This window comes from Poecilia reticulata, chromosome 11 (assembly GCF_904066995.2).
Source record: "Poecilia reticulata chromosome 11, P_reticulata-male-v2, whole genome shotgun sequence".
NCBI lineage: Eukaryota > Metazoa > Chordata > Actinopteri > Cyprinodontiformes > Poeciliidae > Poecilia > Poecilia reticulata.
This window is the reverse complement of record NC_088840.1, coordinates 1,519,333-1,663,511: the sequence shown is the minus strand read 5'-3', so window position 1 is coordinate 1,663,511 and position 144,179 is coordinate 1,519,333. Positions and strand designations below refer to the sequence as shown.

Sequence of the window (144,179 nt, the reverse complement as noted above, 5' to 3'; positions counted from 1 at the left end):
TGGAAAATATGTTGGGTTTTTTTTGCACCAACTTCTTACTGCTACTGCTTCAATCATAATATTTTTCCATCCAGTTAAGTTTTCATGCACATTTTGAGTGAAATCTTAGCAAAGTTGGAAAAAAGAAAAAAAAATAGAAAATGTGTATCAGCCAGACTACGCAAAACCTAAACATGGCTGTAACAGACAAGATGCAGAGATTACAAGTTAGCGTGGAGCTAGCAGCTCCTTCACATTTCCAGAACATGGTGACTCTCAGCTAATGAAAAACGATTGTGTTGGAGTTCATTCATTTTGTCTCTGCTCCACCAGGTCTGTTACCAGCTTCTGGACCTGAACCCCTCGGTGTAAATTACCTGAGAAATAATGAGATTTGGTTATATAAAAAAAGGTTTTAATGCCAAAAAATGATCAAATGTTACAAGCCATACATGTCATACAGAACAGACACAGAGTTACATTCACCGTCCAGTGGACTGAACAGTTTTGTTCTCTTCCTCCGCTGTCATTGCTAAAACTATAGGAAGACCACAATTCTAAAATGTTGCAGGTAGAAACTCTACTGGGGGAAACCAAGTGAGAGGAAGCCCAGACTGAATCGTGTGGAATTGCACAGGAAGGCAGCATGGAGCTGAGCACTCATCTCAGAGAAGTGGAGGAAGTTCTCTCTTCCAGTCTGGAGCTTTGGGCTTATATTTATTTCTAGGTTTTGAGCCTGAGAAGTTATTTCAAATGTTGCAGTTTCCATAAAACGTTTTTAATGAGCGCTTTTATGCGCATAAAAATCCTTGATGGAAGCACAGTTAGTGTGACACAGCGCCACCTTCCATGTATTTGAACAAGCTAAGTGTGCATTCAGCAACTTTGACCATAAATGTTGAAATCATACAGAAAACTAATTTATAGAACAGTTTAGTGGATGAACTGATTTCTCTTATAGTATTTTACTTGATGACAGGTAAGGCACTGCCAACCAGTTGTGTTTCAAATATTTATTTTCCCCACTAAGTGCTCCATTCACACTAAGAATAACACTTCAATGTGGACACCAATGCTGAGGACTTGGAGCGAACTCCTCATGTGTTGGTGCTTCTTATTTGTTTTTAAATAAGAAGCTAATTAAAAACAAACTAATGGATCATCCTGTAAATTTACTGACAATTTTCAGCATCTAATTCCCTTTCTCTCCAGTACCAAAGTTGTATGTGTTTGTGTGTGTGAACAGATTGACAGCATTATCCCCACCGGAGCTGTGGAGTGTGTGTGAGGGCCCTGCTAGGTTACAGCCCTGAGTTCCTCTTTTGAGGGGCATGCTTGTGCAAAAGAGTGGGGTGACGACCTCATAAAAACGGCCCTATTTAAATGAAGCCACCACACAATGTGAGATTACACTGTGAGGTGTGTCGGACATGCTCCACGCATACAGAGCCAAAGCAGCCAAGGAGATAAAGATGAAAAAACGCTGGAAAATTACAGCACACCTTGGTGCTATCGGCCCTCTGCAGAGCTGGGGGTGAGAGATAGAACTGTACTAAAAACGCTGGGCAAAGAAGAACGACCTTTCACAATATTACAGCGGCAGGATGCTGAGCATCGGTATCTGTCCTCGGCACTGCGTTCTGCTTAAGTGGCTGTTTTTCCTCGGTGACAGCTCAGAGAGACGCGCTGCAAACAAAATGAACTGCACTTTGGTTATTAGTAAATATGGAGGAGAGGATATCATCTTACTGTTAAGAAATGCAGTTTTTATTGCAAAAATCTCACTTTATTACCATTTTGTTAGGATGGGGATCTCTTTAAGAGACAAGCTCTTATTCCCAAAACATTCTTGTTTCAGTAGCACAGAGACGAGCATCTGAAACACACACACAGAAAAACACACGTGTGTGTGTGTGCGTGTGTGTGTGCGTGTGTGTGAGTGCGTGTGTGTGTGTGTGTGTTCACAGGGTAAAACTCTGGAGACATCAGAGCTACCATCTGACATCTAGACACAGAATTACTGAATTTATTGAATTGTTCCTATTTTGTCACATTAACATCAGAAACCTCAGTATATTTTATTAGGATTTTATATAATTAACCAACAAATAATTTTCATATAAAATAATTCATCAGTGGCATACATTGCAGTCAGTGCTGCCGACTCTGGCACTACTCTAACATGCACTACTTAGTTTTAATTAATAATGTGGCAAAATTTTAAAATGCTGAATTATTTATACATTTTGTTCTTTACTTCTTACATTTACTGGTTTAGTCACAAAATAACAATTTGGAAGATCTATTTTTTAACAAAAATAGCACGAATGAAACCGTAAGTTTAAGTATTGAAACATTCAATACTTAAACTGCAGCACTTAAGCTGAGAGCAGTGAAGCATTCAGAGTCTAAAAGGTCTTTACTTCTTGGTAGTAAGTGGGGAGCAAAATTAAAGAACCCGTGTTACAAAAATTACAAATGTGGAAAGAATGAAAACAAAATCACAAAAAATGAGTGAGTGACATTTTTGATTATGTATTTGCTTTAATTAACCTTCAGATCTATTTCTGGAAGCATAGAGAACACAGAGAATCTGTATTGGTGAAGTTTTACTCTGTTCTTATAATTTGTTGACTCATGCAAAACAGTCTGATAAGAACATTCAGGTTTAAGGCTCAGGGTTTAGTTCTGTATGGAACAGATTAGAATGAAAGATGTTAGTGGTTTGGCTGTGAAGTAAATGACTCGATGAAGTCTGGATGATTCTTTATCATCCAGACCTTGTTGTACATTTGGAGTATATGATGAAATAGGAGGAGTGGTTTCCAAAGCAAAAATATTTAAAGTATAATCTTCAGAAAAGGTATCACAATAATAAAGTCTGATTTGTAGAAACAAAATTTATATATTTCTGTGCAGTTTGTTCTTGCTGCAAACATGAATTTGCCTCAGATTTTAAATAATGAGTCATAAACGATACAAACTCAACAAATACCTGCATCACTCAGGCCTTCAACTCACCACACTAGGAAATGTTCATGATGGAGCAACAGAACCTCAAAGAAATTCACTTTAACAACACGTCTGTTAATGAATGAAAAGCCCACAAATCACTTGAAATTGACGATAATAATTAAAAACTTACTGAAAATTAACAATGAAAATTAGTCATTAGACTTCTGAAAAGTAGTTCATCAGATTCCTTAAAAAAAATAAACGTATAAAATAGACTTGGACAGTTGAGAATAATCCATTGTTTTGCTGTCAGTCATTCTTGGCTGGTTTTTGCAGCGAGTTTTGGGTCATTATCCTTGTAGACCAATGAGGCTGGTGCAGCTGGAGTCAGAGGAGCAACAAGCCCCTGGAGACGGTCCAACTCTGTCCCTTCACATGCTGCTCTATCTGGGATGACTCTGACTCTGGACCACAGGAAGGGAAGGACAGTGTGGTAAACATGTCACCAAAACAGTCTGACTGATCACCAGCTTAAAGACACTGGAAAGTTAATTAGAGGTTAGCTTAACGTCCCTGTGCTCAAATTAGTTTCTATCTTTCATGGAGGTATGATCATTTTTGTCCAGGCCTGTTTTATTAGTTTAAAAAAAAGAATTTCTGATTTTCATTACTGTCAGCAGTAAAATATCAGTTAATATGATGGAGCAGAAGCACTTTCCAAAGCTGACAGATTCTCAAAGCAAAGACAGACAGACTGTGGTGACAGCATGTCCACATGGACAGACTCAACCTGAACACCCCAGAACACAGACTTTGACTGGGACGTTTTCATTAACCAGCAACATTTGGATAGAGTTTTGAGGAGGAAGAGTGGCAAGAATTTCAAATCAGTTGAATTTATTTCTAAAATATAATTTGGTCAGCTCAGTTTAAACTCTTCTACCACTCACAGTTCCTGTTAACTCTAAGTGTAATAGATTTTATATTATTAGTGTCATTAATAATTAAGGATTTTGAATGATTTATGTTTAGAAAAAAACAGAGCTGCACTGGTGAGATTTTAAGAAACAAGACAGTCCTGCTGTGTGTGTTTTGTGGTTCTACTGGATAGAACCACAAAACACAGGCATAATAAATGTCTGTGTAAATATTATCCATTTTCTTACTTTGAAGTGATTCTAATCCAGTTCACTGTATAAAAGCTCTGAAATCTCACAAGTCGGCTAAACTGGCCTGTTTTAACTCCAGCTGCTGAAATCTCCTGTAACTGATGACACAAACATCAGTTCTGGTTTCGGCCCTGAAAACCCAGCCTTCACATTTCAACGCTTCCTTCATGTCTTCAACTTGATGTTAACATCACAACCAACCTGAAGCTGTTTATGATGCTAACAGATTTCTGTCATGTTGTAGCTGGAATATTCAAAGTTGAACTAAGTATTTTATGTGCATTGATCAAGTTGCACATTATGTCTGCTAGTATTAAAAGTTTTCATTCCCTCAACTCTGCATTAAGGAATAATTTAAGAAATTTCCCACTAAATTTTATTTTCTACTAATGAAATCATTTAAATGTGATAATAACCATAGCAACCTGTAGTGGCGTTCTGCTGGTTAATAACATGTAAAGCCAGTGAAAGCGCAGCGTCTTCAGCTCTCTAATGGACTGCAGGAGGCCGTCTGCTGATCACATGCTACAATAATCGCTCATGGCTGCACCTGGATCAGTGTTCAGGCAGCAGCTTGGAGGGCACTGTCAGCATCCCACTAATTCAATGATGAATCGGGGCAATTGTGTATTTTATGGCAGCTGAAATGAGCACTGTGGCAAGAAAGAAGCACAGAGAGGAACAAACCAGTCATAAACAAGCCCTCAGTGACAGATCAGCCAATTCATGGAAATGTAGGAACACCATTACCTCCACTTGTAAAACCACCAGTGACCTTTAAATATGTGCCGAGCTGAAGATATGGGCTCTGGCTCTGCAAGATTATTATAGATTCCTCTGCGTACTTTATATGAGCCGCTTTATCTGCAGAGCTGGAAATGTTCTGCCCCTCACAAGCATTTTCAAGAAGCAGTTAATGGTAACGCTGCACCCACCTTCTGAATGGAGCGGTGAGCATGTCAGCACTCTTACTAATCCTTTAAACCTCATCAGAATATAAAACTGCTATGTTTATGTTGTGTTTAATTTTGGGCCAAAGGAGAAAGAAGGAAGGAAGTTTGAAGAAAAAACCTGAATGTCATTTCCACATTTGAAAGGCTGTTAGCCTCTAAAATGATTTCTGTTCCCAAACATCAACCGTCTGACAGCTGCTGCTGTTAAAACACTTGCTGTGCAGATACTCTGAGGCTCATCAGCTGCAGCACACTGAACACACTCAACCAAAACAAAGTACAGCTTTCAGCTCTTGGTAACACTGTGTGTTCCATGTAGGAGGGACTAACAAGTCTCTGTTCCAAGATCTCAGAGTTTCAAAATGTTCATAACTTATTATTGATCAGCCGATGATGTTCCAGATTTCTTTACATACAAACGACCAGAACTTTTGTATTTGTGTGTTTCTGGTACGCCTGACAACAGCAGTGATGACCATGACGACGCTGCTTCTGTTGACCCAATGGGGATTCATTTTTGCCTCCGAAAACCAATCGATTGGTTGCTCGAAAAATTGGTTGCTTTGCTAAAAAATGTGTTTTCAGCAAAGCTATCCCAGCCTAAAATAGCATCTCAATGCTAAGCTTGCTGCAGCAGCAAAGATGCTAATGCTAATGCAGCCTCCACAGGCCATGTTTCTAAAGACGTTCATGACGTTCAGGAGTTAATGAAACTCTGGAAAACTGAGTGGACAGAATAACACTGATCCAATCTGATGACTGAAAAACCTGAATAACAGATTAAAAACTAAAAATATTGTTGCTGAGCTAATATTTATTTATCTACTTCTAAATTATTTACTCAATAATTTAGGAACAAAAAGGATTTTGAATTGAAAATGTTACACTATAAAGACACGTATTGGTAAAGGGAAAGTAAGTTCAGTCAGATGCTGCTTCAAAAACACTGAAGCTAAAATAAAAAAGATTATGTTGACTCACTTTAGCTAAGCAACTGACACAGAATCCATAATATCTATATGGATCAATCTGCCAATATGGTTACAAAACTGCTATTGTGTATTTTATTATTTTTGCTGATTTAACTAAACAGCACCAGAACCTCCAGAGCCAAACTGCACCAAACCCTGGCAGAGCTCTTCCTTTCCAGCTGCTAAATCCAGGTACCATCATTTTTAACAAGAAATCTTTTTAATGCTTTATTGAACTGGAAAAATTGGAAAACACAGGAAATCACAGGAAGTCTGTAACCTTCTGATGGCTCTGCTGGTGTTGGGGTAATGCCTATGACCAGGGCCACTGCCAGGAATCGTGGGCCCCATGACAAAAAATTAAATTGGGCCCCCCAGCACAACTACAGTTACAGTTTCTTCAGTCTATCTCCATATTTGTTAGTTGTCACAATGTTGTGACAGAGACAGATAATCTGTGAAAAAAATCAATCTCCTTCACCTCCTCCCTGAACTACTATTGTTAGCTAAAGTAATGTGCTGTTCTGACCAAAAACAACCAATCAGAACCAGGAGAAGGGTCTTAGTGTTGTTAATCAACCTCATTCACTCACTACTAAATGTTCTAATGGTGGAGAAACAACTTATTGTGACAAAAAATCTGTTTATCTGCTGTCGTTGGTAGCTATGTTAACTAAACTGAGCATTCACAGTTTGAATCTGCACAGATCTGTGCTATGCTAGCACAGAGCGAGGTGGAGGGAGGATGAGCAGCCACATGATTGTGATTGACAGCACTAAAACCCACCTCCTGCCTCTAATTGGTTGTTTCTAGACAGCACTGATAATTTGTGAAAAAAATAATTTTTTCACAAATTATCTCTCATGCTGCACTGTCACAACACAATGACAGTTTCAACAAATATGTAAAAAAATATTTTTTTATAAAAGTTGCACACTGCAGCTTTAATTTCACTTAGGAGAGGATGGGTCTGGAGGGACGCGACAACATATAACTAACTGTAATTTAGATGCAAGCCAAGGTAAAACTGTGTGAACGGGCTGCAGTCCAGACAGGAGGATGTTTTTTTATTATTATTTTATAAAGATTGTTCGAATTTCTGTCAGCAACAAATATAGTGTTTTTGTTGTGTAAATGTAAAAAGAGCAAAGACACAGAGAAATCCCTATGGATTCCCTGATGCTAACTAGGTTGTTATTGAACACAGTGTTAGGCCCCATTCAGGCCGGACCTGGACTGGTGAAGAAAGACATTCACCATTAGCTGAATGTCTTCCTATGTCCTGTCCAAACTGTTCAGCACAAGTTTGTTTCCTATTTATTTTAGAAGACAAAAAAATAATGGAAAAAAGTTTCGACATGTACAAAACAAACATTAATATGTTAATTAGAGGACAGCAGTCATCGGTAATTATTGCACTTCTTAGATCTGCAATCCACCTTTCAGTTTCCTCCTTCTACCTGCATATCCAGCGAACAGTAAGGTAGAATCTGTTTTGGGTTTCATTATTTCATTTTTCCTGTCATAACTGCTGAACGTAGAAACACCTACATGTCTGGAAGGTTCAGTTCAAAAATTACATTGAAAATAAACATTATATATCTGTTAATTCTGACTGCTTTAAAAACCCTTAAGCGCAGACTGACAAAGACTGCACTGATTGACCCAGGTCTTTGAGTTTCTGATGGGTGTTTTCATTATAAATTGCCCTTTGAGCCAGTATAAAAAGGCAGGATATCTAGGAAGAGGCTTGTCCTTGGCACATCATGTCAGATTTACACCCACATAAAAAGGTAAATACTCTGCAAGGCTGCACAGATACAAGCTGCTGATTGTCCTTCCTATTACAGCTTTATGGAAGGTATAATTCATACAGACATCACCCACCAGTGAGCCTTAACTGAGAATTGTCTCCCCTCAGAAAATTATCAGCCCATAGACAGTAACCGCCACGATACCTCAACCAGTAAAACTCCCTGCAGTGGGGGGAGGAAGATGGAAAATGATCTGCTTTCCAAGTTTTCTGTGGCTTAAAATTGCTGCTTTTTTCTGATCATGTTTTATGAAGGATGAAGATTAGGCCATCAAAAAAGTCTTCAACCTCATTTTTTTTCAAGAAAACATTCTTGCGCATCATTTTTCACAAAGGAGGATTTGACACGTTCGTTATGAAGATGGTGGCAGCCGAACATCTGAGGTTCGTTTCTAAACGAGCGACCAGGCCTTCAAAAGTCTGCATCAGGATTTTCTTTCATAAATATACAGTGGAGCCCAGAGTGTTGGTCTGAGTTACACTGACTCATCCTGGACATGAACGTTGTTAATTCTGGGTTTTCAGTCATCTGTTCGATTTCCAGAGTGAAATGATGACACAGCAAACATCTTCAATGCTTCAATGTCAAAACAAGAACTTAGTGCAGAACTTTAGTTTCCTAATACTCTCAATTCAAAAGCACAATATGAGATCTGATGAGGGTCAACAACAGTACACAGCAAAAAAAAAAATATTTCAGAAGTAAAACGTTTTATTTGCAAACCAAAAAAAGTCAAAAGTCATAATTTGATTTGAAAACAAAATACACAGGGCATAATGGTGAATGAAGGCCTGAGTCCTCGACGCTGCCGGTTAGCTGTTAAATAAAGGCCACTGTGGATTGTGTGTGTGCGTGTGTGTGTGTGTGTGCGTGTGGGTGTGTGCGTGTGCGTGGGGGTGTGTGTGCGTGTGTGTGCGTGTGGGTGTGTGTGTGTTTGTATGGAGATTAAGTTTGTGTATTTTGGACAAATGAGACCTTTACTGTGGAAAACCAAGACATTCATTGTGAAACTTATTTACTGTGTATGTTTCACTTTTGCTGCCACCTGTTCCCAGGGGGCGGGGCCTCTGAGAGCTTCCTTTCATTGGCTTGCACGTTTTTGAGGGACACCTCTGTTCCCTGATGTTGTTCCATGAAGAAGGTCAAAAGGTCAGACATGTTTTTGACAGTTCTTTGGTCTCGCCTGTGATGGAGAAGTTGGAGTCTGATTGAGTGTGAGGACCGGTGTATTTTATACACTGACCAAGTTCTAAAAGGTGTAATTAATTCATATAGTGAGTGAAGGACAGGGGGATTTGTTAAAGATGATGGGTGTGTGAGAGCCAGAGTTATTGCTGCATGAAATACTTCTTTCATGTATTAAAATGCAAGTTAATTATTTAAAAATCATACCATGTTTTTCTGGATTTTGTTAGAGCTTGTCTCTCACAGTTGTGGTGAACCTGTGAGGAAAATCACAGACCTCTCCATTCTTTGTCAGTGGGAAGTTTTGATAATTTGGTGGTTTATCAAATACTTATTTTCCCTCTGCACTTCCTAAGCCTCCTTTCACAGTTAAAACAAACTAAAAACTGTTTGTTTTCAGGTAACTACCAGCTGAACCTCCAGTAAAACTGGGACAATGAAAGAATACGTTGGGAATCTAAAGTCTCAGATTGATCTAACAAGCTGGAACATAAGTGAACAACAATACCTTCACTAGCCTCTGAATGAAACAATGTGATGTAATTAAAATGTTGTAACAACATCATGTGATGCCCAGACTAACTGATAGCATTGCTGTGGCTCTCCAAACAGACTGCAGGAACATTGAGAGCCAAATGACTGATAACCTGTGTGTTCACAAATGAATGTGATCATTAATGTCTGGATGGAGTCACCACTAGAGGAGAAGCTCAATAAGTCTGACTGACTAACAGTGTGTGTGACAGGGCACAGGCTCTTGGCTGTGGGTCAGCACCACCGTTTCCACCATCACATAAAACGTCCATGTCAGAGGACATTCCTGCAGGGGGCGTAAGATCTCCTCCTCCTCCTGCCACCAAACACTTCATCACTCCTGTTTCTGCTGCAGCCACAGCGCTCTGTCCTCATCGACTAAACCAACTTCCCCAACAAAGGAGTTACACAGACATTCAGGCAACAATAATCACCTCCCATAGTTAAAATGTTAAAATGCAACATTACAGGCTGTGATTAAGTTTATATCCTCTAGAAAAGATTTCTTTTTTCAGCAAGACGGCTTTGTCTGGTATGTATTTTTGGTTTTGACTGCCTTAAATTTTGGACTTTATTTCCATTTCTTTGAGAAATCTACAAGCTAATCCTAAATGGCAAACAGACTTTGGGACAGTCTTCAATTTCTCTGCTTTTTCCATAAAAATCTTTTATGTAACATTACATCAGGAATTCTCCCTACCAGTTGTGATCTCAGGAAATATTTGTGTGCAGCAGCATGAACAGTGATTCTTTTTCAGTTTTTATTTTAAGGTTACCGTGAGGCTTAGTGTTGTAAAAACATTAGGTCATTTTTGTTACATTTAAATGTTTCTGATCATCAATTTTTAATCAGTCTATGATAACCTATGAAAACAATAAATAATGATTTATTTATTAAAACAAAAAACACAGCTATCCGAACTGGGGTTGTCTTGATGTCAAACTTAATACAAAGAAAAAATGTGATATTTGATAGTTGCAGCCCTTCAGTAGAATCTTCTTTATGATGAGCTGTTGCAGTAACTTAGGCCGGGTTTGGAGTAGACCACAGTTCAACACTTTCTATAGTTCAATAGATTCATAAAACCCAGGGATTGGCTTTGTAGCCATTTTCAGATTGATACATTTCATACATTGATACATACATTGCCTTTGTTTTTCATTGTTTCTTGAATTTCTTTAGAGCAGGACATAATTTGTTGCTTTGTAAAATATTCTTGCCTGTTTCATGGAGTCACACACACTCTGATTAAGAGTATTTTTGGATTCTACAGTTCTGTCAGTAATAAAGTTTGGATGTAGCAAGAGATGTAACTCAGCTTTCCAAAAATATATCCCCACATAGCTCAAGTTTGAGTTGGATTTATTTTTATTTTTATTTATTTATTTATTTTTTTACCTTAGTAAATAAAATAATGATTTGGAAACTTTTTACATTTCCTTCTCCTTGTTTCATAAATAAAATGTTCCTGATTATCTAAAAACATGTTGGAGGAAAAAAGCAAAGAAGAAATCTGTGATGGTATAAATACTTTTCAAAGCAATGTGTATGAACATTGAAGAAAATGTCCCTGTATTTCTGTATTAAAACATTACTACCATCAAATAAGACAAATCTGAAATTCGGCACATATTTCCTGACATATGCTTCTGCAGCTGATTTACAAATGAGAAAATTTTACTTTTATTAAATGCATTTATTGTACAACAAGATTTGTCAACAGCACGTCTTTCAGATCTATAGCAGTTTCATAAAAACAGATGAGGTGCAAAACAAGAGCAACTACATAGAACATTATTAGAGTTTTAACAGCATAAGCAACAGTCTGGAGGTTCTGTTGATGTTTTGGTATCAGTTGCTCAACGGCACCAGCTCTAATGCTCATAGAGAGACTGCAACACATCTCTGTTCCTGCACTGGTTCTAAAACAGACCACAAACACACAGCCTGAGGTGACCCAGTGACGGTCAGAGTTCAGGCCAAGAAAGTTCTGGAATAATCAAACATGGAGGAAAGATCAATATAACGTATTCATGATTAGCGTATTTTATTCAGATCATAGAGTAGTCTTTACAGAGTGGTGGATGCTGGTATTGGGGTTTTATTGGTTCAGGTGTAGAGATGCAGGAAGGCTTGCTGTGACGTTTAACTAATGGTTTAAAACATTTTGTCAGAGGAAGGGTCAGAGCATCAGAGATTAGATGTTTTAAAGTTTTATTTTAGAATAAATAATTTATCAGCATGAGTAAAATATTGTACTTGACACTGAAAACTGAAATATCCAGACATTTTTCTGCTGGCAGGACGTCGTGTGAAAGACATTTTCTGCTGAAAATCATGTTCGATATTTATTCCATTTTTAGACTAAGTGACATTTTTCATCTCTGAGGAGAGCTCAAATCAATAACCTGCACTCTCCTTCAGATAAAACCTACAAAATCAACAAAAACAAGATACAAATGTTTTGCAGATCAAAACAAATATCTGGCAGCTATCAGTCTGTTTGCTGTCCTTTTCACTCCGTCTTTCTATCTTCGCTGTATGTTAACCGAACACTTAGGAGAGTTTTTCAGTCTGCTCTATAAATCAGAAGACACACATCTCTCCAGACTTAACAAGTTGGTTGCTTCAGGCCTTTTCAGAGCCATGCTGAGATTACTTTATCTCACTTACGTCTTGTCCTACCACAGTTTGTTCCAGTGCTCTTATTAACTTGCCAGGCTGTTGTAGCTCTCTCCATGACCTGCCAAAGATAAAAAATCTGTTTACTGTAAATTGCCCCCCACTCCCTCTAAGTTACCATCTGCTGCCCAAACGGCTTCTTTAGCAGCTGCTAAAAATAGACTTCCTGATTGGCTCCTGAGGAGACAGGGGTCCACATCAGCCTGAACCCCCACAGCATTAGTTCATAAATCTGCATATGAGATAGAGTTGTTTTAATCTTCAGCATTGCGCATTAAGGACCTTCCTGAGTATGCAGCGGTTTGAAGTTTTTTCTTGTCAATTATTGAAAATATTATTCTGAGATATGTAACTTTTTATGATTAAGAATATACAGAGAACCTTTTGAATCTTGTGTGTCTCTCACTGACCTTCCCAAAGCTCTGTCCCCTCCGTCAGTTGTCCCCTGCTGATGGAGGGGACAGCTTTTAAAGAAGGACGGACTGATGGATGGATGGCTATACTGGCAGAAAACATCCACCCAATGAGATGTGTTGTATATAATCAGACAAAAAGTTGGCATTCGGACTTTAGTTTTCATTGAACACAAAATGAAAGTAACATCTTTCTTCACGGTCTCTTCTACAACACTGTGCTTCAGTTTATTGACATTTGTTGTCATTTAATTTTGTGGAGCTTGTTTTGATCCCTTGTAAACTTCTGTACAAACTCAATTGGTTCTCCCTGGATTTCATTTAATTGTACTCAGAGTAGATTGAGGTTTTATTTAGCTATAGGAAAAATAAATTAATAGATTATGTTAGGAAACTGGTCTTTCCAATGTATGAAATGCCAGGCGCACACACCATGAACTGCTGGAGGAAACCAGGCCCTGATGTTTTGCTCTTTAGGGTCTTTTAGCCTTTTCTCCAGGCGAGGTTTCAACTTGTTTTATTCCCAGTTTTGTGAACCAACTCATGAGTGGTACAAGCTGACTGTCAAACTGCCTTCATTGATTGGTCCATTGTATTACATCTCTGGATGAGCAAAGACAGGACTTGCAGACTCCTCAAACAACAACAACCTCTTAACTACCGTATTGTCCGCACTATAAGGCGCACCTTCAATCAATGGCCTATTTTAAAACTTTTTTCATCTAGAAGGCGCACCGCATTATAAGGCGCATACCGTGTTTCCCCGATAGTAAGACACCCCCGATTGTAAGACGTATCGGGGGTTTCAGGGGGGTCGGCTAATATAAGCCGGGGAAACACGGGGGTATTGCCGCCTCCCTCTCATCTAGCTGCGCGCCGCCTCCTGCCCACGTCCGCACCGTCCCCCTCTCCATACGTCACCGCGCCGTCCCCTGCACTTGTCACTTCCGCCTCCTGCTTAAAATACGGTAATACAATACTGTTCAGGTTGTTAATAAATGTTAATTTTATGGTTAAAACAAAAAATTCGACAATTTTTTTCCAATATAAGACATACCCCGAAAGTAAGACATAGTGGGGATTTGGGGGATAAAAAGAAAGTAAAACACTGTCTTACTTTCGGGGAAACATGGTAGAATAGATGATACAGTAGACGCTAGAGTTACGTTATGCATCCACTAGATGGAGCTGCACTAAACTGAATGTCAACAAAACAGTCAGACTCCGGTCGGCGAGGAGAGCCTTCCGCGACTGGGCCGGGGTGTGGCTGGACGATGGTCACACTTCTCCATTCGCGCACATGTTCGTGGAGAACGTGGTGCTAAATAACCTGCAGACGACCTGATTATAGACGGTCGGTAGGTAGATAGGTCAGTCAAACTTTATTAACAAACCAGCATTCTGACAACTATCCTAGCATGCACCGCGCGCTTCTTCTTCTTCGGGGGAAAATGAAGTCGGCGGCTGCTTACCGTAGTTGCTAGACCTGTTGTGGCTCAATATTGGTCCATATATAAGGCGCACTGGATTATAAGACGCACTGTCGGCTTTTAATCCGGAAATTGAAGGTTTTTAGGTGCGCCTTATAGTGCGGAAAATACGGTACTATTTTCAATTCATGACAAGGCTGTAGCAGCTGGTGAGATGGGGAGCTGCAGATTGATAATTCTGGTCAAACACTGAGGTCCAAAGCTTTTTATGTCGATGGAAGAGAACAAACTGCATAGGGCTGTGTAATAATATCGATTTTGTGATGTATATCGATATTTTCTTTTCTAGAAAAAAATCTATATTCACCCGCAAGTATCGTAACATCCAACTGTCACCTTGCTCACTCACTGCTTGCTTCGCCGGGAGAGTGATTCGGTCATCAGGCTTAGAGTGATTCCTTCAGATGTTAAGTGTCAAAGTTAAAAAGGTATCAAACTATTCAGAGCAGGGTACTTGTTGCACTTTATTTACTTTACAAATGCATGTAAAGTAAATAAGTTTGTACTGTTTCAATTAAAAGAAACATGTTTTCTCACCACTTCTTTGATTCATTTTGTCCAGCTGTCAACTTTAAGTCTGTGTCCATGTCCAACCAGAGCCAGGTATTGTGTAGTTGGTGCTTTTAGTCAGTTCTCAGTTAAATTAATTCAGTCCAACTCTATAACAGTCACAAAATGTCACCAAAATCACTCTGTCCCTCTAAAATCTTTCAGAAATTCGCAAAAGTGTATTGAATTGTATTGCTTGCTGAATATCACAATATATATTGTATCATGAGCAGAACATTGTGTATCATAACGTGAGATTATTGTATCACTACAGTCCTAATCCTGCACCAGCTGGAAGGGGTAAATACACAGAGAAATTTTGGAGAAAGTGGCCAGCTGAGTGTACATGTGTAAAATAAGATCATCAGAGTGGTGAGCCCAGCTCCGGCGTGCTCTCAGCCCGCTCAGTACGTATTTCTTACTGTCCATCTTGGTTTAGTTCCGTCTTGGGCAGAACCAAACCAAACATTAATGGGCTGAGACTTGAAAATAGAGACAGAACTGGAGTCTATGTCTTACCTGTCAGAAAAGTGATGTTTAATTGATCTTTGGATTCTGCAGGTGTGGCAGTTGGTGTGTGTCTGGTCAGACTGGTCAGGTTATTCAAAGGTAATTCAGGAAGAAAGAAGGAGGGTAGAGGAGCAAACAATTTGATTGGTTTAGGAAGTTTTTTTTTCCTAACCAATGACATTATGAAATTAAAGTGTTTTTATTTTTGTATTTTTTCCGATTTTGTCTCAAATAAAATTTTCTTTGATGACGTAAGACATTTCATTGTGACAATATAAGAAGCATAACAAAAGCAAAACAAAGGTGGAACTTTGTTGCTCCACCTGTTCATCCATCTGAACTTCTTGGTTATCTTACAGGTTTGGTTTGCGTAACAAACCTAACAGAGACGGCTTACATATGAAAACTGATCCCATGTTCAGGTAAAGATCAAGTTTTGGACAATCTGGAAAACATCTTGTTCCACTTTACGTAGTAGATTCAACCTTCACCAACTAACACTTCAGGTTGCATAGCATGAAAAATGATAAGCATGTAAAATTTCCATCAACACACAATGACGCTTGGTGTTATTTTGGTGGAAAAGGGGCTGCAGTGACATGATAATAATCTAGTAACAGTAAAAACAATCATGAAGTAAATGTAAAAATAATCAGAACACAGAACAATAAAATAGTGTACATGAAAATGGATTCTGTTGTTATATCTTTAAGAATCCCCCCCACCATCTGATTTGATTAGGATAAAAATATTGTGATGTTAAAGCCATCAGAAGTACATGTGTTAAAGACAGAGTCAGCAGTGTTTCCTTTGTTGATGTGAGAGCTGGATGTTAAGCACCGCTCCACGCTCTGAGCGTTCGCCTCATCTTCAGGAGCTGTTTAGTATTCTGTGGGTGTAAATAGGAGTTTGGCGGGGCACTGGGTGGCAGAGCGGACCACTTTGTCATTAATGTGCCCATTGGTGTTATAATGTGCCTAATGACATCACTCTCAGATGGCATGCTGCGAGCTCGACCACAGGGAGCCCGGCTCAAACGTCTGCAGGCTCTGACGCCTCCCGTCATCAATCCCACATGTCTTTCCACCAAAATCTGAAGCCTCCAGATAATGTCTTTCACGGTTCAGCAGTCTTACAGGGTTTTCCCTCCTGCCTGGCCTTGAAATGGGCAAATTAATAGTTCCTTTGAAACAAATTGGAATTACACCCCTCGATGCCTTAATGTCAGAATGTGTGCAGGCTGACGTCCCAGGTCTCACTGCTGATGGGATGTGAAGATCTGAGAAATACAGTGTACAGAGGGAGGGGGTGTGAAGATATGCAGGACCCCCCATGCACAGGGAGTGAAGCCAGTGCTCAGCATGGAGAGCAGCAGCTATTGTCTGAGCAAAGGGAAGATTGGAAGTGTTCCATCTTCAGCATTAAGGGGGGAATCTGGGAGCTCTGAGATATGAGACTGAATGATGGCCTGAACACCAACATGGTGTTAGTCTGTCACACAAAAACAAATATTTTAATTCTGCTTACTAATAGCATAATGCCACCTGCCATTGTACTGTACATACCAGACAAGCACTTTTATTTGTACTTTTCATGTATAAATGGGATTTTAGCTCTAGACACTCCTCGCATTTTTTAAAAGTTAAGAAGCTATAATTTTCTGTCAGTACCATCCAGACGATGTAAACTCTGTTTATTGAGATGCTGCTGTTTTCAGTGCTTTCTCTGCCTGTTTCAACATTGAGTATTGCAACAGTGTCCAGCTCCCATGTGTGGCTGTGCACTGCCTGTTGGGTGGCTTAAACAATGATCCTTAGCTTCCCTTTTCTTACACAGAGGTAACACTGTGTTAAAGCCACAGCTGGTAAGAACAACATGTTTGTGACTGTAGGCTGCACTGTAAAAAAAAACGGCCTCAATTTACGGTAAAAAACTGGCAGCTGTGGTTGCCAGAATCTTAGTCTTTATACGGTAAAATTCTGGCAACCCAAACTGCCAGGTTTTTACCGTATTTTGGAATTGCAGTATGTTACCATATTTTAAAAATACGGTAAAATTCTGGCAAACAAAACTGCCAGTATTTTACCGTATTTCCCAAATACGGTAAAATACCATACAGTGGGGCAAAAAAGTATTTAGTCAGCCACCAATTGTGCAAGTTCTCCCACTAAAAAGATGAGAGAGGCCTGTAATTTTCATCATAGATGTACCTCAACTATGAGAGAAAAGGAGAAAAAAAAATCCAGAAAATCACATTTTCTGATTTTTAGAGAATTTATTTGCAAAATATGGTGGAAAATAAGTATTTGGTCAATAACAAAAGTTCATTTCAATACTTTGTTATATACCCTTTGTTGGCAATGACAGAGATCAAACGTTTTCTGTAAGTCTTCACAAGGTTCTCACACACTGTTGGTGGTATTTTGGCCCATTCCTCCATGCAGATCTTCTCTAGAGCTGTGATGTTCTGGGGCTGTCGCTGGACAACACGGACTTTCAACTCCCTCCACAGATTTTCTATGGGGTTGACATCTGGAGATGTCCACTCCAGGACCTTGAAATGCTTCTTACGAAGCCACTCCTTCGTTACCCGGGTGGTGTGTTTGGGATCATCGTCCTGCTGAAAGACCCAGCCATGTTTCACCTTCAATGCCCTTGTTGATGGAAGGAGGTTTTCACTCAAAATGTGACGATACATGGCCCCATTCATTCTTTCCTTTACACGGATCAGTCGTCCTGGTCCCTTAGCAGAAAAACAGCCCTAAATCATGATGTTTCCACCCCCATGCTTCACAGTAGGCATGGTGTTCTTTGGATGCAACTCAGCATTCATTCTCCTCCAAACACGACGAGTAGAGTTTTGACCAAAAAGTTCTACTTTGGTTTCATCTGACCATATGATATTCTCCCAGTCATCTTCTGGATCATCCAAATGCTCTCTAGCAAACTTGAGACGGGCCTTGACATGTACTGTCTTAAGCAGGGGGACACGTCTGGCACTGCAGGTTTGAGTCCCTGGCGGCGTAGTGTGTTACTGATGGTAGCCTTTGTTACTTTGGTCCCAGCTCTCTGCAGGTCATTCACTAGGTTCCCCCATGTGGTTCTGGATTTTTGCTCACCGTTCTTGTGATCATTTTGACCCCACGGGGTGTGATCTTGCGTGGAGCCCCAGATCGAGGGAGATTATCAGTGGTCTTGTAAGTGTTCCATTTTCTAATAATTGATCCTGATAGAGATTCTTTGGTATTATCATTTTGTTGTTACTTTAGTTCATATTCAGTCTAATGTTAGTCAGTTTAAAGTGTTCTCTTCTTTAAACTGTATGTGTGAACTGACCTGGAGGTCACAGCTGCCTGTTATCTTCATGTGAAACAGTTTGACCGAGATTTGAACCGGGCTCAGATCATGGGTCAGATGTTAAATTGTTTTACGACCTTTGCTGTGTTTAGGTAAAATGTTTTACGACCTCTGCTGTTTCCTCTGCTGTCTATCTTGCCTTTCCTCCCTCTTTGAAGTTTGAAAATAAAAGACAAGCTCTACCCAAAGATCTTCAGAACGCTCTGTGAACGGCTCGGAGGAGCAGTTCACAGAGTTTTTCTCCTTCTGCAGAAGTTTGGTCATAAAATTCATATACTTTGTCTGTGGTTCTTTTATGTAGGTTCTAGGAAATTACCTATCAGATCCCACAGTTGATTTCTTTACACCAAGCTGTTTACCTATTGCAGATTCAGTATTCCCAGCTAGGTGCAGGTTTATCATTTTGTTTCGGGTGTCCTTTGACAGCTCTCTAGTTTTGGCCATGGTGGAGTTTAGAGTGTGACTGTTTGAGGTTGTGGACAGGTGTGTTTTATACTGATAACAAGTTCAAATAGGTGCCATTAATACAGGTAACAAGTGGAGGACAGAGGAGCCTCTTACAGAAGAAGTTACACGGCTGTGAGAGCCTGAAATCTTGCTTGTTTGTAGCTGACCAAATACTTATTTTCCACCATATATTGTCAATAAATTCTTTAAAAATCAGAAAATGTGATTTTCTGGATTTTTTTTTCTCCTTTTGTCTCTCATAGTTGAGGTACATCTATGATGAAAATTACAGGCCTCTCATCTTTTTAAGTGGGAGAACTTGCACAATTGGTGGCTGACTAAATACTTTTTTGCCCCACTGTATTTCCTAAAATATGTTAAATAAAAAATTTTAATGTGGTTTTGCTGTAGTAAAACCGTAGATATTGCTGTAGATGCTGTAGGTTGCATAAGTGAAAAACACGGCCAGACTGTATGATATATTGACATTTTATTGTAAAAAAACCCCCCCAAAAACCTTTTGGTAAACTACTGGTCACTGTTCTTACCAGAATTTTACCATAAAAACTATAGTACAACACACTGAAGTGTAACTTGTCAGCATTTCTATACAGAAAGTTATAAAGAAAATAAATTCAAATTAAACAAAAATACAGATTATGAGTAATCCACTTAAAGAAACAATTTCTATTTAAAAATTTAGTTAAAAAAACAAAACAATTCTATTTTCTGTCCAGTTTCCTCACAGTGGTCCATATGGTCAGATCTGGAAACTGAGATCTGGAAAACAAAACAAACAAAAAAAACAGCATTTGTCTATAAGAGATAACCTATTGTAGAAGAAAAACCGGTGATAAAAGGATTCTTGTTCTGGGTTGAGAGTCACAAGTCACTGAGTTCAGATTTTGCTCAGGATGGTTGTAGTTTTCCCAGTCACAGGTTGAAATTTGAAATTGAGACTCACATGTTGTCAATCGGGTGTTTCCTCTCTGCTGGAAAACAAAGAAAGCAAAAGTTAGAAAGATGAACATCATATAAATGCACCATTCGCTTAAATGTTTGTTTCACCTTTGTTGACTTGCATATGGAGACTGGTACTTCAACCAGGCGGTGTGATCATTTCTGACTGAAAATTCAGTAGTTCTGAAACCTTTGTTGACGACAGGTGTGATCCTCTCTGCAAAAAGACAAAATACACAAACAAAAAACATAAATAAAAACAAATATATCTGTTTTAGGCAATTTATGAAATAGATACTCACCATTTATCTGAGTCTCATGAAGGTCAATAAGTTGTCTTCAACCATTTATGTAAGTTACAATTCCTGCAAGCTAGCAGAAACAAAGCTGTAAATGTGTACACTTTTCATACAGGCAAACAAATAGATACACCTGAGACCATTTATGCTATGTTAGTTTTTCTCAGTCACTTTTGGTGCATTTCTCAAGTCATTGTTGGCATTTACAAAACAGTAAGCGCATTTCTCAAAACAATTTGTAGAAACAGCAAAGATAGCATTTGTTTGCTTGAAAAATCTTTAGTTCTGTCAGTTAACATATCAGTGACTCAAAATAATAAGTTATAGTTTCTCTATGTACAGATAAGATGGTCAAATTGATTAGTCATGGGAAGAGACTACAAAATTCACATTTACGCTTTTGCTGTAATTCATTGATGGACCATGCCATGGTGATTCAGAAAGAAAAAGACAGAAATGCAGAGAACAAAAAAAAGTAGAAAAGGAACCACAGGACAATCTCCTCATGGAAAACTGTACAGTGCTGTAGAAATTACATAATTACATTACATTTTCATTTCCATCGTCATGCTGACAAAGGTTCCTCAGTGGGGTTAAGGAATGAACAGCAGGGTGGGAGAACCTCCATCAGCATCATGTTGTGGGTTGCAGCCATATCCTGATGTTGGACTGATGGAAACTGGCAGATGACCTCAGCCTCTTCTGACTCTTCTGTTTCCCTCCCAACTGTTTCCTCCTCAGCCTCACTCCTCTTCTTCTCTCTGGCTGTTCACTCTGTCCAGATACTTGTTCATCAGTTCTCAGAAATGTAACATTGTGTTGTGTTCTGGCTATATAGACCATATTGTTGCCAACTGATGGTTCACAAGATGCACCTTCAATCTGTTTCAGAAAACTGGTCGATCGTTGGATGAGCTAATGGTTCATAAATTGACCTGTTAGAGAAACTCAGGACTCACTTGGGAGCAATTTATCAATTCAGGACAGATTTAGAAAATAATCAATTATAAATTAATTAATATATGATTCACATTATGACAATTTTAAGACTTATACATGTTAAGACTTACACAATGAACTTATGCTGTTTTGGAAGTTGAGAATTCAACACAGACACGTTTAACATATTTTGATCAACATGATTAAAGCAAATTACAACGGGGGAAAAGCAGATAAGGGCACATAATTAGCTACATGATGTACAAAAGCAAAACTTGCAAAAGGAATGAGAAACTCATTTTTTGATGTGTAATAGTGACACAGTAATTTGAAGATTGAACAGGTAGCTTTAAGAATTTTAATTCTGTTCTGAGAAATGCACCCAAACTGAGAAAAACTGTAAAATATTAATATTTAAATTATCTTAAAATTCTTCAACTGTCATGGACCCAGTGACTTTAGTGCAAGTATTTTGGGGGTGAGAGTCAAGAGGTCAAAGGAAAATATTAAATATTAGCTCTGATGCCAAGCTTTATACTTCCAAGTATTACCATAGTATTGAAACAAAAGCTAACATTTCACACTCAAAGTAATTCAAATTAATTACTGAACCAAACTTGGAAAAAGTTGCTTCTGCCATTAACAACGTTAAGCACATGCAGTCTAAAGTAGACCAGAAATATAATCTATGCAGTCGTTCCTACAGAAACATTCATGAAGGTGTTGCATCTGGGAAAATTAAATGTTCCATATAGTAAAAATATCTAGCTGCTGTGCATGTATATAAACAGCATGGCTCAGAAATGACACATTTCTTTATCAGTTGGTTAAAATTATCTAACTTCAGTTATAACCGTGAAAGGGTCTCACCTGTGATGCAGAAATGTGTTTCCTTCTCCTTCTCCTCCTCCTGAACGCGCAAAAATAGCAGAAGGTTGATTTCAAAGACAGCAGCCGCATCCTGACAAGACCAGGCCTACTGGGCTCTCAGCACCCTGAGCTAGCACCTGCTAGTTAGCAGCCTTAGCTAGCACCTGCTAGTTAGCAGCCTTAGCTAGCGCACTGTGACTTTACTGTGTTGAGTTCAGGACACCACAGTTTCCTGAGCCACGCTCAACTACAGGAACAGAGTTAAAAGAATTTTGCTGCTGGTGCTGAAGGATCAAGCAGCAATACAAACTAGATAATTATTTGTTTACATGACAAATAACAGTCTCCATTTACTGTAAACCCTGCTATTTATCACAATAACAAAATGAAAAACTCTCTAGAGTATTCTCTACTAATAGCACAATATTTAAAACCAAGTGTGGGATTTGTGAAACGTATATGAGGGGCGACTTCACAACTTGTATGATTTTGGATAACACTAGAATTGTTCTTTATTGAAGTTTCACAAATCAGATAAAGGTTTCACAAATCCCACACTTGGTTTTAAATATTCTGATATGAGTTGAGAATATTCTAGTCCAGATTTGAAGAGTCTATGTGTTGTAGTGTTTTAGGTAGAGTAAATTAAAGATGCTGATGGTAGGGTAAAATTAGGTTGAATTGCCCTTTAGCCATTTCCCAAATTGGAAGCAGCAATTGGAAACCAACTTCAGTTTCATCCAAGCAAGAGGGTCTAACATACAGTATAAGAAATCTATGGTTGGCATAAAATTAATCTCAAATGCATCATTTAATCAAATATTCTCATAAATGATGGTGGCGTTGGCTGTAGGAGTTTGCTTTGCAATCGATGCCTGGTCTACTGTTGAGATTTCAGTTTGGTGTATTAAAGGCATTATTAAAAAAGAAACCAAAATATCACACCAGCATTCTGTTCTTTGTAAAAATTACTTTTGCAGTCTTGTTTACAGTTTTACATTGTAGATATAAATATCAGCAAAATTTTTAATTTTGGCTGATTAGTACTGTTAAGTTTAGGGTACCTCTCCTTGGGCTGCCACCTTATCGTAGTGGAGGGGTTTGAGTGTCCCAATGATCCTAGGAGCTATGCTGTCTGGGACTTTATGCCCCTGGTAGGGTCACCCAAGGCAGACAGGTCCTGGGGGGGAACCAGACAAAGCGCAGCCTGAAGACCCCTTATGATGAACACAAACTTTGGACTTCGTTTTCCCTCGCCCGGACGCGGGTCACCGGGGCCCCACTCTGGAGCCAGGCCTGGAGGTGGGGCACGATGGCGAGCGCCTGGTGGCCGGGCTTTTACCCACTGAGCCTGGCCGGGCTCAGCCCGAAGAGGAGACGTGGGTACCCCTTCCGATGGGCTCACCACCTGTCGGAGGGGCCAAAGGGGTCGGGTGCATTGTGCTATGGGCGGCAGCCGAGGGAGGGGACCCTGGCGGTCTGATCCTCGGCTGCAGAAGCTGGCTCTTGGGACGTGGAACGTCACCTTTCTGGTGGGGAAGGAACCGGAGCTAGTGTGCGAGGCTGAGAGGTTCCGGCTAGAAATAGTCGGCCTCACCTCGACACATGGCTCTGGTTCTGGAACCAGTCTCCTTGAGAGGGGCTGGATGTACTTCCACTCTGGAGTTGCCCATGGTGAGAGGCGCCGGGCTGGAGTGGGCATACTTGTTGCCCCCCATCTGAGCGCCTGTACATTTGGGTTCACCCTGGTGAACGAGAGGGTAGCCTCCCTCCGCCTACGGGTGGGGGGACAGGTTCTGACTGTTGTCTGTGCTTACGGGCCGAACAGCAGTTCAGATTACCCACCCTTTTCGGAGTCCTTAGAAGGGGTACAGGAGAGTGCCCCTCCTGGGGACTCCCTTGTTCTACTGGGGGACTTCAACGCTCACGTAGGCAATGACAGTGAGACCTGAAGAGGTGTGATTGGGAGGAACGGCCTCCCCGATCTGAACTCGAGTGGTGTTCTGTTGTTGGACTTCTGTGCTCGTCACGGATTGTCCATCACGAACACCATGTTCAGGCATAAGGGTATCCATATGTGCACTTGGCACCAGGACGCCGTAGGCCGCAGTTCGATGATTGACTTTATCATTGTCTCATCGGATCTGCAGCCGTATGTCTTCGACACTTGGGTGAAGAGAGGTGCGGAGCTGTCCACTGACCACTACCTGGTGGCGAGTTGGCTCCGGAGGTGGGGGAGGAAGCCGGTCAGACCTGGCAGGCCCAAACGTGTAGTGAGGGTCTGCTGGGAACGTCTGGCGCAGTGCCCTGTGAGACGGAGCTTCAACTCTCATCTCCCGCAGAACTTCAAAGACGCTCCGGGGGAGGTGGGGAACATTGAGTCTGAGTGGACCATGTTCCGTACCACCATTGCCGAGGCGGCCTATCGGAGCTGCGGCCCCAAGGTTGTTGGTGCCTGTCGCGGCGGCAAACCTCAAACTCGTTGGTGGACACCTTCGGTGAGGGATGCTGTCAAGCTGAAGAAGGAGTCCTATTGGGCCTTTTTGGCCTGTGGGACTCCAGAAGCTGACCGGCGGGCGAAGCGGCATGCGCCTCGGGTTGTCGCTGAGGCAAAAACCCGGGCGTGGGAGGAGTTTGGAGAGGCCATGGAGACAGACTTCCATACGGCTTCGAGGCGATTCTGGTCCACCAGCCGGCATCTCAGGAGGAGGAAGCAGTGCACCACCAACACTGTTTATAGTGGGGATGGTGTGCTGCTGACCTCAACTCGGGATGTTGTGGGCCGGTGGGCAGAATACTTCGAAGACCTCCTCAATCCCACCAACATGCCTTCTGTTGAGGAAGCTGAGTCTGGGGACTCTGGGTTGGGCTCTCCAATCTCTGGGGACGAGGTCGCCGAGGTGGTCAAAAAGCTCCTGGGTGGCAGGGCCCCAGGGGTGGATGAGATTCGCCCGGAGTTCCTTAAGGCTCTGGATGTTGCAGGGTTGTGTTGGCTCACATGACTCTGCAATATTGCATGGACATCGTGGGCAGTTCCCCTGGATTGGCAAACTGGGGTGGTGGTCCCCCTGTTTAAAAAGGGGGACCGGAGGGTGTGCTCCAATTACAGGGGGGTCACACTCTTAAGCCTCCCTGGTAAGGTCTATTCAGGGGTCCTGGAGAGGAGGGTCCGTCGGATAGTCGAACCTCGGATTCAGGAAGAGCAGTGTGGTTTTCGTCCTGGTCGTGGAACACTGGACCAGTTCTACACCTTCAGCAGGGTCCTGTAGGGTGCATGGGAGAAGGAGTTCGACCGTGTCCCTCGGGAGGCCCTGTGGGGGGTACCCCGGGAGTATGGGGTACCGGGCCCTTTGATACAGGCTGTCATGTCCCTGTCAGTGCCTCCAAATCCGAGGCCATGGTCTTGAGCCGGAAAAAGGTAGAGTGCCTTCTCCAGGTCAGGGGGGTCGTCCTGCCTCAAGTGGAGGAGTTTAAGTATCTGGGGATCTTGTTCATGAATGAGGGAAGAAGGGAGCGGGAGATCGACAGGCGGATTGGGGCAGTGTCTGCCGTGAAGCGGGCGCTGTACCGGTCCATCATGGTGAAAAGAGAGCTGAGTCAAAAAGCGAAGCTCTCGATTTACTGGTCGATCTACGTTCCCACCCTCATCTATGGTCATGAGCTTTGGATCATGACCAAAAGAACGAGATCACGAGTACAAGCGGCCGAAATGGGTTTCCTCCGCAGGGTGCCTGGGCTCTCCCTTAGAGATAGGGTGAGAAGCTCGGTCATCCGGGAGGGACACAGAGTAGAGCCGCTGCTCCTCCACATCGAGAGGAGCCAGTTGAGGTGGCTCGGGCATCTGGTAAGGATGCCTCCCTGGTGAGGTGTTCTGGGCACGTGCCACCGGGAGGAGGCCTCGGGGAAGACCCAGGACACGCTGGAGGGACTATGTCTCTCGGCTGGCCTGGGAACGCCTTGGGATTCCCCCAAAGGAGCTGGAAGAAGTAGCTGGGGAGAGGGAAGTCTGGGCCTCCCTTCTGAAGCTGCTGCCCCCGCGACCCGACCCCGGATAAGCGGAAGAAAATGGATGGATGGATGGAAGTTTAGGGTAATTAACTGCTGGCAATATTACAATATTTTTTATGAACTTTACAATTACTTATATTTTTACAATATATTTGTGTATTTTCTACATTCATGACTGTCAAAATTACTTAGGATATATGTTTATTGAGTTATGATAATTCCATGTATTTTCAACGGTAGTATAATGCTTCGAATATTACGGTCAGTAACTGTTGGTATTTTACCATTTTTTACCATAGATTTATGGATTTTTTTTGCAGTGTCGACTTACTGTAACTCCATGTATTTTTTACAGTAACAAAATGTTTTGGATATTACGATCAGTGACTGTTGGTGTTTCACAATTTTCTACCGTAAATTCATAGACTTTTTTTGCAGTTTCGACTTAAGGTAGTTCCATGTAGCTTCTGCGGTAATTAAATGTTTTTGGATATGACGGTCAAAAACTGTTGGTCTTTTACCGTTTTGTACCGTAAATTTACTGACTTTTTTTACAGTGTGGTTAGCTTGAACCAGTTAATCAGATTGTTATGTTTGTCAAAAGGTTTGATTTTCTACCAAATCATCACCTTTACTTCAAGATTTTTTTCTAATTTTATTTTAGTGTTATAACTGGAACAATGGAAAGCAGTGGAAGGACTAATTGTTGCTGCTCTGTTTCAGGAGGGACCACAGGGCCCGGTAAACTTGTTTACACTCACTGCCACAATGATCTGGTTTCACCAGGGGAAAATGAACCATCACATTGTCCGTCATCCTCTGATCAGTTGTTGGGTGAACAGTCCAGCCTGATTTTTGGTTCAGATCTGAAAGTGGCATGCCTGACTGCATCAGATCTAAGCTCTGTGAGGCAGAGATATAATTGGCGCGATGAGGGAGCATGCAAGATCAGGAAGTCAGACATGGAATGCTTGAAGACTGTTACATTGATTGAAAACAGATGATCTGGCAGTGACTGCAGGGCAGCAGGTGATATGGGCAACTGCCCAAGTGGCATTAATCAGCAATCTGTAAACTGGGTCGGCAGGGCAGAGCGGAGAAACACATAAAACTTGGGGGAATATTAAATATGGTGGAGGTACTTCTCAAGACCTCTTGATGCCCCTTTGGCCTCAGAAGGGAGACTTGATAAATGAGGAGCTTTACAAGCAAGCCGTGGGTAACACTTTATTTGAAGGGGGATGAATAAAACTGTCATGACACTTTCATAAACATGACATAACACATGTCATGAACATGAATAAGCCTTCATGAATATTTATGACTGTTGTCATAAAGCATCATTACTGTTTAAACTTTACCTTTAATAACATAAAGTGTTATGTTATTAACATTTTTAAAGTGCAATCAGTAATACTTTTATAACAAATTTATCAGTAATAATTTCTTGGTTAATGTCAAGTTGTCATAACAAAGACATTTTGAATAATGTCAACTTTGTATTAAAAGTGTCATAATTTACCAAATGACGCTTTATGACAACAGTCATAAATATTAATGAAGACTTATTCATATTCATAAGTGTTTATGACAGTGTCATGTCAGTCCCTTCAAATAAAGTGTTACCGCAAAGGGGTAAAAAACAAAGAACAGTTCTCACAAACTGAGAGAACTGTTTGTGAAACGGCTCTAAGCCGTTTCTTTTGAACGGCTTAGAGCCGTTCAAAAGAATCAAATCCCTGGTGAACGTCACATCAAAACTCTCAGCAAGTTTGACTGGATGACTCTGATCATCAGTCGTCCTGGAGTTTTCTTTCCACTGGTATCTTCAGGAATATGAGTGACCCGGTTTTAAGCCACTTATCCATTTTTCTTTTCAAACTAAATCCTTTGGTAAGCTAACTGCATGCGTCGCACTTTGAGCTCATGAGATTTCAGGGTGGCAGTAGAAGTTGGAACCTGAACAGCTTAGTGGTGAGACCCTCTGAAACACAGACAGTCCATGGGCCACTGGGGCAGAAGTGCTGTGGAGCGATGACTGGCCTCTCTAGACTTACCTTGGTGATGGAGAGCTGAACTCAGATTGGAGGTATTCTGCTTATTTTTTTAAACCAGAAGAAAACAAGAGAACAACATCAAATAAGTCTTTAACTAACACAAAATAAATAAAAACAGAGAACATGAAGCTTTATGAAGCCTCATTCAGTCTGGAAGACTCTTCAGCCTCATCTGCATCATCCAATCACTGCGTCACACACTTCAGCTGCAGCCAATCACCATCAGACCTCGCCTCATCATAACCAATCATTGAGCCAGCATCCATTCATAAAGACCTCCATCCATGGCTCCATCTGCTCCCATTGAGCTTCAACCCACCTCCACCTCTCCTCCACCCTCATCCTCCTGGCTCCTTCATGCTTCCATCGTCTCTTCAGCCTCCACCACCAGCATCCGGCCCCGGGAGGAAGACGTCTCTAATCTTCATTCTAAGATGCTCATCCATGATTATCACATTTCGCAGCACCTACGTCTTCTGCCGGGGTCCAAACACCAACATTTTTATTCATTCATGTCAAATAAAACGTTATAATCGCAGGTTTTTCTTTGTGAGTCTCTCCAGGTTGAAGTTAAATTTCTTTCATTTGCTATAAATTGAAATGCATTATAAAACTTGTTAAACTGTCTGAGATGAGACCTGTCACACTGAAGACAGTTGATGGTGAACCTGGCTGAGAAGACAGAACCTTTGTGCTTTGTACCGTAATGCTGACTGTGCTTCCACTATGAATTGTGATGAAAGATGTTTCTGCATTTTTCTGTAAGTGAAGCTTAGATGGCTCTAGGGGTCAGCATCAATCAGCCTGTGAACGCAGCTGAAAGCAACAAAGATCTCAGTCTGATGTGCCAGTGAGTCGGTTACTGAATTGCTGATGGGATGTAAGTAATACAAAAACCCAAATATTTACAGTACTGTGGTCTCAAGTCAAACACAAGAAATGGCGACTGCACAACTACAGCTGCATCTCAACAGATGTTATTTATTTTGGTAATTCAATCCAAAGATCTAAATTTCTATATCCTGTTTTTATTTGTTTGAATTTTGATGAGTTTGGCTCAGAGCTCATGAAAGCCACAACTGAGTTCCTAACAGAATTACAAAATACTAATTTCTCATCCACTTGCTGAGCATATGTTCTCAGCACTTCCCCTGAATCAAATATGTATCCGAGAACCCAGCAATTCATTTATCACAATAATTTGAAAAAGCAATGCTTTCTACATGCAATATTCATTTTATCTCGGGGCGGATTTCACAGTCATCTCCTGCTTTCTGCCAACCAGTCCAGCTCAGATGAGCAGAAATTCAGAAAGTAAACATAAACATGGAAATGGGCTTTTGAACACAAAGATATTCAAATTGAAAAGTTATTTGTGGGCACTAAGTGAGCACACAAGTCCTTCCAACTCTGAAACCAGCTGCACAGCATCCCAGACCACAGGGGAAAATCTTACAAAAACAAAAACAAGTTTCCAACCAGAAAAGGTAGGAAGGACAATTTTAAAAGAATAAAGGAGAAGAAACGTAACAGCGATACATTCTAGTTTCTAGAATTTTCCACTTCTTTGAACCCCAAAATGTGGGAGGAGTCAAATTGGCTATTTTCCCATCTGTCTTCTTTTCTATTAAATCCTAGATGACCTTCATTATTGACAGGCATGGTGAGAAAATTTTAATGAGTCACTTTTATCTGTAATTACCCCACTGTTATTTAATTAGCTCAGGTAGATAAAACATATTCTCTATGTGAATGTTGATCAGTTTGGTTGTTGCTGCAAAAGAGACAGAAGGGATGTAGAACACATTCTGCTGTGCAGAATTCAAGATTCACGAAGAAAAAAATATGATTTTTAAACAGGTTTTACATTTTCACATATTAATAACTTCATCATGTTGTCATAGCAGCGGTTTGCTCCACAGAGATGCCGCACTAGTTGAGTTCAGTGTAGCTCTTTTGTCAGAAGGTCAGGCTTCTGCTTCTTCCTGATTATTTGATGTGACTTTAGCATTAACTCGCTTTGGTCAGAGCTCTGCAACCAAAGTTGTTTTCATCCTCAGGCCAGGAAAATCAAACTCACATAAAGCTGCAAATGTTACATCATCTGTAGAGAATAACAAAAAATAATAATTTTTGATAAATATCTGTTATATAAAATATGCTGTCATTTTAATTGGGATTTAAATTAAAGAAAAACATTTGCAAAAACAGGATGGACCCATTTTCTTTTACTGGATGCTGGTGTTTGCGGGAAGTCATGTAAACAAAATAATTTATCTTTAAACATAACAAAAAAAGGACTAGCACTATCACTTTGTTGTGGAAACTCAATGCAGGAAATATTCCACAATTAAAAATTGTTATTTGTTATTGCATCTGAATGAAAAATGACTGGGTCTGCATAATCTTAGCCAAATTATTTTAGCCATCATGGCCATGATCTATTCTTACTTTCCCATCATACTGTCCTACACACACTATCAATCTCTCCTAATGTTCTCTCTCTTTCTCTTTCTGTTTCTTGCTGTGTCCACAACCTTCACACAGCAGGGCTTTTCCAAGCAAATAAGGTCAGAAAACTCAACGATTTATAGTTTCATATATTTATTTTGCATTGGTATCTATGATATATAAGAAAACATTTCTCCCCATCAAATCCATTGGCACTTTAAAGGACTGAAGTTCTGACAGGTTTTCAGTTGGACAGTGGCTCTGGTCAGATTGAAGGACATAATGAGGGTAACAGTCTCAAAAATAAACTCTTCATTTCTGATTCCCTTTGCATTAGTTGAAAAACACTGTAGAAAGAGGAAGTGATCTGAGGTCTGACCACTGGTCCTGGAAAACATTCAGCTGCACAATATAAATGTGAGATGATGACAAGAAGCCCAAACATGAAGCATGTCTGAACCTCAGACCGCTGGCTAGTTTTACTTTTTAATAGTTCATTAATAAAGTTTTCTAAAAAGTGTGTACACAAGTAAGATTCCAGATTAATGTAACAGGTGACAAGAGAAGCCTGTACATGAAAAGGAAATATGATGAATTTATTAATAAGCTAAAAGAAGAGAGTAAAAATCATCAAGTCAAATGTCAAACAAATGAATCTGAAGAAACTTCTGCTATGCTGTGCTAGCACTTCGTTCTGTAAACGGGACACTCTGCAGGAACACACATCATTAAAATATGAAAATAGACTGTTTGGAAAGAGGTGGAACTGCTGCAGGTGTCTGTCTGTCTGTCTGTCTGTCTGTCTGTCTGTCTGTCTGTCTGTCTGTCTGTCTGTCTGTCTGTCTGTCTGTCTGTCTGTCTGTCTGTCTGTCTGTCTGTCTGTCTGTCTGTCTGTCTGTCTGTCTGTCTGTCTGTCGTAATGGGGTTAACTCTGCTGTTTGTACTCTGCTGGCTCACTTCCGTCAGACTCTCCTCCAGAAGAGGACTTTAACTAGTCCATCTGTGCAGCTCTAGCAATAAGACATACAAACTCCACCCATGAAACATACAAAAACAATCACAGCTCATCTAGTTTTCTTCAGGAATACTAAATGTTGAGGAGCAGAGGCTAACTGAAATGGCTGAGAGGAAACTTTGGGAGGCTAGTAAAAAGTTCAAATGTGCTGCAGTGTGAACACAAAAGGCGAAGGCTGGATGTGAAGGTGGGGAGCGTCTGACCCAGGATCAGTTTGGACTGTCCGGCGTTGCTGCCTCCTGTTTGACAGAGTCATCCTCCTGTGGCTGCTCTTCATCCTCCTGCAGAGACATCGCACCACACGTTAGGTCCTTCAGAGGAAACATTCTCTGGCAATAACCACAAAATGAATGCGAGCAGGACGGCGCGTGGTGTAGCGGTAGAGCAGGTGGGCTGTAAACACAGAGCTCCACACAGCGCTGGAGGGTCCATTTCTCAATCTTTGGGACCCAGTTCCCATCTGATTACAGAAAATAAAGGGCACTAGTGCCACAAAAACCTTAAAAAGTAATTAAAATGCACAATAAGAGCCTAATAAAATAAGAATCCCCATTCCAGTGAGGCTCGTTTGTCAGACTGAAAGTACCTTTTAAAAATATCAACACTTAAGCAGGTACTAAAGATTCTTTTCATTAAGCAAAATTGTAAAATTGTTTTTCTTTATTGGCCAGATGTAATATTCTAATCCTAAATGTCGTAATTCGCTGTAAGCAGAGAATCATAATTAACAGAAATAAAGACTTAAAACTACCGGTATCTGTCTGTGGGGAATAACTACATTATGTGTTTCACTGTGTGAACTGAGTTAGTAAAATAATGAACTTTTCAATATTTTCATTTATTGAAGGGTCTGTATAACAACTATTAATTAAGACATACTCAATTAAAATATTTCAGTTTATTTTCTAGTATGGAAACATTTGGGGAACAGATTACTGTTATTATGTGAGGGAAGGATTTCTGGTATTTGTTGTCAAAGGGAGTTTGCCTCACTTCTTGTTATCCTGAATCCACATAACATCCTGCTGCCACCTTTCCACCAAAGACTGGCCCCAACTAACTTGATTTTCCACATTATTACTTACAATGTAAATGCTTTTCCAGTAAATATTTAGGACTTCAGCTATCAGTGTATAACTCAACAGCCAGACAATAATAAAACAGAGTTAGCTAAATCTATAAAAGCAGAAAATGCAGAAAATTGTTTACTGTGAGCAAAGCAAAAGCTTTGAGTTTTGACAGATGGACTCTCTGAGGGAAAAGGCCCGGCCTGTAATTTGCCACAGTGATGCATGGCTGCTTGTGGAAACAGTTCTAGTTAAAATGAAGAGCGTTGCTACTCTGATGTGCAAAAGCGAGTCCTTTTCTTCTGACGACTGTCACCAGAATACTTGGTATCAGTGACCCATGCAGTGGTTCATTTCAATTTCAATTTAGTTTATCTATATAGTGCAGACTCTGAACGAATGGTGTCTCAAGGCGATTTACTAAACAAGAAACAAATTAAATACACTCATTTCAATCCATACATATACACAAATTCAGTCAACTGCAATTTGATCCTGATTGTAAAACAATGCTGTAAAGTTCAGTTTACTGTGGAACCTGGTAAAAAATGTTCTGTGGAAGCAAAAGCGAACCAGCTGCAGTCAGTCAGCATCCATCCTGCTCCTGTGGGCAGTAGACTGCATGGTGCTGTGACCTCCAGAGGTCACCAGCTCTTCCCCAGCTCATCCACTGTGACTGACTGAGGCTTGTGTGAAACACACGGAGCAGAACTTAACTGGGTTGTTTTTTTTTCACAGTACCTGCAGGCAGCTTTGATTCAGACACTGAGGAAAAAATGAGTGCTGCAAATAAATAATGAAGGTCCAAACAGACAGAGGAAACGTTTAGATGGATCACTGGACAACAGCAGTGAGTTGTGTGGTGGAACTGTTGATCATGTTGCCATGGTAACAGCTTTAGCTATGGGGTGGATCCTGTCTATCAGGCTTGTGTACCAAAGGCTTGTTTCATAATCCGTTTCAAGAAGTGTTTTACACAGACACACATTGTCTTTGGTGCTTAAGGTTCACGTTCAGAATCTTACCCTACTTTCCCTCCAAAGCTTGGTCCTTGGGTAACATATAAGACAAGTTGATTTGTACAGCACATTTCAGCAACAAGGCCACTCAGAGTGTTTTACACAATAAAACATAATACAGTAACCAATTATTGAAAGATCTCACTGAGACATTAGTCCTCTAATCCTGTAAATGTTCTTCAGGTGATAGAAGGCAGACTTTGTAACTGTCTTTATGTGACTGTAGGTTCAGGTCTGAGTCCATCACTATCAGACTTCAAGCTTGATCATAAGAACTCAATCTTTCCTTTATTGTGTTTTTAATAAGAAGCCAGAGGTTGTTTTGCATGTTTTCCTTACAACAGTCTTTTTTGGTAACTAAATGATCTATCTTTGTAATAATCTAAAAAAGCATTATGACCATGCATGTTGCTAGTATATAATCACTCCATATATAGTCATCACCCAGTGAAACATCCACTGGCCACAGCAGGTTATTGGTGTACCAGGGAGGCTTATTTTACAATAATTGATCTTTTTTTGGAAAAAAATCGAAAAGACCCAAGTATAATTTATTTATGTCAGTATTATCTGTTGATTGGTTTGCAGGTGAATTACCTCACAGTGATGTGCTCGGCTAGTGCATCCAGATGGTGACACTGTAAATGTAAATGTGAGTTTTAAATGCAACAAAGAAGAATGTGAAATGGAGAGAGCAGGAGCCAGCTGATTTAGAAAAGCAGCCAAAGTGAAAGTGACAGAGCTGCAGCGGTGATTAAACAGCTCTGACAGATACAATTACCCCCCCTCCAGAGGTTAATAGACACATCTACACACTAGAATGTGTGATCACCAGGTTAGGATCTGCAGCCCACGGCGCCCTATGAATCGCCGGCAGCTAGACGAGAGCAGACAATAGTTGGGGGCTAATTTTCTGTCAGTCAAGGAGGGCCTGACTCCCGTGAGTAGTTTTGTTCTACTTACATATAAAGACACTTCTCTGAAATTTCACATTTTATTTAATCATGCTGTGAACTGTGAGTAAAAATATACTGAATGTTAAATGTCCCATAATGGTGTTTATTGCGTTCCTTTCATGTCCTCATTGTGTTAAAAGAAAACCTTTTGTCAGACACGTTTCAGAGTTATTTACTAACAGCAGATCATGATTCCAATTTCCACCGATTTACTAATTAAATAAAGAATGCTTGTCTCTTTTCTGCTCACAAGTTTTCAAATAACTAATCTTTAAAAATCAGACATCTTCCAAATATGAGATTTGGGAAATTCTTCAGTTACCTTAGCTTGTGATTCTAAGGTAACTGAAGAATTCAGTGATCCAGCCCTGTTCAGTCCGCTTCAATCCAACTCCAGGTAGCTTGTCTAGAAAGTCCGGTTCATTTGGAAAAGTGTGAATGTGTAGTCGAACTCTGATGCGGACCAAAAAATTGAACTCTGGTTCTCCTACAAACTTCGGCCTGGGTTCGGTTGAAGTGAACTCTGGTGCGGTTGGAATGTATGTATGAACACCAAAGCCTTTACCGCACTGCAAGGAACGGAACGGAACGGAACGGAACGGTTCCAGCCCTCTTGTGTTTGCATATACACTGAGGGCGCCATCGAAGCTGTACCTGATGTCATTATTTTTTAAACTAAACAATGGTTTCGATGTAGCGGCCGAAGCCTTTTCCTCAGAGATGCGGCGGAAAACTTTCTCTTTCCTCGTTGAGCGATCTAGTTCATTCTGTACTCGTTCATCAGCGATTAAGCGGAGGAAAAAAATGACCTCATCATTAGACCAGGTGATTGCGCTGTATAGAGACGAATTCATTGCTAATTAAAACTAATAATAAAAATATTGAAAAGAGCACTCTTTACAAAATAAAATACAGTTTAGTGAGAGCCAGCTGTCAACGGAAAATAAACGTCTGAGTCCATAACAACCAGCGGCCAATCAGCTGCTGATTCTAAGCAGAACCACTTGGCCGGCCCGATTGGAACCGGGTCGAACCGTTCGCAAGTTCTAATGCAAACACGGTCGGAACCGTTCTGTTCCGTTCCTTGCAGTGCGAAAACGCCTCAAGTGAACCAGAGAGCACTCCAAACGCAGGAAGTGGACTTATTATATTATAAAAAAAAGAGGAGTAAACCTGACCCCATGGTGTTAATATGAGATCTATTGCTTTAGGTCAGAATGGAGGAGATGGTAACAGCTAACGGAAATAGACACTTTAGGAATTTAATAGAAAAAACCTTACTGGTCACATGCCACTCTATTTCTTGGAGACTATATAAGAAACTCCATCCATCCATCCATCCATCCATCCATCCATCCATCCATCCATCCATCCATCCATCCATCCATCCATCCATCCATCCATCCATCCATCCATCCATCCATCCATCCATCCATCCATCCATCCATCCATCCATCCATCCATCCATCCATCTCATCCATCCATCCATCCATCCATCCATCCATCCATCCATCCATCCATCCATCCATCCATCCATCCATCCATCCATCCATCCATCCATCCATCCATCCATCCATCCATCCATCCATCCATCCATCCATCCATCCTCCATCATCCATCCATCCATCCATCCATCCATCCATCATCCATCCATCCATCCATCACCATCCATCCATCCATCCATCCATCCATCCATCCATCCATCCATCCATCCATCCATCCATCCATCCATCCATCCATCATCCATCCATCCATCCATCCATCCATCCATCCATCCATCCATCCATCCATCCATCCATCCATCCATCCATCCATCCATCCATCCATCCATCCATCCATCATCCATCATCCATCCATCCATCCATCCATCATCCATCCATCCATCCATCCATCCATCCATCCATCCATCCATCCATCCATCCATCCATCCATCCATCCATCCATCCATCCATCCATCCATCATCCATCCATCCATCCATCCATCCATCCATCCATCCATCCATCCATCCATCCATCCATCCATCCATCCATCCATCCATCCATCCATCCATCCATCCATCCATCCATCCATCATCCATCCATCCATCCATCCATCCATCCATCCATCCATCCATCCATCCATCCATCCATCCATCCATCCATCCATCCATCCATCCATCCATCCATCCATCCATCCATCCATCCATCATCCATCCATCCATCCATCCATCCATCCATCCATCCATCATCCATCCATCCATCCATCCATCCATCCATCCATCCATCCATCCATCCATCCATCCATCATCCATCCATCCATCCATCCATCCATCCATCCATCCATCCATCCATCCATCCATCCATCCATCCATCCATCCATCCATCCATCCATCCATCCATCCATCCATCCATCCATCCATCCATCCATCCATCCATCCATCCATCCATCCATCCATCCATCCATCCATCCATCCATCCATCCAAACGCTAAAGATGAGCCTAACGGTACCCATCCTATTTTCTGCCGGCAGGGTTCTAAGGCCACGTCTAAAACCCGTAAATTAGTGTTAGGGTAAATGCAGAGACTGGCCTCTAAATCTTCTCTTACTAAAAGAACCTTGGTGGTGCTTCTGGAACAGTCTTGATATGCGGCCTCCCTCAAGAAAAATGTGTCATTTTTTCCTGAACTCTGTTGCTTTGTGGTGTCGGTCTGTGGGGCCGATATAAATCTGAGTGCAGGATGACGCATCGTGAACTCCCCCATCGTATACGCTTGTGCCATCTACCAAATCTCCCAGACAAGTCTGCCAATTTTCCAATTACCTGTGGTGCCATTCATTATCAGAGGGCCAGTCACTTCTTAAATGGGAAACAAGAGGAGAGGAGGGGCTAAACCATGCTAACTACCTCATAAACCCAGAGAACTGCCTCCCATGCCTCCTTCTGTTCTGATTTAGTGGGTGTCCCTGGGGGAAGAGTGACGGAGGTTCGTGTGGCCCCTGAGGGCCTTTGCTGGATTTCTCATGTGCTCTTTATCCTTGCCACTCCAACCCCTCAGCCACCTATCATTCTTGCCTGTGCCTGAGGGAAAGCAGGCGAGTGTCAGTGCTGCACTGCTTCACTGGTGCTGGTATTATCCTGCTGTCTGGCTGCCTACAGAACCCACCCCCACCCTGTATCCCCCACCCCCAACCCCACCCCTCTGTCTGGGAATGAAGAGTCGCACAGTCCTAATCTTTGTGTCTCTTCGAATCTTAGTAAAGCGCCAGGCTGAAAGAGAAACCGCATCTGAAAATTGCATCCAGATAAAGCCCACTGTTTACCTTTCTATACTTATGGTTAGGCTTTTATGGTGGCTCTGCAGAAATTGCCTCTGCAACATGCATATCTGAATGGTACAAGAGTTGGAGAAGATGAGCAATTATATTTTAAATGCAGCCATCATCCAGCAAGTATGAAAAGCTTTCTGAGTAGGAGTACTTGCTGTTTGAGGGCACAAGATATACACAAAGTCTTTACTCTGACAGCATTATCAGAGCATATGGAAACAGCCAGACGTTGTTACCACAGACACAGCACAGGTGAAGTTCCCTAATGCTGCACTTCTCAAATCAAAAGATACCTATTTGTGGCAGTGCCTTGTTTGGTTTAGTCCACTCTTTGAAGAAAGAAACGTCTAGCTATTCAGCGGTAAAAAGCACTAGTCTGACTATGAACCTGGTAGTTTGGAATCTGGAAACTAATTCCTAGTGTTCATCAAACCCTTGAACGTTCTGGAAGAGTTGCAGATATTTGTGTAGTAAGTGAGTAAATTTCTTCTAAGAACCTTCTTCTTTTCACTCTTGTTCAATTCACATGCAGAGATTTTTACTTTATAAGACAATATCAATATCTATACTGACAGAGCAATAATATAAACAGTGTAGGCTCTAGGGTGCTATGTATCAAGACATAATAAAATGATCAGGTCTTTACCATCATCTAATATTATTAAATCTACCCTCAAGCACACAACATATTCCACACTGATTATTAAACAGATGAAAACAGATTAAAATGAAAAGACTTGAGGAACCCCAATAATGTAAAGCAGTGGATTTACTCTCTAAGTCATCTAGAGTTGGAAGGTACGAACACCAAGTGTGTATGGGTGTGTGTATGTACATTTGTGAGAGCAACTGGGTAAATGTGGCTTATTATAGAAGAAAATTTGAGTAAAACTACAAAACATCAAATGAAATGAATAGAATTCTCTCTAGTTTGGGCCAAAGTTCAGACAATTGATGGCAACATCAGTATCGGCTGATGAAACGGGGTCGATAACAAGAGCCAATGTTTATTTATTATGGAGGGGCCATGTCACAGTGGTAGTGATATATATATATATATATATATATATATATATATATATATATATATATATATATATATATATATATATAGGCTACTGGTCAGAACAGCAATATTAATATCAGATATTAATTTGCCCACATTTTCATATGGGTGCATCCCTACTGTGGTTACAGAAGTCTTCATGGTTAATCATGTAAGGTGCTAAGTTCCTGTAGCATGTTAATTGTGCTGAATAAGGGCGGCGCCTGACCCTCTCTGCTGCTGTTTATCACAGCATCACAATTTTGGATTCAGTTATTTTTAAGAAAATATATTCCTTATTTTCACTATTATTAAGGCAAATAAAAAACTCATAATAACAAAAAACAAGTTTCTAAAAAGAAGTATTTCGCCTTCACAGTTTCTCTTTGTAATTTGCTGTCTTTTTTAAAACAACCTGTTTACCCTGTGCAATCAGGCAGACTGTCATCACATCAACGATGAATAACAAATCTAATGATTTTCAAGAGACCTGATATAATTACTGGTCTGAAGCTTGCCGTTCTTCATGGGTGTGAAAGTGAGGCGCCTGGCGCAGCCAGAGTGGCTCATCCAGGGAAACAGCTGACTTGAAGCAGCAGCGCTCTGCCTCCTCCTGCTACAACACAGTTAAGGTGCTGAGTTGTGCATCAGTAGCCCGTACTACAGAGATATGCGTTCTGGGGAAAAGGCGTGAGAGACGCTGCCTCTCTGAAGAGCCTGCAGCTGCTGATGGGCTGTGACATTGTGGGATATCTCCATCCCTCTGAGGAGATAAAGGAGACGAGCAGAGCAGAGAGAGGAGGAGGGCAGCACATTCCTATAGGCTGCCAGAGCCGCTGGCACTAACACATACATATATGATAATGAAATGCCACGTCTTTCATTGGAGGTAGACACTTTAAAGTGCACTAGCAGAGAGTTGTTCCTGTTCTGTGATGCACAAAGAGAGAAAGAGAGCTCAGCCTGGGCTCTAGGTGGCATTAAAGACCAGGACAGCCAAACCCATGACTGCTGCTCCAATAAGGCTAACAAAACCGGCCGAAAACACACACACGCACACACACACACACACGCACACGCACATGCACACGCACACATACCCACCCCAGCAAATCTTCAGAAACTTGAATTAAAATTCTGCTGCAAAGGAATCATAATATATAACACAGTGTGTACTTCAGTAAGCTTCCCTGCCTTTATCAAGGCCGTACAGTCCTCAGAAGAATTAGCAGTTAATTAGTGCGACTTGCTTTCTTATCATGTTTTCTGCTTCCATTATGTTTATTTGTGTCAGTGTCTTACGCTGCAAAATGTGCAGCAGAAAAAGCTGTGTTGCATGGACCCCTCTAACCTTTACCGGCCAACAGTTTAATAAATCCAGTCCAGAACAGAAAACCCAAGCAGCAGCTGAGCTCTGGAGAGCTGCTGGGTAATCCTGGCTTTAGCAGCTAAAAAACTAAATTACTTACAAAAGGAGCTTTAAAATGTTTATTTAAAATCCAATGTGCATAATAATAATAATTAAACTACTACTAGTACTACTTAAGTTAAATAATAACTAATGCTAACCAAAGGTTTGGAACAATTTATAAATAACGCTAAATGCAAAGAATTTATAGTATTAAAAAATCATATTGACACATATTCACATATGGTGTAAAATAAAAAATTTTTACACTAATTTTAGGAATTAAATCGTCTTTTTCATGAACATGAACACTTATATTATTGTACTATCTAATCAATATCCACTTTCCTAATTACTTACAATTCTCATCTTGAAATATTGAACACATTTCAGAAATATGTCTCCATATTATACAGTGAAGAAAATAACTATTTGAACACTCTGCGACTTTTCAAGTTCTCCTACTTAGAAATCATGGAGGGTCTGAAATTTTCATCTTAGATGCATGTCCACTGTGAAAGACATATAAGTACTGCAAATAAGTATCATCGGCCAGGGAAAACAGCAGCAGTTGATGTGAGAGCTGTGAAAAAAATTCCAAAGCATCAGTAGTGACATCAACAACAACCCCACAGTGCAGGGGTGAAGGTATCATAATATACTGTTTGAAGACTCCGAGGGCAGAAATATAGAGGCAAACCACTCATCAGTAGTAAGAATCACAAGACCGGATTGCAATATGCAAAGAAGTATAGAGATGAGACACAAAAGTTCTGGAACACAATCTGATGGACTGATGAGGCCAAGATGAATCTCTACCAAAATGATGGAAAAACCAAAGGCTGGATAAAACAAAGAACTGCTTTGGATCTGAAGCACACAGGCTCATTTGTTAAGCATGGTGGAGGTAATGTCATGGCTGGGCGTACGTGGCTGTTTCTGAACAGGTTCATTCATTTTTATTAATGATACAAGTGATGATGGTAGCAGCGGAATGACTTCAGAAATGTACATAAACAATTTACAGAGAAATGCATCCCAAGTAACTGGGAGGAATTTATCATGCGGCAGGACAACGACCCAAAACACACATAAGGACTTCATCAGGGAAAAAAGTTTGTCATTCCACCTACTTCCTAATTTTGCTTTTCATTCTAGTCCCAACATGTTCCCGTACATAACGGTCTGCCACATTCTCTCATTTCCTACCTGCTGACAATCAAGGATAAAGATCATTTTCCATCAGCTACCGTACTGGAAGGAAATGTAGTTTTGTGACTCCCAAAAGTGACATCTGTCAACAAGAGGTTGCTTAGAAATATTTTAGTTTGATCATTCTCAAGCTGTCAAATTTTTAAGAGTGAATAAATTAAGATAAAAAATACAACAAAATTTAATTACACATAGGGATTTTTAAATGATTTACTGTAACCGTCATGAATTGCGGTGTGAAGTGGTGAGGAAGATGCAGTGGACCCAGCTAGTGATGAGAAATGATGAATTCAATGACGAGTCAGTACAATAATCCAGGCAGCACACATGAGCGGAAGGCTAAGGCTCAAACTGGTAGCAACTGGTAATATAAACATAGACTGCGGACTGGACGACAAACTTGACGGTGGACAAGACAAGGACCCAACAAGGAACAAGGAACTCAGGTGGGTGTAAATACACAGGGAAACAATCAGGAGAAACAAGGGATAGACAGGACAACAGAGAGACTCAACAGAACATAAAACCTAAATAAACACACAAAAAACCCAAATCACTACAGTATCTTCACAATTCAATAGAAAAGTGATGGTTTAAGAAACGGTACTGAGAGGAGACGGAATGGGAACAGGTACGTTGAAAATGCAAGTACAAATAATTAAGTAAAGAAACATTGAAGACATCTGGTGAGCTGGTTCTATGCAATAAATACTGTCATTCAACTATATACACAATATATTCAATAGGCAGCATCATAAATGACACGGAAACTTCATATAAGCAGTGGGACTTGATGTTTGTCAAAATGCACTTTGTTTCTTATGGCGCCTGAGAGGGGAAAAAAGCACTTTATGACTTCTCCTCAAACATAGGAGTAAACAGTGTAACAGAAGCTTAAGGTTATTACAAACCAGCAACAACAAGTTTTAACAAACTGCTCTGACAATATAACAGGACGTGTTTCTCTGTTGCTTCAGCTTTCAGAGGAAAATCTAATTTTCAGCACCAAGTGCTGGTCTCTTACAATCAGACTTCAACTGGGTCGACAAAAATTTGCTGTTGCTTATTCCTCAAAATCAACTGTGAAAGCACAGAAAGATGTTTCCTTGGAAACCAGTTTGAGGTGCAAATCTACCCTTGCAATGGTTTTAGGAAATGGATAAGTGTACAAACTTCTGTTCTGCACACAAAGAGGAATGAAAAATACATTAATAATCTGGAAGTATTTTATCTAGCTCAGATCTCTCTGCTCTTTCTGCTATATTTCACACTTTTTTCAAGCATGACATAGTAGAACACCTTCTGTTTTTATTTCTTCTCAGAATCCTAAAACACACAAAATAATTACCCAACTTACAAACGTGAGCACATTTTCCCTGTGTTTTGGTTGTTTTTGGTTCCTCCATGTAACAGAGATCTTTTTGCCATTCAAGGGATGACACCGTTTTCATGGGTCATAAACAACAGCTTCATGAGTCTGTTCAGGCAGTGCATTACTCGCTACATTTACCCACTTCTGTCCTCAGCCACATTCCCAAACCTTTGCTCCTCAACCACCAGAGAGAACATTTAAAGTTGATGACTGCTCATATTTGCAATTCCAGTTACATTTATTACGAAGGGCACTGTTTAATGCTCCCTTTTCCCCGCAAGAAACAAATTTCCATTTCAGTGAGGCATGACTGATACTGAGATGGTCTTACCAGGCGATGGCTAATTTAATAAGAGGTGAAATGCAAAAGCAGGTTTCCCTCTTATCACCTTGTCTGATAGCTACAAATATCCCTGAAAGAAATGTAGAGTTGGAAAGAGAAGGATGTCTCTATTTCTAGACTGCAGCCAAAAACAGCAGAAAAACATGTAGAGCTAACAGCCCTGCCACCAAATTAAAAATATTTGTCTGTTAGTTTTGTGTTAAGAAAAGTTTGAGAATGCCCTCATCCCAACAATTCCCTCTGAGGTCAGACTGTGATTGAATATTCACTGAAAACACTCTGCCAGCAAAGATCAAATATAAGAAGTCAGTGCGAAACAGCTGGGATGAGGGTTATAAATGAAATAATCTGCCAATGGAATTAGTACGTTTTAATCACTATTGAAGAATTATTGACTTAAAACGAGCTCCTATTTCTTGCTGAAAGATTACATGTAAGTTTTATCTTATTTCAAGTGTGCTAAGATATTTACACAAGAAATGAGACCAAAAATACTTGGTAGGACTTTGTGTTTTTGCAGTGAATGTCTTGCTAAAGCTAATGGCTAATGGCTTCAAGCCTGTGTTTTCATTGTTAAACGAGTTGACTTATGAAAGGTGGTCAAATATTCAAATGACAGATCAGAGTTGAAGAAAGCATAATGAATGTAGTAGTTATAAGAAAGTGCAATTTGTGTTACTAATTTGCAGAACTATCAGGAACTATTTGTTTAGTCGGTCATAAATAAAATAACTTACCAGCTTTTAATTTCAATGTCAATATATGTGAGGACATTTAAGAACTGCTGTGCTGAAAAAGTTTGCAAGGCAAACTATAGTAATCATAACCATAAACTTTCTATAATTCCAATATTATCAGAATAATAGGTAAACATCGTATGCATGGTTATCACATATTTTAAATTTTAACTAATAAATAAAAAAGTCTCTGTGGTTTCTATGGTGAGGTGCTGACTTTGTGCTGCTGATAATTGTAGGTCAGAGATGTGAATCATTTTGGGTTCAACTGTATTTAGAACCAGAAGCAGTTTAGTGTTTCTGTCCCAGTGTGAGTACAGCACAGTCAGCTGCAGGTGATCCTGGCTGATCTGAATTCACTTCAGCCATTCCTGCTCCTGTTCAAATCAAAGCACACAGATAATTAACTGTCCTTCTGTGTGTGTGTGTGATTGTAAACACTTATTAACATCTGGAACAAATAATAAATTTATATCTTAAACGAATGTTCACTATCCAACCCTAAAGTTTCACATTTGACTTTCTGCTGCAAATAAAGTCCAATGTTTTAATAAGTACTAAAAGATCTACTGCATGGAGAGGCTGGCATCATGGCCGGGGTTTAGTGTCTCAGATAGTTTCTAAATTTCAATTTGATCCTTTTGCACAGTTTTGTTTACTTCCTTGGTTTGCTACATGCTTAAGACAACCCATCCATCCATCCATCCATCCATCCATCCATCCATCCATCCATCCATCCATCCATCCATCCATCCATCCATCCATCCATCCATCCATCCATCCATCCATCCATCCATCCATCCATCCATCCATCCATCCATCCATCCATCCATCCATCCATCCATCCATCCATTTTCTATACACCCTTGTCCCTTAGTGAGGTGTCCCTTAGAGGGAGGTGCTTAAGACAACCTAAGATACAAAAAAAGAAATAAGACATTCAGCTTTGGTGGGTTCACAAAAAATGCTAAAGAGAAGATCATTATGAATATTTACAGAGAGAAGGAGCTGTTCCTGACTGCAGAATGCCATTGGACTGAAACATGCTTTCAACCTGCACAGCAGGAGCCAGGGACTTGTAGAGCTGTTACCCTAACGAAGGCTGCGCAGCTGTTTCTCAGAGTCTGCTCAACGCTTTATGGTCAGATAATACTGGGGAGTCTGACAAGTGGCCTTATGTACCTTCTCTGCTAAAAGGGTTATTAGAACAGAACTGGGTTCAGAGAAATGGGCCACTCAAGCCACTGGGGATCCCAACAGCAATCACACACTTCAGTTTATTTCACAAATTAGGCCCTGAGAGGGGCATGCACGTCTGTAGCGCCTAGTTAAAGTGATGGAGGTGACTCCCAGGCATTGATTTTTCTCTTCGCCTCTGGCGTCCCGCAAGGCCACAACTGTGCTCCCTCTGGGCTGGTCTAGTTAGCCCTGCTCGCCTTTAAATCACATTAAACTGTGGCTACGCTTTAGCTATGTCTGCGAGACAAGCATCAATAATGCAGTTATCAAACTGTAATCGCCTGTACACTTCAGCAGAGCTTTAACTGCTGGACTTTTTCAATGCACTCTTCCCCAACCAAGGCATTAGGATTAAACTTGAACACGTAGGAAAAAATAGAGGACAACAAATTCAAATCAGGCAATTTATCTTCATTTCATAAATGCACCAATGATACAGATTAATCCAATCAAACTGCTAATGAAAAACGCTTTACATGGAAAATAAAAATAGGTTAAAGGTTAGATTTCTCCTCTAAGACAGATACTTACAGGATGAGGAGCTGACAGATTTTTTTTCGTCCCCCCCCCCCTCTGAAGACCACAACAGCTGATGAGTAATGATGCCTATTTTTCTTTCAATTTACTCCATATAGTAAAGGCAGCAGACTGTGACACTTCATTACGGTAATTAGGCTAATTTAATTACAGTCTTTCACAGGTCAGGCAGGAAGCCACTGATTGATGGCACAGCTTGTGAATGCAAAATTCTTAAAAGAAAAACAGAGCCAGAATACTTCAGCTACAGCGCACTGAGCTCATGAACACTGTAGTCAAAGTCAGCACGTTAACCGGGAAAAAGCGCTACAAGACATAAACAGAGCCGAATAATCTGAGGTCAGAACCCAACTTCAAGTTTATATCGTTAGCAGAGTAGGAGTTGGCCTGTGGCTGTGGTGGCAGTCAAGCAAATTAAACTTTTATGGACATTCATTTCAACAGTTGCAAACCTTTTGATAACAACAAGGCTGAGAGCAGCCTGAGTGGTGCATCCCACACAAGTTCACAGTTGAGCACTTTAAACACTGTCTGAACAACTTTAAGAGCTTTTGGCATTTCAAACCTTTTATCAGAATCTCCTCTCCTGATTCACCATGAAGCCCAGCATGCCAGGCACTGCTGCAAGGGTATAAATAAAGCCTTAAACAAGAGCCCCTTGGCACGGCAACAAGCCTGAATTAAAGGCCATCTGTATATTACGGCAAGACTGTCACTTTATTGCTGAAATCAATTTAGCAAGGCCCTGGAGCGGGAGGGATATGGCCTTGGTCAGAGTGAGGTTTATCTAAACGGAGCAGGCTGAGAGAAACACAGCGTCTGTAATGAACTCCAGGGTGTCCAATAAAGCCTTTTATTTCCCCTTTTGTACAGCTGAAACACGCATGTGTGGTCGCAACATTCAGCTTCACAGTTGCAGTGACACAAGCAACCAGCGGCTCCTCTGTAATTACACCTGCCTGCAGATACCTCAACAATGCAAGCAAATCACAAAGACAAATCATCATTAAAATGCTATTTTCTTCTGAAACATCAACCAAATCTCATTTATTCTGACCTTTAAAAGAAAATAAGAAAACCATCCTGCAGAACTAAACAAACTATCAGATGTGTTCAAAAGTAACCAAGGTAATATAGTGCAATATAACCACACAATCTCAAAGGGCAAATATTTTACATCTAATATTTTAAAGTTAACTTAAAAAACAACTTTTTTTTAAGATAATTTCCTAAAAATATACTTCAGAAGCCACTGTTCCACAGGCAAGAAAAAAAAACAAACACTTTGCTTTTCCTGAGTTCATAGTTTGTTGGAGCTTCATTTTCAACTAGTCAGAGGAAACTTTCTGTAGATCGCTAAACTGGGTGTTCATGGACAGAGGAGAACCATGGACATAATGAAGAGTAGACGTCGTATCGGCTGCTCAGGCGCAGGAAATACGGTGGCCATCTTGGAGCAGTCGTCCCTCCTACTTGGCTAAACCAAAACAGCAAAAGGGGGCTCAGCACTGCTGATGGAACGGCTATTGACGTGAGGGCTTGGGGGATAACTTGTCACAAAATTTTTTAACATATTATTGTTTATATTTTATGAATAGAATATTAATGTACTGTATTTATATCCACCAGCAAAATGCCAGCTGAGGTCAGGCATTGTTTGTGGAGTTCAGGGGTTCAGCTCCAGCTATGAAGGCTAACAGTGATTTTGTAAATCACTGTTAGCCTTATTCCCCAATGTTGATTTAGATTATCTGACACAAGAGCGCTACCTTAGAAATGAAACAATATTATGCATATTATAATAATATTTATATGTAATTTTTTCACTTTGTCAAAAGTAAGATACCTCTGATGGCTCATATCCACCACAAAATACAGACAACAGAACGTCAGACTGAAATAGTTTTCAAACAAGCTTACTCAAAATTTCTACAGTTTTGGTTCAAGAGATACGAGTTGGGAGATAGAGACGTGCTTTTCTTACCTGTGTAAATTGCTACAGAACTGTCTTATCACGTTGTGATTTGCTGCATGACTGTTGAAGGATTATAGAATCACAGCTCTTTGAATTTTATGTGCAAAATCTCTTCAATATAGTCAATTTGTGCCACTGTAGTTACATCTGAACTTATATTGAATTCCTCATTTGATTTTGTATCCATAGCTGTACTCCTCCAAGTGCAGTTAAGTGAAGACAAACAAAAAAAAGATAGAAATGAAAGCATTTACAGGTGTTTTGAGGGATGAAACTATGCTGAGTCTGTTTCACTTCCAGAGGTTAAAAATGTTTTAATTTCACCAGCTAGACAGTTCTTTGGAACAAAGTTAAACTGGCAGTCTGACTAAAAAAAGTAGAGTCATTAAATATTAAAAAGGTGCCTTCTTATTTATTTAAATCTCATATTTAGAAATGGATATTCCTGGACCTTCTGAGACTGTTACAACAATGACTACAGAACTTGATAGAGTTATACATATGAACACAATCATTCAGAGGAGGAAGGCTCAAAAACTGGAACTAGCAAATCACATTAACCATCAATATAAAGACAGACTCGGCTTTCCCGTTAGTCCTGTAGTCGGATGTTTGACCCGTTTTCCTTGAACTCTTTTCAGGCTGGATTTCATTACATTACAATGCTCAATTCACAATCATCCAGCAACATTTGGTGGTCTTCTTTAATAGATAACTTTTTCCTTTGTGCCATTTCATGATATGCTCTATCCATATTACTGTACTGAAAATTAATTTACTGAATTGTATTCATATTGGTGTGAATCTCCCTCTGTCTGGCTGAATTTGGACTGAATTCTTTAACATATATTTGAAAACAAACTGGCTCTTTCAAAGTGTCATGAGATGACTTTTACTGTGGGGTGGGAAGAAATAAAATGGAAATGACTGATTTTAATCAGTGTGTTAAAAACCAAATTTTTCTTAATACTGTGGACTAAAAATAACATTCACATATAATGACTGTTTTTTTTATATGTTTTCTATTTAAATCTGAAGGAGGTCATATTTTGCGCTCTATGGCAGCTCAAAATTGAATAGCTCATGTGGAACAAAGTGACCTTTGCATCAGCATTTGGGTGACACTTGGCAAAATAAAAATGTAATGTTTGGAACTACTTGGGAATCTATGGTTTTTTGTGACAAAGTTAAGGTAAAACTCATTTATCTTCTGTTTATTTCTTCCCTCAGATGTTGCACTTCTTCTTAGATAACGCCAGTAGCAGCAGGGAGATCTGGTAAATTACTTCCTGCACTACTCTGTGTAGAAGACAGTCAGTCATAAGCTGACCGCCCCACTATCTCGACCAGATGAATCTCAAACGCACAGATCAGGTAATATTCTGCACTTAAAGCTGGCATTTAAGAAACATTCCTCCACCACAGGCAAAAACGGTGCATGGCTTGGCATTTAGAGGCGGATAATAAAACTTTCCTTAAATACAGCTCTCATCTCAGAGTGCTTTTTAGATGCCCTTAGTGGAGTCAATTATCTCCCCACACTTGCTATTACTGAGACACTCTGAGCACCTCGCGCCTTAAAAGGTCTGTGAATCATGCTTTCTGAAAAATGTCACATTCTTAACTGCCTCTCAAAATGCAGACCCTGCCATGTAAGTGGTGGCGAACACGTGTTGGCTTTTTTCATCCATTTTTACTTACCTGTGCTTTCTTAATGATGAATTTAAAGCAAATAAAATTCTTCTTATTTAGAAAACAATTCACTCTACACGTAACAATGTGTTATTTTCCACTGCCGAAATAAGAGATGATCAAAAGTAATGCGTTGAAAAGTTATTGAACCGATTTTTTTTGTGATTCCTGACTGGCTAAATAAAGTTGAGATTTATTTTTATTTAACCAATGAAACGTCCTGTTGCTGTGAGGCAGAGCCCTGCAGCTTCTCCTGTTTGATGTGAATAAGTGGGAGGGCAGCATAGGAAGCTACAGCATTCACTACATGCTACATACATGGAAGGAGAAGCAGCCATCTCTGGGAACAGTCTGAATGTTTTAGTGCTCATGTTTAACATGGCTTGTTGTTGTGTACCGTGCCCATCATGGTTACCTCTTGAAAGAACACAGGAAAGCCTAAAAAATAAATTTATTTATTGCAGAAACATAATCTCATCATTTACAAAACTGCAGCCTTTTACTTGAGGGCATATATTCAACTCTGTGAGAAATACTTATTGGGTTTTTACCCTAACCTCCTACAATTTCAAACAATTAAGATAAATTTAAGCTTTTTATATTTAAATATCAGTTTTACAATTTTGAGTTCGGAGTTTCTAGGAACTTCTGACATGTAAACTATGACATCATCTTTCCTTCAAATATAAACATGGTGTGAGAAAGCTCACTGTTATAAGGACTGCAAGATTTATACCTGGGCCTACTAGATCTCCATATCAACCATCAGACAGCATCTACACGAGAACATGTAGCTATTTTATTACGTTTCTGCTCCGAATAAGGAGAGATCCCTGGTCACACCGTAAGAAAAAAGCTCAGAAAACTTTCAGCTTGTTCCGGCAATCTCTGCTCAAATGAGGCAACGCAGCACCACAATGCAGAAAGCTGTTCTGAACCCACTAGCCAACAGAAAAGCATCACTATCTCCAAAGCATTTTGGATCTGAATCAGGTTCAGTGGTTTGTGAACTTGGTGATCTTCTAACTGCCTACAGAATGAGGAACTACAGATGTGCCGATCAGGGTTTTTCCTGCCGATACCGATCACCCATGAGGGCCGATCACCGATACTGATCACCGATACCGATCACATAATTATTATTATTATTTTTCTATCATAAACACTACCGATTACATTATGTGGAAAAAGGAACCATGAATTCACCTTAATTTAGACAAAAACTTGTTTTTAATAACTTTTTCCAAGAAGAAAACTAAACAAAACAGGCATTCTGCAAATTGTACTGCTATCAATAATACTATCTTTAACAGACAGATAACCTATGAAGGCTCTGAAGAGGCTAAATAATGTAAAGAGCCAAAATAAAACCTCTCAACATTGCCAAAAAAATTCAAGTATAAAACTTAACATTCAAAGGCAAATACAGGTTCCATTACAATAAACAATCCTGAGTTACTGAATGAAAACTTCCTGATAGCATGGCGGCTAGCTGATTACTGCTAGTTCTGAGTGGCTGTTTCTGACTGAGCGGAGTAATTATGCAGAGGAGGGAGGAGATCGATTATTTTTTTTAGGGATTATCTGTCTCATGTTAGGACAACAAAAGTTTTAATACGTGTGTAAAATGTATTTTTTTAGGTTAGATGCTGCAGCTTTAAGCAGAGGTTCAGTGTGAGAGTCACTACCAGGTGGAGCAGAAGCGGCGCTCCGTCTGTGAAATATTACTACCTGTAGCGCGTAGCAGCGGTTCAACAGCGAGAGCAGAACCACATCGCAGCTCGAAGACTTAAATAATTTTGCGGGTTATTTGTTTAACTTCCTGACCGTCATGCTAAACCGGGTGAGTGTTTGTAGCTGTGCGCTGCTTTACCTGCTATCTGATCCTCCATATGTCTTTTTTACTGCAGTGAGCCTCGATGTAGCCAAACTCCGTCAAGTATGGCATTGTTTTTATGTCATATTAGCTTTGTTGTGTTGATGCATTTTCACCTGCTTCAATTTTCCACCGCAACACGCAAACTTCCCCATTCACTCAGTGCGTTATAGTTCCACATCGCTTAGGATTTGTCGCTGCGCGTTTGCGCAGTGTGAAGGAAAGAGGAGACCAGCTGCACAGGCAGGCTGCGAAATGAGATTCAGGTGATCGGTATCGGCAACAAGAGCCAATGATCGCCGATCACCGATCATGCACTTTTTCACGAAAATCGGCCGATTATGATCGGTGACCGATCGATCGGCACACCTCTATGAGGAACACTTGTATGTTTTGCTAAACAGCTTTTTTTTAAATCTATTTTTCTTTAGCTGTACCACTGAATATTAAAAGTCATATGGAAAATCCACTTGAAAAGAAATTTTAATTTAATGGATTGTTATCCAGGGACCACTTAACATTTACAGAGAGCTATAACCTTTCAATTTTGCTCATAATTGAATGTTTCATTTTTGTGACTCAGCATTTAAAACATACTTCTTGTAATTTACTTCAGCTGCTCCAGCATCAATCAGCCTTTAACTCTACAAAGAGCAGGCGGAACGAGGAAGAATGCAGCCTTCTGAAGACAAAAAAAAGAAGAAAACTATTTTCATTTTGACAGAGAGGCTTCAACTAGTTATCATATAATGCTATTTAAAACAGAAACAACCAAAAAGGAGACAGAGAATCCTCATGGCAGGATTACCTCCAACCCTCATAGTTGCATTTAATCAAAGTTATTTCAGGGAGCCAATCAGATCTCTCGTCTCACATGTACAACTGTTTGCACTGAATGTGTTTGCTGTCATTTAAAACACCAAAAAGATACAAAGATTGCCAGCAAGAAGAACCAATGAAGCCCAAAGCATTAACTTCCACCACCATACCTGCTGTTTGTATGCAATAATGCATGCTGTCCTCAGCACTATTGCCAAACTGGATATCTTCTGTTTAAAGAACCTTATTTCAGAAGGTTCATACAAAGACAAACCAAGTATTTGTTTTATAGAGAAGAGGCTTTCTTCCTGCACAACAGGAGGAATCCTCAGTAAAAGACACTAAACATGAGGGAACAGCTTTCATTTTTCAATATCTTTTGAATGATTCTGTCATAAACATACTAATGAGGTCAGAGATGGAGTTTTTCAGTTTTATGAAACCTGGGAGTGAAAGTTGCTGAAACTGCTGAGAAGATCGGCTTCTGTTATCACTTAGGAACAATCCTTTTCCCTGAACAGCGAAGTAATGCATTTTTAAATAGTCTTCCAACCCTCCAAGACTGAGGAAAATTTCTGTTTTTTTATTTTATTTGAGGTTAAATTAATATTATTTAACAAACCTTGTACTGTGTCTTGATCTGTAAATTGGTAAATTGTAGAAGTGAATGAAGCTGAACATCTTTTTTTTTTTCTTACCAGAAAATACTGACATAACGTAATTACACTTTCGATAGCTTAACTTCAATAACTTCAATGTTCCCAACTGTGCCTCTGGTAATGCCTGCTTCTTTTCAAGAAGGAAAAAAAATCAAATACCTCATCTCCTATAATATGCATAAATATGCAAAACATAGTTAAACTTGGTTGAAATTGAGTCCATTCTCTGCCAGACAGTCCCACTACATCTGCCTAATATACATCAAGAAGACAGAAAAATATTGTACACTCAAACAATCAATATGAAAGACTGAAGCATGGCTCACAATAACAGCCATGACAACACGTGTGCATATACAATTTTATACATGTAAAGGTATTAGTAAGATTACCTTACTTGTGAACAGTTTAACCCAAATTCAAAAACCTTGGCTTAACTCTTGCAGATTACTTGACAAACAAAACAAAAACTGGGATTAAAAACACGTATTTGTTTGTGTTGTTATGATCTTTTAAAAGTTACTTAATGCAGTAGGCAACTAGCACACCCACAACATTTCTGCACATGCAGACCGCTTCCACTCACCTTGGATGATGATGTGTCACATTCCTGGCAGATCCAGCCATATCCAGTCTGCTTGGGGGATTTCTTTAGCGGGGGATCCAGACACCCAAAGTGATAACAGAGCTGGCACTCATCACACCTGAGGCACAGGACAGGAAGGGCCCGTGTTATGTGTCACATAAATAATGCTGCTGCCCTCCTTCAATCAAACCAGCGGTTCTGGAGAGATGATGGATGATAACAAGGCAGCAAGCTGTCACCCATGAGACTTTGCTAATGTATTTCTACCCCTCTTTAATCACTGTACTCCCTTGACTTTACACAGCCATGCACTGTTCAGTGGTTTTTCTAAGTGCCCTGATAAATACAGGTCTTGTTAGTGTCAGAGAAATGCTTGTTACATCTCCCAGGGCTGGACTGTTTCTTCAAGCTCATGAGAAGCGACGCAACTCCAACAACACAACAAGAAAAACCTGCTATACATAAAAAAACAAAAACAAATATGGCACAAAAACTTTAACCCATCTATTTCTATAAATGTTAAAAGGGAAGTTAAGAACTATAGAACTTTGTGGTGGTAACTGTTTATTATGTAAAGCACTTTGAACTGCCTTGCTGCTGATATGTGCTATACAAAAAAACTAGATTGATTGATTGATTGATTGATTGATTGATTGATTGATTGATTGATAACTTCCTTTATTTGCTCTGATCCATCATAAGTCAGACATTATAATAATTCAGATGTGTTATGCTTTTACTAACCTATTTTCGGAGAAAAAGGCAAGAAGAGAAAAAATAATGAATCCAAAATTTATGGTTTTGGAAGGACTTCTTCCTTTCAGTTGTCCTTTTCTCTTAGTCAGCACTGAAAGTGCAGTTTCTTTGACAAAACCTCTGCTTGTAAAATACAGCTGGTATGAATGGTTTCCTGATGACGGAAGGAACTACTTGAGGTGGCTTAAAAAGGATCGCCAGACCTGTTAAAACTGATTTTCTGTGAACTGATGAGATTGTAGAGTTTTGGGGAATAAACTCCAACTCTTTTCTCATTCAGTATTTGGATGAAAAACTGTAAATTTGTAAAGAAAAATAAACTAGTAGGTAAATCATATTTACTAAAACACAAAAATGTTGTTTTGTTTTTATTTAAAGGGAAAATACTCTTACATTTTAGAGCACTGAGACCTATGAAATAAGCAGGGGTGAAAGTAGTTTTAAATTCTTGGGGGTACTATGACTATGACAAAAATAATAATAATTTTATATATATATATACCTCTCCTTGGGCTGCCACCTTATCGTGGTGGAGGGGTTTGAGTGTCCCAATGATCCTAGGACCTATGCTGTCTGGGGCTTTATGCCCCTGGTAGGGTCACCCAAGGCAGACAGGTCCTAGGTGAGGAACCAGACAAAGTGCAGCCCGAAGACTCCTTATGATGCACAACAACCTTGGATCTAGCATTCCCCCGCCCGGACGTGGGTCACCGGGGCCCCACTCTGGAGCCAGGCCTAGAGGTGGGGCACGATGGCAAGCGCCTGGTGGCCAGGCTTTTACCCATGGAGCCCGGCCGGGCTCAGCCTGAAGAGGAAACGTGGGTCCCCGTTCCAATGGGCTCACCACCTGTCGGAGGGGCCAAAGGGGTCGTGTGCAGTGTGTAACGGGCGGCAGCCGAGGGAGGGGACCCTGGCGGTCTGATCCTCGGCAGCAGAAGCTGGCTCTTGGGATGTGGAATCTCTCTGGTGGGGAAGGAACCGGAGCTAGTGTGCAAGGCTGAGAGGTTCCAGCTAGAAATAGTTGGCCTCACCTCAACGCATGGCTCTGGTTCTGGAACCAGTCTCCTTGAGAGGGGCTGGACGTACTTCCACTCTGGAGTTGCCCACGGTGAGAGGCGCTGGGCTGGAGTGGGCATACTTGTTGACCCCCATCTCGGCTCCTGTACGTTGGGGTTTACCCCGGTGAACGAGAGGGTAGCCTCCCTCCGCCTACGGGTGGGGGGACAGGTTCTGACTGTTGTCTGTGCTTACGGGCCGAACAGCAGTTCAGATTACCCATCCTTTTCGGAGTCCTTAGAAGGGGTACTGGAGAGTGCCCCTCCTGGGGACTCCCTTGTTCTACTGGGGGACTTCAACGCTCACGTGGGCAATGACAGTGAGACCTCGAGGGGCGTCGTTGGGAGGAACGGCCCCCCCGATCTTAACTCGAGTGGTGTTCTGTTGTTGGACTTCTGTGCTCGTCACGGATTGTCCATCATGAACACCATGTTCAAGCATAAGGGTGTCCATATGTGCACTTGGCACCAGGACACCCTAGGCCGCAGTTCGATGAGCGATTTTGTCATTGTTTCATCGGTTCTGCGGCCGTATGTCTTGGACACTCGGGTGAAGAGAGGTGCTGAGCTGTCCACTGACCACTACCTGGTGGTGAATTGGCTCTGTTGGTGGAGGAAGCTGGTCAGACCTGGCAGGCCCAAACGTGTAGTGAGGGTCTGCTGGGAACGTCTGGCGGAGTCCCCTGTGAGATGGAGCTTTAACTCCCATCTCCGGCAGAACTTCGAACACGTTCCGGAGGAGGTTGGGGACATTGAGTCTGAATGGACCATGTTCTGTGTCTCCATTGCCGAGGCAGCTTATCGGAGCTGCGGCCACAAGGTTGTCGGTGCCTGTCGTGGCGGCAACCCTCGAACCCGTTGGTGGACACCTTCGATGAGGGATGCTATCAAGCTGAAGAAGGAGTCCTATCAGGCCTTTTTGGCCTGTGGGACTCCAGAAGCAGCTGATGGGTAGCGGCATGCGGCTCGGGTGGTCGCTGAGGCAAAAACTCGGGTGTGGGAGGAGTTTGGAGAGGCCATGGAGAAAGACTTACGTACGGCTTCGAGGCAATTCTGATCCACCGTCCGGCGTCTCAGGAGGGGGAAGCAGTGCAGCACCAACACTGTTTATAGTGGGGATGGTGTGCTGCTGAACTCAACTCGGGACGTTGTGGGCGGAATACTTCGAAGACCTCCTCAATCCCACCAAAATGCCTTCTGTTGAGGAAGCTGAGCCTGGAAACTCTGGGTTGGGCTCTCCAATCTCTGGGGACGAGGTCGCCGAGGTGGTCAAAAAGCTCCTCGGTGGCCGGGCCCCGGGGGTGGATGAGATCCACCCGGAGTTCCTTAAGGCTCTGGATGTTGTAGGGTTGTGTTGGCTCACATGACTCTGCAATATCGCATGGACATCGGGGACAGTTCCCCTGGATTGGCAGACTGGGGTGGTGGTCACCCTGTTTAAAAAGGGGGACCGGAGGGTGTGCTCCAATTACACGGGGTCAAACTCTTAAGTCTCCCTAGTAAGGACTATTCAGGGGTCCTGGAGAAGAGGGTCCGTCGGATAGTCGAACCTCGGATTCAGGAAGAGCAGTGTGGTTTTTGTCCTGGTCGTGGAAAACTGGACCAGCTCTACACCCTCAGCAGGGTCCTGGAGGGTGCATGGGAGTTCGCCCAACCAGTCTACATGTTTTTTGTGGACTTGGAGAAGGCGTTCGACCGTGTCCCTCGGGGGGGCCCTGTGGGGGGTTCTCCGGGAGTAATGACACCTGACAGCCCTTTGATACGGGCTGTCAGGTCTCTGACCGGTGTCAGAGTCTGCCCTTTGTCACTGAATCTGTTCATTACCTTCATGGACAGAATTTCTAGGCGCAGCCAAGGTGTTGAGGGGATTCGTTTTGGTGGCCTTAGGATCGTATCTCTGCTTTTTGCGGATGATGTGGTCCTGTTGGCTTCATCAGATCGTGATCTGAAGCTTTCACTGAAGCAGTTCGTGACCGGGATGAGGCTGAGTGCCTCCAAATCCGAGGCCATGGTCTTGAGCCGGAAAAGTGGAGGAGTTTAAGTATCTGGGGATCTTGTTCACGAATGAGGGAAGAAGGGAGCGGGAGATCGACAGGCGGATTGGGGCAGCATCTGCCGTGAAGCGGGCGCTGTACCGGTCCGTCGTGGTGAAGATAGAGCTGAGTCAAAAAGTGAAGCTCTCGATTTACCGGTCGATCTACGTTCCCACCCTCATCTATGGTCATGAGCTTTGGGTCATGACCGAAAGAACGAGATCACGGATACAAGCGGCCGAAATGGGTTTCCTCCGCAGGGTGGTTGGGCTCTCCCTTAGAGAGAGAAGCTCGGTCATCTGGGAGGAACTCAGAGTAGAGCCGCTGCTCCTCCACATTGAGAGGAGCCAGCTGAGGTGGCTCGGGCATCTGGTAAGGATGCCTCCTGGACACCTCCCTGGTGAGGTGTTCCGGGCACGTCCCACCGGGAGGAGGCTTCGGGGAAGACCTAGGACACGCTGGAGGGACTATGTCTCTCGGCTGGCCTGGGAACGCCTTGGGATTCCCCCGGAGGAGCTGGAAGAAGCGGCTGGGGAGAGGGAAGTCTGGGCCTCCCTTCTGAAGCTGCTGCGACCCGACCCCAGATAAGCGGAGATATATATATATATATATATATATATATAGAGAGAGAGAGAGAGAGAGAGAGAGAGAGAGAGAGAGAGAGAGAGAGAGAGAGAGAGAGAGAGAGAGAGAGAGAGAGAGAGAGAGAGAGAGAGAGAGAGAGAGAGAGAGAGAGAGATAGATAGATAGATAGATAGATAGATAGATAGATAGATAGATAGATAGATAGATAGATAGATAGATAGATAGATAGATAGATAGATAGATAGATAGATAGATAGATAGATAGATAGATAGATAGATAGATAGATAGATAGATAGTTATAAACGTTGAAAAGGTTATCATTTAGAGAAAGTCTCATCAACATAAATATTTCCACTAAATAATAGGCAAAAAAAGTGTTTGATAAAGGAAAAGCCTCTCAGACTCTGAGCCTGACAGTACCAAACTATTTTTTTTTTTAATATTAGACAATTAATTTAATTTCACATAATTATCATGGTAGAAGCTTTTTGTTTGTTAAATACTTAATGAAACATATTTACCGTTTTTGATGTTTGTTGTGAATGACATAATTAAACTATAATTAATGACGATAATCAGTTTGTCGTTTATTGAACTGCAATGTTTCTGAATAAAGTTTTAAGTTCTGGGTCACAGAACTGACAGCAGCAGAAGGCTGGTTCTCTACTGGTGATCTGTTACTGGGAATGCTGGTGTAAAAGCTCACTTATTGAACACTTTGGTCTTCAGAAGTTTGTGATATAATAATAATAATAATAATAATAATAATAATAATAATAATAATAATAATAATAATAATAATGCATGTAATTTGTACCGCACTTTCCATTAGTAAAAATCTGAAAGTGCTGCACAGTGCAACTATATCAAACACAAATAACCACATTCCATATACTGCAGGTTTCACATCTTCTGCACCAAGGCCTGGGTCTTTCATGCTTTTTATGTTTTTTTTTTATTTTTATATTTCTGTATTTCTGTCATGAGAATGAATACACAGAAACTATTGTGAGCCTAAAACAATCAGAATTTTTATTTTTTTTTACATGATTTATGCCTATTAAAGATGAAACTGTCATTTATGATTTCAGACATTTACCTTCACTCTAACTCCACATGGTGTTGAAAAACTGCCCAGACTATATTATCCCCCTTTTCCCCATGTTTTGTCCAGTGTTTTTCCGTTTTGCCCTTAAATCCCTTACACTGCCCTTCTGTCTGCTATAATGAAGATGAATGGACTTTGTGGTTGACCTCCCTGGCTGTTCCCGTTATCAGATTTTCATTGAAGATTGTGAACCTCCTACATTGATTAGACCATAATTGGCTCTAATTGTAAAGTGAGTGTTCACTAGTCTGATGGAGGTTATTGAGAGGTGGTCAGCATCATAAATGAGAAGAAAATGTCTGCTCTCTTTGGGATTCAGCTGAATCTTGTTAAAGACTCCAAACCTTTTAAACGTGGTTATTGTGTGCTAAATAAACTGGCATTGTTCAGTAATTTACAGTTGGTAATTATTATTTCACTGGCCCACCATACTTAATGGACAAATTTAACAAATTTAATGGACTTTTTTTTCAGAGCAACTGCAGCCAAAAAATAAAGCCAGGTAGTTTGCTTCAAGCTAACTTTTTGTCTACATGAACTATGAAGCCTTTGTCTATACTGAACCTTTCAGAAGCTTTTACGTCATAGTGCTTTGAAAAAAAATCTGTTGTGATCACAGGCCGTGTAGGCTTTCAGAACATGCAGCTGGGATTGTGGAAAACCGCAGCTCTGACATGAGAATTTACAGAAAACGTGTGCTGGGTGTTTCCCCTGTACCTAATACCAGCTGGCTCATTTCAGTCACAAATCCTCTGCTGGCAGTCCAAATGCATCCAACACTGTTGAAACTGATGTGCTCTATCTGCTTCAGATTCTACTGATCTACATATTTCACACATTCAATCAAAAATACTTTATTTATTTCAAATAGAAATAATGTGTTGCCGCAACAGATGCTGTCTAAGAAACTTCAGAGTCATTGTGTAAATTTAGATATTTTTTTATTTTTTACAAAAAGCACATTTTGTTTGCTTAAAAACACTATTTAGTTCTTCCTTAAAGAGTTTACAAAACGAGGAAAAAATGCGCAGACTGGCTCTGACTAAAGGGTTGTCACAGTACAATCCCACTACCAGTGGCAGAGGACAGGCTGAGGACAGGCTGAGGATAGACTGAGGACAGGCTGAGGACAGACTCAGGACAGACAGAGGACAGGCTGAGGACAAACTGAGGACAGGCTGAGGACAGGCTGAGGACAAACTGAGGACGGACTGTGGACAGGATGAGCACAGGACAGACTGAAGACAGGCTGAGGACAGACTCAGGACAGGGTGAGGACAGGCTGAGGACAGACTCAGGACATACAAAGGACAGGCTGAGGACAGACTGAGGACAGGATGAGAAGAGACTGAGGACAGACTGAGGACAGGATTAGGACAGACTGAGGACAGGCTGAGGACAGACTGAGGACAGAATGAGGACAGACTGAGGACAGGATGAGGACAGGCTGAGGACAGACTGAGGACAGGATGAGCACAGGACAGACTTAGGACAGGCTGCGGACAGACTGAGGACAGACTGAGGACAGACTGAGAACAGACTGAGGACAGACTGAGAACAGCCTGATGACAGGATGAGCACAGGACAGAGTGAGGACAGGCTCAGGACAGACAGACCAATGGAGATCTAGTTGGTTCCTGTCTTATTAGCATTGAACCAAACTGTAGTGATGGAAACGTGGGGAATATTCCTCTTGAGAACCATTTTTTGGACATGCAGTACGATTTTAGTCCAAATGAATTTGCACATATATCTGTCAAGTACTTCAAAATGTTATGTTCGGATAAATGTGGGGATTGTTTGAAATAGATAAAAGCCTTATGGCAAAAAAGTTGATGTACGGTAAAATCAAAACAGTGCTGTGTGGGCAGCACGACAAAGACACCTGACATCTTCTGTTTATTATTTAAGGCCAGACAAGTGTCTGGTAATCTGAGCACTGTGGAGTGTTGCCCTCTGGCAGCAGACTGGTGATACCTGTGAAATAGATGGGATAATACAGTGTGGTATTTACAGACTAAGCATGGCCAATTTAGTAAAACCGGAGTAAAAATTTAATTGGCATGGATAATTGGCATCTTATGAGTTGTAAGGGCATAACCTAACAGCTGCTGCACATTAGTACACATACACCACGGCAGGTGCATTTCTCTCTCGCTCTCTGTCTCACACACACACATCGTTAGATGATGTGTGTGATGGGCTGAGCAGGCATATCTAGCCGAGAACCAATGGGAATTTAAAGTGCCCTCTAGCCACCTAGTGAATAGAAGACAAATCACCAAAGTGCGTGTGCTCTGCTAATGAACACACTCCTATTGTTGCTCACAAACTGCCAATTGATTTTACATGAATCTCCAACTAAGGCAAAAAGGAAAGACCAAAGTCTTCTGTTTCACAGCTGGAGACCATTGAATAACTCCCAAATTCACAGAAATGCTCTATTTAGCCAGACTGTAGAGACTGGACACATGCTTTCTGAATGACATTAGCAAAGAATCTGACGCATATGGGCAGATCTAAAGTATGTCCTGATGGTATCATCAACTAAACATAAACTTTGTTTTGAAAAGGAATTTTAATTTTAACCTTTGTATGGAGTTATTGTTCATCAGAGAACGGACGGGCAATTACTGGATTGATTGTTTAATATTATTGATCATATCAATGAGTACAAATTGATTATGTTTGCAAACCCCCAAAAACGGTGGTCCACTGAAATAGGTTGGTTTTCTTCCTCTTAACAAATAAAATCATCTGAAAACTTTTTTTCAATATTTACTCAGGTGATCTTTACCCAGTGTAAAAATCTGGTTCATCATCTGAAATATAAAAGCTTGACAGAAAAGTGAAAACAGAACCAACATTTCACCCAACTAGTGGTCTGAAAAGGCTCATTACTATACATTCACCTCCACAGATTAACTTTTTTTTGTTATTATTAGATTGTGACAATCTCAATTCTCACTCACTGTTAGTGCAGATAAACATTTGGGCTGAATATTTAAAGTGATGAATAAAATCTGCTCTCTGCAGCAGAGACATAAAACAAGGAATTTAAACTGATGAATTTTGGAGGATGTTCCATTTAGTAGAAGTTAGAGAACAGCTTGTTAAATCTCAAAGCACACTGTTACCTTAGAATTAGGCTTGTAGGCTTTGTTTGAAGCGCAAATTACAGTGATTTTACAAGTGTTTTCTTTGTGTGTTTTGACATGGGTTTTACTTAATATTTTACTAGCATGTATTCTGTATTTTGTCAATGAATGACAGTAAAACGCAGTTCGTTTATAAGTAGAGAATGCAAAAAACCCTCCATAGTTTCCAATCAGTTCAGTCCTCCATTGGCAGATCTCCGTTGTGTTTCCAGAGTTGATCTGAGTCAGCGGCCACCTCCAGCCTTTATCTGCTCCCAACAACACCCTTACGTGCTCAGGCACAGCAAGGTCCTTGATGTTATCAAAGCAATTTGGCCGTGCTTTAATCATTGGAAACATTGAGCAGCTCCCCCTCCTAACCTGAACTTTGGAGGCAGACAAAATCCAATCACTCATAAGAGGTTATTGATTGATGTAATCGTATTGGAGGTGAGGGTGTGGAGGGGACGTGACAGATTGCTTTTGTCTGCTACATGTGTCACTCTCAGTTGGCAATTCTTGTCCTCTTTCATCTGCTGTTTAATCTATGACTTCACATCTTCCTCGCCCCTGTGGTGGCACCAGTGGACCGGTCCTCCCTGAGCGGCGCTGATGGCCAACAGATTTGCGTTGAGCCGTTTGATCTGATCCAGCTTTTCCAGCTGTCACATTCCTGTTCATGTGTCATAATGAGAAAAGGCCGTCGCCTGAGGCGCCGCAAAGAGCCTCCATTTACACAGATCTCCTGCAGGAGTTTCACTGATGTGTCATTTGAGTTTAAGGAGATCACAGCGACCACGATATTGATGACACAAAAAGAACACCAAGCAGCTGGATGAATTGAATGTCTACAAGAGCACTTCTCTTACCCTGAAATGAAAAGCACAATCCAAGCTGTGACATCGCTGAGCCAGGATACAAGAGTGTCTCAATAATTTGAAGGATTTCTGAATTCACACAAACAGGACAGACATTTACTGTGGATAGTCCTCTTTAAAGGGGCAAGTATTATATATTTTCTAGGCACATAGTGCCAATCAAGTAACTATGTGACCTTCAATTGTTATAAAACTGCTGTAGATGTCAAATATGACTTTGCAATTTAACGCCATGAAACTGAGCCTCTGTCTCTTTAAAAACTCCTGCCATTTCTGAAATTCTGCCTTCAGGAAGTCTTTTTTTTTATTTTTTACCAGCGTTTCATTGAGGTGTAGCTCTTATAATAAACTCAGCAGAAGTACAGTTCCAGCAGGTGTTTGCTAATTCCTGCTAGCCTAGTTTGAAGTAGCTGAGTGGGGGGAGGGCTGCTCTGTGAGGTGGAATATTTTGGAAACTGCAGCTACAAGGAAGAGCTGTGCCTCGAAGGCAACACTCTGTCCCCTAGGTGTTTTGCACAGCTGAATGGTTGCCATGGAGATTAAACGATTCCTTAAAAAAACCAAAGCAACACTCCAGGTAGGTTTTTGATGAGGGAATAAAATTATAACATGATGGAAAGCTCAAAAAAAAGGTCAATTTTACATAATACTCCATTGATATGGTCTCAGTTTGCTTACATTCATCATTGTACATTTTTATGGTATATTAGTTCATGTCTAGGGTTCTGGCGCAAAATGTTGGAGAAGTTTGGATGTAAAAGTGTCTTATGCTCCAGTGCATGTCTCAGAGCAATCAGCGGCCATTTTCAGCAACCTTTTCAAATGGCAGATTCTAAGTATAGATAAAACTAGATAATTACATACACTACAGGAAGATACAACCTTGACTCCTCACTATCTGATTTTAAAAGAGGCTAAACTTTTTTTATAATTATTTCTATTAGCTAAACGTTACCCCATGTTGGTGAATGTTGAGGCAGATCTGAACAAACAGCAGTTTCAGCAACTTTGAACTGGCTTATTGATGAAAATGTGCTATATGAATAAAATTACCTTACTTTACCTTTATGTTTCACTGTAAAGAACAGGACAAAAGATAAAGAATAGAAGAGACTGTAGAGGCTGTACTGGTGTGTGGCTTGTAATGCTGATTAAATTAAATGGGTTATTTTTCTGCACTTTGGAGCAACAGATTTTCCAAGCATATGAATGATTTCTACCTAATTTATTTTAATGAAGTTTTGGACTGAAACTTTATAGAAGTCAAAGCTTCTGAAATGCAAAAAATTGGATCATTATCAGGGACAAAAAATTCCTGACTGGGACATTTACACTTTCTATTTTCATTTTTGCTCAAACAAAAGTCTATAGCAGTGTTTCTCAACCCTGGTCCTCACCGCCCCCCTTTCCTGCATGTTTTAGGTATTTTCCTTCTGCCACACACCTGAATTGTATCTCTGGGTGATTAACAGGTTTCTGCAGTACTTGATGGTCATGCAATCATTTGAATCAACTGTTCTGAATAGAGGCACATCTAAAACATGCAGAGCAGGGGGGCTGAGGACCAGGGCTGAGAAACAGGGTTGAGAAACGCTGGTCTAATGAAATGTTGGGAAGAGTTTAGGTCAAAGGAGAATGTGCCCTGATGGATTCAATCTGAAGCCGGTGGGTAACGGTGTGAATGCAGACCGAATGTTTGTCTCATTTGTTTCACAGAATGAAGGTAAATTATTCTGAAGCACACTGACAGCTGTCAGTGTGCTTCAGCAGCGGAGGGCATGCCTGGTCCGGGTTTATAGACAAACGCATTCTATGACAGACTGACGTAGAACTGCTTCATTTATAACGGTTACAGAGCAATGAGATGATTCATTTTAAATGCTAAAGGTTTCACTTGACTGTCACTACTCTTGTGGATGACAAAACCCATATTTGTCATGAAATTATAGATCAGTGTTTTACCAGGACGCTGTGGTGTTGAACTGTCTCTAAGGTGCTGGGGCTGATTGTACCCAGTGTGAAATGGAGCTGGCAGATCACACATCTAATCAATGTCAACCTGACAACACGCTGTCAGAATTAAAGAGTGTTTGTGTCTTTTTCAGTGGAGCTGTGCAGGACCACCAGTCATTTTACCCCTCCGCCCTCAGAGCACATCGTTTTGGCTTTCTGAAACATTCTGAAATAATTAGGATTTTTAGCTAGTCACATATAAAAAGTGACCATGGAGATCAGGAACTGAATTTATTCAGGACTTTACGATAACCTGAGCAGACCTGCTGACTCAGCATGGACTCACATGGATCGTTCCATCCAGGAACAGAGCTGAACTCATTCAAATGTCCGCAGTTTTCCTGGGAGTTTGTGGAACTGCTCATTCTTTGGAAAAGCTCTGCTGTCTGAGACCAAGAGGCTAAAACAAGGCAGTGAATTTATCACAAGTGGGCAATGCAATTACCCTGGGAGTGGCCACGTGACACAAATCAATATGACACAAAGCACTAAGCCATTGACTCTCATCCATGACAAAGTGCACCTCAGAAAGGAGTGGATTATTGGACTTTTGGAGCCTCCTACTTTTTGATCTACTGTTAGGTCAGTGCAACATTAGAAAAGAGCCATTGTTTTACAAGATGGGGAAAGTAATGAATGGACTGCTGAAGTCGCACCTATGGATAAAGCCAACTCAGAGCAGCTACTTTTATTAGCCCATCTAGACACAACTCATTCACGGCTATAGAGAGGATGAAAGGAGCACAAGGACGGATCCTTTCTACAGCTCTCACCCGGAGCCCACAATGAAACCAGAGCTTCTTATATTTTCCAGCAGGGGGCCCCAGTAAACTGGGTGCCAATTTAACAACATATCTGTGCCCCCTGCAGTGCAGGCCAAATTGAGCCTTGTGACACTTAACAAACTTTGAATTTTCTTTCAGAGATTTAGGAAAAAAGACAGCAATAATCTACATGACACCCATAAAGGCTCAGGATTTATATCCAGTGTAATAGCTCAAATATATGGAGTGGAGGTTGGGGTAAAACGGATAAAAAATAGAAACCAGTAAAGAGGTTGGAGAATGAAAAGGGAGCGCTCAGGCAAACCCACACAGTGGGTGAATCAGTGGCATAAAGAGACAGGGGAGGAAGCAGAGGAGTGATAGATTTTAGCTGCTTGGCCACTCTTCCCACACAGCTACAGTCCAAGCTCTTGAGTTTTCTGTTTTAATAGAGGGGGAAAGGGTGAAGTCAGCAAAAACAAAATGCCGCCATTAAATCATCTCCCCGGATCTAGTGTCAGAGCAGTAATAGGAAATGCACTCATCATCGGAAAGGTTACAGCTTTCCAGAACCTCCCTGCTAGCTTTTCTCTCCTGCCATCCCCCTTTCTCTACACTCCACCAATCCCTAAGCTCCGCTTTCATCCCTTAACCAAAACCTAGATGCTTGGTCAACACACTGGGATGTATGAGCTCACGAAGGGTTTGCTTTTCTCTCACAGATGGCACATTTCTGGATCTCATCTCTGAGATATCTTTAGAAAATGCTAAAAAAATTAAGTTGCAGACTTTGGTTACAGAGACCAGAACATTTTGCTAATAGACATGGGAACAATGATGCTCCCTTCTGTCTAAACAATACGGAAAAATCATTAGAAAGTGAAAGGTGAATAAACATCTGCACAAATCATCTACTGAAGTTGTTGAAACGTGGCTGTGGTTGATGACACAAGCCAAACAATCCTGTCTTTCACTGTATTTGTTAGGACTAAGGCTGTTTTCACACCTAATAGTCCAAGTGGGCTCGGTTCGATTGAGGACCAAAATTGCAACATTTGTTCAATTTAGCTGCTGCCGTTCACTTTCACACTGCAGTGACAAACAAACCAAAAGCCTGTTCCCCTCCTGGCCTATGGTGGAGCTGCACCAAGAGCTAATGAAAGAAATAACATTTGAAGCAGACTGAGCACAACTACCTTCTTAACAAAACATAAACAAAAATTAAATTTGTTTATTTTTGTTTGCACTACCAACAGTGGCGCAGTTGGTAGAGCTGTTGCCTTGCAGCAAGAAGGTTCTGGGTTCGATTCCCGGCCCCGGTCTTTCTGCATGGAGTTTGCATGTTCTCCCTGTGCATGGTGGGTTTTCTCCGGGTACTCCGGTTTCCTCCCACAGTCCAAAAACATGACTGTCAGGTTAATTGGTGTGTCTAAATTGTCCCTAGGTGAGAGTGTGTGTGTGTGCATGGTTGTGTGTCTCTGTGTTGCCCTGCGACAGACTGCTGACTTGTCCAGATTGACCCCGCCTCTCGCCCGGTACGTTAGCTGGAGATAGGCACCAGCACCTCCCAACCCCACAAAGGGACAAGGGTGTTAAGACAATGGATGGATGGATGGATAAATTATGTCAGGTTTTAGCGATTGTAGGTTTTATTTTTATCTTTGGCAAAAACTCACAAGCCATTTTTTGTTTACCCAGAATGCCCTGCGCTGTATTCCGCTTCCTGCTTCTGGTTCTGGAGTGGTCTCTGGTTCACTTGCCATTTACATGTGCATTGAACATACGCATTGATATCAAAGGAATGAAAATCATTGTAAAATTTCCAGAATACCACAAATATATATCTAATTTGTGGTATCATCATATCATATATCACATATATATATGTGCCTGCGTGTGTGTTTACTTATGGTAGCAAGGCTGTCAAATAAATATGAATAGAAATTACACTTGAAGTTCAGCAACAAACCCAAACAATTACTTCTTGAGAGGATTAACTGTTAAATGTCTCAGGCTCATTGTTCTGGATGTGTCAGGGATATCTGATAGAAATAGTTTACGGTTCTCTGAACTCCAGTTATTGTGAACTGGGGTTCAGTGGGGGTTTCTTCATGTTTGTGTGTGTGTGGGGGGGGATCTCTGCTGCCACCTTGTTGTTCAGGAAGTGGGGATTGTTTTTCTCCACAGAGTAGTTTGTCTTTTTAGCTGATTTTATTTGCTGTTGTTTCCACACTGTAAAATGTCCCATGTCCATCACATAACAACCTTGTGTCCCTCATCCCCTCACCTTTAATACACTGTCTGCACACAATAAAGGTGTGCAGAGCAGCAGACAACCAGCAGCACTGTAACCTTTAACTGTTGTTCATTATCTTTTATATATGGAGCTGTGTTATTTAATAGCGCTGTGCAGCTTTAGATCGTGAGGTTGCTGCCATGGGCAGGTCTTGCAGGCGAAAGCGACCCCAGAGTTCGATGGGACTTCAGTTAAAAAAAGGGATAAGAAATGGCAAAAGCAAATATCCTGCAAACCATATAAGTTATTACTGCTTATTTTAAACAGAAGTTCACATCCTCCTGCTGATGCATTTGAGACTTTACTCTGCGTAGGCTGAGAAGTAACATTTCATTTGAGCAGCCCTCATGAAAACAAGAGGGCCACTTCCCAGGTGATAAATCACTGCTGACAGGGGGCATTACACGCACAAACGGACCGCCGATGCCGCACCTTTACAACAATTAATTAGCTGTCTGACACTCATTTATCACTGCAGCAATAAGGTGAAAAAAATCAAGAGTTTATTAAAGCGCCACTTAATTTCCAAGAGCTAAAGGCCAGACGCTGAGACACATGACATAGACAGCAGAAGCAACATTCACACTCTTACTTCATCTTACAGTACAGCAGAGATCAAAATGTTCCCTCAAAAGCATCACTGTAAACAAATGTTTGGCAAAGAAAACACAGTCTCATGTCTCATGGCTACGTCACAAATCAGATTTCACAACACAAGATATGATCCATGTTTAAGAAGCTGCACAGGCACAAAACAAAAAGACAGTTCAGCCTCTTCAATAAATACTGTACACATCACACTACCTAGCATTCAAACTTCCGTAAGATCACATCACTTTGTTGGAAGTTGTGTAATATTTACCTAATCTATGCAAATACATTGTCATGCATCTTGGAGCTGAAACAGAAATGAGCAGCAAACGAATTTTCTGCAGCTGCTTGATTCCTTCAGCTAACTGGGCTGGTCTGACGGCTCCCTAAAGCATGCATATATGGGTCCAGAGCGGGGAACAGGGTGACATGAGGCCAAGATGTGACTGCTGTCATGAGCCCAGACAGGCCAGCGAGCAGGGACATGGAGACCAACCCGGCCACGTCTCTGAGGACGGGTCTGTTCAGCTGTCACTTCAACATATTGACACACTGGAAGACTTCTTCATGTTCGATCACTCTAAACACATTCAGACTAATATCTAAATGCTGCTGCTGCTAACTACAACTAGCCTGCTCCTACTGCAGTAGCATTAGTTCAGTGCTTTACTAAATGGACCAGACTTTTCTTTTCTTGTGGTTCTCAGCATTCTTCAAACTAAATCACAACACAGGAAAACCTAGAAAGCCACAGCTCAAGTGGTCTAATTACTCATGCCGAGTTGCTGCGGGTGATTGACGTTGGAATTCAATCAATAATACTGATTAGAACTGATTAGAAGGTCAGGCAGGCAAAAAATGGCAGAAAAATCTCACGTTGATTTTAAAGACAATCACTTTTTGGCAGAGGGAGCGAGGAGAGGGTTGAGCTGCTGAAAAAAATGTTCAGCAGCTGGACACTACGCTGCTTTCTCACTGTCAACCAAACCCAGCAGACTGCAATCCAAAAAAATCTCTCGTTAACTGGTTTTAAGGTGAAACAACAATCTAAAGCCTCTGTGATCTACCTATAAATGAATAGCATCAGAGGGTAAATCAATAACTCTAACAATACATTAACAAACATTTTCCTGCCAAATACAATTAATTATATCAATAAAAAAATTCCTTTACCAACAGAAACAAGTATTATACTGAAGAAACTTTAACACACAACAGTCCACTAAGATGCTGTCTGTATGTACAAGCCCCAAACTACCAAAAGAATGAAAATAAACTTCAGCATTTAGGGTTCAGATCCAAAAGTTCAGGTAAAATTGTTGGTTGGACAGCTGCTGGTCCAGTTAGGTTCAGACGTGCTTGGCGAAGCGATGGGAAGGTGTGGTTCTTCCTTCTGACTCGAGCCTCAATTTGCCTCTCTGTCTCTAAGCCAATGGCCATCAGTCCCGACATTTTATGGGAGGTGAGGTGGCTGCCCCGGCTCTCACAACCTGTGCAATGCAAAGATAGAAAGAGTCAGGGCAGCACACCTCACACCTCGACCAGAAACCCTCCAAACTAACGCTGCATCAAGAGCATTCAGCAAAACATCGACAATCTGTGGCTTCTGACTGCAGTACTAAATAATCATAGTAGGATTCTTACTGCTGTCTGTCTTTAAACATCACTGTGTAAAATTATGAAACATACATATTAAAGGTGAAGTTATGAATGGAAAACACGTCCTTGTTGGTCAAATAGCCTGACCTCTGACTCTACAATACTTAAATGTACAAATAGAGTTCAAGGTCAAAGACTAAAAGGTTCTGAGGTTCTATGGTTGCACAGGAAGCCCAGAACATCACCCCCCACCACCGTGGTTGAAATTTGATACTGAGCATTTGTGCTGTTTGGTTTTCCCCACATGGTTCCATTCATTAGGGAGCTGCACTGTGGGCTCATCTGTCCCAATAATATTGTTTCAGAACTATTTTGTTTATCCAGAAGAAACTTTGCAACCCTGAGCTATGTTGCCACAGCAGGAAGGAGGAATTCTGCTGACAACCATTCTAAAAAATAAAAAAATAAAAACCTTTGCTTTGTGTTTTTTTCCCCTAATTATCCTGCCATGACTTTCAACATACTACCTCAGTCATGTACACTCTAAGATGGAGTCCTTACAATTGTGCTGAGCTTTAATTTTAGATACATGAGATAAAACCTTTTTAAGAATGCGCAGTCAGCCCAATATAACTGGGTTCAGATTGTTTCGAAATGGCTTTGCAACCCTTCACAGACTGAAGGGAAGCTAGATGACCTATATCTGACCTCTGCCGATGCCTTCTCACCTTGACCTTGTGTTTTCATACGTTATACATCAGTAAACTGCTAAAGCTCTATATTCCTTAGAGGTTCTCCAACTTACTGATGACAAAAGTAGTTTTAAGTCATTTTAGAGAATATTAAAGAGCTGCTTATTCTAATTTGTCCTGAGATGTAAATCCTTGGATTTAACAGAATATACTCTTACTCTCTTTTAACAATGACAGTAAGTTTATCTACTAACAAAATCTATAAGTCTTCTTTCTCGGACATAAGTCAAAAGAAAGTTAGGGTTGCATCAATTGCAGTTTTCTGGCCAATCCTGATTTGGCCAATACTGACTTTTTTTTGTCTAAAATGTTTTTAAATATAGCAAGAAAGTCACTGAGTTGGCAACAGTAGGGTTACTATTGTTAAATGCAAACGTGCAGACATGCTCTGGTGGGCTGGTCAGATCACATGTCTCTTACAGAAGAGACATCGACTTCTCCTTTTCTCTTACTGAAGAGGAGAAGAGGACAGTGGCTGATTTTTAGACCTTTAGACCTGAGGTAGACAAGACCAGCTTCACATATTGGTTGATCAGTGATCTCCCAAAATTAGGTAAATCTGAGCTGATTTATAGGCACACCCATAAAGAAATGTCCTCTCCAGTCGAGTATTCCATGACTAGATGGTAAAAGAAAGAACATTCACAAAATTGCAAAGCTGAAATCTGAAAGTCAACAAGAAACTACTTGAAAACTCTAATAAATAGCTGACACTAAATGAACTCATTTGAATGGCACTTAAGTTCTTAATGTGGAAAGACAGAGGAAGCTTGTAATAAAGGAACTACACAGAAACATAATTACTTAATGAAGGACATGGAAAACTTTGGGAAATGTTTCCTGTCATAACGTGTCTCTGTTACCATTTAATAAGATACAGAGAGGCAGTGAATGATGGTGAAAAAAGAAAGACGACTCCTCCTCACACACCAAACACTTCAGTATCACTACAACTGATAACAACTGATAACCTGCTTCAGGAAAAATAAAGGTTCTGCTCGGCCCAGAGTCTGGCGTTATGGTTTAAACCTAAAATGGTCATTATATGACAATGTGCTATCATGGCATATGCTGGGTTTCAAAGAACAGCAAAGAAGAAGCCTATTGATTAGATGCCAAACACCTGATACCTCAAGAGAGGAGGAATTAATTGTGCTATTCATTACACCTTAATCAAGTGAGCAAATGTATGTGGCAGGTCAATATGGGGTCCTGTGGAGAGGACAACCTCAGCCCCCACACTCTGCACAGCCCAGCGGCCGGAGTCTAATGAAGACTGAATTTTAATCATCAGGAGGATATGGCTCGTCCAGGAGACACACACACACAAATATGGACCTCTCAAGGAATGCACACTCACACACATACACTCACCATGTGGAATAGCCCAAGCTGGTTCTCTTATACAGACACACACATTGCCTCACCTCACTAGATTTTCATTGTCGCCTGGTCCTTTGCAAGTCGAACACTCTGTTCTTGTGTCATCAGCTTTGGGTTTTTTCTGCACCGCAGACTGGCGTTGTCTGCGTTCCCGTGGCAGTGGTTCCTATGGAAACACGGCTGATTAGAAATGAGAGCTGGATGGGTGCTTGTTTGAGCCTTGGAAGTAAAAATGAAAGCTAAAACTGTGGAGGGAGTACAATGTGCTGAAAAGTAGAACTCCTTCACTTCCAAATCATACACAAACATTTCTGGCTTCAAAACCAAACGCTGGACCTGTTCTTCTTTCAGCCACTCAAGTACCTGCACAGATGATCCTCAGGGTCACCAGCATGGTGTGTGTGCTTTGGAAGTTTACTGAACCAGTGTAAGCAATAAGACATGAGTCCCAGCAACCACTAGAACACCTGCATCATGTGGAAAGTATTTGAGCAGTTTTCTGATGAAGTGAGCAGAGAATCCAAACATTCACCATCTGTCACTTGATCCATAATTTTTGTGCAAGCAAAGCAGACTTGGAGGATTACATTAATGAGAGATTTGCATCTGCTAAGCAAAATTATGTAGTCTGAAGAAAAAACTAATGAAGAAAAAAAAAAGGAAACAAATCAAAAAATAATATATCTACAAAGATTTGTGAACAGCAGCAAGAAGAAGTGACTAACCTCCACTTTCTCTTCTCGTTCTTCAGTGATAGGAACTCTTTTTCTCTTCTGGCCCCTGGTTCTCTGTGAAGCACAAACATTTCACTTTAGCGTAAGAAAAAATCTTCCAGGCTTCATTCAACTCAGCTCACTGGAATGTTTTAAACTCCAGAATGTCAACTTGATTTACTCACTAAAGTCCTCTTACTTAAAATGTCCAAATAAACAGCAGTCAAACCAAAGAGCAGATAGATTAATCATGTCTGTATTTTGGTTTGGTCTGCACATTTTACTAACAGTGCTCCCCAGCCCAACTTTACTAATGCAGTGGCATTAATGAGTTATTATAAATATAGATTTCTGACCTAAGTTAGTAGTTTTTACTACATAGTGAAGGAATATATTTGAAAAAGGTTCATTTTTAGAACAATATTTTAACTCATTGGTCTCTGACTACATACAGTAATAGATTTCTAGCCAAAAAGATACCAACAAAACAATAACCAAACCAAACCAAACCAGCTTTATTTATAAAGCTCTTTAAAACAACCACAGCTGATACAAAGTGCTGTACATTAAAACACAGCATAATCAAAAAAATAAAAACTTACAGTTTAAAAACAAAAACATACAATTTAAAACTAGATCCCGCTGGTGTTGAAAGCCAAGTAAAATAAATATATATATATATATATATATATATATATATATATATATATATATATATATATTTGTGATAACAAGTAAAGTCTTAATAGTTGCTTGTCTTTTCCTTACTTTTCATTTTGAAAATGAAAAACATCAAAGAGAAAATGAAATGACTAACCTCTTTATTACAGCTCAGAAAGGCAGTCATGTTTAGTATTGGTGCCAAGGAAACATATGATTCAAGATTATTTTATCACAACAGTTACAGTTTTTCCCTGAAAGGCTTGAAACTCTAATTAATCATTCCCCTCTACTTCAGTGGTATGGTGTCTGCCATTTCTTCACAGAAAGCTTAATGCTGAATGAGAGGAAATACAAATCCAACATCTCTTTGGAAGCAAGCAAGCATCTGAGCTGCTGGGTAAGTTTAAAAGGGGAAGAAAAATCAACAACATATTTAAACAGATTGTGAAAACACTTCCATCTGTTGCCTTTGGCTCACCACCACTCACCAGATGGAGGAGTTATCATTAAGAATGCTAACTGCAAGAATGCTGCCAACAGGCTTCTTCAGAGATCCATTACTCCTGGGTTTGCAGTGTAAAAGAATGCCCATCTTTATTCAATAGATTCTCCATTTAAAGCACTGTCTGGTAAGGCAATGAGAGAGTAGGAAAGTGAGCATTTGAGGAGCTGGATCAGCTGAAAAATGCTCAGCCACACAGCACAGCTAATCTCAGGCTCTATTCAGGTGAGGAAATTAAAACTGCAGGCACTATTTTATGTCCCACGCAAAATCAATCTTTTAATTAAGTACATCAGTGCATCTTTAACAAGCATGAATCATTTCACAGAGGATTAGAGAAATTAACAGAGCATAGGACAGATAGTAACTAGACATATTAACTTGATGTAATTTTCAGCTGATTAATTACACATGTTCATATGGAGAAGTTTTGCATTCTAGCACAATGTTAAGCTAAACTACGTCCAATTAGGTGGATATTTATGTCCACTTTGAGTTGTTCTCTTGTTAGGCTGCTTCAATATTCAGTTAAATGACTAAATATTCACTAATAATCTGGATATTATTTAATAGTAAAATCATTTAAAAGGCAGTGGATTTCAGTTAAAATACCAGAACAATATCATGTTTAATAAAGCCAACGACTTTTTAAAATACTGACACATTTTGGAGCAGACTAAGGTTAAATCTCTGACATGTCATTGCATCCACTATGCAGCCACTTAATGTTGGGTGTGCTAAATATTAAAATGTCAAAATGACTGACAAGAAATATTTCACTTTTATACAATATTCTAATTTTGGGAGATGTACTAGTATTTCTCCATGTCACTTTATAAAATAATAAAATATAAATAAAATAATAAAAAAATGAAATTACAATAATGAAAAATAATTTTTTCTTGAATACAGTAATTTAAATAATTAAAAGAAAGCAACAAATCAAAAGGACAGCAATACTGCCGCTACTTCCTCTAACACAACTAAACTTTTTAGAGGGATGGGTTTCTGTTCTAACTTTTACTCTCGATCTCTGAGAGGAAAAGAAATGGAGGACATATTCAAAATCTTTAAAACATATTCTTCTTCAGTCAGCAGACATCCAGGGTTTTCCCAGAAAGCCCAGCACTGGTGTGGTCCACCAGCGGCCCACCATGTTTTGTGTTAAAAATGTCAACAGGAAATTTGTGAATATGACAAGCTAATTATGTGTTAGTTGCTGACAACATTGCTGACAATACTAAAATACGATAAAATATAATTCAAATAAAAAACATGATTTTAAGTGGATCTTAAGACAAGCTTTGTAATATTGATCACATTTAAAAGCAAAATACATTAAAAGAAATATTAAGCACATTGATGAGTAAATGATGAGTCCATATGTTTAACTAAATATTCCCAGAATACAACATTCAAGTATTTATTGTATGAAGTTTTGTTGTGTTTACTTAATCAATCTCTTATGTTTAGAAATGTCTACAGCGTGGTGCACTATTTTGATTTGACGGTTGTGATTGGTCATTACTTTACTTATCAAAGTGAATGCACTATTTACTAGAAACTGTTGGATGATTGGAGACCTGTCTGTGTTTGACTGATTCATTTACATAGACTTGCAAATAATCTGCTGTTTTGTAATTCAATTTTTTAAAATTATTTTCGTTGAATATTCCTTTGGATTGGAGTACGCTTTAATAATCGCAAAGTATGTTATGTTGTAATTTTGTCTGTATTATGCAGCATGTCATTCTTAATTCTGTTTTTATATATTTTTATCTTTGTGTGACTCTACATGTTTTGATTGTTAGTCACTTTGCTGCTGTTACAATAGAATGTTCACACTGTGGGACAATAAAGGATATTTTTATTCAACTGTATAAAGTTGTGAGCGCACACACAGAGCCAAGCGTGTACCAGAACACGCACTGAGCGTTTTTGAGCGAGCATGTGTGAGATAAACAAACACAAAGTGTGACTCAGTCTTTTTAATTGTAATTGAGCTTTTAGAGGTTTGTGTTGAGTGTCCAAGCAAGTGGTGAAGTTTTTATACTTGACATGTATATAAGGTTGGACAATAAATCAATACCAACATATATTGCCACAGACACATGATCAATATCCATAGATATGACAGCTGAATATTCAATAGTCAACATATAGGCTATTCCCTGAACTCTAATCCAGAACCATAATGTATTTTGCTTTTAAATCCAGACCGTGGCTGTGTGGGTAGAGTAGTCGTCTTGCGATCGGAAGGTTGTAGGTTTGATTCCAGCTTCCTGCCACATGTCGATGTGCCCTTGGGCAAGGCACTTAACCCAAATTGCCTACTGATCTGTGTATCAGTGTATAAATGTCTGAGTGTTTGTGAGTGCGAATGGGTGAATGTGACTCTAGTGTAAAGAACTTTGAGTGGTCAAAAATGACTGGAAAAACGCTATATAAGTTCAGTCCATTTACCAGTTCCATTTATATGGCATTCTGGGAGATGTAGACAGACAAAAGACTTTGGCTGCTCACTGCCAGCTAAGTAAGGTGGGTGACATCAACTAACTCACTCTTTGGTTACCTGGCAGCAACTTGTTCGGTAACTTGTGCAGTTTAAAGTTTTGCCACTGTGCCTCACAACGACTTCAAAATAAATGCTGTGGATAAAACAGGAAAGGTCACGCCAAAAGACTAATCAATAATTAATGATATCGACTATCATCACTATCGACTGACATGAAACGCATTATAAGTTTTGAAGCCATATTGTCCAGCCTCTACGTTGGTGCAGAACTCACTGAAAACACAGCATCTCCTCTAGAGCGCTTCTAACCAGTCCTGCCTCAGTCCGCCTCGGCCAGATTCATCTCCATTAGCAGATCCAACTGGCCGCACTGAGCACTGAGGAATTGATTTAACTGACAGAATAACACCTTTGTTGATTGTCCCATGATTTACGTCACTGAAAACTCCAAATGACATTTCTCATATGGTTTAACAGTGGATCAGCAGACATTATACTTCTATCATGTTCGAAATAAATAAATAAATAAATAAATAAATAAATAAATAAATAAATAAATAAACCATTTGGGGTGCATAAATTCTTGCTCTCACAAAAATCTGCCTATTTACCCAAAGCTCCTCCTCAGAGCTGCAGTCTCCAGTCGAGCCTCTGCCTCACAGAGCAGCCCTCCACCACGCCTGCTCCCTCTCAGCTCCTCCAGACTAGCGACAGCAGTAATTCGGAAAAAACCTGGTGGAACTGAGCACCTGCTAAGATCATCATAGGAACTGCTTCCCAAGTACAACGCTCTTAAGAACAATTAAAAACGGCTTAATAAAGGAACATGGGGGTGGGCGGTGTCAGAAAGAGCAGGAGTTTCTTAAAGAGACAAAGGCCCAATTTCAAGATATGAAATTTATTTTAAGTTATGTTTGATATTTTACTACATTTTTAATAACTGAAGGTAACATAGTTATTTGTCTGTGCTATAGAATGGCATAATGTGCCTGGAAAATACATAATACTGCCCCCTTAAGGCTCTTGCCTAATCACACAGATGATAAATAAATAAAAGCAGACACTGCTCACTTTAATCCATTAATAACTTCCCCAAGACACTCAGACATACAAGGTGCTGCTGGACTGTTTAAAGACATCCACTAAAGGAAAATGTGTATGTCGTTTAACACACAAAACTACTTCCTGACAAATGAACTCCCAGACACACACAAAGGCCAGTAGGATGTCGATTAGCAGGTCCTGATGAATGGAAACATGGCTTTAGAAAAGTGCAAGGACTCGGGTGCTCCGGTAAAAGCATTAAAAATGCAAAGCAGCCCTTTTAGCTGCTGCCATTGCATGCCTTGCTTTTGAAGATAAATGCTGCACTGAAGTGCTGCTCCTGAATGGCTGCGGCTGTCTGAGAAATCAGAAGGCTGCTTAATCCCAGAGAACCCGGCAGGGTGTTCAGCACGTATCTGAGAGCGAACAGCTCCAAACCTGAGCAGAAACACTCCAGTGCTCACCACACAGACCGAGGTCCAAGACGCTCTTCCTCTTCGTTTTCCTCTTTTTGAAACACAGGCACACAATTTAATATTCCTGCTGAAGTCTTGGGAATGGCAGTGTCATGTTTTGACAGTAAAAACAAAGCAAAAATCAGATGGGAAGTAAAACACACATCATACATCCCCACACATACACACACACGCACACACACACACTCCCAAGCTGTCAGATATCAATCTGAAGTGTTTGTCAAGGGAGCAGAGAGGCAGCTCTGTGTTACAGGATCAGAGCATGGTCAGTTCAGATAAGCAGGATCCAGTGAGCAGCAGAGAGGCTTCTGTTCCTGCTCATAGCTCACCCTTCAGACATGGACCGTCCTCCATTAATCTGACAGTCACTGAACACATCACTTTCATGTCTGAACGCTTCGTCTGGTGTGGGGATGTGAAGATTAACCTATTCATTCACATTTGTGAAAGTGAGTGCCTTGGTAGAGCAACAGTGTTTCTGAATGAAATCTAGACGTATCGCTCTCTTCACATCAAATCTGAAAGTTTTTGAACGGAGGAGAAAAATGAGACTGCAGGCATCACCCTGAGCCGCAGCAAACCCAACAACATTCAGACATCAAGTTTATGTGTGACAATAGGGACGGGGATTTATCGTGTCATTTATTATGGAAAATTTCTTATCGATTGCCTTGATTAATTTCAATTTAGATAAAAAAAAACTGATTGAAATTTTATTTTTACTCCACTGTTTATTCCACAAGAACGTCAATAAATATCTGTAAATTTGAATTAAATAAATTGAGTTACTATGAGCAGTTAAATTACATGAATCACTGCAATAAAAAAATGCCTGTTTGAAATGGGAATATTTTTCCAGAACAATTTTTGTGTCTGTGGCGCCATGAATGCTGCCATGCAGTCGCAGCCACACAGAGACCTAAAAAAGACATAATACACATTTTTATCATTATCACAATAGTATTCTGATAAAATTCCAAGTCCATATCACTCAGCTTATATGACACTATCTAGAAAAAATATATATTTAAAGTATATTAGCATACAATGTTTCCATTACTGTGGAATCCTCTGGATAAAACCTTCCTGTACATTTTGTATTGTATTTATACATCTGCCACTTCTTCAGGTTGTTCATTAATGTTTTTCACATGAAAGCAGCAGCATAACATTTTAATAGGAGTTAATTGTGAATTTATGTCCGATAAGCTTTCCAGAATGTCAGAAGCAGTCAGAATGACTCAGATTGGTACAGTGGATTGTAAACATCTCAACAAATGGTTAATAAAAAAGTAAGATTGCATTTTCATTTGATACTAAATAAACAATAGATGTTGATTCTGTTGATTGAATCAGAAGTGATCTCAGACTGTTGGGGCTTCAGAGCGGAGCTGCTGTTGGATTCATCTGTTTCTATTCCTGCTGTGGGGAGTTTTATTATTGTCAGTAACGACTCCTACTGTTCGGAAAGATAACTGGAATGAAGGATGTTTGAATTGAAATTTTTTTTGTAAAGTGCCTTGAGACAAGATTCATTAAGAACTGGCGCTGCTGTATAAATAAAACTGAACTGAATTGAAATGCAGCTATTGTGGCAAAATCAAAGCATTTTGGGCGTCATCAGGTCTGAAGAATCAGCTCCCTGAGTCATCCGTTTGCACTGCTTTGATCTACATGATGTTGAATCAACACATGGAATTTGACTGAATGAAGGGGAACTGAACAGAATCCAATGCCTGTTCACTGGTCTTTATTGTGTGTATGCCTTATAAAGGTTCACTTCAATAAAAACGTATCAAGACAGGACAATACAAGCAGGTGGAACATCTAAATATTTAATTCTACTAACTACTACTACTACTTAAAAACACTGAAAATTCCAGTAGTATAAACAACAAAAAATAAAGAAAATGCTTTTTTTTTTTTTTTTTACATTTTTTGAATGTGCCTCTCTGTCCAATAAGAAGTTGAAAGTCCTGGGTCTAGTCAAAGCCCACCTTCTGAGATGTGATGGGGTAACTTCAAACACCCAGGACACCTCTCATATGTCTCACAGGTGAACGTAAGAAACCAGGCAAAGATCCAGTAGAACAGCAGCAGAATGAATGAGTTTACACTGAAGACTGGCTGTGAGGGCCGATCGTCACAACTTCTGCCTCAGGCAGAGACAGTTATCTTTTGGTTCATCAGTAAACAATGGTCATTTTGTAAACTAAGACTGGAGTATTTCAATCTCTTTTTCCCCCAGAGGTAAATAAAAACAAGATCAGACATTAATAATGTCAATAAAAAAGTAAATATGTATGAATTTCAGATATATGGATAGTGATACAAAGGTAGCAGCAGCTCAGTGCTGTCAAATACTAAAGAAGTTTTACTCAAACCGATCAGCTGAGAGCTAACCTGCTGATAGAAATCTGAGTCGCAGTGTATAGCTACAGTGTGTAACCACAGTGTGTAACCACAGTGTGTAGCCACAGTGTGTAACCACAGTGTGTAGCCACAGTGTGTAACCACAGTGTGTAACCACAGTGTATAGCTACAGTGTGTAGCCACAGTGTGTAGCCACAGTGTGTAGCCACAGTGTGTAGCCCCAGTGTGTAACCACAGTGTGTAGCCCCAGTGTGTAGCCCCAGTGTGTAGCCCCAGTGTGTAACCACAGTGTGTAGCCACAGTGTGTAGCCCCAGTGTGTAGCCCCAGTGTGTAACCACAGTGTGTAGCCACAGTGTGTAACCACAGTGTGTAACCACAGTGTGTAGCCACAGTGTGTAGCCCCAGTGTGTAGCCACAGTGTGTAACCACAGTGTGTAACCACAGTGTGTAGCCCCAGTGTGTAGCCCCAGTGTGTAGCCACAGTGTGTAACCACAGTGTGTAACCACAGTGTGTAGCCCCAGTGTGTAGCCCCAGTGTGTAACCACAGTGTGTAACCACAGTGTATAGCTACAGTGTGTAGCCACAGTGTGTAGCCACAGTGTGTAGCCACAGTGTGTAGCCCCAGTGTGTAACCACAGTGTGTAGCCCCAGTGTGTAGCCCCAGTGTGTAGCCCCAGTGTGTAACCACAGTGTGTAGCCACAGTGTGTAGCCCCAGTGTGTAGCCCCAGTGTGTAACCACAGTGTGTAGCCCCAGTGTGTAGCCACAGTGTGTAACCACAGTGTGTAGCCACAGTGTGTAGCCACAGTGTGTAACCACAGTGTGTAGCCCCAGTGTGTAGCCACAGTGTGTAGCCCCAGTGTGTAGCCACAGTGTGTAACCACAGTGTGTAGCCACAGTGTGTAGCCACAGTGTGTAGCCACAGTGTGTAGCTACAGTGTGTAGCCACAGTGTGTAGCCACAGTGTGTAGCCCCAGTGTGTAGCCACAGTGTGTAACCACAGTGTGTAGCCCCAGTGTGTAGCCACAGTGTGTAGCTACAGTGTGTAGCCACAGTGTGTAGCCACAGTGTGTAGCCCCAGTGTGTAGCCACAGTGTGTAACCACAGTGTGTAGCCCCAGTGTGTAGCCACAGTGTGTAACCACAGTGTGTAGCCCCAGTGTGTAGCCACAGTGTGTAGCTACAGTGTGTAGCCAGTGTGTAGCTACAGTGTGTAGCCACAGTGTATAGCTACAGTGTGTAGCTACAGTGTGTAGCCACAGTGTGTAGCCACAGTGTATAGCTACAGTGTGTAGCTACAGTGTGTAGCCACAGTGTGTAGCCACAGTGTGTAGCCACAGTGTGTAGCCACAGTGTATAGCTACAGTGTGTAGCTACAGTGTGTAGCCACAGTGTGTAGCCACAGTGTATAGCTACAGTGTGTAGCCACACTGTGTAACCACAGTGTGTAGCCCCAGTGTGTAGCCACAGTGTGTAGCTACAGTGTGTAGCCACAGTGTGTAGCTACAGTGTGTAGCCACAGTGTGTAGCTACAGTGTGTAGCCACAGTGTGTAGCCAGTGTGTAGCTACAGTGTGTAGCTACAGTGTGTAGCCACAGTGTGTAACCACAGTGTGTAGCCCCAGTGTGTAGCCACAGTGTGTAACCACAGTGTGTAACCACAGTGTGTAGCCCCAGTGTGTAGCCACAGTGTGTAGCCCCAGTGTGTAACCACAGTGTGTAGCCACAGTGTGTAGCTACAGTGTGTAGCCACAGTGTGTAGCCACAGTGTATAGCTACAGTGTGTAGCTACAGTGTGTAGCCCCAGTGTGTAGCCACAGTGTGTAACCACAGTGTGTAACCACAGTGTGTAGCCCCAGTGTGTAACCACAGTGTGTAGCCACAGTGTGTAGCTACAGTGTGTAGCCACAGTGTGTAGCCACAGTGTATAGCTACAGTGTGTAGCTACAGTGTGTAGCCCCAGTGTGTAGCCACAGTGTGTAACCACAGTGTGTAACCACAGTGTGTAGCCCCAGTGTGTAGCCACAGTGTGTAGCCACAGTGTGTAGCTACAGTGTGTAGCCACAGTGTGTAGCCCCAGTGTGTAGCCACAGTGTGTAGCTACAGTGTGTAGCCACAGTGTGTAGCTACAGTGTGTAGCCACAGTGTGTAGCCCCAGTGTGTAGCCACAGTGTGTAGCCACAGTGTGTAGCTACAGTGTGTAGCCACAGTGTGTAGCCACAGTGTGTAGCTACAGTGTGTAGCCACAGTGTGTAGCCCCAGTGTGTAGCCACAGTGTGTAGCTACAGTGTGTAGCCACAGTGTGTAGCCACAGTGTATAGCTACAGTGTGTAGCTACAGTGTGTAGCCACAGTGTGTAGCTACAGTGTGTAGCCACAGTGTGTAGCCACAGTGTGTAGCTACAGTGTGTAGCTACAGTGTGTAGCCACAGTGTGTAACCACAGTGTGTAGCCCCAGTGTGTAGCCACAGTGTGTAGCCACAGTGTATAGCTACAGTGTGTAGCCCCAGTGTGTAACCACAGTGTGTAGCCACAGTGTGTAGCTACAGTGTGTAGCCACAGTGTGTAGCCACAGTGTGTAGCTACAGTGTGTAGCCACAGTGTGTAGCCACAGTGTGTAGCTACAGTGTGTAGCCACAGTGTGTAGCCACAGTGTGTAGCTACAGTGTGTAGCTACAGTGTGTAGCCACAGTGTGTAACCACAGTGTGTAACCACAGTGTGTAACCACAGTGTGTAGCTACAGTGTGTAGCCACAGTGTGTAGCTACAGTGTGTAGCCACAGTGTGTAGCCACAGTGTGTAGCTACAGTGTGTAGCCACAGTGTGTAACCACAGTGTGTAGCCACAGTGTGTAGCTACAGTGTGTAGCTACAGTGTGTAGCCACAGTGTGTAACCACAGTGTGTAACCACAGTGTGTAACCACAGTGTGTAGCTACAGTGTGTAGCCACAGTGTGTAACCACAGTGTGTAGCCACAGTGTGTAGCTACAGTGTGTAGCTACAGTGTGTAGCCACAGTGTGTAACCACAGTGTGTAGCTACAGTGTGTAGCCACAGTGTGTAGCTACAGTGTGTAGCTACAGTGTGTAGCCACAGTGTGTAACCACAGTGTGTAACCACAGTGTGTAACCACAGTGTGTAGCTACAGTGTGTAGCCACAGTGTGTAGCCACAGTGTGTAGCTACAGTGTGTAGCTACAGTGTGTAGCCACAGTGTGTAACCACAGTGTGTAGCCCCAGTGTGTAGCCACAGTGTGTAGCCACAGTGTATAGCTACAGTGTGTAGCCCCAGTGTGTAACCACAGTGTGTAGCCACAGTGTGTAGCTACAGTGTGTAGCCACAGTGTATAGCTACAGTGTGTAGCTACACACTGTAGCTACACACTGTAACCACAGTGTGTAGCCACAGTGTGTAGCCCCAGTGTGTAGCCACAGTGTGTAGCCACAGTGTGTAACCACAGTGTGTAGCCCCAGTGTGTAGCCCCAGTGTGTAACCACAGTGTGTAGCCACAGTGTGTAGCCCCAGTGTGTAGCCACAGTGTGTAGCCACAGTGTGTAGCCCCAGTGTGTAGCCACAGTGTGTAGCCACAGTGTGTAACCACAGTGTGTAGCCCCAGTGTGTAGCCCCAGTGTGTAACCACAGTGTGTAGCCACAGTGTGTAACCACAGTGTGTAGCCACAGTGTGTAGCCACAGTGTGTAGCCCCAGTGTGTAGCCCCAGTGTGTAGCCCCAGTGTGTAGCCACAGTGTGTAGCCACAGTGTGTAACCACAGTGTGTAGCCCCAGTGTGTAGCCCCAGTGTGTAACCACAGTGTGTAGCCACAGTGTGTAACCACAGTGTATAGCTACAGTGTGTAGCCACAGTGTGTAACCACAGTGTGTAACCACAGTGTGTAGCCACAGTGTGTAACCACAGTGTATAGCTACAGTGTGTAGCCACAGTGTGTAACCACAGTGTGTAACCACAGTGTGTAGCCCCAGTGTGTAGCCCCAGTGTGTAACCACAGTGTGTAGCCACAGTGTGTAACCACAGTGTGTAGCTACAGTGTGTAGCCACAGTGTGTAACCACAGTGTGTAACCACAGTGTGTAGCCCCAGTGTGTAGCCACAGTGTGTAACCACAGTGTGTAGCCCCAGTGTGTAGCCACAGTGTGTAACCACAGTGTGTAACCACAGTGTGTAGCCCCAGTGTGTAGCCACAGTGTGTAGCCCCAGTGTGTAGCCACAGTGTGTAACCACAGTGTGTAGCCCCAGTGTGTAGCCACAGTGTGTAGCCACAGTGTGTAACCACAGTGTGTAGCTCCAGTGTGTAGCCACAGTGTGTAGCCACAGTGTGTAGCCCCAGTGTGTAGCCACAGTGTGTAGCCACAGTGTGTAGCCCCAGTGTGTAGCCACAGTGTGTAGCCACAGTGTGTAGCCACAGTGTGTAGCCCCAGTGTGTAACCACAGTGTGTAGCCACAGTGTGTAGCCCCAGTGTGTAGCCCCAGTGTGTAGCCCCAGTGTGTAGCCACAGTGTGTAGCCACAGTGTGTAGCCACAGTCTAACTGTATTTATGCTTTTCAAAGGCAGAACTGCATGTTACTGTACAGCTGAACCGTGAGAGGAGTCCAGAGTTCTGTGTGTAGTTTCAGCTGACTACCCAGAGAAAGGAGACCAGCAGAGGCAAAGCGACACACAGCACATCCCTCCCCTCAGAGATGTCTCTTTAAACTAATGCCACTTCAAAGTACATCCAAAGTAAATACATCAGGATGTGTTTTTTTCCATCTATGAACCTTAAGAAGAAAATGAGCAATCAGCACGAGAACACAGGTTAACTACTTGCAATCACTTAGCCCTCACATCCATCAGTCCCATTCTAATGAACCAATAGAGGAGGAAGAGGAGTAGGAGGAAGAAGACGAGGAAAAGGAGGAAGAGGAGGAGGAAGAGGAGGAGAGTTCACCAGTACTCACTGTGCCTCTCACTTGCTGCTTCTTGGGCTCTGGAGACATCTCCTGAGGGATGAACTTGATCGGTCCTTTGATCTGCCTTCTAGACCTCTTGGTGCCGTCAGGCAGCGTCTCCATGGCGATGTCAGCTTCATCACTGCTGGCTTGGTCACATTCGGAGCATTGCCTGAAGAAAACCGAGAGCTGTCACTGCTCTTGTATTAAACTTATTGTCAGTATTGGACGCAGGTTTTTACCGGATGATTCCAGATTCAAGTCTGACTTGAAAAATGTAAATTTTGTACAAATGTATTTTCTAGATTAGAGTTGAACAATTCATGAGATTAATCATGCTCAATTGAAATAATCATCAACTAATTTAGTAATTGATTAATCATTAGCGTTAACTCTGAGCAGCTATTAATCCAGAACTGTACAAAACATATATGTATTTTGCACTCAAAAAAATTTAAAAAGTAAGTTTGTTCTGAAGTATTTATTTATTTGAATTTTTAATCCATTTCTAATATTGTACAAAAATGCTTCAGTCGATTACTAAAGTAACAGTTAGCTGCAGCTCTATTTTAAATTGAAACAAATTGTTCTGTCCATCCATGGTAACAAACACTTTAGTTTCCTTTAAAATGTTTTAAAAGCCTTCGACATTGAACTAAAATCAAATTCACGACTGTACTAGCCTTGACCTGATTGTGAATTTCTGTTTTTAACTCACTGATACAATAATGATGAAGCCATAAACATCTGACACTCCAGTTCTACATCATGAATCAACTGAGAAGCTGAAATATGAGACTAGCGTCATTACAAAATCAGGAGGACATCATGTACAATTAACCAGCTGCCTCTCCTTGTTTCTTTCATTTATAACATGGAAAAAGACAGTTCTAGTTGTTCTCTAATGACCACAGTTTATTAGAGTTGCTAAATGTGGAGAGGCAGAAGCATTAAATCTCTTCTTCAGATAAAAAGCTGCAGACTGTGGGAGGGGAAGGGAGAGGGTGACATTTCTACCATCTCTGCATCTGCTATCTGATAAAACAGCTTCCACAGACGGAACAAAAATGTCACCAATAATACGACTAAAATGCTCTCCAGATCCAACTGTTAGCTGCTCCTTTAGGAGGAGGCGAATCAAAAAGAAGAGCCTGCTGATTATATTCACAGGATGAATGAGTTGCATCATAAATGCTGCCTACACTGCTTTGTACTGTTCTCTCATCTGAGGGACAGTTACAACCAGATTGCTAATGGGGAGTTGCTTTTTGAAAATGTATTTAACAACAAAAAATAATGTAACAAACATCAGGATCCATATTATTAACTATCCATCCTGCATCACTTGTTTCATCAGCATGAACATAACTGATGTCATTTCTGAGTTTCCCACATGAATAAAGTGTAGGAAACAAAGAATCCCGTCCTGCGGGGTCTGGATGAGTCTCACCAGTAGCTGTTCTTTGTCTTCTTGGGCATCCGGGTGAGAGGAGGCTCAAGGCAGCCCAGGTGGTAGTAGAGTTTGCAAGTGTCGCACAGCACCAGCAGATGTTGGTCCTGGTTCTTCTTACAGATCCCACAGCTGCAGAAATGATTCAGATAAACCTCAGACTGGAACAGCTGGCAGCTTACGTTTTCTGTTTATAATGACCTCTAAGTTCTGCTTAAAAAGGAATTTATAAAGTTGTGTGAAAAAGTAAAGCAAACTCTAGAATTTCAATGTTTAGTGGAGACTATTCATAGGCCTGTTGCGATAAACAATAAATCAATTAATCGCACGATAAATTAAAACTATCGACCTCATTTTAATTATCGGCTTTATCGTCTCTTCCTGCCTTTTTCTCTTTCTGTTGATGACACTGAATAAAAAAGGCTCAACTTCGGTGCTCTCCACTGACCCCTTCCTTCCTCATTTCCTCAGCGTAATGCCCAGCGCGCATTACACGATCTTAGAATTGTCGGCTGATTGTCGGCCTATTTTCAAAACCTGAAACCACACATTAGCCGACAGAAATCCTAGGTATAACGTTTCGATCGGGTTCGTCGTGCCGTGTGGTGTCCAACAATGGGCACAAAATAATGACTACAAGTTCAGTTAACTAATTTCAAAACCAGGCATTAATCAATGTTTTACTATAATATACCTGCAATGCATGTGGCTAGTGTCCACTGAATGAAAATCATTATAACCTATTTATTTCACGTTAACGAAAAGTTACCGGGTTTATCAACTGCGGTAGCAATTTGGCTCCAACTCCTCTCCTTGTCATTTCTGTATTCTTTGCACAAAATGTTGAATAAGCATTAATGTTTCCACAAATCATCTCCAATGTCCGTTGGATTTCGGGTTGCGCCGTGTCAACTGTTTGGGATTCTACTCCGTAATTTCCCCTCAGAAAGCACAGAAGGTAATCCATGCTTTCTGATTGGCTACCTGTCACGTTCAACAGGCTGCGTTAACGCTCCCAGTCGGGGAAAACCCCCGATTTAGTTCAGAGCGGCCACAACAATCTACTGTAACACACCACCCACTAATCGCAAGCGCAAATCTTAGAATGTCCAACGTTCTAAGATTGTCGTAAGGGGAAAATAGGGGCAAAAAATCGTGCAGTGTGAACTACTGCATCAGGTAGCCAGATGTACCCATTTTCTCTATTTAAATCTAGTGATTACTGAAGGGCAATACAGACTTCATAATCTGCACTCTTTTGGTTGAATGCAGTATTTATTTCCACTTTGGTTTTATTTTGTTAAGTTTTTATTCAAGTACGTTTTGTGTTAATGGAGACTGAGAATCCATTTAATTTTTGTTTTTGGTTGTTTTGTTTATTTTGTTTATCAGTTAAGTGTTCTTTTGAAAATATAGTGTATCTATCTTTGGCAGGAAATTGCATGCATTATTACGTCATTTCCATTAAATCTATGTAAAAAGGTCTTCAAACAATATTATCGCTTATCGCAATAATTTTTGAGACAATCGCTCAGCAAAATTCATTATTGTGACAGGCTTAACTATTCATAATATCTTACAGATATAAAAACTGTCCTAAGCTCAAAAATTATGTATATTTACATTTTCACTAAATTTCTTTTGATATGCCCATTTCATTTAGTGTTAACTATGTCAGTTCTGTTGTGTTTATTGTCACATCAAGCTGAGCTGAGCTGATATCATTGTATTAACCTGATTAACAGACTGATGGGACCGATTAGTTATGGTTGGATCTTTATCTGTGTAGATAAAGATATTTACGCAGCAGAGAATAAATTGTTTTTTGTTTTTTTTTGCACTCCTAGATATTCAAAGTACGCAAACAAAAAGGTGGATTTTGCATGACTTGTCCCCTTTAAAAGTATAAAACAGCTTTATATCTGCCATAACAGCCTGGGATGTGCATTGCAAACTGGCTAGGAATATAAATGTTGTAGTGTTCAGTATAAGTTTATACTTAACACTTGTCCCCATTCACGTAAACAATAAAGTAAAGAAGACAAATGAAAAGGTGTCCATGACTGTCCTCTGGACATCTTTTCTTCCTCATGGTTGTGTCCGACTGACCCAGAGTGAAACACTCAGGGTCAGGAAAGCTTTACAGGTATTTTGAGTCAACTAGCTGATTAGGGTTTGAAACCTCTAGTTTCCATTAACAACCTTTTTCATAGTATTTCAATTTTTTGAGATGTGCTAGTATGTCTGCGTTCACGTTTCTCCCTTTGTACGACCAGGAGCAAACTGTTCTTCACCTATAAAGAATTGCTGGAAGGTTGGATGACTTCCCCGGTGTTCCTCCTTCCTTCTTGCTGGGCTTCCTCTCCTTTGGAGCTTTCAGAATTGCTGGAGTGTTCAGTTTCTACAGAAACCAAAAAATTAGAAGTCAGTCATACAGAATATTATTTTTTCTATAATCAGACAGGGAGACATGTCCCTCTAAATCAGTTGTTGTAGAACCAGATGTGCTCCAAAGATCACAGAATGCTACTGTCACATTAGTGAAGTAAGGATAAAGGAAACAGAATGTCACACTGGAGTGTCAATTCTATTGAATCAGAGTCTGAAAATATGAAATCTAAATTTAAATCAAAATCAAATCAAATTTTATTTGTGTAGCACATTTCAGCAGCAAGGCATGTCAAAGTGCTTTACATCATTAAAAACAAAAACACAGAGTCATGCAACATTGAATAAACAATCAAAAACATTATATTTCCCACCAAGTCTAATTTCTGTCCTTCAAATCGGAAGAGAGAAAGAAAAAAAAAGAAACAGCGGGAGTGGGAGGGCTCCAACCCGCACCCCTTTTAAAACCAAGTACCCATTTATATGAATCTTGACTCCTTTCATATCATTAAAACCTTGTGTAAAAAGCCCATCCACTGTTAACCCAGGTGGAATTAAAAGCTGTTAAAACAAACATGAAGGCCTTGATGACTTTTCACCACTTAATACAAATAAGCTCTTTTAGAGGTCAGCATGAGAAGAAAAGCAACATTATAAATGAAGTCATTTTAAAGAGCTTTATTGGTCTGTCAGTTGAAGTAAACTGGATGGAGACTTGATGCCTCCTGCTTAAATCCTGGGAAGGCCTTTGCTCCTAAATGAATGGAACTCATGTCTTATCAGGACTTACTTCCATTTAAACTATAATGATAAAATGTTTATTTTAAGATGTTCAAAACCTCTGTGGGTTCAAGTGAGGTGTCACTGACAAGCTGTGGTCTGCAGTGCATCAGGAAAGTATTTACAACCTTAATCCGGATTATATATATATATATATATATATATATATATATATATATATATATATATATATATATATATTCTGGTTTCAATTTTTTGTGTGTAGAATTTTGAGGAAAGAGAAATTTAACACAATTTGTAATAAGAATGTAATATAAGATAAAATGTGGAGAAAATGACCTGCTGTGAATACTTTCTGGATGAACTGTAGTCTGGCACCAAGGAAAATTGTTTACCCATATCAGATAAATAAGAGAAATAATGTGAAAGATATAAGAAGACCAAAAGTGCATGTGTGGGTTTTCTCCGGGTACTCCGGCTTCCTCCCACAGTCCAAAAACATGACTGTCAGGTTAATAGGCTTCTCTAAATTGCCCCTAGTGAGTGTGTGTGTGTGTGTGCATGGTTGTGTGTCCTGTCTGTCTCTGTGTTTCCTTGAGACAGACTGGTGACCTGTCCAGGGTGACCCCGCCTCTCGCCCGGAACGTTAGCTGGAGAGGCACCAGCAACCCTACCGACCCCACTGAGGGACAAGGGTGTAAAGAAAATGGATGGAAGGTGAAAGGTACTTATTAAATCCATTAAATTAATATTTGTAAAATAAATAAATAAAAATAAAACATTAAAAAAAACAACTATTGGGCTCATATGGTGAGTGTTTTTATAAAATGAACATTTTGTAAAAATAAAGATGATGATTTCTGTAGGTTTTTATCTGGTTTTCTCTTTATGATTCTTGTTCTGGTTGTTGTTTCATTTATTGCACAAGAGAGGAGCAGTTATTAATTTATAAACACTTAGCTTAGCAAACCTATTACGTGTGAAAAGTTAGGTTTGAAATGGAGTTTATTATTTATTTGTGTTGCTGGTGAACTTGGCCAAGCTAAAGAAGAGACTGCTCTAGTTCAGCTCCATTAGGAGAAGTGAGATCTGCTATGTGGCCGATGTAAGCCAACAGCAGAGGGTCTGATTAGTTTCATAAGAATCTCAGGTGTGGTGCTACCATGGAGGTTAATTAGAAAACCTATCTAGTAGGGACTGAGTCTGTCACTAAATAGACAAGGTTTCCTCTGAGGACGTTCTAATCTGCTGCGCCTGCAGCAGTGCAGTGGCGCCGAGGCCTGATAGAGGCTCAGCTGACCCCAGCACTGGGGTCCTCTCAGTCTCCGCTGAGGTCTCCTGGCATCTGGCTAATAAAGACTCCTTTCTGCTAATATGGAGTCAGTTCTGTCGGCTGTCGGCTACAGACCGACAGTAAAGTTTACAGAAACAGAGTAAAAGTGAAGTGGAGGAAGTCGATAAGGGTTCTGGCTCTCTAATAGATTGTTTTATTTCCATGAAGCTGTCCAGGACTCAGAGCAGTTTCATCATTCTGTATTTAAACTAGAAATATCAAGCAGAGCCACAACCTGAAACCAACATTTGCCAAGGTAAGCCAGGTCCGCTCTGACTCTCTCTCTCAGGGTATGTGCCATGTGCTAAAGCTTTTAGCCTAATCCAGGCATAGACAGCCTTGCAGCCACTGTTTTCTGAGCTGCTCTGATTTTAGACCAGATTCTGCTCTCCTGTACCCTGTGGAGCGCAGCAGTGATGGCAGCCGCTCTCAGCCAACGCTATGCACCCAGCTCACTATAATGTGTTTTCAGAAGATCCCTGGATCCTACAGCGGATTCTGAACCAGAGCCAGGACCTGCTTTCAATCACTCCATCAGCACACAAGATGACATCATGACCAGGTATGGGCTCCATTATGAAATATGTGTGCCAAGGAACTTGTTTACATACCATGCAGAGTCAATGTGTTGTTTTGTTTGATGTTTTCTTTCCTGGGACATCCTGAATATTGAGCAGACAGGTAGAAACCCCATGAGCTTTCTCATCCATTGGAAAACAGCAGACATGATCCACATCTGGTACTACTGAACCCGAACAGATCCACTATCACAACTTACATGACTCTTCAAATATTAGGTCTCCAGACTCTGACAGAGAGCAGAGTGGATGAACATTCTGCTCAATCAGTGTTACATTAAGAACTACAAGAGGGCCTGGAATATCTAATGCTAATATAAAAGTCAAATACTTGTCCATATTGTTCAAGCAACAAATCTCATCCAAAAGCAATGCAAATCTGCTCTGTTTCCAAGGGAATCAATCAGGATCAAGAAGAAAGACTGAAGGAAATTTGAAGGTATAGTTTGGATTTTTTTTAATGACAGGTGTTCTCACAGCAATAATTTTTAAAATGCAGCCACCTAGTAGGATTCAAGGGGCGGTGGTGGAGGGCGTGACAGCATCACATTCCAAGTTTGATCATTAATACCTGCTATAACATATTTATGACAGATGATTCTTAGTTAATGTCAAGTTGACATAAAGACTTTTCAAATCATGTCAACTTTGCATTACAAATGCCAATATTTACTGAATGACACTTAATGACAGCAGTCATAAATATTCATGACAGATGTTATGTCATACTTATGACAGTGTCATATCAGTCTTATGCACAACCCTTTAAATGAAATGTTACCGTAATTTCGGATTTAGAAAAGAAAGTGATATTTTTTTATGAAAATCAGAAATGGACTCTGGTATGAAAAAATTAGAAACTTTATTTTTAATAATAATAACAATAATACATTTTATTTGTAGGTGCCTTTCTTGACACTCAAGGTCACATCACATAATTTAACATAAAAACAAACACAAAAACAAACAAAAAAATTAAGCCATATTGCCCAGCCATGTCAACAAGTGGAAGAAATAATAACATTATGAAACCTCAGTTAAAAAGATTCAAACTAACCTCTTAAAAGATGCTCCACAGACTAAAATAAATATTACTGTATCTCACAATCAAGAATTTATGAGCAAGGTGCTTGCTCCATCAAATGTAACCATAGTAACTATGAATAATGTTACTACTTAAAAAAGAAGGGCTAAAAGTTTATTTTTAAACAAGTTTCTGGGAGAGGGTTTATTGTGCATTAACTGTGTGAGCCCCATGCATCTTACAGCAGCATGTGGAAAGTAACATTTGAGTGTTTCCATGTTAAGTTACCAGGGGTGGTAAATGTTGGAGGAACAAAAGCTCCAACTGTGTTTTAAATGACTGATTTTAATGCCAGTTGGGGACATCAATTATTTCTGCAAATGCACAGGCAGGATGACAAATAGAAGATGAAAATGTGGCAGACAGATGACACAAAAGCATGCAGCACTATGACTGATGCTATAACTTGTGCTGTGAATGTTCATAATTAGGTGATTTATGCTGGTCATTGCAGAAGCAGCGCCAGTCTTCCACATTCCGCTCCATTTATCTGTCCTGCTACCGTATTAACATCATTTGACCATTTATCTGCAACACTCATACTCTCAACAGTTACACTTTTAATTTAGCGTTTTATGGATTTAGAGAGTAATATATCTTATAGATGTCAAACCTTTTAGAAATGAAACCCTTCTGTTCTCCACTGGTAGCACTGCAGATATGACAAGATCCAGGTCAATCAGAGATAATGGAGAGTATTTATGAATAGATGTGTGATTTCAATAATGAAAGTGCTTTACTACAGAAAGATTCCATCTATAAAGTTTCATTAGTTTCTTAAATTTTACAATCTCTTAACATGTCACCTTTTGAACAAGACCGTTCTTCCTTAATGGAATTCACGACTAGTATTAGACTTTATTTGAGAAATATTTATGTTAGATGTAAAAACAATAAAGTAAAGATACTGTAGGCTAAACAGCCTACAGGCTTTTATAAATTTAAATAAAAAATTGTCACACAGACATCACCATGTAGTTTAAGCTGCGATGTATTCTGGGTAAATGATGTATGCTAGGTCCAACTGCACTAGTTCTATCCAGCCAAAACAGCCAAAACAATTTTAAGCCTTGTTTTAGTTTTAAAAAATGCTTCCATTCATTTCCCATTGAAATGTATGGAAATGTGGAAATTTCAAAGAGTAATGAAGATAAGAAGGAGCAAACGGTGGAAGAGGAAAGCGTTGGCTGAAGAAACTGGCGTTTGCTCCTGTTGCTGCCATCTTCAGCTTCATAAATGAAACAATGAATGACACGTACCTCTGGTCAGACTGTGTGATCCAGTAAATAGTGGACGAACTGTGTCAGGTCAGGTGTTTTACCAAACACTGTGAACCATCATATTCTGTAACCACAGGGGGCAGTAGCGTGCAAGTACCTCTTGAAGGCCACCGAGAAGAAGAATTTACATAAACTACGTAAATACTGACACATCTGAGATTGTAAGCTTCATGGCTTCTATATTCCCATCATATTGATGGACAAAATATAGTTTAGTTTTTTGTATTTAATGCTGAAGAGTATTTGATGAACCATTGTATTGTGCTATTGTTAAAATATGTTACCCCACTGTAGTCGTTTAATAAATCGGTAAACAATAATCTGTTCTAACTGCTTTGGTAGTTTTTAACATGGTTTTTCATTTTCTTGCCACCTCCTCATTAAATGAGATGAGTCACATCACATTTAAAATTATTTTTAACCCTCAAGAGTAGAGGTCAATTCCTTTTCAGAACAAGGACCATAAGCCTCCATGGGTGAAAAATATAGCAAAATATATAACATTACCGTATTTTCCGGACTATAAGGTGCACCTAAAAGCCTTAAATTTTCTCAAAACTCAGCAGTGCGCCTTACAATCCAGTGCGCCCTATGTATGCACTGAATTCCAAAATCTGTCCCTGACACAGAGACGTAAAGTTTACAGTACGTTCGCTGGCAGCAGTAAACCAATCAGAGAATTGTTGTCCGAGTTCTGCAGCATGCAACTCGGGTAAAAACCAGATAGGTTTATCCACGCATCACCGTCCCTGTTCATCTGCGACGCCATGCACGCCCATCTCACTGCTACTGTGAAAAAGGAAGTGAAGCAAATTAATTTAGAGTTTGCCGTCATTCCGGGAGGATTAACAAAATAACTCCAACTGCTGGACATTGGTGTAAACAGGGCATTCAAAAAGTAGTTGCGAGCGGCGTGGGAGCGATGGATGACAGACTGCGAATACATGTTTACTAAGACGGGGAGGCAGCGCCAGGCGAGTTACGCCACCATGTGTGAATGGATTGTGGATGCCTGGGCTAATGTATCTCCCTTAACTGTTGTCCGAGCTTTCGCGAAAGCCGGCATCATTGCTGAACAGCCACCTGGCAACGAGACTGACCGACAATGACGAGAGGGAACCTGGCATGTTTGATGGCGAAATTGCCCAGCTGTTCAATTCAGATACAGAAGAGGACTTTGATGGATTTGTGGAAGAAGAATAAAAAATAACGTGAGTGTATTGTTACATAGTAGAATAAAGTTCAACTAAACTTAACAGTCGTTTCTCAATACTCAAGAACGCAAGTACGTTCTTGAGTTCTTGGCAAGTACGTACCCGCAAGAACAGTTGAAAGTCCGTTCTTACCGAGTTCACAAGGACGCAGTATGCTAGTTCCCCAATTGGAATAGTGCGTTCTTGGTGACGTCACTCAACTTCCGTAAATTTCAATAAATTGTTCAGTTTAACAGAATAATTCCTGTGTTGAACTGAACAATTTAACAATTGGGACAAATATTAACAGATATCAAATATACATAATTAAGGAAAAGTAATTTCCAAGTAAAAACACCTTCAAATTAACGGGATAGTTTTTTATTACTGATTGAAAAAAGCTTAATAGAAAACAATGTATCACCTCAAATTCTATTACCAGTGAAGCTTGAGTCTTGTTTGCCACCTTCATCAGATTATTTGCTTATAAAATATTTATCTCAAATGACAAATCATAATAGAATCACAAACATGTTCAGTAACGTGGACTTACTCCATTCTGTATGTTAAAATTAGTTTACAAGTTAAAATGAGCCAAATTGCTAACATTAGCCTAAATGCTGTCACTAGCATGTTGTTTTACATTTTCTTCCTCCATTCAGTATACTAAGTGTGACTAATAAATAAGAAAAATAGATAAAAGACGGAAGACGTGGCAGAGACTAGCCAACACGTCAATGCTTTGACAAAGCAGGTAAACGATCTAAAACAGAACTGCAGAGAAAGAATTCTGAACTCCACGAGGAAAGAGACAGAAGGATTGCATGTCAGGCTGAAGTCAAATCCCAGCAGGAGGAGATTCAAAGACTGCAAAAAATGTTGGAAAAAGAACGTCACCTGCAAGACAAACATGAACAGGTTTCTTGCTCTTCCAAAATTACAATTACAAGAAAGTTCTTCAACAGCTGGAATACTTCAAGTGGGAGGCTGCAAAATACGCCTCCCGCAATAAAGGTATGATTGAAGTAATGGTTGAAGAATACCGAGTGAGACTCAAATATGAGGAGCAGCTCAAAAGTCACTCTGAGCAAGCTTCCAAATTTAAGGCTCAGGAGGAAATGGTGAAAGCTCTGCAGGGTCAGGTTGCGAACCTGAAGGTGGAGTTGAAACTAGCTTTAGAAAACAACAATCCTAGAGTCTCCACCAGACCACAGGTTCACCTGCAAAGAGAAGGCTCCCCACAAACAGAGGAGACCAAGGATAGACAGACCTCCAATCAACCAGGGAGGTCCGAAGAAAGAGACCTTGAATCAACCAGAGAGGTCTGAGGAAAGATGGGCCTCCAATCAACCAGGGAGGTCAGAAGAAAGATGGACCTCCAATCAACCAGGGAGGTCCGAAGAAAGACAGACCTTGAATCAACGAGGGGTCTCCATGCATAGCCTGGCTCAGCCTTTGCACCAACCCACACTCAGGTTATAAACAGAGGAGTCCACGGAAAGCCAAACCTCCGCACAAACATGGAGGTCCGAGGAAAGACAGACATCCATGCAATCAACCTCCACTGGTTGCATGGAGGGTCTTCATGTTGGCGTTGGCAAGAAGGTCAAGAAGCTAAGCCCGGCTGGACAAACTTTTGGTTCTGATTGGTTTCTAATGTGTTGAATGTGTCTCAGCATATTCAACACATTAGACTACTAGTGTACTGCAGCTATGCAGTTGGCAGAAAAACAACCTAACATTATATCATCATTATTTATAGAATGATTTAGAAAACAAAATTCTATACAGGCTGGTGAAATCTATTTCGACACAAATTAGAACTTTGCATTGATTTCCTTTCATTTTAGTAGCTGCAATTTTGCCTAACCCAGGCATTTTCCCTAACCCAAACCAATACTAGTCTATTCCTAACATTAACTAAACCTTAATTCACATCTTACCTCTAAACATTACCCCTGACCCAATCAATGAATCCATCATATTAGGACAAGACTTTGGTCCTAATATGGTGGACCTAATATGCCACTGGACATATAATGGTGCGTTCACACCAAACACATTTTGATCGTCAGGCGCATCTGGTTTACATTCAAACTCTATGTGGAGGCGCGTCGAGGGCGGTTGTGGTGCTCTTCGAGCGTCTAGCGCGGCGCCATTTGAACCGTTCGGAGCGTTTGACACGTCCAGTGCATCCAATACTTCACATAGACTTTTAATATAAAGCAGACCTGCCTGACGCTCAAAACGTGTTTGGTGTGAATGCACCATTAGAATGTTTAGTTCCTATCAGTGGCGCAAAAAGTGGGTATGCAGCGCATGCAATGCATAGGGGCACAGCACCAGAGGGGGCGTCAAAACCCCATCTGGGGAGGGGGTCGCCGATTTATGTTTTCGCATCCACCTGAATAATGTGTAGTTGCGCCACTGGTTTCTATGGTAACAATGACACCATCAGTGATGACATCAGTCTTTGATGCATCAAATGAATCTCTTTCTTGAGTGTAGCACACAGTGTTTTTTCAGATCTGTTCCTTATAAGTTAACTTGTAGGTTCCTGTAACTTTTAAGTTATGAATCTTCTACAGGAGCATTAAAATTATTTGAAGGCACAGAATCAGCCTAGTAGGTTCACATTCTCAGGTGAGAGACTCACCTGGTGTAAAGTTAATTTTTCGGTACTGGAATTGCACCGAGGATAAATAATTTAAACAAAGCATGTAATGAATACACGTGCATATATTCCATCTTAAGTACATAGCATAATAGTTTTTTTGTTGCTTTTTCCATCACTAGATGATATAACCTAAACGGCACTATTCAGAGATCCAATGAGTTTATAGCAGCAGCCCTGATGCCAACATCTCCAGAAAACATATTAAAGATTGTAGCATGTGTTACACACATCAGGGCTGGTGTCCGTGCAACAGATGTTGACTTTCCTGTAAAAAGTCTAGAACAGGTAGGAGTGATGAGGCAGAAACAAATCTGTGCTTCACTAATCCTCCTGGAATCTGTTCTGGTTAAATATTTAAGATTTCCAAACACCACCTTATCTGATCTTTCTTCAAAATAATCATTGTGTCCACGTTATTTTCTTTGTCATTCTAGACAATATACTTATACCTGTAATAAACAGTTTTAGATCCTTTAATACAAAGGTACAGCTTATGTCACACACTTAAGTCTCAGAATAACCCCCATCTGCTACTGCATAAAAAATATGCAATATGTTTGGGGGGGGAGGTACACCAACATTTTCAATAATACTTTCCAAAAGCTTCCAGAACCATTTTATTTCAAAACTGATAACTGACGGTGTATTAAGCAATCTGTACATATAAACAGATCGCAATTCAGCTCCTGCACAGTAGGTTTATACCTCAGCTAACTAGAACCGCCGTCACTCTTTTTCCTCCCAGGGCCCGATGGTTCAGTTACTATGACAACGGTAAATAAAACGCAAAAGGAAAAGGTCTAGTAACGGAGTGTTCCACCATGTCTGTAGTTCTAAAGAGCAGCTCTGAGGGGCAGACAAAAGTCTACGTCTATTTTGAGTGACACTGTTTTGTATCAGACTTTTGTTTTGAGTTGAATTTGGCTCGTTTTGTGTTAACTATGTCGCCACAGTTACTCGAAATGCCAACAAAAGCAATTGCTCCCCACATGGGATCGAGCCGCACATTTTGATGTATATATTGTGAAGGGGACACGCAGCGGTACGAGCCGTATTAACGGTACTAGGAAGAGGCAGTTACTTTGAGGTGTAGAACAATAGGTGCCTGCCTATGCACTGCCATGGCAGGGCCCAATTCCGAAAAATTATAAATTCAAGATTGCCCCTAGAAAACTTGCCAAGCCTGGTAGTTGAGCACTAGGCTCATCCATCCAGTGGCCTGTCATGTTTTGGGGTTGAAAATATCACAAATATCACAAAATAGCAAAATATCACAGGAAATATTTATTCTTCCCACAATGCATTGTGAGACCTCTCTCTGAGCCCGTTTGTGAGACTACTCACTGCCTCTCTGGGAGCCGTTGCTATGGTAATTAATAATCTGGACCTGGGCTGGTTCTCTGTCAGACAGTTTGCTGGAGTCATTCTATACTTGAGACACTCAGCGTCGGTCTGAAGGACCCTGACAAAAAAAACATAATTCCTAGCAACATTTTGAAAACATTTTAAAATTATATCTTATATTATCTTTTAATCTAATATTATAACTAATTTGAGGGGAAACGATAATAAAAGCTAATATTATCACTTACCTGAGAGGATTATTGAGGGTTTTATTTTGAAATTTTCATTAAGCTTCATTTGAAATGGCCACACTAATCCCATGTGTAATAGTAATTGGGTTAAATCAGTTATATAAAGCTCAAAACACGAGTAGTTCTCAATACCAACCAAGTCCTCCTCTCTAGTAACAGACAGTTCCACCATGTTGTAGTTCTGACATTCTGCTCAACCCCCTGTTAATAACTGAGTGTTCAGACATAGTTAGAACTACAATGATGGCGTGTTTGTAGTCCTAAGAAGCTCCTCTGTAATTCTAAGCAGATCCTCTGGTGTGTTCCGTTGCTATGTAATTAATTCCCTGCACCTGTTGGCGGCACAGAGGGTGGGAGAATTCTCTGTTTAAAACAAAAAAACACAAAAAAAGCATTTCGAACAACTCCTTCCCGTTCAGGAACCGTAACACGTATTCGAAAACCGTTCAAAGCGTATGAGAGGTCTATTTGTTTTCTCCGACATTCCCGCGTTTCATATCTCTACCTCACTCACAGTATTAACAGCGATGAGAGAAATGTGATGTGCGCTCAGGTCTGACATTTTTCAGAAATATATAGGAAAAGATAGGTTTGACCGTGAGTTTATTCTGTTGCGCCACATCGGTCGAAAGCACCTGGAGAGAAAACCGTAAACCTTAGGGAAATTTTGAAAACATTTTACCGGAGCAGGCATGCGTATCTACCTCCTGACCAACTTTTAGGCAAATCAGGCGATATTTGTGGGCGTGAGGGCGAGTTAGAAATTATTTTGGGGTCAGAAATCCACTCTCCCCACACTCTAGCAGAGAGGCACACACTCGTCGAAAAATTGAAAACTTTAGGTCGCTTGGAGACAAGTTGTGGAAAATCCGTAATTCGTATCGACATACCGTATTCACTTTAGATAAAATGATGGCCGTATCTACAAACTGAAGTTTGAATAGAATTTCTACGTGAATTTATGATGACACAGTTATTGCTCAAAATTTGCCTGTCAGAACTAACATAAAGGCAAAGGACCAGTCACTCAGTTATTATTACATGAAGAGATAAAGGTATAGCAAAAAGCAGAGAGCATCATGGATGACATGCCTTAAAAATCTCTCCTGCAGTATGTTCAGCAACTTCTTCACCAAGGAATCAGTGAATGGAACACATGTAGACACGCAAGGAGAAGGAAAGAAGTGATTGTGAACATACCTGGCCCACAATGCCGCCCAGCAGCGTCCACATGGTCTGGCCTTCACTCCGCAGGGTTCCGTTCACACTCAGCAGATCCTCCAGAAACTCGCATAGCTGCAGCAGGACAGGAAGCTCAGGATCAGGCAACAGGGTCACTGCAGCTAACAGCACTGGTGCTTCAGGAGGACTGGAGTATCTCAATCTCATTATTAATAAATACAAAGAAATTTCTGAGCTGCTTTCTTTACTTTCTAGAAAACAAACCAAACTCCCCTGACCTTTAAAACCCATAGAAAATCTCTGGGCAGTTGTCAAGAGGCAGATGAGAGACATTAGACCCACCAAGCAGATGACCTGAAGGCAGCTCTCAAAGGAACTTAGGCTTCCTTTACACCTACACAGAAGCACACACTGCTGTTCTCCATGCCACGCTGCATTGATGCAGTAATTTATGCCAGAAGAGACCTACCAAGTACTGAGTGCTGAGTGATGTTCATACTTTTCAAAAGCCTCACATTTGTGCTTAGAATATATTTTTATTGGCCTAATTCAGGAGTCGGCAACCCAAAATGTTGAAAGAGCCATATTGGACCAAAAAAAACAAAAAACAAAGCTGTCTGGAGTCGCAAAAACTTAAAAGCCTTAGATAAGGCTTATAACGAAGGCAAAACATGCTTTAAGTGTTTATATTAGCCTATTATCAAAATGACTAAGTGTATACATAATTAGCATTCATGATTAAATGTTTATTTTCCCTGCAGTGCGTCCTGGAAGGAATGACGTACCACGTGACCACTCTGTTGTACGATGTACATTTTTATTATGAAGATCGACAGGGAAAGGGTCTTTTTTTTTCCTTTTGGACCTGCAGTTTGCATAACGAATACACTTTGTAAATAATCACTGTAAAGTGTGTGATCAAAAAAACAACGTGCAAAAAAACAACAAAACGGAACATCCTTAACGTGCCCCTTATCTGTACAACAAACGGAGTGCAATAAAACGCAACCTGCAGTGATAAAAATAAAGCAGTAGCCTTTTGAAAATGTAAAGTATATAAAATTAAATTAATACACTTGAAGTTTGATTTCTGTGCAAATGCCAAGAAAGTCAGTGCAATGGTAAAACATAGCGGCATCCACTTTTGACATACAACCATCCTCGGACCTGAGCAACAAACACAATAATATCGCCAAGTGTCATTCTTAATATATACTGACAAAAATCACTTATCAATTTATAAAAAACAACAACACTTTATTACTAAATATATGTGCCTATGACAGGATTGTGTTCTTACGTGTTTAATGTGACTTCTGTTCACGGACATCACTGGACAGCTTCTCAACATCGGGCATGTAAGATGTAACTTTAATCTTGACGCGGCAGCTAATGTAGCGCCTTCCCTGGAAATGTCTTTCCGCATTTTTCGGAATCTACATAAAATATGAGTTTGACTTTCTGAAATCAGGGACAACAAATACTTTGTCACGATATTCTCAAAAAATCATTTTTTGAGACATACCTGCATAAACAGCATGGCCAGGAAGGTTATTAGAAAAAAATAGAAAAACTAACAAATTGATATTTCTAATTATTTAAAAATGCAACTGAAAACCTCAGGTTCAAGATGAATCAGTCAAACTCAGACTTCTACCAGCACTCTTTCCTCTTTCACCAGCACTTCTTTTCTAAGGCTAAAACCACAGAGGAACAACTCAGCAGTGCAATTAGCAACACACACTCCATTAATAACGCTCAACACACACATCACATTCCTCTATGCAACATTAACTCCTGTGACTTTTACTCTGCCACTGGATTCTCTTCCTCATGTTGACAGATGGCGTGGCCGTAGCCTCACAGAGGTCACATGTTTGAGAGGAAATAATAAAAAGCTAAATGCTCCATTCCTGGGGCCAGATCTGATCTCATGTAGTAGTGTTCTCCAGCCAGTCAGTCACTGAAACAAAGTTTAGACTTGATTACAGGGCCAGACAAAAAGCAGAGAGCAATGCCAGCATCAAGCTGAGTCTACACACTAGCTGTCGGATAAGAGGTCATGAGCTGTGTGACTGTTTTCATTACAGTTCCGCATTCGCCAAATTCCACATGGGAGCAGATTATTACAGCTACAACTTAACTACACTAAAATCAGATACAAAGATTAAAGTTTCAGGCAAAGTGCAAAAAAAATAATTCAGTAGTTTCCAATGACAACAATAACCTATTAGTTTGTGTGCGTGGATGAACTGGCTCAAATAGCTCAGAAATACTTAAAAAGAAAAATAATCACAAAAAAGAGAAGACATAAGCTCATCCTCCGTATCAGTTTTTATGTGAAAAGGTTTTAGGCTGAACTCCGAAGTCTGTTGCCTAGGTGACAGCAATCAATTGTGTCCAGAAAGTCTAACATGTTAAGACATGTCTGCGCTTTATTTATGCCTAGTTCATACAGCAAGATTTTTATGCCAATTTTGTCCCATTTCCATCTTCCAACAATCTAAAGGATGCCTTGATCACCAGAAGGGCTTCAAAGAGATTATTAAGAGATATTCCTGCCATGTTTGTGTTCAGAGTGATCTACAATCAGGGATAATCAACATGTTGGATTGTCTTGGTTAAATATCGTAGTGTGGCGTTCCAAGAGGACAAACGAGAACACAGCCAGTTAAATGTGACGTGTAGCCAATCAGAAAGTGAGGTGACGAAAACACAGAAAGGAGTCCATAAAACACCGAAGACAAAACGACTACCATGGAGGACCAGAAAGATCAGTGGAGATGTCTTTAATTAGTTTTTTCCCATAAAATACAGTGCACAAACTATTGCCATTAAGTCTTTTACCAGTCAGCCATGTTTGTTTACTCTGAATTCACGATTGGTCTCCAGGGGTTTTGCAAGATTTACTGTCTGACATCAGAATGTTGGTAAGTGAAATTGGTCCAGGTGTGTGTTGATCCTGCTCTAGAGTATGGCTGGACTCCACACAATGTAACGCCAAACTTGCTATATCTACCATTTTTTATCGTAATGTGGTCTCATGTTTTAAAAAAGATGAGGAAACAAATCAACGATGTAATCTATTTTGCAAGTTATACAAGCAAGTATTCATATCTCATTTTTTATATGAGGCAAGAGTCAAATATACTGTCAAGATGTTTCATTTGTTCTGAAGAATTTTATTTCCCTAGATTTTGGAGCTTTATTATGACTTTACAATAAAACCGATGTGATTTTTACTTGTTTGTGGGGGAACACAAATGTTCCTTCCTGCCACTTTATTTTCCCTGTGCATACACACACACAAAAAAAAATTAATAATAAAAATATTTGGAAGGAATCCTCCTTAATTTTTACTGTCAAAAAAATCTATAGAGAGAGCAGAACAGAGCTAGAGGTTCGGTGCAGAACTGGGCGGGTAGCAAAATCTACAGATGTAAAACTGCATGTTTATCTGTCAGCTATGGCTGGTTGTTTTTTTTTGGCCTGTAAACACACCAGCAGGGAATGTTCTTTGGTGCGCTTTGTTTTGGGTTCAGTGAAAAATAAGATGAAGATAAAGAAATATGTGTTGATGCAGAGATAATATTCTTTCCTCAAGCTTCTCTATCACAGTTTTCTTTCATGATTAAATGATGAACTAAAACAAGAGACACAAAGAAGGCATTCTTTGTGTCTCCTCAAAGAAAACTGAAAAAAGTTGTTGGTTGGTAAATGTCTGACCGCTGCCCTTGAATAAAATTTTACGTTTCATAAAACATGAGGAAAAAACAAACAATTAAAGCCTGCAGCATGTTTGCATTATAACTTAGAAGAAGTTAATATTCTAACAATCCTACTTTTACTTACTTAAGAGTAAATTCAGTTTAAAATTCTCATTTATAATAAAAATGATTACTGAAAAACAATTACAATACATAATTCTGGTTCCCCACTAAACACCTGAAAAAAAGGAAGTTGCTGTATTTTTGCTCAGCTACTTGAATGGTTCACATTCACTGCATCACATGGAGCAGGTATATAAGCTGCTCACCTTGTTGTACTCCACATGCAGTTTTTCTTGCTCACTTTCCAGTTTGTCTTTCAGGTTCTTCTGCTCAGAGATGTTGTCCTGGATCTGGATCATACGCATGTTCCGCTCTGAATAACAATGGGACAAAAATCAATAGCCCGATCCCAATCTATGTACAGGAAAACAGCCCATGACAGAACCCTGACGGCAGATAGGCCCTCTGCAAGCTCATTTCAGAGTTCTCAAGGTTACTGACATGCTGCCATTTATTTGGGAAGAAAACACTTTTCATTTGCATTCCTAAAAAGCTTATTGCAGGTTTCAACTACAGCATTACCTCATTTAATAATCTTGTCATAAACAGATAGTGCTGGCAAGAAATAACCAGTAACACCTACTCCTAAGTGATTCTGATAAGAGCAAATTTCTCCTGCTGCCTCTGAAATTCTAAAGTTGCTGCTCCAACTTTCTAAACACTGCACTCTCACAATGTGGAAGCAAAGCTAAAACTGCATTTGTTCCACTCAATATAAAGATCTCTGCTTTATTTCCAGCATAGAAAAAGAGATTAGGAGTTAGATAAGCTTCAGATAACAGAGCATTTCTCCTCCTGAGTGCAGATGTGATCATAGGAGTGTATCACGCTTCACACAGTTGCTGCTAGAAGCCACAGAAACGCTCTAAACATGAAGGACCCATCCAAAATGGTGGCACCTCTGGAAGCTTCCACAAGGAGTTCCAAGCAACAAGTATCTTACGTGCAGTCAACAGTCCAAACTGCATTAGTTTGAATGTGCTCATTGAAGGTTTCTGCACACTTATTAAAAACTGATGGTTTTATTTTATTGAGCCAGAATTAATATTTCATATAATCAGTCAGTAATGAACAGAAAGTCTCTCTCCAAATCTATCCACGTTTCCACAATGAAGGAGTCCAGCAATATCCTGTGACCCAAATCCAGCCCATACCCATCTTATTCTGGAAAAAATACGTATTTGTCAACAATGTGATCAAAGTTCTGTTTCATTATAAAATCATAACTGAAAATGGCTATTTTATAATACTAAATCAATGTAATCAGCTAGGCTTCCTCAGATAAAAAAAACCTGCATTATCAGTTGAATTTGACTGAACTGCATTAAGACTAGGGGTGTAGTGATACAATAATTTCACAATACGGTACGAAATACGATATTCTGGCTACAATACGATATGTATCACGATATTTGTTGAGCGATACAATTCGATACAATTCAGTGCATTTTTACGATTTTCTGAAAGATTTTAGAAGGACAGAGTGATTTTAGTGACATTTTGTGTTCCATAGACTTGAATTTAGTTAACTGAAAACTGATTAAAAGCACCAACTACACAATACCTGACTCTGATTGGACAGTCTTAACAGTCTGCAGCTGGACAAAATGAATCAAAGATGCAGTGAGAGAATTAGTTTCTGTCATTTAATTCATGTGGATTTGACATAAACCTCAAAAGTTTAAACAGTAATCCAGGAGCAGAGTGGAGAGATTATCAGCCTCTGTAGACTCTCAATATGCAAATGATTGAATTGATGTTTTCTCTTTTGGACACTGTGGCTGCATTTTGGAGTAAAAATGCAGCCACAAATGCAGTCTTTTGGACTATGGGGAAAAAGGCTTTTCTACCTTGGCTCCCGGAGTTAGCCGTGGCTGTAAGCTGCTTTCTTCTAACTGCTAAAGTCGTGGCTCCGCCTCACCCTGTAGTGATCGACTCCCTGCAGCTACGCAGCGCCGCTATTCCCCTGCTTGGATCTCTGAGTAGCTGCCTCTCAGACTGCCAGGATCTCATCGTTCTCTCAGTCTCTGATTCTCTTTGTCTGTTGCTAATAAAAATGATCGATCAGCCATTGTTACCATGGAAATGCTCACTGCGCCGCGGATTCCGGGTGGGGTTTTTTCCTGCTCAAAACACAGCGCCGTTGCGCGCCCGCTTTGGATGTTATCAACCCATGTTCATTCTTCAGGTAATTCTTTATATACAGAACAGAAACCGCTAAGCTAAAAGCTAATTACGAAGTGAATGCTACCAGTCAAAATTCGAAAAATATGGTTTACTAATTTTAGCATAACTCCGGTTATACTTGGCCTATTAACACAATTTAAAAACTGGTGTGTAGTTTATAATGTGCACTTTTAGCTCAAGTTGAAATAGCTTAACATTGTGCTAGAATGCAAAACTTCTCCATATGAACATGTGTAATTAATCAGCTGAAAATTATATCAAGTTAATATGTCTAAGAGACTGAGGGAGGCGGAGTCTTGCTGCTACGCCGTAACAAACTAGACGTTAAAAAGAGCTATAAGGCTATGGACCCCTATGGTTTAACGGATCGATACTTGCAGATGAAAAATTGATACTTTCCGAGGGTGGAAAATATCGATTTATATTGCAGAATCGATTTATTTATACAGCCCTAATTAAGACCACTTTTGAAGTATAATTAATTTGAATCTGTCTGGCTGATTGGGTTTATCTCATGGATCTTATAAAGTGCCTTAGTATAACATTAGTTGTAAATAGATGCTGTAAACTGGAGATAAAGTGAATTCAGCTGACAAAATCAGATTTAGAGCTAATTTCCCATAAACGTCCATCAGATGTGCTTCAATGTTGTGAGCTCAGCTCATATTTTCCTGAATGCGACTGAAAATAAACATGACCAGTGGTGGACAAATGTGACGGACAGTTTGTTCACCCAGGTAGTAGTTGACAAAGTCCGCAGTGAGGGCCGGCTGCTTGTGCTTCCTGCGTCCGTCCATGCTGGCATTGGCATCTGAAGTGTCCACAGGGAAAATGTCAGTGCTGATGCCCATCAGTTCTGCCTTCCTCATCAACTTCCTGATGGCTGAGGCGCTGGAGGTCAGAGGTCGGGGCAGTTTCTCTCGGGGCACCCAAGCCTGAGGCCGAGTGTTCCGGGACAGCTCTGCTTTGGCTCGGTACTGCTGAAGGCGGGTGGTGATACGGGCCTGAGGGGGAAATACCAAGCAGCTGTTCGTTAGCCCCCCACTGTGCTTCAAACTGAATCTGAACCACATGTCTAATCTCTGAAGGAATTCAAAACAAATACTAAACCTAACACGGATATCCTGAAACCAGAAGTTTACATATGCAGATGTTTATCCTGTTTCTCCTCCAGACGTAACAAAAGTATTTTTTTTACGGCCAAACAGTTCCAGTTTAGTTCCATCAGACCATAGGAAATGTCTCCACAAATGAAGGTCTCCACAAACTACAATCTGATTTTTTATGTTTCTTTAATAGGTTCATCCTCACAGATATTGCTTTTCATATCCGTTTGGGAACTGTTTGCCTGTGGATAATGAGAAAGTCTTAGCAGCTTCTGCAGCATCTACACTAAGTCTTTGCCATTTGTTTTGGGGTCAATTTGCATATTTTGGACCAGAACCTGTCTCCTGTGATGCTGTGATGGTTGGATATTCCTATCATACCAGCTACAAGTGAACAGATGAATTCGATGGAATCAAGTATCTAGAAACTATTCCCAGGATGAACCAGACTGGAGCAGCTCCTGATTTTCTTCCTGATATCTGGGTTGATTCCTGCTGACAAACCGAGCAGAGAGTCCATCCAGATGGACCACAGGTCAGTCTTCAATTAACTCAAATGTGTCAATTAACTAATCAGAAATGTCCAAAGCCGATGCATCATTGTTTAAAAAGATGGTAGTCATTCTGTATGCAAACTTCTGATTTTGAAGGCGTAAATATAATAATAATAGAATAAATAAATTTAATACATTAGTTTGTCTTATTATTGAGGCACTTAGCAAATACAAAAAAAAATGTAAAATCTAAGTGAGATGTTTAGACTGATTTAACTTCAGACAGTGATACAGAAAGGTGTGTGTTTTTTACTCCATGTATGTAAATTTATCTTCTCAACAGTACAAGAATAAACACAAAAGCATGTAGACAATGTTACCTGAGCCTCAGGCGTGAGCTGCTTCTCTCTCTCCTGTAGAGAGACCTTACAATATGACTGTAAAGCCAAATAATTCTTCCTTTTCCACTTCCTGTCAAAGCGATCTGCATGCTGCTTGCAGTATGCAAAAAATGGATCAGCAATATCCTGATGAGACACAAAGACAAGACATGTTTAATAATGACGTCAAAATTTAAGCCAATTTTTACTAAGTCTGACTAAGTCTGAAATGTTGTAGCTTATTATTTTAATCAAATTTTATTTATTTTATTGTAGGGATACTAAAGAGTTAATATGAAAGTTATTCACGTTATGAAAAGTGACTAGAAATCATTCCCTTATTTCTGGTTCATGAAACTAAAAGCAGAGTTTTTTAGAGAGCTGAATCTCCAAAACATGACAACCTTTAACCACAACGAGATCAGGAGCTCAAATCCGCCCTGATCGAGACAGAGCAGACCGGCTGACTGGCAGCACACAAAACCCATCAGCTCAATGGTTCCAGCAGTATCAGTGAGCTGATGGTGAATAAAGCTAGTTATTATGAACAGGAAACGTCACTTTAAGAGGAACTTTCTAAGCCCACTGGCTTCTCTGCTACCTGCTGGTCCTCTCAACTATGGAGAGGTAAAACAGACAAAATTAAGTAAATACATCATAAAATCATTTATTAAATGCACCAAGAAATAAATAAATAAATAAATGTTCAATTAAACAATTTACTAAATGGTATTAAATTATTAAAATGTAAATTAATAACAACTGATGCAGATAATTCATTAAATGTGTATTGAATTATTTTACGGTTCCTGCTCTTGCAGCATCACCATGAATTTATGTTATGCGTCCAACTCGCCCATCCAGGTTGAGGGGCGGGGCTTATCTGATCTGTTCAACTCCACTAGTACTCTGTAATGGAGGATTTTCCTGAACATTCCCTGAGTTCGCTGGAGAGACTGTCATCCTGACTAAGTGGTGGATAAAGTCAAAGGACTGATTGAATGTGAGATTTGTATTGCTATGACACAAAGGTGATTCACAAAATGGCCTCCTAATTTTTCACAAACTGAGCATGTTTAATCTGCTGTACTTAAAAAAACTATGAAACTCAGGCACTTCAAACCTGCCCTAGATTATTGCATACTAACTGTGCTAATTTATGAAATCTTTATTTGTCTTGTGAAAGTTCAGCTATTAGTGCAGAATAATCTAGTCTAGGTTTGAAGAGTCTAAGTGTTGGAGCGTTTCTAATGTGGTCCAGATACAACAAAGAGCTACACTGGCCTTTCATTAAACTTCCACAAATCAAACCATCTCGGTACATTTATTTAATTATTCCATGCATTTATTTATTTATTTAATTGTGTTCCTTTTAACCTACTAAACTAAACTAATAGAAATGTTGCTTTACTTCTGTTTGCTGGTAGCAGAGCTCCGGATCATTCAGTAACTGTAAGTTCTATTATCATGCATTGTTCTGGTGAGTATTGTACCTCTTCTGCTGCAGCCTCGGACAGAAGCCCCTCCCTCTGTGCGCAAGTGACGTGAAAGTAGGATCGACACATTCCTGCATCACAGCTGATGCACACACCGGTCCTGGCAAAACGGGCATCCTCACAGAAACTGCACTCCTGTACCAGAACACACAGCAAGGACAGATATTCAGATTCAGATTGGAAACTAGGGAAGTGCAGTGTTTTTAAAACCAGGAACAGTTGTTTAACCTTAAAAATTAGCTAGTTTAAGTAAAGACTGATGTGAGTAAAGAGAAAACTAAACGGTGTAATGTTTCTTTCTCAGCAGGTTATTTTCTGTACCTGACTCCATTAAAATTATCCAAGAACTGCCTGAGATTTTGGAGTATTTTACTTCAGTTCATCAGGAACAAACTATCTGGCCGTGTTCCTGGCTATGCAGAAATTAATTGTCATCTCTGCCAGCAGTGTCACTGGTTCAGTGTTTACCTGGACAGAGTACCGAGGATAATCAACATCACTGCTCTAACATCATTAAAACTGAGAGCATGTCTTTGTCATTCCTGTTAAAATATTCCCAGACCTCATTAAATTCAATTTTTTAAATGACAGCTAAATGATCACTTCTTACACCTTCCAGAGAATTTACAAAAGCAGTAACTCACATTTTATCATGTTTCAACGGCAAAATTTCAGAAATCCGTTGATGTAAATGCTTTCAGTAGCAAAAAAAACGTTACTTTCAGATGAGATGAGCAGGATAAAAAAAATATTACTTAAAATATGTGTTGCTTAGCCCTGGACCACTGCTTCTTACTGACAGACACAAGTTATGGACATGAATGTTATTTAGGATGTTAATGATGCACTTGGACTATTCTTCCAGATTGGCATGACAATCTAACACCTGTAATGAATTTCTAAAGCAACAGTTTATTGCTTGAGTTTAAATTTATTGTAACTTTTCTTTAACGCCTACAGGGTCAAAATTAAGCATAAAGAGTAGAATAAACATAAACAATAACCATTATTCATCTACAAGTCCCTCAGCAATGTGCAATCAAACAAAACTTATTTTGTATGTCACTGAGTTTTTCTTATAATTCTGGCTCTTCTGGTATTTGGCCTCTCAAAAAACAATAGTTTATTTAAACTGGTTGGTGTTTTTGAACACACTCAGCTTTAAGCTAAGTTTACAAATGTTCTCTGATGTTGAGGTTGGATCCATGACAGAGATTTAATGTTAGTCTGCTTTATCCATTCCAAAACCTGCTCTGATGTGTGTTTGGGATCATTATCCCTAATAAACATGCTGAGTCATCGTTGGATCCAGTCTGTGTAGCTGCCGCTGTTTACTTCTGCCTTGCACAAAATGGGTATTAGTGGTGTAATTATGACAAAAGCTTACTGATGAGAACAAATGTAAATTCCCTGCAACGTATCAGGGGATCTTTAACCAAGGATCTGCTGGGATATATGTCGATGTTTGAGCCCGTATGCATAATTTTGACCCAAGTAACATGGAAGAAGGTTGACACATTCCTCCATTCCCAAACATGGCATCCATAAAAAATTACCATTTGTGAATCCAAGTGTCTTTAAATTTATTGGCAATATTTGTTCTACGATCATTCCACCCAGAAAACCACTAAATTAATATGACATCACCGCTCTTAGGGAGCATCTTATCACCTGCACTGTTTATATTTTGCCTTTGGAAGCGGTGGACATATTCCTACTGATTATGAAAATCCAACTCAACCTGAGTCAAGATATGAATTGACAACTTGCCTTAGCACCGTATTTTGAATAATTCATCTCCGTAAGCGTCACTGGTCGCAGTTTATCGATGTCTCCAAATGCAACTCCAGGGACATAAAGTGCACAGACCACGTGCACCCACCTGAAAGTGGAAGGACAGGATGAACACACATGTTTCGGGCTGCAAATAAGCTTGTAATTGGCGACATTTAGATGCACCATTTTTAAGGCATGTCAGGAAACCAATTAAAAAACATGGCAGAGCTTTTTTTATTTTTTTTCTCCTGCAGACAATAAGGAGCCTAATATTGTGAAATTGGCTGCAGTCAGTTGCTCAGAGACTTCAAAAAGAAATGAGCTCATAGATTAATATAGCCCCAGATGCTGGCTACACTTTGGTATGACACAATTTCAAATGCGGACTTTAGAGAAGAGAATCCGAAGTCCAATATAAAGATATCCATCTCTAGCAAGCAAGCGCTTCACAGTTTAATTTGCTGTGTTTTTCATGCTCTAGTGAAGTAGTAAATTCGGGTGCAGCCTGGCTGAGGAGCACTATCAGCGATAACGTGGCTGAAGTCTCCATGCTTCACAAAACACACTCTTTTCTCTCACTCCTTTTTCTTCCTCTTCCTATTCCTTCTATCCGTATTTTTTTTCACTCCTCTATGAGCTCTCTCTCTCACTAATCCAACTTCCTCCTTTTCTCAGCAGCGAATAAACAATGAGCACAATTTAGACAGCATTTTTGCCGCCGCTTGCCGAGCTCAGGCCATTAGCTGTTATTTGTTTCTGATTACGTTAGTTGTCCTGCTTTTTTCGGAGAAACTGGACCACACTGTGCTACACCGTCCCACCTCCCGGCATCCGTCTCTTTGAAGATGCCGTCCTGGTTGGGGCACAGCTCACAGCTGGGAGTCACTCCATTCTTGCAGGCGTCACAGAACCATGGCTCAGTGGAGTTCTCAGAGGCTGAGCTCATGATGGAGTCGCTCTCACCGTCCACACCGTAACACCCTGGAGTCCAAGAGAGGACACAGCTTTAGAAGGTGCTCCAACACCAGCAGACCTCAGCTGTGTGCCACGGTCCTCACAGAGCTCAACCTACGCAACATGATGCTACTGATGAATAGCAAACGTCAATAAAACATTTCAGAGAAGAGGGACACATCATTTAGTGATCAATATGTGGGAATAAATGCTGTTACAAATGTTTTGAAAAAATCAGACATTATCTGTTAACTAAACAGGATCTGCAGACAATATGGTGAAGATATGAGTGGCCCTGTGGAATGTAGCGGTATAACGGTACGCGCACAGACATCGGTTTTAAAGTCGGAGTTCAATACGTTTCCACTTCAATCAACAGAAACAAATAGACGGTCACTATAGAACTGACTGGAGATTTGGGAGAGAGATAAGTACTCAGCAAACACTTGAAAACATAAAGGTGTGGAGTTGTTTGGATTTAGATGATCCAAAGTACCAGATGTACCTGAATGCACCATCACAGTGCAGCTGTTGGGAAGTCCAATGAAAAAAGATGGGTTTTCAAAGCAGCTTTAAAAATAGACAAAAGGCACTTTAATATGAAGGACTAAATAAAAATAGACAGTGATGTCATGGATAATTACAGTTTCTGGTCATGATGCTGCAGAGAAAGATGAGTTTTGCCGTCTTGATGCCAGCATGAACAAACTTTTGCCAACTGGAGCACATCCGAAGGGAAGTCACACACTTCAAAGTCATGACAGACTTTATGCTCAGTAAAATTTTGCTTCATTTCCTTCTGATCAGGACTCGTACAGAACACCAGCATTCACAGGAAACAGCAGAACAGCAACTTAATATATAACTTAATATGGTTGCTTAATATCAAATTGTTGATATTTGCTGCTGTGCCAATAACAAGACAAGGTCGCAACTTGATGCCAGGTCAACATAACGTTACCTAAAGTTTGAGGTTTTTAACATGCAGCAGCATGCTAGGCCAAATTTGCACTTGAACAAATAGGAAATGAAGAAAGTAGAAAAGTCATGGCGCTGTCTGGTCCAAAGCTGTCAATCTCCAGTTGCACTGCAGCACCAAAAATTGAATATTTAATCAAAATACGTAGCCCCAGAGAATGGAGAAGAAGCCAAGGGAACACATTTTTATGTTGTCCTCTTAATTTTCTGAGGTTGCCTAAACAATTACTTGGCTGATGTGGTTTCTATGGCAGCTATTACACCAGGCAAACGTGCTCCTCACTTCCAATGAGGGCAGCAATCAGTACTCTGCCTCTGCTGGGGAGATAACACTCCAGCTTCTAATTCAGTCAAGCAGCCTTCGGGCTTTTTGAGCAACGGGAGAGACTCACAAATCAAAAGCTCGCTGTTCTGCAGGCCCGTCACTGAATGCCACACGGGGGAATTGGGCAGCCCATCAAAAGCAAACAATGGTGCAGACGGAGTTGTTTATTCAGCTCTTCACTTTGTTTGCTGACTGTGTGTCTTCTGATTGAAAGACGGTTTGATGTGTGTCATGGTGAATAGTTAATTCTGACCTCTGCTTGTAAGAGGCTGTGGCAATATTTTCTGTTTCCTGCAGATCTTTGATTTCTTAGTGAGATGAATTCACTTCTACAATAAATGCAGTCAACATGTCTATCCTATCCAACAGTGTATTAGGAATGACAGAGCCATTAACCCATTTCATCCCAAATTTTTCCCAGACATGAAAATTTTAAAATCAGATGTCATTGAAAACCCTTTGAACTAATCAAGGGGAAATAATGTTACAAATTGTGGAAAAATATGTGAAAAAGTGTGTTTTATGTTCGGTCACAATTGTAACCGGTGGGATAATATGGCGTTCTTATACTAAGATGAGCTAAAAGTGCTTTTTCCAAATAGACATGATCATAATATGTGAACATTGTTTCTTTATTGGAATATATCTTGCCACAGCATTACTTTAGTGCTACATTTGCTCTGTATTGTACAAATTTGACTATTTGAATATTCTAAACCAAGGTACATTTGAGTGCTTGAGTGTTTATGCATAATTATATTGAACTTTAGTCAGTTATAGTGTCATCACAGTAACATAGATCATAAAGATAACATCTACAGTAGAGGCTTTCATTTATATTTCTGAAAATTATGAACATTTGCCACACTGTCATACAGTAAGACTCAATAAACTTAGTCCAGGGGTCTCCAACTCCAGGGATTGAGGGCCGGGGTCATGCATCTTTTCCATCCGACTCTGCTTCAACACACCTGAATCAGGTGATTAGCAGGACTCTGGAGAACTGGACTGCATACTGAGGAGGTGATCCACTTAATCCAGGTGTGTTGGACCAGGAACACACCTGAAAGTTACAGGATACCGGACCCCAAGGCCTGGAATCAAAGGAGAGTTGTATGGTTCCTTCATTCTTCAATTTTGGGTTATTTCATCCCCTTCTTACTTTCCACGTTCTTTCTTGAAGCACTCAATGTGCAATAAAGCCTTGAATTTCTCCAAGGCATGGGTGGTGCAAAAGCAACATCTCTGGAAACGATTCTGCACTGACTGACCAGTAAGTGTCTTGGTCAAATCTTGTCATAACTTGAAGAGAAGTGTCCATTTGAGATCTATTTTCATGACCTACTGGCCTTGTACCAAACCTTTGCATAAGATAATAAGCCACAACCCATGATGACCAAATCGGTCGTTCCTCCTACGACACATTTGTAAAATAATATCTGAAAGGTAAATGGCCTGTACTTGTATAGTTCTTTATCAAGTCCAAATGACCTGAAAATGTTTTTCACCACATTTAGTCATTCACCCATTCACTCACATATTCCCACACTGATAGCAGTAAGCTACTATATTGTAGCTATAGCTTCCCTGGCACAGTCTGACAGAAGTAAGGCAGTCATACACTGGCTCCTCCGCCGGCTTCTCTGACTACCACCGGCTGGCAAGGCGGGTGAATCGTCCTCTTGATCAAGGTCACAATGACTAACAGACAAAGTGGGGGTCCCAGCAGGCAACCGACCAGGTACAAGATAAACTCCAACCTCCTAAACTACCATCACCCTATTTACAAGTGCACATTTGAGATGGGCCACCACCACTTCTTGAACCTGATCATGACACTGTACCTTGAGGGGTTTAGGTCATGAAGGTCTACCCCTCTCATGTGCTCATTGATCTAGTTGACATCAGTCTCTGTATAGTTCTTTCTCATCTTTGTTTCTACTATGAAAATATTGCTGTTTTTCTAGTGGATCAGCAGTTTCTCGTCTTATGTCGGAACCTCATTAGGATCCTCTTTATTTTTTAAAGGGTACATCAGAGAGACAATTGTCCCTTCATCATAAACTTTTTCAGGTGGTAACAGAGTGCCACATGACTGATGAAAGGTCAGATTATCCTCTTTTCCCATGAACTGATCATATGCATTCAAAACCAGGTATGGAAAATGGTCCATCTTCCCCATATAGTCCATGTCTAAGCCACCACTATCAAAATCAGTAAGGATTCCATTTTTCTCACAACTGTATTGTTATATGTTTTGTCTGGCCATCACCAAGTCCAACAGATCAAGAACCACACTCAAAATTAATCTTAAAAAGGAAGAAGTTAGGAATTGGAAGAATATGGTATGTATTTAAATAAGCAGACCTAGGTCAAACGTATTATCCCACCGGTCACTATTGTGACCGTCAACATGTTTACGCATCCTGCTCACACACCAAACCAAGTTTTGTAAATGTAAAGTTGCATATCATAACTAGACACTTTAAAGATGATGTGCACCAAAAATCTTTGTTGTATGTTTATTTAAAGCTACATTACTAGCCTCTTCTTTGGGAGGTTTGTGGCTGTCTTTTTCTCGCCAAGGTGCAACCAAGATATAATCAGCTCTGGTCATGTGATAATTTACTCTAAACATGTGATACTGCATAAGTATTATTCAAACACTCTAAACTTTCAATGTTTCCTGAACATTAACTGAAAATTTAATCAGGAAGCTTTTTAGAGTTCTTGAAAGTGAAAAAAATTTCTTAGTCACTATTGTGACCGGTGGGGTGAAATGGGTTAATGCTTTGCGAAATCTTCATGAGGTGTAAATGACGCTGCTGTTGGTTTGCAAACTCTTCTTTACTGACTGAGCTCAGACAGATGCAAGTCAGGGTTACAAATAATCACCAGCGCTGGTTTAACAGATTTATGGTGGCACGGATCTGCTGTATTCCTTTTGAACTTGGAAACTAAGCTCACACTGTAAAGCCAGAGTTTGCTGGCTAATATGAGCTAAGCTGTCAAAAAGTGATGACTGCTGGATAACTTCATAATCTTTAAAAGAAAGATTAACCTTGTCAGAAGTGACAAGCTTAGCAGGAAAAAAGATAGAGCTGAGTGAAGTGAGAACCATTTTCACCTGGATAGGGACTTAACAGAAAGCTGTCTCCTTGTGTTCAACAAAGACTAACCAATTATGTATGAATCTACCAAGAGGTTTGACTAATGAAAGCAGTGACTTTCAGTGGAGCTGGTTCTGAAAAACAAAGAGCAGTTCAGTTAAAACAGATTACTCTTCTGACATTCACATATTTTTTATTTGTTCTTTAAAGTACAGTATAATATGAAAATGTTAGAGGTCACCACAATACCCTCAAATAAATAGATTCAAATATGAACTAATTGTCCTACATGTTTTAAAAATATTCTGCGTGAAACACTTCCACATCCGTCAGTTTGTCAGACGGAGCTCAAACAAACAAGCCAAACCTAAAGACATTTGTAAAAAATAAAGACTGTCAGGTGACCCAAAATCTTTGGGACAAACAAAAACCCGTTTCTGCAAGCAATGTGAAATAAAGTTAATCTTGAAATTGCTGTGTAGCTCTTTACGGTGATCATGATTAGTTTGGCTCTTATTGCTGAACTGGTTTGCATACCTGCTCTGGACTGTAAACACAAACAACATTCTTGCTTAGAATATTTCAACAGCCTTTAAGAGTTTGACATGTATTTGTTCACTTCTTATCATTCATTATGAAACAATACTCTGAAATGTAAAGATTAAGCTGTCAAAGAACAACAATATATTTCCAACCTTGTTATGAACATACTCCTCAAACCTGCATGACATCACAAGGGGGCAACTTCTGTGAGATGTTTAGAGCTGAGTCAGGGCAAAGAGAAGGGGAGGCAGAGACAGAAAAGAGATCAAATGGTGGACTGACTGAGAAACACAGAACCAGGACCACTGAGCACAAAGCCCATCTGAATTAAAAGGCAACCATGATCCTCTTGTTCAAACAAGCAAAAAATAAGTGCTGTGTTTTTGTTGAGCAGACAAAGTTCCAACGAGCTTTGTTCTTGTATTCATGAATCGATGGCAGAAACTTTAAACCATAAGGGAAACTTTGGTTCTGAATCCAGGGAGAGAAACTACCGAGACACCCAGACTGGACCAGAGAAACAACTGCCTCCCAGCCTCAGAGCAATAAAACAGCTATGAAGTCAATGAGTCTTCCAGCCAGAAGCTGAATCCCAGGTAGACCCAAAGAAAGCAACCAGTTGTCTGACCCAGCTGTACATCAAAAGACATTGAAATACTTTTTTTAAGTATTTAATTCATGTTGTCAGAGTGTGAATTTGTGTATCAGTAAGTGAATGGCTGACTGGTGTGAGAAGGTCTTTGGAGTCCTCTGACTTGATAAAGTGATGTACCATTTGCCCAATCTAAATTCATCTCAAAATTCTCCTGTTTAGCTTTGAATAAACTACCTAATCCCAGCTTGTTCTACCCCCAGCCATGCTCTACAAGACCAGAGCAGCAAAAAAGATCATATTCTGCAGAAAACTACAACAAAACTTAGAGGATGTATGTATCTTTACAGAAATCAACATAAAAATACTACATTATAAAAGAAATAATAGATATATTATATTTTCAGCTTTAAAACAGCCATTTTTCATTATTAATAAACAAGTACATGAGATTGTTGAAGATAGTTGATGTAAAGAGCTGTAACCGACAAAGCTGAGGGTAAAACACTTTAAGGTAATTCTGGCTGCTTGTATGACTAACTGGAAGAAGAAAATCAAAAGGTGTTGCAGCAAGAACAGGACTTCTTGATCAGCTCAGTGAAGACGGGGCCCAGCTCATCCCAGCTTTTGATCTCTCATGCTGGTCTTTTCCCCCACTTTCATGTCAGTTTCTGTTTTCTTCTGAGAGTGTGTGATGGTGTCCAGACACTGTGAGACTACAAGAACAAAGAAAAGCAGTGGAGTCGAGCAGCAGACTGTCTTGTCGGAGCTGCAGATGCTGACAGATCATCTTTCATCTCTGACTTAAAATAATTCTGTCTTTCCACTTGTCTTATTCTCAAAAGACATTCTATGATTTCTAAAATAAGCCAGGATTCTGTACTACATTCAGTAGGATTGCACTTGATCAACTATATACGTGGCATAAGCCAAAACACTCAGCAAAACAATATTTTACAAATCTATGCTATATTTAACCACACAATTGACCATAAAAATCCTACAACATATTAATACTCAAAACCAACGTCAATTTATTGACTACTCTGTTAATTTCTTAAATGTTTTAACGGTATGTGATTGTGTGAGGTTTGTTTACCAACAGTTTCTTAAGTTGCGACCGCACACATCAGGGCGAGCATGATAAGAAGGAGAGAGTCAGGATGGAGTGTGTGGATGATAAAGACACACACTCCACGTGTCTTTATGGTCCACATCTGCACTTGTTGCACAGAGCAGGTAGAACAAGAATTTGTCAACTTGGCATGAGCTAGAACTCTATTGAGTGAGTGTTTGTGAGATTTAAATGCACAAACAACAAATTATTATTTTTCCACATAGATGTATGCACTGTCATCTCACTGAATGCTTAGGTTGGAGGCACAGCATAATTATCAGCAGTGCAACATGGAGGGCCCAGACTGGAAGTGCTGTTTTTGAGCACAACTGCACATAACCTTGGAAGTTGATGGCTCCATGTCAGACCATTGGTAATAATTGGCTTAACTTAACAAAAAAATTCAATTGCATTTTTTATTTTCTCTGCTCAACAGCATTACATCCACCCTGGCCATGGCCAATCAGAGAAGGGGTTCAGCCATTCACAATCTCTGGTTGGTTTAGACCATGATAGAGGTTTAATATGTGCCTGTCACTGTTATTTAGCTCCATTCACTAGTAGGCTCCAACCAAACTACAGCTGTCCACCATCATGGTGGACCTGAATACCCAGTGAGCTTGGCTCTGGAAGTTGTCAAAGTATATGTAGTGTCATAGTACTTCAGAATGATGGATAGTAAAATCTATTTTAAAAAACTTAATACCACAGCGGCTGATGGTGTGCCAAAATCAAACAATAATGCCACCATAGGTATATTAAAGATTTTAAATGAACTGAATGGGAACTTTGTTTTCTGCTAAGTTTTCAAGTGAATGAATGTTTGTAGGAATTTCTAGCCTAGGATCTTAAACTTTGAATGAAATATAGTGAAGCTCCTAAAGAGGGCATTTTACTGCAGCTACAGAAACTTTTGGATGGTAACCTGCAGCGATTAATTGCAAGCTTAACTTCAGGTAATGTCACAGAATGCTTCAAGCTTTAATTCTAGGAATATGACTTACTTTATTGCAATAGATGTTACCGCTAGTAAGGGGAAAAATTACAATGTAATTACAATTACAAAGGCTTTTATAAAAACAAATACATTTACACAAGTTCAATTATGATTCCCTGGATGGGGAAGTTCAGTTTTGTTTTTTTTTTTTGTCTTTTCTGTGTGCAGTATTACTCAGTTGAATTAGTCAAATATTCTAATTTAATATTGTGTAACTGGGAGTAGTTTAACAGTGACAGGAGGAAGGAGAGGATGAGGAGGAGCTGCTGCTGCTGGCGGGCAGCAGAGGGAGAGGCTGGAGATAAGGTGACTGGGACCAATTTGCATATTCATAGTTTCCATCCATACTGAGGCCAAGGTGTAGCATTATATCTGAGTCACTCTGGGGCATGAAGGGATTATTTTCATAAAAAACAACATTAAAATATGAAACTTTGGAGAAAAAAAGAGAAATGTTCAGGGATTTGATCAATCTCAGGAAAAAACTTTCAACATCCAGTTGCCATCTATTTTGAAAGTAGGATATTGAGATATGGACTTAAAATAAATCGGGATCCTACTTTATCTATATACCCTAATATATTTAGATCTTCAGCCAAAAACATCAGATTTTCTTTCCTTCCTTTCACAAAAACCGTTTCCTTAACGCTACGGTTCTTAAACTGTGCATGACTGATAGAACTTGCACATCCTTCATGGATGGTCATGCAAAATGTTATTAATTTATTATTTAAAATAAAATTCTAAGTTAAATAATGATGTAGTCCGTTTGTTCTCAAAAACATTAAACAGGAACATTCTTTTGAAGTCTCAAGTTTCTGACATGGAATTCTTTCCCAAGGGTACAACGGGTAAAATTCTTTGTGTGATATTTGCAATAATAAAGAAATGGCTCCAGTAGCCGTTTCGATTTCATACACATCACAACTTGTATTGTTTTTCATTCATTACTGAAATGCATAAGCAGCTGATAAACATATTGTTAATCTGTACAACTAATTCTAGTTTGCCTTGCTACTGAGAACAACAATTAGAAAATCCCCCTGTCTTTGCATTTTTCAGCTCCAACTGTGATGTTATTCTGATGTCTAAATCTCAATTTATAAAATATATGGAAAGCAGGAATACTAAAAAAGAACAGTTCATTTTACTGATTTCAATTTTCATAGCTGAGTTCAATTTCTCTGTAGTCGTCACCAATAGATTCCAATTTAGGTTAATTAAAATGTCTCCTCAAAACATGTTTTAATAGCCATAGTTTGGTTTTTAAATGAATGCTGAACAGGGGCATCAAAAACTTTTTGGACTGATGTGGCTTTTGTCTCTCCTGTGCGGCTCACAGCAACTTGACTGCTCTGTCAAGGTTCTTATGCTAACTACAGTTTGTGGAGTATTTTATTTTGAAATAGCTTTTATTTTGAAATATATCAAAATATTGACATATTTTGATGCTGGAAAGAAGTCTCCATTTGACTTCTTTCCAGCAAATACGCTTTTCACACAACTGTAGTTCAATCATGTCTGTTGAAGTTACTTCAACTGAACCACTAGAACAGTTAAATCAATTCAATTTAAATTTACTTTGCTGATTCCAACGGAAAATAAAATTGTAACTCATATTATCCAAGGTTAAAACAGAGAATTATGACACCTCATGACACAAGAAAATGCTGATTGTACTCCAAGCATATGGTGCGGTGAAGTGTTGTAGGTACAGCAACAGTACTCAATCATAGGTAATAACAACTCATTGAAGATATTTGGATATCATGAGAAACTACAAAATTTAACTTCTCTTTGGGATAAATAAATTATTTTTGAACTGAATTGAACTAACACTTTACAAAAACATTGTTCAAATTATTATTTTTTCCTCTCAGTTAAATAATCCATACTTAACATTTTTTTTTTCTATTCTGCAAAAGAAGCTTCAGCGCAGTGTGTTTTGACTCAAATGGGAAAAATGAGGATTTTAGCTGGTGTGTTTCCTAATCAGTCGGGGTGGAACAGTAATCCCTTATTGATTAGCCAGCACACCTCTAATAAATTAAAAGGTCTTGTGTTTTCCATTAAGAGAAAGAGGAAAAAATACTTCAGACAAAAAAAAAACTCGTTAAGCTTTAAATTATTAGCAATCTACCATTCCTTTCACTATATTCTTTTTTTTATGCTCTTGATTTGCTGCTTATACATATATATATATATATATATATATATACATACATACATACAGGGTTTCCCCCAGTGTATTATGAGGTCGGTCACCTTGTTACCTTTGACCTTTTGCCCGTGACGCATGAAGCAATTGCCTCTCGCGCAGTGCGATAAGGCGGCTAACTGCGGAGCTCAACGTAGTGAACGTTCCAGATTACAGAACAGTTTTTGGTGAATTAAAAAAAACGTTTTTGGTGAATAAAGTGGAGTAACTTGCTGCTTGTCAGATGACACAAAACGTTGAAGTATCGTTTCTGCTTCAACTCGGAGTCGCGGTTTAAGCAGAGAGGTAATGAAATACAACAGACACTGACAGGCCTCTGTGTCTGCTTTTCTCTGAAGAACTACTGAGTGGGAGGAAACAGCCAGGTGAGGAAAAACTGTTCTTATCTATCGATTCAGTATTTTTATCATACAGACATTAGGCTGTTGTTGTTGTGCTATTAGCTAGCCGCTAGCTAACGACTTTGCTAGCAAAGCAAGATAACTAAAAAGCTTCTTCCCTGTACCGTTAATGATATCAGTCATTCTTCAGTATCACTTATGCAATAAGGGCACATCGCCCGTCCAAAACCAATCATCTCCATAATGGATATATGTCCGATCTTCTAATTTCCTTTGCTGCATAATGTACATTTCATTTATTCCAGAGTTAGGTAAATGTATCTTGAAGGAGAATAACACTTAAATAATTGCCCAACAAGGATATTAATTTAGAATTAAAAATAACTCACCCTGAATTACCATGCAAAAAAGAAAGTTAACTTCATGAGTCAAAAATGTGTGATTTAAATTTTTAAAAAGTTTTTTTTAAGCAAAACTCAGTAGGCCTTTCTCATGGTGGCAAGCATTAACAATTAAATTTTTGTTTTGTTTTTTTTTTCCGTTTTTCTGCAGTTCCACATTAAAGTTTGATGCAGCTCTGCTTTCCTGAGTGGACCATCTTCATCTCCACTGCAAATGTAGCAAACAGGCAGCTCTTTGTTTTATAGATTACAGTCACTAAAAGGTTGCATTGTGCCCTTGTTTATATTTTTAGTAGTGTAATTATGCAAAGACAAAATATGTCTGGTGGTCTATCTCTGATTTACATATTTTGCTAAATTGTGGGTTTGAATATTGCAATACTTTTCTATAACAAAATACACCTGCAGAAAGAAATTACTACTAAAATATCTTACATGTGCATAGTGTTATGCTCTATATGGAGATGTTCGATTGTATATGTCACATTTTTGTAATTTATCATTGTTTATTAAACTCTGAAAGCTGTGTGGCTTTGTTAATATTCTGTCCTAGAATGCGGTTAGATGTGCCCTTTTTTTGTTGTTGAGCACCTGCCCCTTTAGTGGTCTCTGCACGGGCCTGACGAGCAGCGCTAACCTCATCATGCAGGTTCAGCCCGGTGAGGAGCTTTCGCGCTCTCCTCGAAGTCACGCATCACGCTGATTTTATATAATTTTATTATTATTTTTAGTATTATTTTTCCGGTTACACGATGCATCAAACCATATCAAATGCGCTGTCTACTTAGAGTTAATGCGCGCGGCGGCACGGAGATCTGAGAAACTCGTCCCATAAACTCGACCAACCAGAATAGTTTCAGTGACGCATATTAAAAACTCAACAGACACGAAATGAAAGAGCTACTAAAGACACATTAGCAGCATTGAATTAAATTTCCCGTTTGTTGCGCATTTCTGCGCAGTGGAGCAGATTACCACATCATGCAGGGCTGGTCCAAGGCTGTATTAGGCCTTGAGCAGAATATGACTTAGGAGCCCCTTTTGTTGCTAAAAACATCAGCATCTCTAACAGCTTCTGTGTTAGATTTAGTGAAATCTAGGACAGGGGGAGTAGTTTAATTGGCCAGCCTAAAAAGCAATAAGTTATAATCGCAGTTTGCTAATTCGTATTTGTAAATTCAAAGACTAAACTCACAGCATCACATTGTTGCTATGGTAACAAAACAATCTAACTATGAATGTTGTTCTTTCAAGTTTTATAAAGTAAACTTGCCAACTCCTTAAAATCTTGTATTTAAATGTTAAACTATATATATATATATATATATATATATATATATATATATATATATATATATATATATATATGATCTGTCTCATCCTCTGAGCTCAGGTCCTCTACCAGAGGGAGCTTGAGTATCTTGGCTGTGCCTAGAACTGCACATTTCTGGACTGAGATGTCTGATGTTGTTCCTGGGATCTGTTTGAGCCACTGCTCCAGTTTGCCAGTTTGGGAGTGACTGTCTTCACCTTCCAGGTCTTTTCCAGTTCCTCTCTGAGGCCCTGGTATTTCTCCAGTTTCTCCTGCTCCTTTTTCCTGATGTGGCAAACATTTGGTATTGCTACATCCACCACAACGGCTTTCCTCTGTTCTTTATCCACCACCACAATATCCGGTTGGTTTGCCATTACCATCTTGTCTGTCTGGATCTGGAAGTCCCACAGAATCTTAGCTCGGTCATTCTCCACCACCTTCTGGGGTGTTCCCCATGTTGATCTCGGAGCTTCCAGTCCATATTCTGCACAGATGTTTCTGTACACTATGGCTGCCACTTGGTTATGTCGTTCCATGTACGCTTTCCCTGCCAGCATCTTGCACCTTGCTGTGCAAGATGCACAGTAGGGTGCATCTTGCACAGTAGATGCACCCTACTATATGCTATATTGTTTGTCTTAACATAGCATATATATATATATATATATATATATACAAACAATATAGCATATTGTAGGGTGCATCTACTGCGCAAGTAGATGCACCCTACTATATATATATATATATATATATATATATATATATATATATATATATATATATATATATATATATATATATATATATATATGCTATGTTAAGACAAACAAGTTATCAAAGAGTACGAACAAATAAAAGTTCTCTTTCTTCCCTTTCTTTTTAAATGATGCCACTGACACTTAAAATGAGTAATTAGAAGCAAAAAACTGAAAATTATATTTTTAAAGGGTCAACATAAAAACTGTAAAGGGAACAGGCTGTTAATTAGTAAATTATTCTTATTTTAGATTGAGAAACTTTCCACAGCCCTTATCACTGTCTACACTGTCTACTACAGGTTGAATATAACTTTACAAAAATGGAGTATGATCTGCATTCACTGTTCAGCTTTATTTAGATTCATAAATAAAGCTGAACATTGTTGTTTAAAAATGTCAAAGCAATAATTGGTGCCATAAATCAGTCAAGCATTAAATTAAATCTCAAAATGCATAATGTGCAATAAAAGGGCACATCTTCACCAAGCTGACTGCCAGAGTTAAGTAACCCCACCCCCACAGAGAGCCCCATTTGTGTCCATGGAGGAGATGATAAGAACTGTCTGCAACTGCTGCCAGTGCTTTTCTCCCAAACCTCCACTGCAGACCACTTAGTTTCCCTTCAGTGTCCTTTCAGGCAGATTAAATGTGTCTCTGAGGAAAAAAATATCACCCAGCCTAACGAACAAGATAAATTTAAAACCGCCTCCTCATATCATATCTGCCAATAAAAATGTGTGCATCTACACACCACTATTTATGTATCTGTATGAATGTGTGTCTTGTGGTGATGGTGGTGTTGGGAGGGCATTTCTGTAAGTTTGTTGTTCCCCATTAAGATGAGAACAAAAAGCTATAGCTCCAAGTCTAAGCCTTAATGTAATTCTGTTTAGTAATAGAAGAGTGCCGCTCATGGTAGCAGCAAGTTGGAGCAGCTCTGTTAGATCAGTTCTGATTTTTCTAGACTTTTGTTCTTTTTCTGTTTCAGCATTGCGCATTTGGACAAGTATTCTCTCTGGTTTTAGATATTGTGCAGCTGTTCTGCTCTTACTTTTGTCTTTACTTTCAAACAGTTTCTCTGTGTAACCATGGCAACAAGCTCTTGTGGTCAAGGCCCCTTGGAACCACAAGAGCTGTGGTTCCAATCGGGCCGGCCAAGCGGTTCTGCTTAGAATCAGCAGCTGATTGGCCGCTGGTTGTTATGGAGTCAGACATTGATTTTCCGTTGACAGCTGGCTCTCACTAAACTGTATTTTATTTCGTAAAGAGTGCTCTTTTCAATATTTTTATTATTAGTTTTAATTAGCAATGAATTCGTCTCTATACAGCGCAATCACCTGGTCTAATGATGAGGTAATTTTTTTCCTCTGCTTAATCGCTGATGAACGAGTACAGAATGAACTAGATCGCTCAACGAGGAAAGAGAAAGTTTTCTGCCGCATCTCTGAGGAGAAGGCTTCGGCCGCTACATCGAAACCATTGTTTAGTTTCAAAAATAATGACATCAGGTACAGCTTCGATGGCGCCCTCGCAAACACAACAGAGCTGGAACCGTACCGTACTGTTCCGTTCCGTTCCTTGCAGTGCGGAAACGGCTAAATAATACCTGAACTATTACCCCAAATCCCAGGGGTCTTCAAGCATCTAGAAATTGTTCCCATGGATGAACCAGACTGGTGCAGCTCATCAGTTTTATAGCTGATATCTGGGCTGACTTCTGTTGACTTTCCCATCTTATCAAACCAGAAGAGAGAGCAGGGTGTGGCCTTAAAATACATCCACAGGTGCCCTCAATTAACTCAAATGCATCAGTTAATCTTTTGTTGCTATGGCAGCCCACTGGGGTCCCTTTATTAATTCATATATGGCTGATTTAGGCAAGGGTTTAACACCAAATTCAAGGCTGAAGTACAAGTCGGCCATTAGATGAAGTTTCGCTGTTAACATATCACTGAGGCTGAAATCCGCATTTGGCAGTCAGTGGCTCCTGAGGTCAATGGACTGGTGCAGCTGAGTGCGAAGAGCAATAGTCAAGAGGAAACATTGTGACCAAAAGCAGAAAAAGGGGAAGCAGGTGGTGCGTTGACCCAGCTAAAGGCTAGGAAGTCACAGATTCAGACTCTCTTTCTGGCCAATGTCCGCTCTCTGGATAACAAAGTGGATGTTACATCTGAATATAACCTAACTTAACAACAACATGCTAGACTCAGCCTTCCAGTTGATTGACCTCATAACTGGATGTTGCAAAGTTGCCAACTTTGCAACTTTTTTGCTATATTTAGTTCAGAAATAAACTGGTATAGGTCACGTTTTTTAAATATCAGTGCAGAAAACTGCCAACAGTGTATCCCTACTTTTCTACAGTCTTTAGAACAACAGATTGGTAAGGACCATTAATACAAACAAAATATGTTTAACAGCATTTGAAGAAGTACTTAAACAAGTCTTGAATACTACATATTTGACACAACATTCCTAAGGAGGTGGAGGAGATCTGACATGTCAGACACAGGCATCAAGCACTTAGGCTAATTCAATTTGCACATTTGCAACCTACCTGAAATGGGAGAGTATCTCCTGCTACTACCTGCAGGACATCAAGTTGCAAAAAGAAATTCAGCATGTTTACAAAATGCATGCATCCTTGCCTACTTTGATTCTGCAAGTGTCTTTGTGCATTCTCGGTCTGCTGGCAGGAGCACTTGTTCACCTGACTAAGCGTCGGTGACACATAGTAGAAGCACATTTTCATCCAGTTTGTGTCAACTTTGGCGTTGGCACCTTAGAAAGTTTGCGATGAGCGCCAGCAAGCCGAGCAAACCAGGCTGAACTGGAACCCTCACGCTCAGTTCAGCCCAGTTTGAGCCGGATGGTCTTGTTGCCAGAGTGGGCCTACCTTCATGCACAGTGACCCCACAGTTGTCACACTGGATGATCTCATCTGCATCCTCGCTGTTGTCTCCCAAGCAGACGCAGCATATAAGGATATGCTGGGTGCTCCAGGTCTGCGAGCGGTCAAGTGAAGCATCCTGGGGTATAACAAACATAGTACCAATACTGAGGCTCGGACAAATCCATAACAGGCCTGACAAGCTAGCAACAAATTGAACAAACACAGAAAAACCATAAAGACCAGATTCCTCTAGGTGATGGCTAGATTACTTAGAATTGGCCACAAAGCAGATAGTATCTGTTTGACTGACAGGTCTTAACTCAGAGAACAACAGAGAGACATGTTTATAAAGGAACAGTATTATTTATTTTCCAGGAACATAGTGCCATATTATAGTACAATCAAATAACATAGTTACCTGATTGTAACAGTTATTATAAAAATTGCTGTATATATCAAATATAACTTAAAATTTGACACTGTAATTTGATGGTTTTTACATCTGACACTTTGCCTTCAGCACCTCATCACAACAACGCTCCATAAAGCCATCTGCAACCATTCTTAAAAGTGCTGGACTGAGAAGTATTATGAGCTCAGCTGACTAGCAGTTCCACCTGGTGTTTGCTAATTGCTGCTGTCGCTAGTCTGGAGGAGCTGAATGGGGAAGGCACAGGGGAGAGCTGTACGTTGTTTGTTTTGGTCTGCAGAACTTATCTTTGAAGTTAACACTGAATTAATTATGTAATAATATATGTAATAAATTATATTTGAATTCAGCTTAAATAATGTAATTTTCTATTTTAATAAAAGTACCTGGGTGAGGCAAATTAACTATGTAGCTAACCAAAATAAAGCTAAAACCAAAGTAAACTGAAAACCCTGCCTTTCTACTCTGGATGGAGTGTTGATTTTAAAAAAAAGAAAAAACATATCTAGGATAGTGAACTGAGATACTACATTTAGGCAACAACTTCTCCATATCGTCACCTTCCTAAAATTATGGCAAAAGTCATTTTTTTTGCCAAAAAGTGTTTTTTTTATCTTCCTACATCATCTTTTGGCAAGACAAGTAAAAAAATAAACTCTTTGCTTCATGAAACATACCATATATATGACATTTTCATATATAAAACCAAAAGTGCACTCACCTCATTGCCCTTTCCTTGAGACATACTGTCATTGGTCAGTTCATCATCAAAGGCATTGGTACTCTTCACCTTCTTCTTGGGCTTCTTCATTTCTTTGTCGCTGTCACTGCTACTATTGTTAATGTCGTCACCATCGTCCTTGCCCTCATCATCTTCATCATCGTCCTCATCATCATCGTTATCATCATCATCATCATCATCGTCATCTTCACTAACACTAGCTCCCTCCTCTTCCTCCGTTCCACCCTTCTGAGTTGACGTTTTGCCTTTCCTCTTCTCTGCCGTGGGCCTCCAGTCATTATCGTCTTCACTGTCATAGTCATCTATCTCATTCAGTTCTTCCATCGTGGTGAAGTCCAGGTGGGGACGATTCCTGCGGAAATTCCATTTCTTGGGCTCAGTCAGAGACTCATCCACAGTGACAACAACGCCACCACCAGATGTTGAGGTAGATTCAGTTTCTCCAGCTGCAGCGCTCTCTGGCTCAGAAATCTTCTTGCTTTTCCTTCGACCTTTGGATGGAGTGGCAGACAAGACGTCTTTGGTGGAGCTGTCCTCAGACAGCTGTTGCTTAAGTTTCTCCTCATCTTCTGTTAAGTTGTCATCAACAACCAGGTTTTTGGCATCCTCATCCATACCGTCATTTCCAGAAACAGCATTTTCAGAGTCACTTTCTGAGCCTGCAGCACTCCCTTTGGACCCTTCTTCATCACTGCCATTGCCTGTGCCATCTGACCCTAATAAAATATAAATATGATGAATAGGTTATGACACTGTTAATAGTTTCTTTGCCTTTGGAAGCTGGTCTGGAAGCCAAACTGGTCGGTATTTTTAAGCCAGTCACACCTTTCTCACTGTCTGTTAATAACATCTAAAAATGTAAACTTCTAAGATTTTCCTGATAAATAAATTAACCATTTAAATATGGAACTATCATTGTTGTGTGGACACGGTTTTGTAAATGCATGAATGCAACATTAAAATTTACCACTAGAAGTAGGTTTTTACTGCAGGAACATTTTTCAAAGACCCATAGTTGTTTCTGTTACTCCATCTTTCTTTCTCTATCTTTTTCTATAGCTGAACGAAGATCAGGGTGTCCCCCAGAAAACTTGCTAAAACCCAGTGGTCGGGGCGCCGAGGCAGTCCACCGGCGGTCCACTGTGTTTTTGTATTAAAAGATATTAAGTAGACAATAAAAGTAAAAATATCACTGGGTAATTATATGTTATGGGAAAACATTATCAGTGAACTGCTATATAAACCCACAACTAGGCCTGTCACGATAACAAATTTTGCTGGACTAAAAAAATTATTGCGATAAACGATAATATTGTTTAAAGACCTTTTGACACTGACTTAATAGAAATGACTAATCATGCACGCGATTTCCTGCCATAGACAGGTAGCCAATCAGAAAGCGCGGATTCTCCTCCGTGCTTTCTGAGAGGAAATTACCAGGGGAATCCCAAACAGCTGACACAGCGCGACACGAAGTCCAGCGGACATTGGAGATGATATGTGAAAACAACATTAATATTTATTCAACATTTTGTGCAAAGAATATAGAAATGACAAGGAGAGGAGTTGGAGGCAAAATGCTTCCGCAGTTGATAAACCTGGTAAATTTTCAGCTGTTTTTCGTTAACGTGACATTAATAGGTTATAATGATTTTCATTCAGTCAGACTCTGACTCTAGCCACATGCATCACAGGTACATTCTAGTAAAGCATTGATTAATGTCTGGTTTTAAAATTAGTTAACTGGACTTGTAGCCATTACTCATGTGGCTGAACACCACATGGCACGATCGAACCTGATCGAATCGTTATACCTAGGATTTCTGTCTGCTAATGTGTCTCTCAGGTTTTGAAAATGGGCCGACAATCCAACATCTCATGTCGTGTGCGCTGGACATTAGACTAAGGAAATGAGGAAGGGAGGATCAGTGGAGAGCACCGGAGTTTAGCCTTTTTTCATTCAGTGTCATCAACAGAAATAAAAAAGGCAGGAAGAGACAATAAAGCCGATAATGAAAATGAGGTCGATAGGTTTAATTTACTGTACGATTAATTGATTTATCGTTTATCGCGACAGGCCTACCCACAACTAGTCTTAAAAACAACTAATCAAAAAATACAATTAAAATGAATATCAATTATGTCCACTTATGTTAAATCCAAATTAAGTCAGATTCGCATCCATCAGGCCCCCCAGAGCTTCAGGGGCCCCCATAAATGCTAATATTTTAACATGCTAATATTTTAACATAGACCACAGATATATAAATGTAGCATTTGTTTATTGAGATTATCATTGCTGCTAAATTTGACATAATGGTTTCAGCATATATAAATTAAAAGACTTAAAATCTTACATATAAATGTTAAATAATTTAAAGGAGCTAGCAAGTTTACTTTGTAGAAGTTCAAAGAACAATATTCATAGTCAGATTGGTTTGTGCACAGCTACAATCTGTCCTTTACCCTGACGTTCCTTCCCTGGGGGGGGTGGGGGGGGGGCACCGATCTATGTTTTCGTATCCACCTGAATAATGTGTAGTTGCGCCACTGTCAATAACTCCTCATAACTAATCATAATTCCTCACAGGGGGTTGATGTAAATATCCATTGCTGTCAGCCTTTGCCCAGTTCGAGTGAAAGGAGGAGCGTGGGATCCGCGCTGAGGTTAACTTTAGACATCCAGCTGCTGCAGCGCGCAAGGCAACGCGCAGAGGCCAGCGGTGTGATTGGTCCGGCTTTAAATGCATAAACTATAAACATATCTTCTATAAACATATCTTTTAGGAATAAATCTGCTCTGATAGTGAAACGCTTGGAGCAACAGAAACACTTGCAATCCGGCTTTAAAGAAAGGTTTTTGTGTTTAAAAAAAAAACAAAATAAACAAAAAACAAGAAAGGCTTAGCCTGGCGGTGGCGCTAGTAAAGCATGGCGGGCCGCCAGGCCTATAATACACTTGGGGAAACCATGTAAGATGTTCATATTTCTAAATAACTAATGTTTTGTGATGGTAAAGAGTCTTCACTGTTACTTTTCAAAGCTACAAGTTGGAGGTTGACTTCTGCACTTTAGTTTCATACATTAACTTATGTCTACATGTGTACAGGATGTATTTGTCTGGTATACAATTAATTTTTATGGTCAGTTAGAATAAATGTAGCTCCAGAATGTAGAGAATCCATGAATTCAGTGACTTTGATTTATAATTAGATACGGTAAAAAGTCTAGTCTTAAAAGGTTGACTGGTGACAGTAGAAATGTCCAAAGGGAAACAATTTTTATCATTTAGTATTTTGCCTCCAGTAGCATGCGTCAGACACCACAGAGAACAGAGATTACCTGAAACGGTTTAGTCCAAAAGCATTTTACAAACCACTGAGTACACAGATTGTACTGCAACTGTTCATTTAAACTAGCTCTTTTGAAGGCTTGTCCTTCAAATTGTTAAGGTTTGCTTTAAAATCATGTTGGACGATTAATTCTTGTTTTAGACAAGAATTAATCAAGTTAAATTTAAAACATGCATTATTAGGCAATGATTAACTGAAGATAATGTGTTATTCTAACAGAAACAAAACTTGATTAGTATTTCTTAATTTCATAATGACTCAAAGAAATACTTAGAATAGCATCATTTTAATGGAATTAAAATGTACATATTTCAAAAAGTCAGATTGTAAATCACAAATCTTTGGTTTAGATATTCAGCTTAATCTCTTTCAATCATCATTGACTAAAAACTGGTTTTATGTAAATACAAAAAACAATTGAAAAACACACTGATATGTGCAGGAATGTATTGTGTGATAGCAGGCTGTATGACAGAGGTCACAGGTTGCTTCTTTGGTCTATATGTGTTCTGTGGATCTGGAGAAGGATTAGACTATGTCCTACAAGATAAGGAGGTTGGAAACTGTAATCTGAAAGAGGGAATTTTTTTATTTAAAATTACAAATGTATTCAGTATAGTGTACTTTGTAATTATCCATCCATCCATCCATTTTTGTCTGCTTATCCGGAGTCGGGTCGCGGGGGCAGCAGCTTCAGAAGAGAGGCCCAGACTTCCCTCTTCCCAGCCACTTCTTCCAGCTCCTCCGGGGGAATCCCAAGGCGTTCCCAGGCCAGCTGAGAGACATAGTCCCTCCAGCGTGTCCTGGGTCTTCCCCGAGGCCTCCTCCCGGTGGGACGTGCCTGGAATACCTCACCAGGAAGGCGTCCAGGAGGCATCCTGACCAGATGCCCGAGCCACCTCAACTGGCTCCTCTCGATGTGGAGGAGCAGCGGCTCTACTCCGAGTCCCTCCCGGATGACCGAGCTTCTCTCTCTAAGGGAGAGCCCAGCCACCCTGCGGAGGAAACCCATTTCAGCTGCTTGTATCCGTGATCTCGTTCCTTCAGTCGTGGCCCAAAGCTCATGACCATAGATGAGGGTGGGAACGTAGATCGACCAGTAAATCAAGAGCTTCGTTTTTTGACTCAGCTCTCTCTTCACCACAACGGACCGGTACAGCGCCCGCTTCACGGTAGACGCTGCGCCAATCCGCCTGTCGACCTCCCGCTCCCTTCTTCCCTCATTCGTGAACAAGATCCCCAGATACTTAAACTCCTCCACTTGAGGCAGGACGACCCCCCTGACCCGGAGAAGGCACTCTACCCTTTTCCGGCTCAAGACCATGGCCTCGGATTTGGTGGCACTGAGCCTCATCCCGGCCACTTCACACTCGGCTGCGAACCATTCCAGCGAGAGCTGCAGATCACGTTCCGATGAAGCCAACAGAACCACATCATCTGCAAAAAGCAGAGATGTGATCCTAAGGCCACCAAAACGGATCCCCTCAACACCTCGGCTGTGCCTAGAAATTCTGTCCATGAAGGTAATGAACAGAATCGGTGACAAAAGGCAGCCTTGGCGGAGTCCAACTCTCACCGGAAACGAGCCCGACTTACTGCCGGCAATGCGGACCAGACTCTGACACCGGAACAGGGACCTGACAGCCTGTATCAAAGGGCCCGGTACCCCATACTCCCGGAGTACCCCCCACGAGGCCCCCCTAGGGACACGGTCGAACGCCTTCTCCAAGTCCACAAAACACATGTAGACTGGTTGGGCGAACTCCCATGCACCCTCCAGGACCCTGCTGAGGGTGTAGAACTAGTCCATTGTTCCATGACCAGAACAAAAACCACACTGCTCCTCCTGAATCCGAGGTTCGACTATCCGACGGACCCTCCTCTCCAGGACCCCTGAATAGACCTTACCAGGGAGGCTTAAGAGTGTGACCCCTCTGTAGTTGGAGCACACCCTCCGGTCCCCCTTTTTGAACAGGGGGACCACCACCCCAGTCTGCCAATCCAGGGGAACTGCCCCCGATGTCCATGCGATATTGCTTGGACATTGTAATTGTGACATTTGCAATATTAATGAGCAACATTTTGTTATCCTGCCAAGGGCCCATACTGCTGGAAGAGCCTCCATGCTTTTAATGCAATAATAAATGATAATGGTAAGTTTTCATATTTACTGACTTGTCTTAATTCTTTATTTGTTTATGTCTTATTCTTTCAATTACAGTTTAAAATGAACATGTAAAGTGTCAACAGCTAAAACTAAAGTTTTGAATATAAAGGAGCAGTTTGAAGAAAAAAAAATCTCACATAGTGTAACCCTTCTCCAAAAATTAATCTACTACACCACAAGCAACCAAGGAGCAATCAGCCATTCATATAGACACATCTTCAAACACAAAACAGGCAACAAGTATTATAAAGACAATAAAGAAAACAAAAACAAAAAACATTTTGGTAATACAACAGGCATTGTATTACCAAGGCGTCCGTCTGATTTCAGATCTCACAAATCCCGTCACTCGAGGCCTGCCTATCCTGAGTCTAATTCTGCTTGCAGTTTCTTCCTGTTAAAAGACAGTCATTGTTTTCCACTGCTGTCCTGCACTTCCTTACAACTGAGAATTTCAATTAGCAAGGATTCAAATAGCTTTACAACAAATAATCTCTGTGGAAAGATGGTTTCCATCTGGAAAGAAAGTATGACATTTCTGTTTTAAAAATATGTGAGTGTGGAGACATTGGAACTCTTATTTATTTTATCAATCTGAAACCCTAGAACATTGGGCTACTTTTCACTCAATAAGTTCAACCAGCTGTCATAGTCGTGAATAACTAGGTGCTGTCTAACTTAAACTTATGAGCAAACTCAGAAACTGCTTAAAATGCTACAAAAGTAATTTAGTTTGCATCCAGAATTATCTGATTGGTGGAACCAGATGTAGGGATGGAATCTACAAACTGGTTGAAATTGAAGAAATGCAATTACAAGCATCCGACTTGACAGGCATCCAGTAGACATAATACTAGACCTGAAGAAATTAAACATGTTGGAACTAAGTAGGCGTGCACAGCTAGCAACCAAAGTAGTGTCTTCACTCTATATATCTGGAAAAGGCAGGAGTTAGCCAAACTCTAGGGTTGATTTGTTTCTTAGAAATTGCCACAATCATTTTTACCTGATGCGTCCTCCACTTCAAAGTCACTATCATCTGAACTGTCATAGTCCAAGGCATCTAAGAGAGAGGCAGCTAGTGGCTTCACTTGACGTCTCTTCAGACTTCGGTCCACTGATAAACAGTCACAAAGAAAAACAAACAGAAGAATACATGTTTGAATGAACAGATATTATCATGACAAAATTATTAGTAGAATCAAATTCAATGTAGAATAAGGCCAGAGTAAAAGAAGGCAGATGTGAGCTAATATGTGCTGTTGATTCTAGCCAGATGTTCAAACACAATCACTATGTAGGCATTTAGAATTTCTTTGTTTATTTCGTAACTTAATAGAATTGTCTACCAGAAATGATTTTTCAAAGCTTTACAGTTTGTTAAAAAACGTGAACAAAAATAAAAGCATAATACAACATCTCTCACTTTGAACTGCCTTATTGCCAAAAAGTGCTAGAGAAATAAAACGTCTTCTTCTTCTCAGTGTTAGCAGTAACTTTAACTTGTATTATTCTTTGCATTTTTCAATATTTTTATATCTTTTTTTACAAGATCTTGATCATTCTGGTAGCAAGTGTTCACAAGACATTTTTTCCAAGCCACGTCTTTGAAGGACAAATCGAAGTCAAGTTTCTGACGAACATTTTCTCATCACTGTGAGTTAAGCTTCTAAACTTGTACTGTTTGTCAGGTCTAAATTATTACATGAACATTAAATAATTATCTTTCAGTCTTTTCAAATGTATTAACTGTAATTTTTTATTCATTCAACCTTTAATTTACCATCCAAAACTTTGGAAAGACTATTTTGGTTTTTATTAGTTGCAATCCATAATCAACAAAGAAACGGAAATATTTGATATGTCACCCAATATGTAATGAAGCTATACGTTCACATTTTCAAATTAAATAACTTTTCAATGACAATGCAATATTGTTATTTTTTTTATTCTTTATGGACAATGATCCCCAGTTTGCACTTGTGAGCCACCAGCAATGTTATTTTTATTAAGCCTATCATGTTTTGCATTTCTGACATTGCATTTATGCAGTTTAAAGTTGGCACTTATACTGCCAAACGTACAAAGCTACCCGACCTGACTGGCATGTTGTCCATTTAAATACCAACCTGAATTTTAATAAAAGTTCATTTGTAAGCCATAAACAGCCTCTGAATTAAAATAATTTCGCAATTCATTAATAGAAGTCACCAACCAAATGGAGAGCACCGCTATGAACCTGCCGCTAATTTAGATCCTACTGGTCGAACTTTTTTGTCTGAAAACCACACCAACTGTCTTTCAGCAGAAAACCTTCAGTGTTGACTGGCTAACTAGCATATCCTCAGTGACACTTTTATGGTAGCAGCGTCTTTTAGCTGGCTAACTGTCATTAGCATTAGTGACCAACTGCGGCGACTCAACGGAAATAGTCAAAATGCCTCGCTTGGAGCCAAACCCCAATGCAGTAGCGAATGTTAACAACCTGGTTTCACCAGCAAATACACAAAATAATGTTTCACTGAGTAGCATTTGCATCTTGAACAGCACAGTCGTGCTAACCACGTAGCATTCCAGGCTAGCATGGGTGCAGCTTAATGCTATTATTTCGCTTCCGTTACCTTAACAAATCAAGTCGTTCTGAACACAAAGTCGAGTTAAAAAAAGACAATAATAACAAAAAGGATAAAACTCACTTTGAACTCCGTTTAATAAAGCGACCAGGCTCTCCTCAACAGCATGTCCTGTGGACAATGGTGTATACCGAAGTGACGTTGTTAGGATGTGATGTTGTTGCCATGGGTACAGTAGGGGGAGAATCACGATCAAATACGTCTTCACAGCATACGCTTGGATATTTCATACTAAGGTGCTGATAATGATAGCATCTAACCTGAGATAAACTCGGGACATGATAAAATTGTTTGTTTTTTACTTCATAAAATTTCAAATTGAGTAAATAACCCGGAAGCAGAAGCGTTATCCTGTGTTGACGAGGTCATTACAGAGGAGAAAATGGGTGAACCACAGCAGGGTTTAGCGCGTTTTATTCCCTTAATCAGTCGGAAAAATTACGGGCTTATAGAGAAAAGATTAACTAAACAATTATTTAAAAACTCATTGGTCATGCCTAAATGTAAACCTTTTCCAAGATACTTGAGAATTGACAAAAAAGGTAGTTGCAGTGTAACATCAAAATACTGGAAACGATTAAGTTCATTATGTTGTCTCTGATAAAACAAAATTCATCTGTCTGTGATAGAGAACCTCTTAGACTTTCCCAAACCTCAAGATGGGTCATTGAACAGGCTTTCTGTCATTTTATATGGGAAATGAACCTAACAAAATAAATAAATAAAAGAGCTGTTGCCTTGCAGCAAGAAGGTTCTGTGTTCGATTCCCGGCCCCGGTCTTTCTGCATGGAGTTTGCATGATCTCCCTGTGCATGGTGGGTTTTCTCCAGGTACTCCGGTTTCCTCCCACAGTCCAAAAACATGACTGTCAGGTTGATTGGCCTCTCCAAATTTCCCGTAGGTGTGAGTGTGTGTGTGTGTGTGTGAGTGCATGGTTGTTTGTTCTGTGTGTCTCTGTGTTGCCCTGCGACAGAGTGGCAATCTGTCCAGGGTGTATCCCGCTTCTCGCCCGGAACGTTAGCTGGAGATGGGCACCAGCAACCCTCCCGAACCCACTAAGGGACAAGGGTGTAAAGAAAATGGATGGATGGATGGATAAATAAATAAAATAAGAATAATAAATAAGAATTTCAAGCACTGCCAAGTTTGCATACAGTAGGCATTATTCCTGGAGACTGAAACCGTCATAACCTCTTTCATTAAATGACAACAGGAATGCTGGGTAGTCGCACAGTCGCCCTTGCTGGATGGAGTTTGCATGTTTTCGCCAAGCATGCATGTATTCTTTGCTGGTATATATATATATATATATATATATATATATATATATATATATATATATATATATATATATATATATATATATATATATATATACATATCCTCTACCAGAGGCAGGGGAACTTGAAGGTTCTCCTCCAGTATCTTTGCTGTGCCTAGAACTGCACATTTCTGGACTGAGATGTCTGATGTTGTTCCTGGGATCTGTTTGAGCCACTGCTCCAGTTTGGGGGTGACTGCCCCGAGGGCCCCGATGACCACAGGCACCACTGTGGTCTTCACCTTCCAGGTCTTTTCCAGTTCCTCTCTGATGCCCTGGTATTTCTCCAGTTTCTCCTGCTCCTTTTTCCTGATGTTACAATCACTTGGTATTGCTTGATGAGAAAAGTCGAGCTCATCCCACTTCCCCATGCTGGAGATTTTAGTTTAATAGTAACAATAAATAAATTTACCTTAAAATTAATTACACAGGTGACATCAAGACCCAACAGTAGAGTCAGACGGTAATAAAATTAATCTGGTTGTTTTTGTTGTTATTGTGACCTGCAAACTTAGCTTTAATTCTACTTTTTTCTATTTAATCATAAAAAATCATAGTCAGGCAGAAAGAGAGTCATGGAACAAGAAGAGCAGGTTTCCTGAAGAAAGAGGAAGAAAACTTCCAGTTTGCATCAGAATAAAAATAGTTCAGACCATTCCTTATTTTAAGCATTAAAGGTTTAAAGAATAAAATCTAAACATTTTGAGTAATTGGATAAAACCCAGAGTAAATTACTTAAATTAATAGTAACAACGTGTAATTAAGCCAATAATGAATATTGGTTTAATCAGTGGTTGATGTTGGTTTGATTATAAGAATACTTGTACTTACTCTTACACTTGTGGAAATACTTACAGGGGAAACAAGTAACTGTAACTTGGTATCAAATAATTAGAATAATGGATTATTATTGGTTTCTTTTCAGAAATGTCTGTAATAACTCACATTATGATTATAATAAGAGTAACTAATAAGTTATGGTTATTATAATATTATAAATGAATGCTAAACCAGAGAAACTAAAAGGTTATAAATGTGATTTTGACATTGAACTTGAAATGGTGTAAAATGTGTAACTGTAATTAAAGATGTTGTGTTGGAGGTAGATGGTAGGTGAAAGGTCAGGGGAAAGGAGGAACTGATGGGAGAGCAGAGATGACCAAGGCCTTATTGTTGAACTTTGACTTTCCTAAGAAAAGGTTTGGCAGGAAACAGACGTAGGAGGACTGTTGAAGCAACCTTGGGACATTAGCAGAGACATCAGGACATAATGTCTCCAAGGTGACGGACATGAGATCATCTGTCCAAGCAGTCAGCCAATGAGAGGCACAGCAACAAAGCTAGCCAATGCAAATGCACCAAAAGGTGGATAAACCCTTTATAAGGTGGGTGCAAAAGAGGAATCTTTGGTTGGATCCTTCAGGCAGCTTGGAGCCAAGATCAAGATGGACAAAGAACTCTGCAGCTGAAGAAGAGCCGGGGCCACAGAGCCGAAGACTGTTCTGCACATGGGGACCAACCCGTCAGCCCCACAACATGTGGCTTCAAATCGCACTTCTCTCATCAGCTGATTCAGACCCCAAAGATAAAGACCAAGGCAAAGATGAAGATAAAGACAAAGAACAAAGGCAAAGAGGAAGAACTGGTGTGTTCCCTCCCTGAGACCAGCTCGTCTACATCTCTTGGGACCAGAAAGATCATGAGACGAGGAGAAGGGAGCTACAGAGCTGCAAGACAAGAAGCTGAGGACCGCTACGCGCATGAGGAAGTCACCCTGAGGCCCGAGACCTGCTGCTCTAAGTCAGTACTCTTCCTGTACTGGGAACCTCCTGCTGCTGCAACACCTTCTTCATCATCAGGTCAGTTCTGGGGTTCAAGATGCCAAACTCTGTCCGTCTCTCTCAAAGTTTCTCTTTTTTAGTCCACAGTGTCAGCCTTAGGGAAAGATAGGCTAGATTATTGATTTTACTTATTTGATTATTTCTACTACTGATTTAAGCTGTACTGACCCTTGCAAAATTGCCTTACTAATAAAATAATTAATATTAAGAAAATCTAAAAGATGTTGTGGACATTCAATTAATGAGTCACCTTAAAGTTCTTTGATGGTCATAAAATAGCTATGAAGTTTGATTCTGGGAGGAAAAAGTGGAAAATGTTTTATAGGTTGCTTTTAGCCAAAACAACATCTTTGGGACTCGCATGAGTCACTAAAACCAACCTGGTTCAGTAACAAGTGCAAGTTGTAATAAAGAGAAAGAGCGACCGTTAACAGGTGTGCTCTGTGAAACTAGCTTATTGCAGGATGCTCAATCTGGCTAATTCACAGGGTGAAGAAGGTGGGACATCTGGAGGGAGGTCGTCAGAAACCAGGCTAGTCTTTCTCGATGCCAGTTTAAACAGAGTTTACTTCAGTTCTGGACAGGGCAAAATCCCATCATTTAGGAAACTCAATTCACCTGTTAGATGGAGAGCTGGCTGAACATCTCCCTCCTCTGAGAAGGGGAAGTAGAGAGAGAGAGAAGGGGGGGGGGGAGGGGGGGGGAGTGGAGGTGTTGCGCAACAACATGCTACATCCACCACAACGGCTTTCCTCTGTTGTTTATCCACCACCACAATGTCCGGTTGGTTTGCCATTACCATTTTGTCTGTCTGGATCTGGAAGTCCCACAGGATCTTAGCTTGGTCATTCTCCACGGGGTGGAGAATATATATATACAGGGGTGAAAGTAAGGGGGTACGGCAGGGTACTGCGTACCCCTAAAAGATTTAGCGGGGGTACGCAGTACCTGCAAGAGAGGGGAGCGGCTGTCTGCTGTAAAACATGAATGGGTTCACTGTGCAGCCGTGAGTTCACCCACTAATAAGCCGTGACTGATTAGTTTTTCAAGAACAATCTAAAACACGACATAATCAGTCAAGGAATACCTTTTTTTCTCATTTCATATTGTTTCTGAACTGTTCGTGCTTTAGTAGAGCAGCGGTGCGATACGACGATCGTGGAAGGTTTTGAGTCGATCTCGGCATTAGATGACAAACTGAACGCAGCCAGGACGCTGAGATCAGCACGTCCTCCTCTGGGTCCAGGCACGTGCAGACGGGGGGGCTGGGGGTGCTTGAGCACCTAACTCTTTTGCTCAATTTTTTATTTTTTGGGGGGGGTATTATTATTTCCTAAGCCCTCTTCTGACACACAATAACATGTACTAAAAATATTTGTTTTTTGTTGGGGATTTTTTTTGTTCAACAAAAAAATTGCATGCAATTGCGCAAGAGGCAATTGCATGACGCAGTTGCCTCTCGGCGACTATAAGGCGTTTTTTTTTATTATATTTTATTATATAGGCGATAAGGCGACTAACTGGAGCTCAACGTAGCGAACGTTCCAGATTACAGAACAGTTTTTGGTGAATTAAAAAAACGTTTTTGGTGAATAAAGTGAAGTAGACTTGCTTCTTGTCAGATGACGGAAAATGTTGAAGTATCATTTCTGCTTCAGCTCGGAGTCGCGGTTTAAGCAGAGAGGTAATGAAATACAACAGACACTGACAGGCCTCTGCGTCTGCCTTTCTCTGAAGAACTACTGAGCGGGAGGAGACAACCAGGTGAGGAAAAACTGTTCTTATCTATCGATTCAGTATTTTTATCATACAGACAATAGGCTGTTGTTGTGCAATTAGCTAGCTGCTAGCTAACGACTTTGCTAGCAAAGCTAGATAACTAAAAAGCTTCTCCCCTGTATCTTTAATGATATCAGTCATTCTTCAGTATCGCTTATGCAATAAGGGCACATCGCCCGTCCAAAACCGATCATCTCCATAATGGATATATGTCCGATCTTCTAATTTTCTTTGCTGCATATTGTACATTTCATTTATTCTAGCGTTAGATAAATATATCTTGAAGGAGAATAACACTTAAATAAAAGTCCAACAAGGATATTCATTTAGAATTCAATGAAAAATCAACACAAATATGCATGTAAATTGACATACAAATGATGGTTGAATCAACATTGATTCCTGACTAATTCAATGTAGAATCAACAGAAATGTGTGCAGATCCAAGTTCAGATGAAGGTTGAGTCAACATTGACTCGTAACTGATTCAATGTAAAATCAACACAAATATGCATGCAGATCCACAGTCAAAAGAGTGTTGAATCAACATTGATGTAAAATAAACAGAAATATGTGTGCAGAACCACATTCAGATGAAGGTTGAATCAATGTTGATTCCTAACTGATTCAATGCAACATCAACACAAATATGCATGTAAATTGACATTCAGATGATGGTTGAATCAACATTGATATAATGTCAATTATGTCAACTGACATTGAATCAACATTGAAACCCTAACGTTGATTCAACATTCAAGTCACCGACCACTTTCAATGTTTCAATGTCAGCGTTCAACGTTGATTCAATGTTTCTGGCTGACATTGATTCAATGTTGTTTCAATCATTGTGCTATCTGGGATGTAATGTAGACCAATCAGACCTAAAAATGTACATAAATCCTTAGCTTTCATTCAATATGAAATCAACCCAAATCTGCATGTAGATCCACATTCAGATG

At 40.3% G+C, this 144,179-nt stretch overlaps 1 protein-coding gene and 1 long non-coding RNA gene across 3 annotated transcripts; both read right to left on the bottom strand.

The window, feature by feature from the left end:
- Positions 1–19,796: 19,796 nt before the first annotated feature.
- LOC145553897 (uncharacterized) lies at positions 19,797–21,578 on the bottom strand. Its single transcript, XR_014089939.1, has 3 exons — positions 20,273–21,578; positions 20,079–20,187; positions 19,797–20,002 (listed from the first exon to the last, which is right to left on the bottom strand). It is a non-coding gene; the product is annotated as an uncharacterized LOC145553897 (long non-coding RNA).
- Positions 21,579–30,730: 9,152 nt separating this feature from the next.
- phf14 (PHD finger protein 14) lies at positions 30,731–138,563 on the bottom strand. Of its 2 annotated transcripts, XM_008421223.3 has the most exons (18): positions 138,340–138,563; positions 136,650–136,760; positions 130,103–130,839; positions 128,955–129,087; positions 113,231–113,390; positions 112,404–112,515; positions 110,631–110,768; positions 109,138–109,284; positions 107,891–108,161; positions 105,177–105,283; positions 101,159–101,254; positions 89,384–89,490; positions 87,090–87,221; positions 85,649–85,811; positions 73,136–73,198; positions 72,455–72,576; positions 53,460–53,577; positions 30,731–31,890 (listed from the first exon to the last, which is right to left on the bottom strand). In XM_008421223.3, coding segments are annotated over exons 1-18 (2,790 nt in total). In that variant the 5' UTR covers positions 138,341–138,563; the 3' UTR covers positions 30,731–31,818. The 2 variants fall into 2 exon arrangements, with proteins under 2 accessions (XP_008419445.1, XP_008419446.1); XM_008421224.3 differs by lacking the exons at positions 30,731–31,890; positions 53,460–53,577 and adding an exon at positions 68,567–70,166 and having other exon boundaries at positions 138,340–138,557.
- Between the last annotated feature and the right edge of the window lie 5,616 nt (positions 138,564–144,179).

Bases quoted from the DNA above. Each gene is read 5' to 3' on its own strand.
- phf14 (XM_008421223.3), bottom strand. The intron at 113,391-128,954 runs GTAGGCCCACTC...CTTGGACTCCAG, and splicing joins TGGGGTCACTGTGCATGAAG to GGTGTTACGGTGTGGACGGT. The intron at 105,284-107,890 runs GTGAACAAACTG...ATTGTTATTCAG, and splicing joins CTTTGTCAACTACTACCTGG to AGCGGAACATGCGTATGATC.